Source organism: Gossypium raimondii, chromosome 5, assembly GCF_025698545.1.
Source record: "Gossypium raimondii isolate GPD5lz chromosome 5, ASM2569854v1, whole genome shotgun sequence".
In the NCBI taxonomy this organism is placed as follows: Eukaryota; Viridiplantae; Streptophyta; class Magnoliopsida; order Malvales; family Malvaceae; genus Gossypium; species Gossypium raimondii.
The window spans coordinates 19,405,455-19,524,991 of record NC_068569.1 but is presented as its reverse complement, the minus strand read 5'-3'; the positions used below and the strand labels follow the sequence as shown (position 1 = coordinate 19,524,991).

Sequence of the window (119,537 nt, the reverse complement as noted above, 5' to 3'; positions counted from 1 at the left end):
TGGGTCACCTTGTCGAAGTCCTCTGGTAGGTTGAAAAACACTGCCTCTTCTCCCATTAGTAGTTACTACATAAGAGACTGTAGAAATACACCTCATAATTAATGACACCCATTCCTCTGCAAAGCCCATTCGGATCATAATTTCCTTTAAGAATGCCCATTCGACTCTGTCGTAAGCTTTACTCATGTTCAACTTTATTGCCATGAATCCTTTTTTCCCTGTTCTTTTTTGGCGAAGTGTATGTAGAAGTTCATAGGCTATCAATACATTATCTGATATTAGTCTCCCTGGGACGAATGCACTTTGAGCATTATCAATACATCTGCCAATAAACTCTTGAAGACGATTTGCAATTGTCTTGGCTATAATTTTGTATATAACTGTGCATAAGCTGATAGGTCTGAAATTACCAAGATTTGTAGGTTTGGACGTCTTCGGGATAAGTATGATCTCCGTTAGGTTTAAACCTTCAAAATCCTTTCCATTATTTAAAACTCCCAAACAAAATTCACCAATATCTTTACCTACTATATGCCAATATTTTTGAAAGAATAATGCCGGAAAACCATCGAAACCTGGTGTTTTAGTAGATCCCATTCTTTTGACTGCTGTAAAAATTTCTTCTGACGTATATTTTGTCAAAAGAGCTATGTTGATTTCCGAAGATATACTGTTATTGATACCTGTTAAAAGATGGGATAGATCCCCTACACCGTGAGTCGAAAATAGGCTCTGAAAATAGCTCGTTGCAGTCTTATTTATTTCTGATTCATCGTGAATTCCAATTCCATCATCTATTTCCAGCCTGCTTATTGTATTAATTCTTTTTCGCATTGAGGCATATTTATGAAAGAATGTCGTATTCTTATCCCCTAACTTAAGCCAATTAGCCCGTGCTCTCTGTTCCCAATACCTTTCCTCTTTATCAATCTCCATATTCAAATGAATTCTCGTATCAATTATTTTTGCCAGTATATCATCATCTCGTTCTTTCTCCATTAAAGCTTCAAGCTCCTTTGAAAGTTTAGCCGTCAATCCCTTCCGTTCCTTCTTTATTGATTTTGCCCATTTTGATAGACTGATTTGTAATGTTTCCATCTTTTCAAGAATTGATCCATTTGAAGACTCCCATGACTTCTTAATTTCCTCCTCAATTGATTCTTCTGTGGTCCACCATGCTTCAAATTTAAAGCTTGAAATTCCTTTGAATCTACTTTCGTTAGTTTTGCTTATTAAAAGGGGACAATGATCAGAGAGTGTAGACGTCAAATGGTGTATATTGCCTTCTGGGAAGAGCTCCAACCATTTTTCATTCGTAACACCCCTGTCAATTCTTTCTCTAATATTCGTTTTCAGTAAATTCCCTCTTTCCCATGTATACCATGTTCCAGAGTATCCTACATCCATAAGTTGGCATTCATTTAAGACCTTGCGAAACTCTGCCATTCTTTTTTCCTCCCTCGATAGACCTCCCTTTTTTTCAAATGAGTAGGTTATTTCATTAAAGTCTCCACTAACTAGCCAGGGGTAGTTTTGTTCCTGTCCCAACAGTCTTAATAGATCCCATGAGGCAGTTTTATTCTGTGAATAGGGTGATCCATAAAACCCTGTGAATCTCCATTCTTCATTAACACCTTCTTCTTTAATCAGCACATCCATATGACTCGTTGAGAGAGTTTTCAGTTTTACCTAAACCTCCTTTCGCCATGTTAGGCAAATCCCTCCACGCGTACCTGTTGCTCCTATCTCCAACCCATTCATAAAGCCACACCTCCTCCTAATGTCCTCCATACGCTTATCACTAACTTTAGTCTCCATAAAGAAGACCAGCTGGGGATTATTTTGCTTCAGTAAAAACCGAAGCTTTCTCACTGCCCGCGGACTCTCCAATCCACGGACATTCCAGCATATGATTTTCATTGCGTCCGGTCGGCTTGCCTTTTGGCAGCCGCCGATATATTCTGTTTGGGAACTTCTATCAACAAACTGATTTCATCCTCATTAAGTAAAGTTTGGCTATCATATTTCATCCTTTTAGTTGTGTCTTCATAATCATCGTCTATGATCTCTACCAATTTCCTTTTCTGCAATTTACTTTTTTCCTCATAATGTCTCTTCACTTCTACTGGTTCTAATATTCTCCAAGTGGCTTTCCTGGCCGATCTCATTAAATCTCCATCTGCTTTACTGTTCTCGGTTTCTTTTTCATTAATTTCTCCTTCCTTTTGAATCTCTATCTCTTTTCCTAGTATTTTTTCCAAAGAGTCTGCTTGTGCTCCTTGCATCGTATTGCTTCTCTTTTCATTATATAAGTGCGCCCTCTGGTTTTCTTCAGTATTTCCTATATATGAACATTGTGATTGTAATTTTTTTGATAGAGCATTCAATTTTAGACTCTCCCTACCAACCAAATTTGATTCTGCTTTTAATACCAAAGAGAAAGGTGGGCTCTCTCTAATTCTATTTTTTTTTCAGGAATTATTTCTGTACATTCATGGAGACCATGTCCCACTCTGCCACACCCGAAGCAAAACGTTGGTAACTTCTCATACTTGAATGGGATCCAACATTTATGACCTTTACCAGTTGAAACAAATATACCCTTACGAAGGGGTTTCTGCACATTTAATTTTATTCTAAGGCGACAGAAGTCACCTAGAACTTCAGATCTGAGTACTCCTCCAAAAGTAACTCCTATAGCATGCAACAGATCTTTTTTATCAAACTCTGGTAAACATGGCCCAATTTTAATCCAGAACGGAGATGAAACAAGTCTAATTTGATCTCTTTCCATTGGTTTTATCAAACGATCAAAAAGAATTAAATGTTTCCTAAACAACCATGGTTGGCCTTCCAGAACAGCTTCTAAGTGGTCCTCTAATTCAAACATTATTAGAAAGAGGTTTTGCCCTGCTGATTGAATCTCAAATTTTTTCTTTGTTTTCCATATACTTTTCATCTGTGCTTTAAAACTATCCTGATTATAAGATTTCTTTGTCCAAACAGAACAAATCAGAGATGTTTTACCTTTTGGTTCTACCATCGAGCTTTTGACCAATAGTTGAATGAGTTCCTCTGCTAATAAGGAGATCTCGTCTCCCCCAAACCCATCGTTGCCACCACTCTCCTTCATCCCAAGCCGCAGCAGCCACTGTTTTCGCTAGGATGCCAGGGATAGCACTCTTGGCTTCTAGGGTTTAATTTGTAAAAGAGGTAAAAGTTTAATCACTATTAAATTTTAATAGCTAAATGGGTCAAATGGTATTATTGAATGGATTTAAATAGTATTTGGACCATAATAAGTGAGCTTAGACTGTTAGTGCATGAATTTGGTTTGGTTTTATTAATTTTCTTTTAATTAAAATTAATGAATTGTAAAATAAAACTTAAACATAAATGGATGGAAAGAGAATTTTCGTTCTCATCTTCCTCCACAGAATATAAACCATTGAAGAGGGGAGAAAAAGCTTCAAAATTCTTCCAAGAATCGGCCATTGCATGTAGGGTATTAAAAGTCTATTTTTTTCATAAATTGTATGGTTTTTAGATCATTGTAACTCGATTTAGCTAAACCGTATATTCGTTTTTAAAACTGTTAAAGTTTGTAAAAGTTTTCATTGATAATTTTTGAAGTTTTTGGTGTTAATATGTTAGTTTGTAAGTTCGAAATGAAATAGGTACTAGTTTGTAAAAGAAAATTTATAGTTTTGAGTATAAGGACTAAAATAGAATTACATCAAATTTGTTATATATATATTGTAAATATTGTTTCTTTAGGATTATTCAATGATGAAATTGAAAAAGGATTGAAAAATGGAGTTTAAATGTGAAAGATATTATAGTTTCAGTTTTAGGATCTAAATTGAATAAAATGCGAAACTTTAGGGTAATTGTGAAAAGTGAAAGTAAGAAGTGATATACATGAAATACGATGTTATAAGGTATTTAGAACTAATAAATTGAAAAGAAATACCGTATAGGTTGAGATTCAGATCAACCGATAGGAAATCGAGTAAAAGGGAAAATTACAGATTAGTCTTCGACTTTTCACTCATTGCAGATTTTGTCTGGTAAGTTCATATGAAATTTACTTTATTAATTTATGATATGTATATGTTTGTATTATATTTTATTGCTTTTTAGTTTGGATTGTTGAGTATAACGTTTTTGGCATCTAAAGGACTAAATTGAAAGATATGAAACACATGCTAAATACGTATAGATATGCAAAATAGAATGGATGTGAACTTATTATATGAATGAATGATATGTACAGGATTATGCTATAATTTTTAAAAGGTATATGGATTGCTATTTGAAATATGAAAAGTGTATACAGTTACAAAAATATAAATGATACAAATTAGACAACACGCCATGTGAATTTAGTAAACAATTGAAATGCAAACAACAAGCTATTAAATTCCAAAAAAAGAAAACGTGCATTGTGATTAGACTTGTTCACGGGTCAGGTTACCTATCCAGGCCCGAAGGCCCGCCCGAAATTTGGGCAAGTTTGTGCAAAAATATTAGACCCAAAAAATTGGCTTAGGCAAAAAAACTAGGCCCATTTAAAATATGGGTCAGGCTCGAGCTTGAACATTCAAGGCCCGATCCCGGCCCAACCTGATCCGTTTTTAAGTTTATAATACATTATATTATGTTATTTTTATATATTATGTAATTTAGAACACATTAAAAAATAAACTTATACTAAATATATAATACTACTTTAATATAAACATTAAAATAATGTTAAGATGACTATATAAAAACTTTTAATAGATAAAAAAATATAAAATTTTATTAAATATTAAAATAATATACTATAAAAATTTTTAAAAAATTAAAAAATAATATGGGCGGACCTAAAATGGGCTTGGATTAGTCTTTTGCAAATATGGGCGGATTTCGATAAAATTTTAGGCCCATATTTCAGGTTGGGTCGGGCTTGGGCAAGCATAAAGTATGTTAATATCATGCTTAGGCCCAACCTGACCCGACTCATGAGCACCTTTAATTATGATCAGGAGTCATTCGATGGCTTGAGATCCTGCATATGTTGCGGATTCTTTGAAGCTAGTGTTAGCAACATTGATCTGAAGCTAATGTTTGCGGCCCGAGTATATAAGTCTGTATGAATAAATGGGTGTTATGATCAAGAATTAATTCGATGGCTTGACATCCAACATATGTTGCGGATTCTTTAAAGCTAGTGTTAGCAACATCGAACCGAGCTAGTGTTGGCAACCTTGATTTGAAGCTAATGTTAGCTGCATGAGTATTTCAGTTTGTATGAATAAATGGGTGTTGTGATCAGGAATTAATTTGATGGCTTGAGATCCAACATATGTTGCGAATTCTCTGAAGCTAATGTTAGTAGCATCGAACCAAGTTAGTGTTAGCAATCCTGATCCGAAGTTAGTGTTAGCAACCCAAATATATCTGTATATGTAAGTAAATCAATTACGTGCAATTGAGTTTAATTTACTGTAGCTTTCAAGCGAAGGACATAAATGGAAATGACATTATGTGGTTGTAAATAATTGAAAGATTGAAAGATTGACATGAATGGAATTATATATGTTACAGTTGAAGTGTGATTGAATTGGTATATGCTATATGACAAACTATTATGTTCTATACTGGATATGTTATAAGTTCATGATAAGTAACATACTAATCTGAATATTTGTTAATGTACATATAAAAGTAACAGGATGTCAAAGGATTTTCATGCTTAGCTTCAATATGTTTTACATTTCTTAAATTATCTCGAATGTCAAGGTAAGTTAAACAATTTCATATGAGCTTACTAAGATTATGAAATGTTTGCTCGATTCATTTTTGTTTCACTTGTAGTCATTTTCTGAACGCGTCGATCGAATCGTTTGAGCTCTCATTATCCAGCTTTCAATTTGATAGTCATTTATATGTTCTGAGCTCGGTTATGTGACATGTATATATGAGTTGTATTGTATTTATATATGAGTTTATTTTGAATGCATTATGAAACCGAACTTTAAATAATGTTTTATTTTTTTTACCTGGAATGATTGTCAAATGACAGGGTGCTTTTTAAGTTGGTGCCACTTAACACATTAACTACACCTAATTTTATTATATAAGATAAATCATCCTCGTAAATAATCGGCCTAATTTCGTAATTAAAAGTTTTTATTATCTACCTAAGAAAAACCCAAAAGAATCCTTAATAAAATAAGTTTATTCGAGAATAATCAATACTAGAAAATTCAAGATGCTGAGTTTGCCCTAGCGTTTCACATTTCCCTTCGTTGGCGTGTATAAAGTTGAGAGCTTCTCAATTCTTCTCCCCAAGAAAAATCCCTAATATCTATTTACCTTCCAAATTCTCCTGCCTCAGATTCCCAATTATCTCCTACCATCACTTTCCCCATCTCATCAAAGGTTTGATTCTTTTTGTTTCCAATTTTATTATTATTTTCATTTTCTATTGTTCTGTTTGCTTTTTTTCTTTTTGTTTGTGTATCGTTCATTGTATCTCTCATTTTTTGACCGATAGCTAGATTTTTTTTTCTTTTGTTCGATCGTTGTTGACCTGTTTATGTTGTAAGAGCTTATTGTTTAATTTAGCTTTGTATTTGTATTATTTTATATGATCAGATCGAAACCAGAGGGTTTGTTTTCTATTTCCTTTTTTTTTTTCTGATTTAGATTATCGCAATGCAGATATTCTTTCATATATATATTTGCTTAATATTTCATTATTTAACGTTGGACGGAAGGCTTAGGTTTTTATACCAAGATCGTAGTACTTAAATTTTCGTTTTAATTACCTTATTTTTGTGTTTTCTAATAGATATTTTTTGTATTATAGGAGATTTAGAGCTGCGGGTTTAGGTTTTTCTTTTAAGTTTTGATCTGTCTAGTTTCGTTGCTTTAATCAGTCCTAAATAAATAATTTTTATTTTCTTTACAATCTAAACTTTTTATTGGTATAGAGAAACTTACGAAGAAATAATTTAATCTTGGTTTTGATAGATATCCCAAGTTTTGATGTTATAATACTGGAATATGCTATGCTTTATCGGATTACAAAAGTTGACGATGTTTAGTATGTGTATTTCTTCATGCATAATTATACATGCAATTTTGAAAATTGAAAAACTAGGCCCATTTAAAATATGGGTCGGCTCGAGCTTGAACATTCAAGGCCGATCCCCCTAACCTGATCCGTTTTAAGTTTATAATACATTATATTATGTTATTTTATATATTATGTAATTTAGAACACATTAAAAATAAACTTATACTAAATATATAATACTACTTTAATATAAACATTAAAATAATGTTAAGATGACTATATAAAACTTTTAATAGATAAAAAATATAAAATTTTATTAAATATTAAAATAATATACTATAAAAATTTTAAAAATTAAAAAATAATATGGGCGGACCTAAAATGGGCTTGATTAGTCTTTTTGCAAATATGGGGATTCGATAAAATTTTAGGCCCATATTTCGAGTTAGTCGGGCTTGGGCAAGCATAAAGTATGTTAATATCATGCTTAGGCCAACTGACCCGACTCATGAGCACCTTTAATTATGATCGAGAGTCATTCGATGGCTTGAGATCCTGCATATGTTGCGGATTCTTTGAAGCTAGTGTTAGCAACATTGATCGAAGCTAATGTTTGCGGCGAGTATATAAGTCTGTATGAATAAATGGGTGTTATGATCAAGAATTAATTCGATGGCTTGACATCCAACATATGTTCGATTCTTTAAAGCTAGTGTTAGCAACATCGAACCGAGCTAGTGTTGGCAACCTTGATTTGAAGCTAATGTTAGTGCATGAGTATTTCGTTTGTATGAATAAATGGGTGTTGTGATCAGAATTAATTTGATGGCTTGAGATCCAACATATGTTGCGAATTCTCGAAGCTAATGTTAGTAGCATCGAACCAAGTTAGTGTTAGCAATCCGATCCGAAGTTAGTGTTAGCAACCCAAATATATCTAGTATGTAAGTAAATCAATTACGTGCAATTGAGTTTAATTCTATGTAGCTTTCAAGCGAAGGACATAAATGGAAATGACATTATGTGGTTGTAAATAATTGAAAGATTGAAAGATTGACATGAATGGAATTATATATGTTACAGTTGAAGTGTGATTGAATTGGTATATGCTATATGACAAACTATTATGTTCTATACGGATATGTTATAAGTTCATGATAAGTAACATACTAATCTCTGAATATTTGTTAATGTACATATAAAAGTAACAGGATGTCAAAGGATTTTCATGCTTAGCTTCAATATGTTTTACATTTCTTAAATTATCTGAATGTCAAGGTAAGTTAAACAATTTCATATGAGCTTACTAAGATTATGAAATGTTTGCTCTGATTCATTTTTTGTTTCACTTGTAGTCATTTTACGGAACGCGTCGATCGAATCGTTTCGGAGCTCTCATTATCCAGCTTTCAATTTGATAGTCATTTATATGTTCTGAGCTCGGTTATGTGACATGTATATATGAGTTGTATTGTATTTATATATGAGTTTATTTTGAATGCATTATGAAACCGAACTTTAAATAATGTTTTATTTTTTTTACCTGGAATGATTGTCAAATGACAGGGTGCTTTTTAAGTTGGTGCCACTTAACACATTAACTACACCTAATTTTATTATATAAGATAAATCATCCTCGTAAATAATCGGCCTAATTTCGTAATTAAAAGTTTTATTATCTACCTAAGAAAACCCAAAAGAATCCTTAATAAAATAAGTTTATTCGAGAATAATCAATACTAGAAAATTCAAGATGCTGAGTTTGCCCTAGCGTTTCACATTTCCTTCGTTGGCGTGTATAAAGTTGAGAGCTTCTCAATTCTTCTCCCAAGAAAAATCCTAATATCTATTTACCTTCCAAATTCTCCTGCCTCAGATTCCCAATTATCTCCTACCATCACTTTCCCCATCTCATCAAAGGTTTGATTCTTTTTGTTTCCAATTTTATTATTATTTTCATTTTCTATTGTTCTGTTTGCTTTTTTCTTTTTGTTTGTGTATCGTTCATTGTATCTCTCATTTTTGACCGATAGCTAGATTTTTTTTCTTTTGTTCGATCGTTGTTGACCTGTTTATGTTGTAAGAGCTTATTGTTTAATTTAGCTTTGTATTTGTATTATTTTATATGATCAGATCGAAACCAGAGGGTTTGTTTTCTATTTCCTTTTTTTTTTTCTGATTTAGATTATCGCAATGCAGATATTCTTTCATATATATATTTGCTTAATATTTCATTATTTAACGTTGGACGGAAGGCTTAGGTTTTTATACCAAGATCGTAGTACTTAAATTTTCGTTTTAATTACCTTATTTTTGTGTTTTCTAATAGATATTTTTGTATTATAGGAGATTTAGAGCTGCGGGTTTAGGTTTTTCTTTTAAGTTTTGATCTGTCTAGTTTCGTTGCTTTAATCAGTCCTAAATAAATAATTTTTATTTTCTTTACAATCTAAACTTTTATTGGTATAGAGAAACTTACGAAGAAATAATTTAATCTTGGTTTTGATAGATATCCCAAGTTTTGATGTTATAATACTGGAATATGCTATGCTTTATCGGATTACAAAAGTTGACGATGTTTAGTATGTGTATTTCTTCATGCATAATTATACATGCAATTTTGAAAATTGTAGTGTTATGGTTTTGCTAGTAATGTTCAAGTTTCGCTGATGTAGCAATTTTCATGTTATGGTTTTATGCCAGTTATTGATATTCTATGCTCTGACCTTTGCCTAAATCAACTCCGTCATTGTCTTTCAGGAAGTTGGCAGATTAATCTGCTCTGCTGCAGATTGCCAAAGTGGAGTCTGTTACTTGTGAGTCTTCTTTTATGTCTGAACGGGCCTCTCTCTTTTTGTCATCAATTGGATTGCTTGGAGAGTACTGTCCCACGTCCAGAAAAAAGAATAGAAGTTCCTATTCTGAAATTAGCTGCATGCATATTGAGGCCAATCAGAGACACAGTTTGGGTTTCCGTTTTATGCAACATCTTCCAAGTGCAAGGAGGCAGCCTGGTAACAGATTTCTCACCACGATTTTGATAACCAGTATCTGATATCTCCTTTCTGATTAACAGTCTCCCTCAGTTTGATCAAGATGGCTTTGCAAAATATTGGTGCTTCGAACAGTGATGATGCCTTTTATAGGTATAAGATGCCTAAAATGATAACCAAGATTGAAGGGAGAGGAAATGGCATCAAGACTAACGTGGTTAACATGGTTGAAATTGCAAAGGCCTTGGCTAGACCTGCTTCTTACACCACAAAATATTTTGGTTGTGAACTCGGAGCCCAATCCAAGTTTGATGAGAAGACTGGAACTTCTCTTGTCAATGGGGCCCATGACACTGCTAAGCTTGCAGGGCTTCTTGAGAACTTCATTAAGAAGTATGTTCAGTGCTATGGCTGTGGGAACCCTGAAACTGAGATAGTTATTACTAAGACACAGATGCTTACCCTGAAATGTGCTGCGTGTGGGTTTGTTTCTGATGTTGACATGAGAGATAAGCTTACAACTTTCATTCTTAAAAACCCACCTGAGGCTAAGAAGTCTTCAAAAGACAAGAAGGCAATGAGGAGGGCTGAGAAGGAAAGACTCAAGGAGGGTGAGGCCGCTGATGAAGAGCTGAAGAAGGTTAAAAAAGAGGCAAAAAAGAAAGGTTCCTCTACCACTACTACTTCAAAGGCTACTGCTCCCAAAGGTGCAGTAACCAAGAAGAAAAGCAAAGATTCTGATGAGGATCACTCCCCAACTCACAGCCAGGCTGATGAGAACAAAGAGGTGGCTGATGATGATGATGATAATGTGCAGTGGCAAACAGATACTTCACTGGAGGCTGCTCAACAGCGTATACAAGAACAGTTGAGTGCTGTTACAGCTGATATGGTAATGCTTTCTACTGATGAAGAAAAGAAGTCAGTGAAGAAGTCTCCAGAGCGTGAGGCTAAGGCACTAGAGAATGGTGTCACTGCCCATGAGAAACTTCTTGATGAGATAAAGAAATACCTCAATACGGGGTCATCTGCAGCTCAGCTTAAATCCTTCCTGGGTTCACTCTCTGGAACGTCCCAAGAAATCATGGACGCCCTTTTTACTGTACTCTTTCATGATGTTGGGAAGGGGTTCGCGGAGGAAGTAACTAAAAAGAAGAACTACCTTGCAGCAGCAGCCAGAGAAGAGGGATGGCAGATGATGCTCCTCAATTCTATCGAGTCTTTCTGTGGCAAGGCAAACCTCGAGGCAGCTAAGGAGGCGGCTTTGGTTCTTAAAGTGCTATATGACAATGACATCTTGGAAGAAGAGTTCATCATGGAATGGTACCAGAAGGGTGTAGCCGGTGGTAATAAGAGTTCTCAGATATGGAAGAACTCCAAGCCCTTCATCGAGTGGCTCCAGAATGCCGAGTCTGAGACAGAAGAGGAGTGATTCTGAAGCTCTTGGTATAGTCGTTTATTGTGCCTTTTATGGCAGACGTGCTATTTATAGTACAATAATTTTCTCTACCGTGGCCTAATAGTTCAGTGTGGGACTTGGTCGTGTTCTTTAAATAAAATACAGTGAGCTACGCCCGCCCTACGTGCCCGCTGCTGTGTTGTGCTTTCTATGGTTTTTGTTGTCTGTATTGAGTCTGGTTTCCGGGGTTGAAATTTTTTCTGGTTGTGCTTAACGATGATTTGAATTCACTTTGTTTTGTGCGCTTCCTTTGTTTTCCTCGAATTAAAGCAAAACTCCTATTTGGGTTGGCCTGGCTTTATCTGACTATTAAACAAGTATAATGGGAAGTATTAAATTTGAACAAAACAACATTTAGGTATGTTTAATTCGATGAAAATTGACTGTCCAAAATAATTTTTTGAAATCATTCTGCTTTTTAAGTGTAATTTAAGTTTAGAGCTTTTTGCTCAATCTTTGTTTTAATAAATTAAAATATCAAATTCTTCAGAAATATGATTAACAACTCCATAAAAACCTTGAGCTTTGATAATATATAAAAGAAAATATCAACATCACATGCAGTGCTCATCTAAAACATTCTCAAGACCGCAGTTTGCAAGAGAAATCGTTTTCGCTGTAGTTTTAGGACAAATCAACATGATATAATCAGTGCTTTGTTAGAAAGGTACCTAGTTGTAGGGGTGAGTATAGTTAAATCGAGTAAAAATTTTGAGCTAATCAAGTTGATGAATTCTATTTTAGCAATGGAACTCAATTTGAATTTTAAGTTGTGAAATATTAATTGTGTGTTCACTTTCTTAAAAATAATTTATTTTCAAATTATTGATGTACCAAATAACTTATATTGAAATGCATCTTATTTAAAACTCCATAAATTCTATTAAAATATATCAAATAATTATCTATAATTTCTATTAAAAATAATTATTCGATTAAATTCTATCTCATTTGAAACTCCATGTCTTGATCTCTCACAAGACTCTCTTAATCTCATATATATCCATTTCGGTTCAAACTTTATTTAATGCTTTCTTTAAGAAATTATTTAATATTTAATATATATACATATAATAAAATTTAATCATGTTTAGAAAGTCAGATTTATGCATAAATACTTATAATTATACATTTGTGGCGTATTTGAATAACTACGGCAATAATTAGTATGTCTTACTAAATTAAATATAATTTGACCCTCCTAAATTCTTATAAGTAATTAGAAATAATTAAATTCAAATATAATTATCTTTCCAAAAATGTTCGATTTATGTTTTTTAAACACTTTTATACAAAATGGTATTTTAATTTTAGGACATATTTTTAAATATAATTATATATAATTTCTTAATAATTTTGAACTACTAAATAGTAAACTAAATTACTATAAATTATTGATACTAAATATAACTAAATTACATAATATTTATTATTAATTATTTATACTTTGTTAATGATCAATTGATGATATTTAATGTTAGAGAAGGAATAATCAACATGGAATGTTAATGTAATCAGATAAAACTAGCATTTGTCCCATGCGATACATGAATTGATTATATTTAATAATTAAAACATATTAAATTACTTCAATTTAAGATATTTTAATTTAAAATTTTAAAATAATATGTCAAATTAAATTATTATAAGAAATATATTTTATTTAATTAAAAAGTGGAATTAATTTAAATTATAAATTTTCCGTTAAAATAACTCACAATAATTTTTAATAGAAAAAGCTATATGACAATGACATCTTGGAAGAAGAGTTCATCATGGAATGGTACCAGAAGGGTGTAGCCGGTGGTAATAAGAGTTCTCAGATATGGAAGAACTCCAAGCCCTTCATCGAGTGGCTCCAGAATGCCGAGTCTGAGACAGAAGAGGAGTGATTCTGAAGCTCTTGGTATAGTCGTTTATTGTGCCTTTTATGGCAGACGTGCTATTTATAGTACAATAATTTTCTCTACCGTGGCCTAATAGTTCAGTGTGGGACTTGGTCGTGTTCTTTAAATAAAATACAGTGAGCTACGCCCGCCCTACGTGCCCGCTGCTGTGTTGTGCTTTCTATGGTTTTTGTTGTCTGTATTGAGTCTGGTTTCCGGGGTTGAAATTTTTTCTGGTTGTGCTTAACGATGATTTGAATTCACTTTGTTTTGTGCGCTTCCTTTGTTTTCCTCGAATTAAAGCAAAACTCCTATTTGGGTTGGCCTGGCTTTATCTGACTATTAAACAAGTATAATGGGAAGTATTAAATTTGAACAAAACAACATTTAGGTATGTTTAATTCGATGAAAATTGACTGTCCAAAATAATTTTTGAAATCATTCTGCTTTTAAGTGTAATTTAAGTTTAGAGCTTTTGCTCAATCTTTGTTTTAATAAATTAAAATATCAAATTCTTCAGAAATATGATTAACAACTCCATAAAAACCTTGAGCTTTGATAATATATAAAAGAAAATATCAACATCACATGCAGTGCTCATCTAAAAACATTCTCAAGACCGCAGTTTGCAAGAGAAATCGTTTTTCGCTGTAGTTTTTAGGACAAATCAACATGATATAATCAGTGCTTTGTTAGAAAGGTACCTAGTTGTAGGGGTGAGTATAGTTAAATCGAGTAAAAAATTTTTGAGCTAATCAAGTTGATGAATTCTATTTTAGCAATGGAACTCAATTTGAATTTTAAGTTGTGAAATATTAATTGTGTGTTCACTTTCTTAAAAATAATTTATTTTCAAATTATTGATGTACCAAATAACTTATATTGAAATGCATCTTATTTAAAACTCCATAAATTCTATTAAAAATATATCAAATAATTATCTATAATTTCTATTAAAAATAATTATTCGATTGAAATTCTATCTCATTTGAAACTCCATGTCTTGATCTCTCACAAGACTCTCTTAATCTCATATATATCCATTTCGGTTCAAACTTTATTTAATGCTTTCTTTAAGAAATTATTTAATATTTAATATATATACATATAATAAAATTTAATCATGTTTAGAAAGTCAGATTTATGCATAAATACTTATAATTATACATTTGTGGCGTATTTGAATAACTACGGCAATAATTAGTATGTCTTACTAAATTAAATATAATTTGACCCTCCTAAATTCTTATAAGTAATTAGAAATAATTAAATTCAAATATAATTATCTTTCCAAAAATGTTCGATTTATGTTTTTTAAACACTTTTATACAAAATGGTATTTTAATTTTAGGACATATTTTTAAATATAATTATATATAATTTCTTAATAATTTTGAACTACTAAATAGTAAACTAAATTACTATAAATTATTGATACTAAATATAACTAAATTACATAATATTTATTATTAATTATTTATACTTTGTTAATGATCAATTGATGATATTTAATGTTAGAGAAGGAATAATCAACATGGAATGTTAATGTAATCAGATAAAACTAGCATTTGTCCCATGCGATACATGAATTGATTATATTTAATAATTAAAACATATTAAATTACTTCAATTTAAGATATTTTAATTTAAAATTTTAAAAATAATATGTCAAATTAAATTATTATAAGAAATATATTTTATTTAATTAAAAAGTGGAATTAATTTAAATTATAAATTTTCCGTTAAAAATAACTCACAATAATTTTTAATAGAAAAAATTCAATTTAAAAGTGATTCTAAATATTAAAAATATTTAAATTCAATCTTAAATTCATATTAACATTATAGCGAGTGTTATATATTAATTAATATTATAGTGGATGGCGTAGTAAGCAATAAAAGCTTCTACTTATATGATTTTTAACAAAATATTTATTTAGCTTATTTTATATAATAAACATATAATTACGTAAAACATATTACATGTCTAATTTAATAATTAAAATACTTATTTAATAAATTAATTTGACAAAGTAATATCATTTTAATAAATTAGAATTATAGTAATAAAATTTGCATTAGTTTCATGCTAATATGATATGACCTATTGCTGTATTTTTACATTTGCTTTTATCTCAGAAGTTTTATTTTATTTTGATCTCAACAGGTAACTTTTTATTAATTTCTATTAAGTACAAGTAATCAAGGCATTGGAAAATAATTTTAATGATACAACATATTAAATATAAGGGTAAACTATATAAATAGTCACCTAATTATGCTTACGTTCATGTTTTGATCACTTAACTTTAAAAAAAATTAATTTAGGCACCGTTAAATTGATAACGAAAAGCCTTTTCCTAATTGGTATAATAACATATTTAGTCCTCAATACTTACTTATTCTGTCAATTTGATTCTAATTCTAAATAATTCAATAAATTTAATCCTTCACATTTATAAATTCTATCAAATTGATCCTCAAACTTCCTAACTAAAGCTTCCAACTTTTAAAATAGAGGCATTTCACACCTATTAATTGTTTTATTTATGGTTGAAATTATTCAATTTAGTATATATAACCCTTTTGTTTATTTTTAATAAGTTAGTGGTAGAAATTAACTAAACACTATTAAAAATAATAGAAAAATTAAAAAATTATATATAATAAAATTATATAAATAATTTTATATTTTTATAAATATATTTTTTCACTCTAACTAACATAAATTTAGTTTTAATTAACTTGGTGAATGATTTGACACTAAATTAGACATATTACTTATTGTGGATTTAATAATTAAAATAAATATAACACATAATAATCTCTTAATCAGTTTATATATTTTTTTCTTATATAATTATTGATTGAACGATTGGATTTTTCAAAGCCATGTTTTTAACTCTAGATTTAATTTCTAATTTCAATGACCAACTTTGAAGACTTTTTCTATGTACCTTGAAAGAATTATCATACTGATAACAATAAGAGTAAATCTAAAGTGTTTTGTTTTCATTTTCTTTAGCCAACATTTTATCAATGAAAGGGTTCTAAAATATTATATTTGGAAGAAAACTAATGAAAAAATAAAAAGAAAAGGAAATAAAGATTCAAGATAAACTCATTAGTATCGGGAATTGGCTTGGAAAACGGCTTGTTAGTTGAAGAAGTTTTTTTTTTTTGAGATTTTACAAATTTATAGATGTGGAATGTCTCTGTTTTAAAAGCTGAAAGCTTTGATTAGGAAGTTTGAGGATCAATTTGAAAGAACCTGTAAATGGGGAAGGGTTAAATTTATTAAATTATTTAGAATTAGGATCAAATTGATAGAATATATAAGTATTGGAGACTAGATGTGTTATTATACCAATTAGAAAAAGACTTTCCGAATTCAAATGTTAATGCCTATATTGAAAATTTTAAAGTTAGGTGACCAAAGCAAAAACATAGGCATAATTGAGAGACCATTAGTATAGTTTACCCTAAATGCAAATAATAAAGTCATTGAAAAAAATTCAAATTTACACAAAATTGGCATCATTTATATGTCAATAAAGAATAAGGAAAACCATATTAAATTAGATGGAAAATTGATTACATAAATAAATCAAATAGAAACATGAAATAAATCTTCATAATCATTTTTCTTGTATGAATTTGAACCTTCGATCCTGGAATTTATTATTATTTTAAAAAATCAATATTGAAAATTGTAAGTGTAATTTGTAATAACACTTAATAAAAATTTGAATGTAAAGTAAAATAATTCAAAAGGATAAATTGAAAAGCTATTACCTGACTTTTATGGGATGAAATTTTCTGATAACCAGTCGATATTTGTTTTTATCTACTGCGATCAAAACTCTTCCACGCTCAGCTGAATAAAAACACATCACATTTGATTACAATAGGGGAGTTATTGTCGATAAAAACAGAAGATTCAAAATAGGCTTAAGGGTTACTAAAAAACACATAGTTTTAATGGTGCAAAAAGTCCTCAATTTTTTTCAAAAAAAGTAATTAAGTTTTTTTTTACATTTATTTGAGTACTTGAGCGTTTAAAATGCATCAAAAGACCTTAAACTTTTTCAAAAAAGCCCATGTTTTTATTAAAATTATAATAAATAAAAGCTATAAATATTATTAAATTTTAAATAAAAATTCAACTATTAAAAATATAAAAATCGTAAAAATATAAACAATTGCAAAATTTTATAGAGTCGTAAGAAAATTATACAAAATGTAGAAAAATATAAATTTTGTAAAAAAATATAAAATTATCGTACCAAAAGAAACATTTTATAATTTTTCTATAATTTTTATTTTTATCATTTTCACCATATGCCATGTTGTGTTGCTACATGTGATGACTTTAATTGAAATAAACTAGGGTCGTTAATTTTTTATGATTTTTATAAAATTTTACAATTTTTATTTTTACGATTTTATAAAAAATTCTATTTTTAGTAAAATTTAATAATTTTCTAAAATTTATTATTTATTATTATTTATAATTTTTTTCTAATTTTTAATAAGAGTAGGGTTTAATTGCTTTTTTTTAAAAGAGTCTTTTTGATGCATTTTGAAAGTTCAAGTACCCAAATGAGTGAAAAAAGGGAGCAAAGGCTTAATTGATTTTTTTTGAGAAGTTTGAGGGTCTTTTTGATACATTTTGAAAGTTTAAGTGCTCAATTGAGTGTAAAAAAAAAAGAGTAACTTAATTTTTTTTTTAAGTTTGAGAATTTTTTACATTCTTAAGCTTTAAAAATATAAAAACATATAATATACATAATTTACAAAAACTAAATAATAGAATATAAATCAAAGTTTAAATTTAAAATGATACCTTCAAAATTTTCTTGAACGATGACTCAAAATATTATTTATTCTGTGTTGTTTATTGCAGACAATTTATTTATAGGCTCTTTATTAGAGGTGCTCATGGGCCGGGCCGGGTCCATAAAAACTTTTCGGCCCGTGTCCTAGGCCCAGGCCTAGCCTGGCCCAAAATTTTGTCTCGGCCCGGGATAAAAATCATAAGCCCGAGCCCGGCCGGGCCTATTTTTTAAATAAACACCAATTTTTTTTTAAAAAAATAAAAAATAAAAATATTTATTATATTAATTTGGTGGTAGGGCTCAGCCAAAAGTCTTTTGAGGCTGGCTCGTTTTCTAAATGGGCCTCTTTTTTTGCCCAAACCCATATTTAGGACCTATATTTTTACCCAAACCCTCTCATATTTTAGGCGGGCCGTCGGGCTAGACTGGGCCGCCCGGCCCATGAGCACCTCTACTCTCTATGAATTCTAATTATGGTAATTGTTATTTTACTAAAATCATTTCATATATGGTGTTAAAATATAGGAAAGAAATTATAATTGAATGCTTTGTAGAATTATTATTATTTAGTATATATTTCCAAAAAAGTTTAATAATTAATATAGGAGATAAATTGATGAATTTTTTAACATTAATTTTATTATAGGTTATTATTATATCATTCTTTTTTTATACATAAGGTTTAGAACTATCTATATCCCTTTTCCAACTTTTAAATAGGAGAATAATTCATTTTAACACACTTGAACCTACATATTTCGAATTAGCAACAATATTACTACTAATTAAGTTAAGACTTAATTAACAAATAAAATGACTTTTAATGTCTATTGTCCACATGCTAATTCATAAGGTGTGCCACTTGTCAAGCATAAAACTATACCACAACTGAATGTTTCCTTTTAGTTAAAAACTTTACCATAGAATATATAGTAGGTTTCTTGTTAACTATATTAGTAATGAGATTGCAGAATACATTTTCTTGAATCAATGTTCGTTAAGAGATTTTAAGTGTATTTTATAATAATTAATATTTTATAGAATTTGAAATTATTTAATTGTTTAATTATAATTTGTATTGTTAATACATAAAGAATCACTATATAATTATAATCAAAATTTTAATTAAAAAATATAAATAAGTAAATGTCTAGAAATTCGCCTTGGACTAGACTCCTAAAGGTTTAATCTAAGTTTGACCCCACATTTTTCGAATATGATATTTTGGGAACCAAAGTTCTTCCAATAGGGTGGTCCACCATGTGCTCTAAACCCCATCCTCTATTATAAGGCATAGGGGGAGCAATTGGAATGAAAAGACGGAGAATGTTGGATTTAATATATAAAAGAAAAACATGAAATGATAGATAAGGACTATAATAAATAGCATCTACTTCCTCATGTTTAATAATAGTATTTATTTTGGTTAGATTAGAAGGAAATTAAGTTGGAATTATCCTCAATTTTTCATTAAACAAAATTTCAGTGTCAGATTAAACCATTGATCTCTTTTGTAACAAAATTGAGAGTCCAGATTATTACCATGTCATGGCTATTGCCAGTAATTATTATGTTTAAATACGACCCAAAAAACAAGAGAAAATTAAATTCAAAAAATTCCAATGTCGGTAGTGAATGTGAATGGCGACAGCTAGGCAGAGAGAGGGAATCCAAATCCGGTCGTTGCAAAATTCCCTCGGTTTTTTTCTCTCACAAATCACAATCCCCACCCCAACCAAACAGGGATTCACTCAATCTGTCTCCGTCGACCTTTTTCCAAATGTAAAGTACTCACGACCATTTGATTGGTTGACTTCCTCATACCATCAAAAGGTTATTTTCGTACTTTACTCCAAAACAAACTTCACCTTCATTTCCAGAGCGATTGTACTCTACGTTTTGGAAGGTAGAGCGTCCACAACGACGACGTTGAGACGGTTATGTAAATTTCTAACCGACCAAATATTCTGCCCTTTTTTCTCCCCGAAAAGGTAAAGAAAAAAACAAACGCTAACATAACAGCATTTGGGTTTCGTGATTGCCCATCTGCCCGTCCCTGCCCGCTTCTCCGACCTTGAGACGGAACTCTCTCTCTTTCCTACCTCACCTCTTAGAGTCTGCGTCAGAGTCAGACACACCATAAAATACTATAAAAACATCAAAAAAAATTAAAAAATATAAATCTCTCAAGTAAAAATCTAACAAACATCACTCACTCTTAGACTCGCTGCCCCTTTTCTTTTTAACCCTTTTGAATTAAACCCTAAGCGGCCCAATGCCGCCTTCACGGTCTAGTCCTCCGGAGCTACGTCATGTTGATCCAAGGATCTGGCGAGCTTGTGCCGGCTCTTCCGTTCAGATCCCCACCGTTAATTCTAGGGTTTATTACTTCCCTCAAGGCCACCTTGAACAAGTTTGCGGTTCCACTCCCAAACTGTCCTCTCTCGTACTGTCTAGGCCTCTCATCAATTGCGTTATCTCAGACGTTCATTATCTTGCCGATCCGAGAACCGATGAGGTCTTCGCTAAGCTTTTACTCACCCCTGTTGAAACTTCTAGGCTTCCTAATCAATTTCTAAATGTGAATGGTGAAGTTGAGGATTCTGATAGGAATAAGATCGTGTCGTTTGCTAAGGTTTTAACACCCTCTGATGCCAACAACGGCGGTGGATTCTCCGTCCCGCGGTTTTGTGCCGATTCTGTTTTCCCGCCGCTCGACTACAATGCTGATCCGCCAGTTCAGACTCTCTCCGTCACCGACGTTCGCGGCGGTGTTTGGGAGTTTCGTCACATTTATCGAGGGACGCCACGTAGGCATCTGCTCACTACGGGATGGAGCAAGTTCGTTAATCAAAAGAAGCTTATCGCCGGCGATTCTGTTGTTTTCATGAGGGACTGTAATTGGAAAATGTTTATTGGAGTCCGACGAGCGATGAAGGCGGGAGAAGGCGGAGGGGATTCTGGGAGGTGGAGAGAGCCGAGTGATGGAGGAGCAATGAAAGGGGAAGGAAGGGGGAGGATGACGGCGGAGGCAGTGGCTGAAGCGGCGGAGAAGGCAGCGAGGGGGTTCCCGTTCGAGGTTGTGTATTATCCTCGGGCCGGTTGGACTGATTTCGTGGCAAGGGCGGTGTTGGTGGAGGCTGGAATCAGTACTTACTGGGCTGCGGGGACCAGAGTGAAGATGGCAGTTGAGACGGAGGACTCCTCGCGATTGGCTTGGTTTCAAGGGACAGTTATGTCTGCTGCTGTACCGGATTCTGGCCCCTGGATTGGCTCGCCTTGGCGAATGCTTCAGGTAAAGGTGCTTCGGGCTCAATTGTTTGAATTGTGGTTATTCATTGTGATTAGAGCTTCATTTATATGGCGGGTGGTAGACCGGTCATCCAAATGAAGTTTAAATTGAACGTGGTTTACTGTTGATCTATTTTCAATGAACAATTTAATCAGTAATAATCCAGAAGTATGCACTATATTTTCAACAGTATTTAAATTAAGTGCACTTAAAAGTGAAAGAGTACAAAATGCTTATATAACGTAAGTTATGGTGTTTTACTTAGGAATTGAGGTTGGAATGAGATTCTAAAGCTTTACGAGTAGGCTGCATTTTACTTCTTGTATATCTGTTTTTGCATCACACCCACCCCCCCTTCCTCCAAAAAAAAAAAAAAGAATAAAAATCAGTGCCCTATATTAGGCTTCGAATCATTATTAACATTTTAATGAGACTTAAGAAACAGAAAGTGGAAAAACGTCAACAAATTTGAGAGTTACTCTCCTTAGGAATTTGGCCAAGGATGGGTGGTGCCAATCAGATTAGACTTGTAGAATTTCCTTAGAATCTCATTCAGATCAGAAATGATTTTGTACCAGTTTCTTTTCTTTTCTTCTAGGTTGTGTTTGGATTTTGTGTGCCTTGTTAGGTAGTGTTTTCTCACTCAAAGTAAGATGGGTGTTCTTATTTTTTCTGTTTATTGCATTTCGGCAAGGTATTTGTAAAATCATTAAATATTTGACTTGATATTGATTGTAGGTAAATCTGAATTTCTATAACTTTATATTTATGAAAAGAATAAAGGATTCATTCAATTTTGAGCCACTTGACTAACAAAGAAAATGAGTTTAGTCATGTTGAGTTAACTTCAGCCCCATCAAATCATGCTTTCCTAAGTTTTAAATTTGATGCTTAGGTGAGATGTATCTTGTGATATTCATATGCCATACTATCTTCATAACATATAATAGGTAAGCTTTTGGTTCTATGATCAAGGCTTGGTTTAATCTCTCTCTCTCTCTCTCTCTCTCTCTCTCTCTCTCTCTTTTTCTTTTCCTTATTCATGTTCTATGACTGGTACTAATGATAGAAAAGTTTATTCATATTTCCAAGGCAGCATTTTGGGGGTGGGTTTGTGGTAGGATGGTGTTTGCTTAATCTTTATTTAAGTTTTTGATGGTAATTGAGTCTAACTTTTTAATTTCATCAATGTTGCTACTTGTAGAATTTTTTTTCTCCTCTATCTTTTGTGACTCACTATTGCATTATATTTATATCATTAGGTTGCTTGGGATGAACCTGAAGTTCTCCAGAATGCAAGGAAAGTGAACCCATGGCAAGTTCAAATTTCTTCCTCCTCACCGCTTCATTCCTCGTTCCCCTCGGAAAAGAGGCTGAAGTTTTCTCAGGATTCAGGGCTGGCTGATGCAGAGGGTGAAATCTTTCCTATATCAGGGTTAACTAATTCAACAATGGGGTATTTGAATCCATCACTGTTGAATTACAATTCTTTTCCTGCTGGCATGCAGGGAGCCAGGCAATATCATTTTCACTTGCAAAGTTTAACCAACGATATGAGTGAGAATACCCCAATGATGTCCACTGATAACTTCTCTGGCAACTATGTGGTACCCAAGCCAACTAGGATATCCACTGAGCTCAATATTGGCAGTTCACAGTCTGACAACTTGTCACCTGATAGTCAGAGCAGCATGGTTTCCTTTGGCACGGAACTTATCGAACATGGGGGTTGCAACTCAAGCAAAGTAGGTGTTGGTTCGTTTCGATTGTTTGGCAAGATAATTGCTTTGAAAGAGCCTGTCAGAAGCAGATTTGATGATGTTGGTTGTATGGATGATGTTGGAGGTAAAAGGCATGATGAAGCTGTGAGTGAAAAGAACTCCTTAGATCTGTCATTGACTTATGGCTGTTCGAAGCTGCTTGACAGGCTTGATGTCCAATGCCAACGAGCCTCAACTTTTGAAGGCTTCTCCTTGTGAATGAATTGTTGTCCAGATCATGCAGATGAGTAACTGTTTAGGTATGGTTTCTGTTATTGGATTTTACAATTTTATCACGCTGCTACTGCTATTTGATGCTTACATGAGGCCTGGATGTTATAAAGCTTTATCTATTTTTCATCCTGTTCTTCTAGAAACGATCTGTTTTCCTTTTCCATTTTCATCTGCTTGCTTGTGTATTTTAGTATTAGGAAGGTTGGGGAAAAAGTTGTGACCAATGTCGTCTAGAGAGTTGTACCTACATTTCTCAAAAAGAACACTGGAATACATAAATATTTTAGTTGTTGCTGGCCGGAGCTGACTGCTTGTCAAGAATGAGCGTGCATCCAAACTAATAATTTCCCTATTACCAAAGGATGTATTTGCCTGCCATTAATTTTCTTTGAGCAACAGTATTAAAAGGAAATAGAAGAGTTGATCCGGGAAATGGTTGAAGACTTGAAGCAGGCTTTGCTTAGAGTCATAAAAACAGTTTGTCAAAATGCTCATGGTTTTGTGGTACACCCAAAAGCCTTGGTCTCCAAGGGGTCTGGTCCAAAAAGACTTGCGTTCAGGATTTTGAGAAAACCAGTTTGCTTTGTGAGTGTTTTTCTGGGGTTGGAATAGGGTTGGCTTAATAATAAGAAAACAAAATCAAAGGGTATGTGAGAAAATGCATAATGGTGATCTATTTTGGTCTAAGCCTAGTTATACCTGTTAAACACACACACACACACACACACACACACACACACACACACACACACACACACACACACACACATATGTATATATTAATTCCTAAACATCATTTATTGAATATGAGCTCCATAATTTTGGTGTGAAATAGTATCGTACTGTTATATTCTGATGCATAGCTTCATATGCTTACCCGCACAGAAGCATTTCAATACTGGCTTGAGATGCTATTGTTTTCTGTCTGACCCATATATTGGTATGTTGTTCGCTAAAATATTTTGTTTTGCAGGTAATTTTAGGCAGGCAGGCAGGCAGTCAGGAGGTTGACACCTAATATGATTTTATCTCTAGTTGTTTACTTGCTCATATAAATACGTGCTTAGGTTTTGATTCTAGTCTGTTCAAAGATGTTGATATTTGACACAATCTCGGTTTTTTTCCCCTTTTTCTTCTTGGTACTAAACGACAGTGGAAATTTTTTTGTGTGTGTGGACGGATGCTTAGATTGGAATTGGAGTTAGAGCAAATTAGTTGACTCTGCCATTTCCGTGTTACATTATCTTTTCTGGGCTTTTGTTCTTGCTAATATGATTATGGTCAAATTTTGATTTTGGTCTTTTGACTATCACCAAATTTGAAATTTAATTTTGATATTGACAATTTTTTTGTTCTCTTAATGTGACGAATTAATTATAGTTTAAATCGAAAATAGTGTTAAAAATTTAGCCAACTATGAGGCTGATTTTATTGAAATTATGAATTTAGAAAATTTTATTCTTTTATCAAATTTGAGATTTATTCTCTTTATTTTTAATTTTAACTCCAAACCTGAAGTTGGTACTATTTTGAAAAATTATCACTCGCCTAATGAAATTTTTTTCAAAACTAAAATATCTACTTGCCAACCACAATTCCGCAAAACAAGAACAAGAAAAGGGCTTATTATCTCTTTCCACACGGATGAATTGGAGATTAGTGGTTTGTTTTGACGTAATTGCGTTGTCGGGTTTCTTCGTAACATATGTAAATTCTCGACTCGAGTCCGACACATGCAAAGTAAAGAGCACGAAGAAGAGGAGGACAAGTGGCCATCATTGGTAGCGCAGGTAACTTCTATATTCTTTCATTTTGATGATGAGTGGGACATGCCTATCATGGTCCCTTGATGGGGCCGTTGTTGATTGCTAGAGGCCGAATATGTCTGTTTAACAATGCTAAAACTCTTTATACTAATTTGTTAAAACCTATTGTCTAACAATGCAAATACTTATTTATAAGCTTTCAGGATTACCAATGCCAGAATTGCAAGTATATATAAAGCTAGATAATAAGCTAAAAAGATGACTAGCTTAAGTGACACAATGCAAAAGTAAATGAACCTATAATGAATGGCATGGTAATGAGATCTAGCTTTTGCTTCTTACAAAAACAAAGAGAATCCAGAGATGCATGAGAGAACTGGAATTTTCTTTTCTTTAGAAGTTTTCAAGTCCTGAAAAATCCAAAAAAGTGGTTAAATTTGTTAGAAGTAATAAAACATTGTGTTTGCATAATCGACAAGAAGTGTTGAATGGTAAGATATACTGTTAGTAGGAGTTTTGAAATTTTTATTGATTGTAAGATTATTATTATTTTTTTACTTTTCATGTCTATTGTACGGTTCATACTCAGGGTTCATGATTGTCTTTCCTCACAATGTTATCTCCAAGATTTAAACCCTGTTCGTTCTTCTCTTGAGAGTGCAATGTATTTTGATACTACATTTAACACTTGTTGGTTGGATTGTAATGTTGATCATACTAAAAAAAATGTTTGAAAGAAATTTGTTAATTATTTAAAGTGGTAATTAAAAAATAATTTATTAATTTAGTATCTTAAAATTATACTCTCAGTCTTAAAAAAATTAAAATGTTTTATTATTAATATTAATTATTATTTATAAAAAAAATCCAATTTCTCATTCTTTTATTCAACTGTATTATATATTTGTTATTATTATTTTTGGAAGATATTATTATTGATTATTCACTTCTGAGAAAACAAGAAAAGTTGAGAATATTGGAGAAGAGAGCATTCCAATTGGGTTTTTTGGGGGGTTTTGTCCAAAACAAAGCCAGGCCCATAAGCACAGCCCAAAGAGTAAGTTAGTAAGCGAAATCGCTTCAATTCAATCTCCTTTCTCCAGAGAAATCCTTCACTCAGTCACGGTGTCCGGCAAAGGCAAGAAGGCCAAAGGGCGGGCTTGCTCGTGGCTGCCGCCAAGGACTCTTTTATCAGGCTTTAATTTGGTTAAATTTTTACACTCCAATCTGTTGCACAACCTACTAATCCCAGGTTCATCATTCACCATTCTAGATGGCTGCTTCATTCTCTAACCACTCTCTCTTGCCTCCTCACTTCTCTGCTTCTTTAAAACCCTCAAAACACACCCATATAGCTTCATCGCCGGTCCAATTTCTTTACCAAAGACCTCGCTTTTCAAAACCCTTTTCTGGGTTTTCTCCATCTAACCTCTCCTTCCCTCTGAACATCAAAAACTGTCCACAAAGGTGGACTTTCAAGGCTTCTCTTTCAGCCCAGGAATCTGCTCGCACTGTAAGTTATTTTTTTCTCCCTCCCTCCTGGGTTCTTTATTTTCTTTTCTTGTATCTATTATAAGTTGTAGCATTAGATTGAGAAAAGGATTTGTAGAATTTCCCTCCTTTATTATATCACAGTAGGAAAAAAACTGGCTGAAGATGAAAATTGAATCAAATCAATCGATAAGAGATGCTTATTATTGTTTAATTGTTTGTAACTAGTATTAATTTCATTAAGGAATTTTATCAGGAAAATGTAAAAGCATCAGCTGGAGAAGATTTTCCCAGTTTAAAGGCCATGATTAGAGTTTACAGGGAGGCGCTTCTCAATGGAGATGATAGGATTGTATCTGAAATTGAGAGTAGAATTAGCATTTTAGAAAACGAGAAGGATGGATTGGAAAAACAAGTTTTGGAATTGTCGGCAGAGATAACCTCTGGGAAAGAGAAGTATATCCGTTTACAAGCTGATTTTGATAATTATCGGAAAAGATCGGAGAAGGAGAGACTTACGGCAAGGTCTGATGCTAAAGGAGAAGTGATGGAGAGTCTGTTGCCCATGGTTGACAGTTTTGAGAGAGCCAAGCAACAAATTAAACCCGAAACAGAGAAAGAAAAGAAGATAGATACGAGTTATCAGGGTATATACAAGCAATTTGTGGAGATCATGAGGAGCTTGCAAGTGGCTGTTGTCCCTACAGTTGGAAAGCCCTTTGATCCCTCTGTAAGTTTTAAATGCTACGAGTAATGTCTGTTTGTTACTTTATTTGTTGCTAGCCTTCAATAGGGTTTTGTTTGGTTCAGTCACATTAAAGAACATATTGCAAGTGTAGGATACTTTGGATACATTTATACCCACAGGCACACACATGGTTCAGTTAGTATCCTATCTGCTTAAATTTTTGCAAAAGGTTAGAATATGTATCGTAGGAACCAAACCTTCAGTCTGGTAAACACTTTGGTTTAATTGTTAGTTTAGTCTGTTTAGGGATTCTCTTGGTTCAGTTTGTGTTTCAGTTTCAAACTCTATGTGCTATATTGGTTATCTTCGAGGTGTGCACTTTATGGGGGTGTTAAGTGAGTAACATCCATTCAGAAACTATATTGCAAGTTTGTGCTACTGCTAGGTACGTATGATGAAAATCTGCTTTTGATCTCCAAAGTTGAATGCCATGCTTCTTTAGATTGAGAGCTTGTGTCCATATTAGGGATCATTCTAAATCTTGAACAGAAAATTACAAAGCTCGGTGCATATACCTGTTCGGTTTAGTTTTCATGTTTAGATCATCTCATCTGGTTGACATAAGTTTATTCTTCGGGGTATATCTGATTGAATATTCCTGTTTTGAGCCCAAAAGAGAAATATACCTATCCATAAATTTGGTTGAACAAATTGTATAGGCTTTGGAGTGACTTGTCACAAGAATCAGTACATTCCTAGTCATTTTTGTTATTGATTCACTTGGTTCCAACTTGTATGTTACAGCTACACGAAGCAATAGCACGCGAAGAGTCGCAAGAGTTCAAGGAAGGGATTATCATCCAAGAATTTCGTCGTGGATTCCTCCTTGGGGATCGGCTACTAAGACCAGCGATGGTTAAAGTTTCTTCAGGGCCAGGTAGTAGTAAGAAAGCAACTGTGGTTACTCATGAATCTTTGGGAGATGATCAGTAAATCTAAGTGGGCATTGCTGCTACATGCAATTGGTCCTCTGACAAATCTCATTAGTACGTGAAGGCTTTTTCTCTTTTTCATATTTCATTTGCTATTTTTGCCTATGTAACATTATCACATTTTGGTTTTCATGGGCCACATTTTATTAAATGTTTCTTTTTTCCGAAAGGGGGCAAACACTTGTACAACTAAAGATTATTCAGATTTATTTATTTCTCAAAGCAACATATTTTCCCATTCCTTTTCTTTTGTTGATAGCTGCCTGAGCTTGGATGGGCTTTGGTTTTGGTGAATATCAACTCATTATTAGCTGAAAAGCAACCATCGTTTTTCACCATGCAACTCAACCGGCAGATTTGTGTAAATTTCCATTCTGAATATTTCTTCCGTCCATAATCCTTCGGACGTCCCTAATAGTAACGTTCTCATCGCTACATTTGAGCACATTGTTAAAACCCATGTCTAGCATATGCGATCAGGAATGTGATCTTTCAAATAATGGAGTTGGTAAGAGTATATGTTAGTATTTTGCCTCTTTTATTTAGAAAATAGATAAATTAGTCTATATATATTATTAAAAAATATACAAATTAATCTTTTCGTTAAAATTTTATGTGTTGTTATTAAGTAATAATTTGACTTTTCAATTTTTTTTATAAAATGTGAAATTAAAAAGCGAGTAAGATTAGGTAAGAGTACATGCAGACATTCGATTAAATTAATCTCGTGTGTAAGATCAAAAGGTCAACTTGTCATTTTATTTAAAATCACATCTATTTTATTCAAAAATGGACAAATTAATTCTCTATGTAAAATTAAAAAACTGATAATTTTGTTTAAAATTATATCCATTTTAATTAAAAATGGGTAAATTAATTCCTATATGTTAGATAAAAACAAATTGATTATTTTGTTTAAATTACATCTATTTCTTCTGTTGAATGTTGATGTAGCCGATGGAGGAATTAGATGTATACCTCATGCTAAGGTGATAATATTTTAAAAATTCTTAAAATAAATAATTATTTATAATTATTTAAAAATCACATCATGATGAACATGGACAAATGATTGTACTGATTCATTTCATCTCGGACATATATTTTTAGAACATTATAAAAATATTGAGTATTATTTAAAATTATTAAGTACAGAGAAAAGATAGTTTTTAAAATTACTAAAGGCATCTAGAATGATTTAGGGCAAATAGTTTACCAAGTTCATTATTTCTTAAATAACTAAAAAAGAATTAATTAAGAATTATAAAAATATATAAACAATGATTAAAAATTTTAAAATATTTATATACATAAACTCCTCGTACAGTAATTTGGAGAGAGATGTATATATATCCACACCTGTGTAGGATAAATGTACAACAGTATATACTCACATTTACATTTCTGTCATCTCTTCATAGTAAGGCCACTTACATTTGACATTCACTTACAAATTCGGATTAAAATTTTCATCTGTAATGTACTTTCATAATAAGGCCACTTCTGGTTGCCAAATCACTTATTATTCACTTGCACGGTTAAGATAATTTTAATGACACCTATACTATAATTGGAAGTACTCATGACTCCAATTCTAATGGAACAAGAAATGGTAAACTTTTAATGATCATCATATATTTTCAGTAATGGAGTTTTTTACAACTGCTGAAAATATATTTACAGAAGTGATAAACAAAACACCACATTCTCTAGTCATCTCGAATGTCATTTCCTTCATTTAGATCAAATAATGAACAAGTTTACCTTTTGCTGTTTGACAACTTTCTGTCCAGAAAAGTATGAAACAAATTGAATCATCTCAATCTTCTCCAATGTATTTCAAGCTGCCAGCACTGCTTTAGGTTTCCACCATCTGGAAACAGAGCTTTATGGCTGCTATCATCCACACAAAGTTGCACTCAGATTGGGGATGAAAAGTGTATAAAACATTGTATTTTACAAGCTATCAATAAAGCCTCTTTTTTTCTTTCATTTTTTTTTCTGTTTTCAACACCAACCATACAGTTTAGATATGCCACTGGCACTGCTAAATTATAGGCGAATAAAATAAGAAAGAAGAACAGACTGAACTGCAGGTTAATTTGACAAATATAACCATAAATTTGGTGTCAAATACGGGTAAATGTCCAACACGCCTGAATATGTTCCACACAGGTATCTAACACATACTTGAAGTTAAATAAAAAGTTCAGATAACATGGATAGAGAGTATCCAAGGGAAATACTGAAACTAAGAATCGTAAAACAACCCAATGAACAGCAAGAAAACCATTAAAAAACAACCTAACGGCTAATGCAAGGGAACACAATTCCAATCGTTATACAAGATTTTTTTAACTAACCAACGTCGAAGGATCCACATATGAACACTGATTCTTCCCTTCATAAATTAAACATTGGTTAATTGCCCTTTCTTTTGAGAATATTTCTTTTCCAATGCAAATCCCAAAGCCAGGTGAATAGTGTATAGCAATAAATCCCATTCACCAAATTGCATCTTCCAAGGTCTAAGGCCAAATCATGAGCTAACCTGACCTTGGTTTGGTGGGGAATAAGAAGTCATTTGGATTCTGGACTCTTCATTCAATATATCTTCGGACATGAGTACGAAATAATATCCTCAAAATATACCGAAAAACTTAGAATAAGTAAACTCATGTCTAGACACATACTCGTATTAAACACTCACTAGGTCCAGTTCAAGTGATGTAGCATATCACCATCACTGAATCAATATCTTAGCAGCTACTACATTAAGGGTTCTCAGTGCTAATTGATGCAATTTATCACTTCAATTTCACCTTAATTAACATTCTCTAATCAAATTATGTGCTTTCATTAATAAACTAGCACACACCCAAGCTATAACTAAAAATTCAATCTCTTTTTCATGCCAACACAACATAATGCAACAAATTAAAAATAAATAAATAAATTACCTATTGAGAAGTAGAACTATGAGAGTTGATGCTGTTATAATATCTTGATAATCGACGAGTCGGCGGCTTTGGCTTAACCGGTTTTTTCCTCAGACCGAAAATTTCTTGAACCAGTGGAACATGAACCAGAACCAACTTCCACGCCAACAGCCACCCTATAAATTTAAAATTTTTATTAATAAATTCAAGCAAAAAAAAAAGAGAAGAGAAGAGAATTATCAGCCAGCAAAACCCTTAAATTACGAAAAAGTAAAGGATAAGTTTTGAAAGGAAAAAAATAAGAATTACAGAGAATAATGAAGGAGAGAACGAAAAGCACAGCGAGAACCGGACGGAATAGTAGAAAATTGAGATAATTCCAGTACGAAAGAAAATTCAAGGAAGTCGACGATGAAGACGACTCCATGGACGACGCGACGACGACAAAAAAGGTTGAAAAGAAACATTGTATTAGAATCCACGAACCCTCTTTTATTCTGGATCTGGGCCGGGCTTCAAATTATTTTGGGCCTCTGACAAGCTTGAACCTAGCGGTGATTCAGTCTGCATGAGTTAACTTTTCCCATACTGCATTATAATATATGAATTGAAAAGGAAAAAAGATCACACCTTTTCCATTTTTCCCCCTTTTATTCTGGTTCTGGGCCGGGCTTCAAATTTTTTTGCCCTCTGACAAGCTTGAACCTAGCCGTGATTCCGTCTACATTAGAACCTTTCCCTTTCAACATTATATCTATATGTATTAATAATTCCATTTTCAAGGCTCAGATACATGAATTGAAAAAAAAAGTTACTCCTTTTTCAAATTTTTGCTCTGTTTTTGCTTCAAAGAATCAGGCAATGCTTCGTTATTTCCGTTGTAATTGCTTTAGGAAGTGCTGCCATTGTTTTTGTTGCTTTTACGCTTACCCTTAAGGGCCGTAAGCTGTTATTCCCCTACTCCCTCAAAGAGTTTCTCCCAAACACTTCATTTTTCTATTTTAATTTCAATAGTTGCCTTTTTTAGGGTTTGAATGGATTTATCTCAGGCTCAATCGGGTTTGCCTTTGGGTTTTGCTAAAAATTCCATTGCAGACGATTCGATTTCGCTTCAAATCGATACCAGCTTTCGCTGCTCGTCGAACCCGGTGCGGTCTGTTCCTTTACAGTTCTTCGAGGAAAAAGACGACGGTGCCCCTCGTTTGGAGAACGGCAAGCACGAAGACCACAACTACGAAGATGAAGAAATTAGGATTCTAGGGCGATCTATGTGCGTGAAAAGACAAAGGGATCCTAAACCTGTTTCGAACCCTTGTAAACTGTTATGTTCCGAGCCAAGTTTTGACCAAAGACGAGCCGCTGTCCGGTCATGGGGAAACCAACCGCTAGAAGAGGCGGATCCAGAATTGAATGAAATCATGAATAAGGAAAAACAAAGGCAGTTCTTGGGAATTGAGCTTATTGCTTCCGAAAACTTTGTGTGCCGAGCTGCGATGGAAGCATTGGGCAGCCATTTAACGAACAAGTACTCCGAAGGGATGCCTGGCGCCAGGTACTATACGGGCAACCACTTTATAGATCAAATTGAAACCCTATGCCACGAGCGTGCATTGACAGCTTTTAATCTTGATTCCGAGAAATGGGGTGTTAACGTGCAGCCTTATTCGTGTACTTCCGCTAATTTCGCTGTTTATACCGGACTTTTGTTGCCAGGCGATAGGATAATGGGGTTGGATCCGCCGTCTGGAGGGCATATGAGTCATGGATGGTATATGCCGGGTGGGAAGAAAGTATCTGCTGCTTCTATATTTTTTGAGAGTTTTCCTTATAAGTTGAATCCTCAAACAGGGTATATCGATTATGATAAGCTTGAGGAAAAGGCGCTTGATTACCGGCCCAAGATTCTTATTTGTGGCGGGAGTTCCTATCCTAGAGAGTGGGACTATGCCAGGTTTAGGCAGATTGCAGATAGGTGTGGAGCGGTGTTGATGTGTGATATGGCTCAAATTAGTGGTCTTGTGGCAGCTAAGGTTCGAAATTTTCTTGTTTTGAGTAATTATTGGTTTGATGTTCTGATTTTATTATAAAGTTTTTTGTGCCCTGAGTTGAGGTGTCTTGCAATTCATTTGGATATTAATAGGCCCGAGTTAAGTTAGTTATCTAAACCATAAAAGTGTCCATTTCCTTGGTATCACTTAGGTTAACTTACAAGTAGCATTGCTCTTGGTAAATTGTCAATTAGAATTACTGTTTGACTGCTGAATATGCATGCAGTTCTTGCTACTGAACTCAACTTAAACATTCATGCTAACATTTGCATTTATGGAATACCAAAAATGCCCCATACTATACTTACCATTTAGAGAGAAAGGTTAAACTTTATTTGGCAGAAACCAAATATCACCCTTTTAATCTGAATTTCCTAGCAATATTTGGAACTTATAGCTTATTGAAGTTGAATGGAATCGGTATTTGTAATGTTACTTCATTTTGATGAAATCAGTATTTCCTTTCATGCAAGGCAAATTTGTGTTCCTTCTTTCCCCTTACCAGCATGTTCACTTTTTTCCATTGCAGGAATGTTCCAGTCCATTTGACTACTGTGATGTTGTTACTTCAACAACTCACAAAAGTCTACGTGGCCCAAGGGGAGGTATAATTTTTTATAGGAGGGGTGCAAAATCAAGAAAGCAAGGCATGTGTCTCGGTAACAGTGGTGATTGTAGTGGCCAGTATGATTTTGAGGAAAAGATAAACTTTGCTGTTTTTCCATCATTACAAGGGGGGCCTCATAATAATCATATTGCTGCTCTTGCCATAACCTTGAAGCAAGTGGCAACACCAGAGTACAAAGCATATATGCAACAGGTGAAGAAAAATGCTCAGGCATTAGCATCTGCTCTGCTGAGAAGAAAATGCAAGTTGGTTACTGGGGGCACTGACAACCATTTGTTGCTTTGGGATCTCACTACTCTAGGCTTGACAGGTTCTTTGCTCTCGCCTGCTCAATATGATAGATTTTTGGTGCATTTACATGCTGAGCATATATATGCTAATATATTGAATTTGTTTCTGGTTGGAATTAAGTTATTTCTCCATGTAGTTTCCTTCGATTATGTAAGCATTGTAGATTTTTGCGACCAGTTTTCACTTAAAAACTTTTTAATGGCTTTATCAATAAATTTTTTCTGTTCTTTTCTTCATCCTTGTTGGAGAACATGACATAGATTCTTGGATTTATCATAAGCCCCTTGTGAAGATCAACTCGCAATTCATTGTAATAAATCTTACTAGTCTTGTTCAAGGCTTTTTTTTTCTTTTGATAGCCATTTCTTGGCTATGTTTTAAAAGGGGAAAGCTTATGACTGTGTTTTACTCCAAGGAGTATGGATAGGTTAGTTTTTATAAATTCAGTCTGGAAAAGCTAATACAACTGAAATAAAATATTCTGAGAAGTGAAAATAAACGTTTATAGTTCAGTTTAGACACTGCCTATTTTCCTGAGAATCTTAAGAGAAGGAAGAATTGCTTCTAGACTATATTCTCTACAAGTTTTTCTTCTGTCTACATCCCAGCCCATCTATTTGTCGATGGGAATTTGGAGTTTAACCTGTTTGATAATTCTAGAAATTTATTACTATGAAAAATGACCTACATGCGCAATTAGTCATACACAGTGCATTTCCTTCATATCATAACATATGCTTCCTTGAACGCTTCTTTCTATAAATAACTCTCTTATTCTGTTCCCCAGGTAAATGTTATGAGAAAGTGTGTGAGATGTGCCACATCACCCTGAATAAAACCGCTATATTTGGTGAAAATGGTGCTATTTCTCCTGGAGGAGTTAGAATTGGTAAGCAGTATTCTTGTTTTCCATTTTTTTTTTTTGGGGGGGGGGGTGTTGCGGGAATAAATAGAGCTTCATTAAAGGTCAAAGTAGATCGTGCCTTTATTATTGTTAGGCAAGCACATTTTCTAGGTTTGTTTGCAGATTGTTTTTGAGTCGTTGAAATTAACCAATTGGTAAAATGATGTTATGGACTACTATTAATCAGTTCTTTCAAGTGCATTAATATGTTTTATTACACTAATAACATATTTAGAAGTGACTAATTCGTGTTATAGCTAGAGAGTATTATAGCAACCAAAGATCATTTGAGGATACGAAGGTGTTAAAAAGAGCACATCTTGTGTTTTTGGTTTGTGCTTCTTTGTCACCTAAGTATTGGCTTACAACCCATCTTTTTCCATTAATGTTTTTAACTTCCCTAATTTTCTCTCAGGTACGCCTGCTATGACATCAAGAGGTTGTTTAGAGTCTGATTTTGAGACAATGGCTGACTTTCTTTACAGAGCAGCTCAGATTACAAGTGCTGTACAGAGAGATCACGGAAAATTGCAGAAAGAGTTTCTCAAGGGTCTTCAGAATAACAAAGATATCATTGATCTTCGGAATCGAGTTGAAGCATTTGCTGCTCAGTTTGCAATGCCGGGATTCGATGATTGAACAGTTATAAAAGATGGCCTGCATATTACTTGACATCATTTTGTTATATCTCTAGCAATACCCTCACTTTTTCCTGGTAATTTAAGTATATTTTTGGCCGTCCATGTTTTTCCCATTCTACTCTTGTAAATTATATAGCATAGGTATACACTTCTGGTTCTTTTTCCTCAAAATCACTTTGCTGAATCAGTTGTCTTCCACATGTGTTGTTTGTAAAAATTTATAGTCAGTTCTTTCAAAACGGTATTAAAATATTTTTGATACAATCATGGTTTATAGAACTATACATATATCCACATGTGAAGAAACCTTGGCAACAACTCCTACATTTATATGCAGCAGCCTATTGAATTAGTTGACAGAGCATAGTACTACTATGTTCCTTGGTGGATTGCGGAGCTCCATTTATTTAAGTTAATATTTATGCTACTTAGTCGAATTTGAATATGTGATATTCGAGAGATGTTTGATCTCTAGTGTATATATACTACCTCAGACATGCATTATACCTACCTGTTGCTTTTGATGTTTGTTCTTATAGCCTGCCATTAAATTGTCTCTGCATTTTACTTGCAATAGCTTCTGTTCTTGGAATCATATATAATAATTGTTGTCTAATTTCAGTAACTAGTGCGTAAAGAGGAAACAAAAGCTGGAACCCCATTTCTTTTTCTCTTTTAAATAACAAATAAAGCAAGTGAAGAAAATGATTTGGGTTGATAATTGAGCGGGCTTTGCTGGATCTGTTGGTGAAACAGGCAACGGTAGCCTATGCATAGAGCAGGGTCGGATTTCATAATGTTCTGCAAAAACTTTCTGCTACCCATAGATGGGGACATGTCAGGAAGAAAGGGGGTGATAGTGATTAGAACTTTGAAGCTTTCATCATTAAAAACTCCATTGCTTCCGAAGTTGAAAAACCCTAGATCAGACGCACCCCCAGCAGCAACGAACCCATTACTTGTGCTTTAAACATTTAAAGCTACCCAGGAAAACCTCTCTCTTGCACTCCCTCCCCCTCTAATATATCATCTTAAAGCACCCTCTACCCCTGATTTTTCCTCTCTCTTTTCATCTCTAAAATTGACAACTGTATATATAAATCAACAGGTCAAGAGGGAAGTCACTTTTAAAAACACATATATAAATTAATTAATAACCCACTAAATATTTATATATGTAGCTCTAACATAGACACTTTCTAGTTATTATATATATAGAAGATTCCATCCCCTTCCCTGCATGAAAAATAGTCCTAACCATTATTTTATTTTATTTTTTATTTTAACTGTTTACATTGTTAAGATAGTTGAGACCCCTGAATTACTCTGTTTCCCCTTCCCCTGCATATATTTTCCTTCTGGATTTTTGGGGAAAACAAACCACTATTTCCATGTTTCAACTGCGGTAGAAACAACAACAAATGCATGAAGTGAAAAATAAAAAGAGAATCTTTTTTTTTTTTGAAAAAAGAAAAAGAAAAGAAGAGAAGGGTCAAAAGGTACAACAACAACCTTCTTCTATCAAGTATTTTTGTAACTTTTTTTTTTCAACCATCCTACATTTTTTTTTATAATTTAATCTTCTTTTCTTCTCTACCTATGACTGCAAAAGTCCAAAAGCTTCTTCCTCCCTTCAACAATCTCATCAAAGAAATCATCAAGTTGCACAACAATGTTGTCAGCACCAGATCTCAACACCCCAAACCACCCTTTCAAGTTCTCAACCCTTTCCCTTATCCCCCCTACCTCCGTTTCCCACTCCTCCACCCCTCCGCCGCCCCTCCGCTCCAGCTCCCCTCTCAGCTCCTCCATTGCCAACTTCGATCTCCTGAACTCATAAAGCAATATCCCCGGCCTCCCATTCATTTGGTTGATCTCTGCGGCCACTCTTTGCTGCAATCTCCCCGTTGAGATCATGAAAGCTGATCCGAAAATTAGACACCCTTCATATCCTCCTCGTAGGAAACTGGATTCCGTTCGACAATAAACTAGTCCGTACAACAAGATCATTAGGAGCAACGAGCTTACATTCCTCATTGCGTATAAAACTCCTCGGAAACCATTGAACCCGTTCAGCTTTGATTCGATCGAAACTTTCTCGTCAAACCTTAACGAAAGCGGTTGGATTCTCGTTTCCATCAACGCCCTGTTTTCTTCTTCCAATCCCACAGCTTCCCTGCGGCACGCCGAAATTGCCCGGATTACCTGTTTCCATATAGTTTTTTTAGAAAAAAGAGAAAGCCATATCAGATCATGAATTCAATGCTAAAAACTCGAAAAAGAATATACATATAACGAAATTGTTGTAAGGTTTGGGAATTTAAGCAAGAACCTGTCTAGAAAGCTGGTGAGTAAGATGGCGATGATTATCAAAAGAAGAAATGATGTTAAAGCCAGCCGAGTAATAATTTTCGATGCCGGAGATGCCTGATTTAATAACATGACAAGCTTCCCAGAGCTTAGAACTTTCATCCATGTATTCATCGAGCCACTTATCACCGACTGGAAGGTGGAGTTTTTGGACGAGGAGGAGTAGCTGGGAATGGAAAGATCGGAGAAGGGAAAGAACCCTTTGAAGGAATTGGATGGACATGAAGTTATTAGAGAGATAAACACGTTCAAGATCATCTATGCCACGAGTCAAGAAGGTATAGAACCCATTGACTGAGCTTGTAGAAGATGCATCCATTGTTGAAAAAGCAACAAAGGAAAGTGGAGAAGAAGGTTGAAAGAGAGGGAGAGAAGAAGAAATAGAAAGGAAAGGAAGGGGAAGGAATATCTTAGAAGCTCAGGTTTCTAAGGTTGAAATGAAAAGGATTGTTGGCAGCAATGATGGGTGTTTCCTATAGAGGGGAAAGGATGATTGGTAATATGCCATTTTCATTGTTTAATTGGCAGAAAGGAAAAAAATATATTTAAAAAAGAAAAAGAAAATTACCAATCTGGAAAACAGTTCAAGAAAAAAGAAAGAAAGAAAAGATGGGGCTTAACGCCTTTCTTAAAGAAATGAAATTTTCGTGAACTTCTGATTTCTTCCCTTTGTTTTCACCCCCAGATTCTGTGTAGCTAAAGTTTATATATTTTTATTTAAAAATAAAGAGAATGAGAGAGAAGATGACAAGTTAGTTTTTTTTTTTGTAATTTAAAGAATAATTTTTTTTAAAGAAAATGCTTTGCTTAGAATTAATTAAGTTAGGCATTAACAACTGAGATTCAGCTAACTTGTAATTATTTCTTCCTTCATTTTAGAATTCCAGATGCTTGAATCAGTACTCTTCCTTTGCCCGCCAGCAATAATTTTCATACAAAATGGATGACATTATCAATTTTCAATTCGATTAGTCTTAAACTAATCAAAAACCGTTGCTTTCACGAGCTTAAGGACCCATCAAACGGCGGATCTTAAACAACAAAAGGGGAAAAAAGGATGTGGAATTGTTTTGGGACCCAAATTTGTGGTTACATTTGACCAAGCAAATCCCTAATGATCAAACCCTTCCTATTTGTTAATCAAAGGCAATAGAATGTTGAAGTGGATGATATTTATATATACATATTCCCTTATCATAATTTTCTTAATGATATGAATGTTGTCTTCTAATTTTTAATTTGTTGGTGGGACCAGCACTCTTACTTTTTATTCGGGCTATGTTTTAATTAATAAATAAAAAGAAATTGGGGATTGAGAGAAGGTTGGTCGTGGGTTTTTGGGGAATGGGACAAATGTTCACTTGTTCAAAGGATGTTGGTCTTTTTTATCTCTTTTAGTTTTCATATTTCATGGTTTCCCCCCCTGTTTTTATGGTCTATTTACGTTTTTCGTATTATATGTTGCCTTTTCTTTTTTCTTTTTTTGTGTTGTACTTGTTACATGTACCATGTTATTTACCTGGATGAATAAAATTATTAATTATTACATTCAACGTAAATTTATAAACAAAAACCAATATGATTGGAAGTATTATCATTGTTACACGCATTGGCTAATCCTATAATGGGAAATGAAAATAGAAAAAGTGTTTTAAGTTTAGAATTATAGATATGAAAATAAAAGGGGTATTAAAAGTAGCCAAGAAATGGCGTAATAAATAGGGAGGGAATGTTTCATTTTCTTCTTAATGATGTTAGATGGATACAACTGGATGGTCCAATGCCCTCTATACAATTTAATGAAAATGATCACTGATTGTTTCTAATATATATATATATGATGTAATATAGTAATTGATTGAGTTTTAATTTGATCGGAATTGGATTGTTGTTAGTGTAGGTGAGTTCAAGTGCGCTGAAGCGCATTATTCTTCTATTTAACGGTTATAGATGGATTATGAGTAGTTTATCAAAAAATAAATATGATAAAATTTTATAATAAAATTAATATTCAAAAAATATATAATGTAATAAAAGCTACGTAAAAAACTTTTCACATAGAAGGGAATGTGTAGTGACCTCACCGTAGACCTGTCCATGGGCCGGGCCCGGCCCTAAAAAAATTTCAGCCTGTTTACCAGGCCCGGGCCCGGCCCAAAATATGGGCCTGAGATTTTACCCAAGTCCGGCCCGGCCCGTTTTTAATTAAAATTAAAATTATTTTTTAATAAAATTAAAACTAATTGTTATTAAAATTAATTGTTAGTAAAATTATCAAATTATTAATTGTTAATTGTATTAATTGTTGTAATAAAATCTAACATTTGATTAGTAAATTTATCAAATTATTAATTGTATTAATTGTATTAATTGTTGTAACAAAATCTAACATTTTATTAGTAAAACAAACTTGATGTTTTATTATTATTATTTTGGTAACACTAGTCAAGGAAATGAAAGTAAATAAACTTAAAATAAAAAAACTATTATATTTTAAAAATAGAAAAAATATATATTTAATATTTTTCGGGCCGGGCCGGGCCAAAAAATTTTGCCCGAGGCCCGGCCCGTTTTTTAAACGGGCCTAAATTTTTGCCCAAATTCATATTTCGGGCCTATATTTTTACCCGAACCCTCCCATATTTCAGACGGGCCGTCGGGCCGGGCCGCCCGGCCCATGGACAGGCTTACCTCACCGCAACACTATTACTTTTTTTTATATTTTTTTCTTAAAAAGATATTCGATTGTACTTTTTATCTTAATTCTTTTTATGTTTAAAATGATTTTTTTATACAATGTTTTTCAGCAGATTTAAAAATATATTTTATTTAGGGAGAATTTTTTATCTTGATGTAAAATTAAAGTAGTTTTATATTCTTTTATAATTTTTTTGCGATTAATATTTTAATAATATGTTCATTACATTTCATACTTCATTCATGTAAATCATGTATGTTAAGTTTGAAGAAAAAATAAAATTTTAACTATTCACGTTATGTAAAAAGTTTCAACCGTTAATATATATATTAATATAGGCAATATTCTAAATTAATATGATAAAGATATTGGATCGATTCAAAAATTACATGCATGAAGAGTGATTATATATTGATAAATTCAACGGTCAAATTGTTAAAATATTAATCGTATAAAAATTACAAAATGATGTAACACCACTTTAATTTTACTTTGGTGTATGCGGGTCCGTTTCCTTTCATTTATAGTTATATCATTTGTATTTTTCTAATAAAATAATATTTAAAAAGTAAATTCATGTAATTATTTTAAATAACATAATGGTTCAATATTATTGTGAACTAATTTTTTAAATTTATAAGAAAATTGATATAGATGAAAAACATATTGATGGCTTAATTTTTCATTTAAATAAAAGATTTTAATAACTATTAGAGTAATAAATAAAAATAAAATATTATTTGATATATTATAATATTTTTTAGTGAACCGAATTATAAATTAAGAGGAATTATATCAACAAAGCTTGAACATGAATTATTTATTAATAAAACTACTATTTGACATAAATATAACCACAACAATTATAGTTATTTATTCATTTGATAAATGTTTCTTTTACGGTCTATGTTTAGATCAAGGTGATAGTTTTATTTTTTCATTATCCTCTGTACATTAGTACAATTGTATTTGAATTGAACACATATCTTACAATTAATTTTAATTTAACCATTGCAATATTCAATGTGGTTGATACCATAAATCTCTCTAACACAATTATTGTTGGTTTTACGTGAAAGCTAAAATGAGAAATCTCGACCAAAAATTAAAATTTTTGAAAAGAAATGGTGAACTCAAAAGACGAGTTTTAAAAAAACAGTTTCCGAAGTAAACATGTAGGGGTTTCGATTGAATTGTGTTTTACATGGTTAGTTTATTGAGTTATGAGGTAAATAAAAAGAAAAAAATAATTTAATGTTAAAAAATATTTGTTAATCTCTGCTTACCATATTCTAAATTGGAAGGTTGAAAGGTCGTATTAGTTTTCTTTTAGAAAGAATGATTTGTGGTTAAAAACTTTTTAATGTTAATAAACGTGGAAATTAGGGTCCATGTATAAACATTTTACTTAAAATGAAGTAAAAAATATGGTAAACGAAATGGAAATACAGATACGCAATCTCAAGACAATAAAATACCACTTTATTCTAAAGTGCTAAACCATTCCTCGGTCACCAAAAAACTTTATTCAAATTTCCAAGCTATTAAATAGATTTAAGAATGAAATAATCTTGAATAAAATCACACTAAAATCCTAATTTAATATTGGTAACTAAATTTAAATTAATATCTAACCATTCGATCAACTCAAAACTGAGAATATATAGATTTCACTCTTCCCTCCCCATTCTCCCGTATCAACGTGGACCCGAAGTATATATATTATTTTTAAGGACAGTTGAGGCTCAAATTCCTTTAGGGAGATAGATCCTATAGCCTACTTACCCTCTTTGACTAACATTGATGGTGAGAAAAACTAGGGAAGAGATTGCTATCCAAATTTAATTATTTTAATAAATAAAAAACTCCACTTTGGGATTCCTATTCCCACTATAGAGTGGCTTTTAGCCCCTTCTCATCCCCTAAAAGAGGGAGCATTTTAAAGTTCTATAAATAAATAAACTTACTATCTTCCTCAAAACCCCATCAACTTAGCATTTATAGTAATGTAATGCTAGTACTAGTGCTTTGTAGGCCTTAGGCTTTAGAATGATAAAAATAAAAATAAAGGAATCAATTGAAAGCTATTTAGGGGGCATCCTCTCTCTTTTCATGATTATGGTTTTGATTTAGTAGAATTTCTTTTCTTTTTCTTTCCTCCTTTGCATTGCCAAATTGATTAAGGACCTTACTCATCATGTGCTAAATGGGAGCATGCCACATGTTGTAAATCTAATAATACCATGAATCAAGTTGAACTAATTTCAAAGAATACCAATTTTGAAACTTTATTTTGTTAAATAAATTGATTCAAATTTAATCCAATTGGAGTGAATCATGTGCATTGATAGATAACTAATTGATAGACACAGCTATAGTATAGCTGCAATCTTCGTTTTGATGTTTAAAGTATGTTGAATGCATGCAATTCACCAACTCAACTGAGTCCATTTTGTGGAAAAGTAAACCCTTTGTCAGGCAAAGCCATTCTTCTACAGATCATGAAATGGGAACGGTTAGATCATTGAAACAGCCCATTGACTTTAATGGACACCCATTTTCATGTATATTATCTTTATTTGGATATTGTCCTTTTCTTGAGCTGTTATGTGATAATGGCCTCCATGAATATTCTTTCATGCTTGACAATCCCCTTCAAAGTTCGCCAGCTGTTTTAGGTACACACAATTAAAGGAAGGGAAAAAAATTAGTGGCATTAATTAAACTATAAGGATGTGTTTTGATTCTTTTCATTGTATTTAATGTTGATTACGGTTTAACACTTGTCTGAATATTGATTATGGTCTAAGTTGGAGAGGGACCATTGTCCAAGATTTTATGGTTTGGGGAGTTATGGTGCCATTGCCCACCTGCCATGGTCCAGCAAAGGCTGTAAAGCCATGAATTCTAAGCTGAAATTCCATCAATAACCAAGAAAAGTGGGGTAGGGTGATCTTTACAATTAAAAGCTTTTATCATTGAAGGGGGGGAAGCAAAGCAAAGAAAAGAAAGGCTAGAGAATAATTTTTATTGGCTTAGGGGGTAGGGTGATCTTTACAGTTAAAAACTTGTGCAGAATTACAAATGCAAAGCTATAGATTGGAGCCAATAAGGAAGAAAAGATAGTATGGGATTGTTGGAAAGCATTGCGACTTGGTGGTCTAACAGCAGGGTTAGGGGAAGCTTAGGGGGGCGGCCATTGTAGTTCAAAGCTGCATGTAATCATGTTCAGTGATTTTGAATATCTCATGCTGTATTGATGTGATCAAACTTTATGGAATTAAGGTCCATTTTTGGGTGATAATTAGTATGATTTCGTTTCTTATTTCTTGTTTGTTTTATTAAAATAAATTTTAATATGATAATACGGATCATTTATTTCATATGGTACTTCAGTTTTAAAGAGAGAGTATGGAGCAGACTTGTCGGCCAATGTTAGTAGTAAAAACTAAAACATGGTCGAAAGCACGCTCGATGGCATTCCGTAAATCATAATTCTGGTCCGCCAACTTAGCTATTGGGCCAGCCCAACGGCACCCGTACCACATTTCAATTCTGCACCGGCCTATGTTAACTGCGCAATGAAAGTACCGTAATTTTGCGCTGCCTGTGTGTCACATGGGGAAGCTCAGCATTTTGTGTTAGGGGAATTAAAACGGATACCGCAGCTCTTCACGAGGATTTCGACTTGTTCTTCAAATCAGCCACCACAACTTGAATCAATTCTCCATCATGAGAAACAAATAAATGAACTTATATAATAATTAATTTACCTTTTCTTCATAAATTACTTAAAATAAATGAATGAAAAACCTAACTATTACTTCAATATTCTCAAAAAAGGAAAAAAAGAAGCAGCCCCAGATAGGATGAAAAAGGCATCAATAATAGACTATTAATGGAATCCGATTCCAAAATCCGAACCACCCAAAGAAAATAGTAATAAATAAACAAAAACTTGTTCATTTCTCCTGTTTTGAATTTTGAAGGTATTTTTTTCTTCTTCTTTTTTCTCCCATGTGTTTCATCACCCTTAAACATTGACTCAAAAACCACTAATGTTTTTGTAGCAAAAAACAAGTGTTGGATCTAAACAAACATCGTCCCCTTTGTCTTTCTCTTTTTAGAAACTTTTCCTTTCCTATACTTTCAACCGCCCCTTCCCACTCTTAACTTTGTCTTGTTTTCTTTCTTACATTTTCCTCCCATTTCCCGGAAAATTTTTCCGAGCTCCCTAGAATTTCTCAGGTATGCAGCTTGTTTTTTTTTTTTTTTGTCGTTTTCTTTTAACTAACGTTAACTGTTTAATATGCTATCCTCTATCTCTTGTCTTATTGTATTTTTTCTTTCATAATTTCGAACCAAACTCTGTAGATCTGACGGCTGAGATGACAGGTATCAGATCTAACGGTGCTATGGTTGATTGATGTTATTGTTTTTTGTCCCTAGGTTTAATTTTTTCTTCCCTTGTGCCGTACAAATGGAGACCAAAGAAGGTTATGGCGAATTGATGGTTAAGTTTAACCATGGTTTGCTAATGCGTGCGTGGTGGGGAACCGTACTCACCCTACTCGCCTCCTCTACGTTTCAAGCTCTTGCTTTTTCGCCTCAAGTAAGGGTTGGTTCTTTTTAGGTTTCTATTTTTATTTTTTATTTTTGGTGATTGCTAACTTGCGCTGCTGGTGTGGGTGAAGCGTACAATGTGCGGAACTGAAATAGAAAACATAGATTCTGTTTTACGTAAAATTATGTTGAGTTCCGGGGATTTGATTCCTTGTCGGCCCACCAATATATATAAATATTAAATAAAGCGTGCAAACCTCCCCCAATAAAAAATGGGTAGGACCATGCTCACAGTTCCTCAATTCCTATTTGGACTCACGTACAGTGAGTTTATTATATTATTTCTTATTTTAAATTTGTATAATTAGTAATTATTAATATATTTAAAATACAAAATTTAAATCTTGATTAGTATAACCTTAAATTTTAAATACTAAATCTTAAATCTAAAAATTAAATTTATATTTTATAAAATTATAAACTATAAATCTTGAATCCTAAAAGTCTATACCAACTTTAAACTTTAAACTTTAAAAGCTAAACCCTAACCTTACATTCTAAACCAAAACTAATCCAATGGCTAGAAATGGCTTGTAAGTCATAAAGGCTTTCATTAAAATATATTAATCCTTATTTATTAAGGGTTTATTTATAGATTTGCCTTTGAAAAATTGTCTAATAATTCAGTTTGAGTTTAATTATTTGTAATTATGCATATGTGGCATGTTTAGATAACCATTACTAAATTAAATGTAACTAGAACACCTCAACCACGCACTCCAATTCTTAGGAAAAGGGAGTATTAGAGTACTTATGCTGGTAATTACAAACAATCATACTAAAATCAAGTTATCTTATAACTTTTCAATTATGTCCTATATTATTTAAGTTTAAAAATTATTTTATATAATAATAGTATTTTAATTTAAAAAATATCTATAATTATATGTTATTTTACTAATCTTGTTAATAATTTAAAAATTTATTGATGAAAGATAATTTATCATACATTTTGATATACTAAATAATTAACTAAATTACATAGTATTTATTATAAAATATTTATACTAATTTTAACTAATTGCATAATATTTATTATTAATTATTAATATTTGGGCAAAAACCATTTGATTATAAAAAGTATATGCTTAATGTCAAAGAATAGCCCATGTATAGAATGTTTTTTTTGTTAATTTTATTAATGATCGTATTATCAAAATTTTTTTGGAATAACATATTATATATGATAATTTGATTTTAAGTTTTGTTATTTGTATAGTGGTTTTTTCTTAAGTATTATTCATAATTTTGATAATAATTAATATTCCTTTTTCATTTAGAATTTAAAATATGTAAATTTATAATTATAATTTATATTACCAAACAAGATATAGAGAATTACGACATAACTATACTCTTTGAGCCAAACAGGTATAGGGAATTAGAATTCCTTATAATTACGCGAGGGTATAATTGCTATCATAGTAATTTTCTAATTTGTAAAAGTACCACAAAACCCCTTGTACTACATAATGATTACATTTTAGCGTCTTTATTAAAAAATGAGCAAATTAGCTATTGTATGTTAGATGAATGAGCAAAACAACCCATTCGTTAAAATTTTTCTACTGTTAAATGTTTGTTTTAGTGTTTAGGTATAATAATAAATTTAGCCTCAACCTTTACACATTTATTCAATTTGATCCATACTCTTTTATTTGAAGTATATTAGAAAGTTTGAAACTAATAATGCTAGAGGATAATAAAAAAGGTCTTAGTAATAAATTTTAAAAATCAATTAAACCCTTTTAAAATTAAAAAATTATTTAAAAATATAAAATTATAAACAAAATTAATAAAAATTTTAAATTATAACTTTTATTAATAAATAACAATATCAACCTATTAAAATCTAACATTTATAAGATTTTTAAAAAAATTGACCCTACTCTTTTATTGAAACTAGAAACTTTTCGTAATCTAAGTTTAAGTTTAGAGATCAAATTGAAAAAGCTACCAAAATTTTAAACTAATATGAAAAAGATTTCAAGAAAAATTGCTAAGTTGAAGATCAAATGTAAGAAAAATTGCTAAGTTGAAGATTAAATGTAAGAAAAATTGGTTAGTCGAGTACCGATATAAGAAAAAACTCCCGATTCCTTTTTAAAGCAACTAAAATAATTTTGACACCAAAAACGATATATTTTTACTAATATTTTATTCGTGTATATAGAAAATGTTAACTTCACATTGAATTCAATTGCTTTATAGAATTAATTTAAAATTAGTATTCAGTGGTTTTAATTTTCTAATCTACTATTTGTTATTGTATATTGAAAAGTATTCATCTTTCTGTTCGTGGAGTTTAATATTTCAATGTAGTAGATTCAATAATTTGTCATAAATTAATATGCATGTAAGAAGAAACTTGGGTTGGGTTATGCATGACCATGGATGAAAAGCTAATTCCCGTTTTGGTCATTTTACAATGGGAGTATTTCGTTTTGTGGGGTTTGTAATTTGTTGGTTTCAATATATTTTCATGGTGTAATTGTCAAGCATACGTGATAATTAGATTAGATTGTTGTAATAGTGTCAGAATCTGGTTGAGCTGTTGATGGTAAACCCAGAAGGTGAAAAGCAAGAAAGTGATTTGGGTGGACATAGATGTGAAGCGGTAGTTGATGCTGAGGAAGATGGAGATGAAGACGAAGACGAAGACATTGATAATGATGGACCCGGAGAAGACGATGAAGAAGGAGACCCTTCTGATGGTGAAGATCATGGGAACAATTCCAATGACCAAAATGGCAACTCCAACAAGGAAATTGGTGGTGGAGAGGCTGATGGAGCAGGGGAAGAAGAGAACGGAGAGGAGGAAGAAGGTGAAAATGGGGATGATGAGCCGGAAGACGAGGATGAGGAGGACGGTGACGGTGACGACAATGAAGGCAATGATGATGAGGAAGAAAAAGAAACTGTAGAAGATGAAGAGCCTGAAAATGAAGACGAAGACGAAGATGAAGAAGAATCGATTCAGCCACCAAAGAAGAGGAAGAAGTAATCATTTACAGATTCTAGACTTTTTTTCGGTGTTCAACTTCAATAATTCAAGCCTAAGTTTCCTAAGAATTAAGAACTGACCACAGTTTTTACCTAAACTTATAACATGTGGGACAAGTCACGAGAGTTAATGGCTTCTAATTTAGTTCATAAATGCTCTTTACAGAGAACTTTGAACCTTTATAATTTTGTGTTACTTTATTAGAAAAAATGAAATCGCATTATGGCAATTAATTTTATTGAAATATTGTTAAATTAATATTTAATATGAAATCAAGGAATATTTGCCAGTAATTCATATAACATCTAATTAACAAGCTCTAATATTAAGAAAAAGAAAAGAAAATTATGGGACCACAACAAGATCAATCTCTGCAGGAGATCATTGGCACCTTGTATGTTTGAACATTCACACCTAAAAACTATTCTTCTTCTATTGCCAATTTTTGTTGTGAAGTAACTCTACTTTGATGCTCTCGGGTACGGGCAGTATTACTGCTCGAGCTATGAACCAACCCGAAATTTAGAGTTATCACACCTATATATATTCAGATTCTCAAGCAAGGCAGAGATTAAAGATTATGATTTCTGGACCAAAAAATATACGTAAAGCTATTCAAAGTACGACTTAGCTCCATGTCACATGAAGTTTTTCTCCACAATCTTTATTAACTCCCCCAGCTTTTCGATTATCTTCGGATTCATCAAATCTCTAGCTTCCCTTAAGAGAGTGCCTTCATGGCTGAAATTATAAGCATCCACCACAGCTCTCATCATGGTATGAAGCTTCTCCGGAGTCCTAAAATTTCATTACAATGAGTTAAATGAAGGAAAAAACTTACGCGCAAAAGAGGATGACACAAAATTTAAACGATGTTTGGTTTAGGCAAATAGCAGGACACCAGAGTAACTATCAAATCCTTTCCTGGGATAACTACCAACCCAACTCATCATTTGCACCTGAAACTATAAAAAGCAGGACCTGGAAGGCTGGATGATTGACTTGGAAGATTAAGCCAATGCATTGCAAGCCTAATTCCTAGATGGTACTAAATTCTGACAAAAATCAAGTCAGAGCAAAAGACATACGTGTAAAGGTTGTCCATATCGCTCCCTTCAAGTTCTTCTCCAGGTGTAAAGGCATCATTTAGGGCACACAGTCGCTCCTCAGGATCCTCAATTGTAAGAAGGTACTTCACAATCCTAATCTCTTTTGGAAGGAGCCTCTGTAGATTACCTCTAGCAGTCATATACAAGTGGTATAATATGTCTTTTACCTGCAATTGAGATGATAACTTGGTAAGACATCTTACAGCAGCACTCCAAAACATAGGAATTTATCATAAAGTTAATTTTTTTTTCTAAAACCATCGGCTGATGGTGCTTAAATTAGCAATCCTACTGAAAATTTTAATGCTTATCCAAAGGAACACATCAGTTGGCTTCCCCACAAATGACTCTATGGTTGTACTTCCTAAAATTAGTTCCGCTCTTTACTAGAATGCCAAAATGAATAATCCCTTTTCCCTTCATCCCCAACCTAGTAATCATTCCATTAATTTATAAGAATATCATCATAGGGTTCTTCTAGGTGCAGTCACCCTGAGTCACAAAACAAGAACTACATCTGGTTGACCACCGCATCATGCGATTTATAGAGCAGGTGGATGGCTTTTTCCTCCCTGAAGTCAGCAACAGTACCTCATCTTTCGTCATGTTAGATTCCTTGGCAGCTGACCAAGCTTTAGTGATCATTAGCACCAATGCTGAGTCAAGTTGGTTTTTCTCAGCCAAACTATCAATCTTCCGGCAAGCAACATCTAGAGAAGGTGAATTGATGATATCTTGGAATTTCAACTCTGCTGCATTAAGTGCCTCAACGTTTTCAGCAGCAGTATCGTAAGCTTGTACAGCAGCCAAGCAAGTATTCCCAAGCTTTGCTAGAGCTGTCAAGTATAAACAAATAAATGAAGGAATAAGCTCAGGAAGGCACATGGTTAACAAGTATATGAACTAAATGTTCTGATCTCAAGCCATGCAACTCACCACACAGCTTATTTTGTTAGGCATATAGTTTAAACTGGCACACGATACTAAACATTCATACTAATAATTATCAATATGGTTTTGATAATTAAATTATTTGATCATACTGCCTTACCATTTTGTTCAGTTGGATTGTCATAATATGATTCTGCTACAGTATGGATATGCACAAAGAATTCTTTTGTAAAATCTTTACGACGTCTAGCAACCATTTCACTAATCTCAGATGGTGAACCCTTGATCACTTCAAGAAGTTCGTTGTGTCTTTGAATATCTTCATCAATCTGTATAACGAGAATCACCATGACATCAGCATGAACTTGAAAATAAGAACAGTATGCATCAGACATGCCTCAACTATTAAAGCCATATTACTAACATGCCATCCAAAGAGTATAAGAAATTCGATTCCTAGGAATCTTCACTGCACATGGATCTGTTCAGCATGTCAGCATCATAAAAGCAGGTAGATTTCTCTCCCTTGTTCGTACTCTCTCTATAATCAATCTCGAATTAATCATGAGCAGCTAGACAATTCTCCAGATTCAATATCTCATACAACAAACTGATATTGCTTGCAAAAGATTATAATTATAATCAAATAACCCACCTCTTTCAATTTCCTTCCAAGTCGAAGAAGCTTATGCTTCATTCCAGGATCACCTTCAACATCAGCTCGTTCCTGACAACGCTGAAAGAAATGAGGTCGGATGTTGTTCCATTCCTTACTGAAAGCAAGTAATCTTCTCCAATCAGTCGGCGTAGGCTTGTCAACCAAGAAAACCTCAATTAACTTGTCACATACTCTGATCATTTTAACGCTATCCATCCCCTCAACACTACCTTTATCACCATCATTTTCCCCATCTCTGGTCACCTCATCATTAATTAGCGAGGAACCAGCAGAATCTGAATCTGAAATCTTCTCTTCATCACAATTATTTGGCACCGCAGTTTTATCACCAACAACAGCCGCAAGAGAAAACCGCTGCTGCCCGCTTACCCGATTAATACACAATGCAGGATAACCTGCCCATGAGAACTATCTGTTAAAGACAAATGGCCTAAAAATAATATATGCATCTCTGCAAGCACCAAAGAAGCTCCTAACAAACAATGCTTTCCCAAATAATCATGCTAGAAGAAGTTCCCAATTTTCTTACTTTAAACGAAAAGGACTTTAAAAACAAACAAAAAGATAAAGCTAATCATCATAGAATACTTCAGCTATAGCACTTAATTATTATTAATGTATTCAATTCCAGGTTGAACCATTATTTACGCAGGAAGGCAGCGCGGGAAAGAGAGATAAATACAGTGAATAAAACGCTAAATTAATAACCTTTAGCTGCAAATTATTAGGTAAAAAAGAGTAACTTACTTAAGAACTTTGAAGACAAACAACGAATCCGAGATGAGTTTGAACTTTTACAGGAAGGAAGTAAAGCTAAAGAAGATTCAAATTTTGTGGCTTTAGAAGATTTTAATCTCACTGGAAATATAGAACAAGCTTGAAAACTTGCACAAGCCAATTCCATGGAAAGAAAAAGACTAAATTTTTTTTTGTAAGTTTATAGCAGGAAGAAATTTACGAAGGTTTTTGGCAGCGGGTTCTAGAATAAGGTTTTAGAGACCGGCAAAGAAGTGATATTGTGAAGAGGTTGCAACCTACAAGACGATGTCGTTTTGCTGGCTTAGTGGCAAAATGGTCTTTTACCTGATCGAGTTTTTGAAAGCCTCAGGATTTAACAAAAACAAGAGCTTAAACTTCGGGAAACTGGGTTCTGTTTTCCGCGGGGAGTTTTGAAGAAATCCAAAGATATAGCCGATGCTTTCGTTAACGGTGATTTCACCCCAAGTGACGCACTTTCAATGGCCTTCCTTTTTCACTATTCAAAGTCCATCATTTCATTATTCGAATTCCAGAAACGAGTCCAGACCAAGAATCACCAAAAACCCACCCCAATTTTCTTGTTTTTCTTCCAAAGATTCATGTTTTCTACCCGAATTCGATGATTTAACCAGTATTTCAACTTACCATGAAGACCCAGATGCTGGTTTTAGGGATAGAACCCCACCGTCGGTTAGTCGAAATGTCGGTTCTGATGAGCTGGCAGCTTTGCTTCAATCTTGTAGCAATGGTAGACAAGTTAGGAGAGTCCATGCGGTTGTTTTGAAGCGTTTAGGGAACCCAGTGACCTATGTTGAGAATAATTTGTTAAGTTCGTATTTAAAATTTGGGACGCTGGTGGAAGCTCGAAAGGTGTTTGATAATATGGCTGAAAGAAATGTCGTCAGTTGGACAGCAATGATTAATGGGTACTCCAAATTGGGTTTTGATGATGAAGCTTTGAGGTTGTTTTGGGATTCGATATCATGTGGGGTTCAAGGGAACAGGAAGATGCTTGTTTGTTTGATGAATTTGTGTAGTAGGCGGGCGGATTTTGAATTAGGCAGACAAATTCATGGGTGTATCCTGAAAGCGAACTGTAGGAACTTGATTGTGGATAGTGCTGTTACTTATTTTTATGCACAATGTGGGGAGTTGTCAAGGGCTTTTCAAGTGTTTCATGGGATGGCAGAGAAGGATGTGGTTTGTTGGACAGCTATGATAACTGCTTGCTCCCAACAAGGATATGCGGAGGAGGCTTTCTCGTTGTTTTCGAGAATGCTAAGTGATGGTTTTTGGCCTAATGAGTTCACCGTTTGCAGTGTTTTGAAGGCTTGTGGAGAGCAAAAGGCATTGAGACCAGGTAGACAATTACATGGTGCCATAATAAAAAAGATGTTCAAAAATGATGTTTTCTTAGGGTCTTCTCTTGTGGACATGTATGCAAAATGCGGGGAGATATTAGATGCTAGGATTGTGTTTAATGGGATGAGTAGTAGAAATACGGTTACCTGGACTTCTATTATAGCAGGGTATGCTAGGAAGGGTCTCGGTGAGGATGCCATTAGTCTTTTTCGAGTAATGAAGAGACGAAATATAATTGCTAATAACTTGACCATCGTTAGCATACTCAGGGCTTGTGGTTCAGTTGTGGATTTACTTATGGGCAAGGAAGTCCACGCACAAATAGTAAAAAAATCTATCCAAACGAATATGTACATAGGAAGCACTCTAGTATGGTTCTATTGTAAATGTGGGGAGTACGATATTGCCTCCAAAGTCCTTCAACAGATGCCGCTGAGGGATGTTGTCTCGTGGACTGCCATGATTTCTGGCTGTGCAAGCGTAGGGCATGAGGCTGAGGCTCTTGATATTTTGAAAGAAATGATGGAGGAGGGTGTAGAACCTAACTCTTTTACCTATTCTTCAGCTTTGAAAGCATGTGCTAAGCTTGGAGCTATTACAAAAGGGAAGTTAATTCACTCCTTCGCAAATAAAACTCCTGCCTTTTCTAATGTCTTTGTGGGCAGTGCATTGATCCATATGTATGCGAAATGCGGTTTTGTAGCGGAGGCTTCTCGTGTTTTTGACAGCATGCCAGAAAGGAATTTGGTTTCGTGGAAGGCCATGATCATGGGTTATGCAAGAAACGGGCTATGTCGAGAAGCTTTGCAACTCATGTATCGGATGGAAGCAGAAGGTTTTGAGGTGGATGATTACATCCTCGCTACGGTTCTTAGTGCATGCGGAGATATTGAATTGGATGAAGGTCCTTCATCGGAAATATTACTGGTGACCTAATTGTCTTAGGCATGGAGTTGCAATTGTCAAAATTATTTCTTTTCACTGCAGCGTATATGTGTCATATATGCGATGGACAAGGAAAAATAACAGTTAAAAAAAAGATCGCTATGCTGTTATCCAGTTACGCCATTGCCTTTCCCTATTGTATTAAGAAAGGCATGCCGGTTCTGTTCCTTCCAAGCTTCAAAAAATGTCACAAGCTTTTCTATCATGCTGTGCTGAGCACTGAATATCACTCCGGCAACAGGTACATATAGGTAGTTATGTTCTTTGTAAACACCATGTAAATCTAGTTCATACTCACAAACTTTAAAAAAAAAGGAAAGAAAGAAAGATGATGTCTTGCTTATCCTTATTGTCTGTGCTGCTCTTATTTGTCATGTTAAATAACTTTTCCCCTGGGCGAACCCGTGCATCTTCCTTCGTTTTCGTACGAATTTTGAATTATTAAATACGAGTAGAAATCAAGTATCTGTTCTCCTTCGTTTATAAGTTATAACATTACTGCATTGGAATACCTCTTCATGGGCCAATGTTAAGCAGTCTGCTTTTTCATGTAATCGTCACATGCAATGCCTGGAAAACGGATAGGAACATGTCATGCAGCCATTGCAGTCAACGTGTTTGACAAGATATTTACAATCTACAGCTTCATATTGCTTGGTAAATCCAATCCGTTCGTATAATCCAAAGAAGACGTGTTAATAAACTTAAAACGTTTGCATGATATGTGTCGTTGTCCTTGAAAGCTTCCACAACATGAAAGCAGTAAAATACGCAACAACTCAAAATCAAAAGTTGTGCTATAGTTTTCAACGAGTTGAATAACGATTAGTATTAGTATTTTATAGTTTATTAAATCCATTGATAGTGTTTTACATTTGAATTTTTATTAAAACATTTAATATATGTACAATTCCATATTACATTAAATAAATTTTATTATGTTTACGCAATTGAATGAAGGGTATATTACACCCACTGTCACTAAGCTGTTAGAAAATTTACATTTTGGTTACTTAACTTTTAAAATTTTTAAAATGGTTATTAAACTATTTAGAACTTTTCATTTACTTCACTAAACTATTCGAAAATTCTTATTTAAGTTACTGAGCTATTAAGGTTTTTTTTTTTTTTTTAAAGTTCGGCTAGTGAACTTCAAGTGACAATTCGATGATTAGTATAGTGGATCAGTACCCTTCGACAAGTAGAAGAACATGCTTTAGATTCAAGTTAATTTGACAATTAATTTCAGATATCGAAGAAGAAAGCTACTTGGAATTTGGTCTGTAAAAAATTGAACTGTAAAAGAGAATATTAATGAGAGTTTTCGATTATGCAAGCAATGTGAATAAAGAAGGCTATATAGTGACCATTTTAACAGTCTAATGCTTTGAATGAAAAATTTTGAATAGTTTAATTTTATAAAATTTTAAAGTTAAGTAATGGAAAAGTAAAATTAGTTTTCTAATCTTATATATAACTTAGACTTGAGAGAGTCAAGCAAGGACCTTGGCTTCCCTTGATTCCATCGAATTACATTATATTATTAACAATTGTTTTACTAAAATAATATTATATTTGATTTAGCAATTTAGTCATCTTAATTCTTCCTCAATTTTAAAAAGTGGAACCAATAAGGGATGGTTTGGAAAGAAATCAAAAGTATTGGGTGTCCAAAATAAAGAAATAGGATAAGGGGGTCCTTAAGTCTAAAAAGACAAAAGAAAGATAGGCCCACGGATTTCCCGCTTGTCCCGACCGCCCGCCTCTGCTTCTGAAAATCATCCACCCCTCCATTAGTTGACGATTCTTTCCTTTTCAATTTTCAATTATAAGTTTCCTTTCAAAACATTAATACACAAAATTTGTAACTCCAAAGTTGATATATATATTTAACTTAAATCTTTCTTTTTTGGTTCTGTAACTCTCTCCAGATCTTTTTTTCTTTTCTTTTATATTCACTGTTTTTTCTTCACTCTCTCTGGATCTGTAAGCTCTCTCTCTCTCTCTCTCTCTCTTATTTTCAGTTTTCATACTTCCCGTTATGATTAACTTGCAAAAATCCTATCGATAATTTTTTCAGGGTTTATTATTATTATTATTATTTTGGAGATTAAGTTGTGTGGTAATTAAATGAAAACTTGATCAAGTGTTCAGGACTTAAAGATTTAATCTTTTTTGTTATTTAATTTTGGTCACAGATTCATTTCTCTGCTATTTTTTTTCTTTGACTTTCATTGTTCATAATATTACTACTTCTTACATCATGGAGGATTTAGGTTGACCGTTTCGTTTGACTAGGAATGGTCGAAAACTAAAGCTTCACGGCTTGACTTGCCGGGTCACATCTAGTGCTTTGAAACAGTTTCTTATTATGGATTTCATCTAGTGTTTTGGTTTAATATACTGGATTATGTTCATATTTCTGAAAATCAATGAATAAGAGCCTATAGACCCAAATTTAGATACAGATTATTTTGTTCCCTTTTTTGTTACATATTTCCTGTTTAAATAGCTAAAGAGTGAAAAATCGAGATCCTATTGTTTGTTAGGCAGTTTTGAAATGGATGTCTACTTTCAAATATGACTCTGTTTATGAAAGTATAAGAGTCTTATATTCATTTTTCATCCGTAGTGGAATTGGTCTTCTGTTGAATTTGTCTATATGTAATGTCCTTGCAGGAACCTGGGAAGAGATCCTTGATGAAAAAGTTTAAGGGCCATGTTTTCACAAGTTGAATGACAATATTTATGTTTTTCTGACATTAGGGAAGAGGGTAACTCCAGTTACAAAAATATAACAGATCCTCCCATGGATGAAAAACCAGAGGGACATACTGATGGTATTCACAAAGAAGATCAAGGAAAACCTGTGGAGGTGGAGGAGATGCATAGTCTGAACATCAGCAAGGACGATGTTAATAAGTTAGAGGACGGTAATAAAGAAGACAAAGATGACAAACATGTTGAACAAGGTGACAGGATGAATAAGGATGGGGATTTGGATTCCAAAGCTCAAGAAGAAGTGAACGAAACTACAAGAGAAGATCTTGCTGAGGAGGAGCAAGAACCAGTCTTCGATGGAACAGAGGTTCCTGGGATGCAGGCTAATCGGAGTTCATCAACTCGTTCCTTGGATCCTGATCCAGAGGAAGAGGGGTCTGTGTGGCCTGAGAAAGCAGTGGCACTTAAGAATTTTGTTAAGGAAAAGGGTGCTGCAGTGACCAGTGTCCTGCGTCGGCTTTCTTTAAAAAGAGATGGAGTTGAACAGGCTAATGTTGATGTAGATAAGGACACTTCAGATTCTGCTAAACTTGGGGAGCAAGCTGCAATGTCTCCAAGGACTGCAGAAAGATCTGCTTGGAATCCCTTAAACTACATTAAGGTGTCACGTGATACTGATTCAGAAAGCAAAGCCGAGCAGGGGAAGAATATCATTGAAGAATCACTTCTACCTATTGCCACAAAAGGAAGAATTATATTGTATACAAGGTTAGGATGCCGAGATTGTAGAGAAGCTAGGTTATTTCTGCAAAGAAAAAGGCTTAGATATGTTGAGATCAACATTGATGTATACCCCAGTAGAAAGTTGGAGATAGAGAAGGTCTCTGGATCTTGTGCCGTTCCTAAGGTCATCTTGAATGAAGTATTGATTGGGGGCTTGAGTGAACTAAAAGGCTTAGATGAGTCTGGCAAGCTTGATGAGAAGATTGATTTTTTTATTTCTGAAGCACCGTCACCTGAAGCACCTTTACCACCTCTTCCTGGTGAAGATGATGTGTCCGATAATGGACCTGTTGATGAACTAGCTGTAATTGTTCAAAAAATGAAAGCAACTATTGTTGTGAAGGATCGGTTATACAAGATGCGCAGGTTCACTAATTGTTTTCTAGGTTCGGAAGCAGTAGATTTTCTATCTGAAGATCAGTACCTGGAAAGGGAAGAGGTTAGTTTGGATTTTTATTATGTTTTCCAAGACTGGTATAGTGAATTTTATGTGATACTTATATAATTCATGGTCTTTGTCAACTTTTAGTATTATTGTTTTCCTCCATATGGGGTTATGACCAAACGTTCCTGAATGAGATCACTCTTTCACTTGCTTCCTACGGCAAATGCAAAGTTAAAAATGATATATTCTCATGATAGTAGATGGCTTTCAGTTTAATCCTTGCATATTAAAAAATACTCTAGAGCCTACCTTTCACTGATATTATTCCAGTCTGATTAAAAGAAGCAACAGTGGACTTGATATTTTCCATGATAAGTAGGCATATTGCGGATGCCAATTTTATCTTTAGCATTAATTCTTATGATACCGCATCATAACAGTTTTCTGAAAGTAATAATACATATTGCTATTTTTAACTTGTCTCTTTTTTCTTTATTCTCTTGTTGTTCTGTTTTAAATGGGTGGATTTGATAGATTTTATCTGTTGTGTGATTTTTGGCTTTTCACTGGTAAAATCATAGTACCACTGCTTTTGAGTTAGAATTTGTGGTTTTGTGTGCTCTGTTTATACATGTTTAGATGCGGTTATGTATTTTTCTTTGTTCTTGCATTGTGGTACAGGCTGTTGAATTTGGGCAAAAGCTTGCCAGTGAGCACTTTTTCCGACATGTTCTTGAGTGAGTCCAACCTTCCCAGTTTATTTTGTTTTTGTGACCCTGTAATCTGTCGTAGAAAATCCTTATTTTTTTTCTGTGATGCTTTATAATAGTGAGAATCTTTTTGAGGATGGTGACCACTTGTATCGGTTCTTGGACCATGATCCTACTGTGTCGTCTCAATGTCACAACATTCCAAGGGGTATAATTGAACTGAAGCCAAAGCCCATTGCTGAAATTGCATCAAGGCTGAGGTTTTTGTCCTATGCTATTTTTGAAGCGTATGCATCAGAAGATGGAAGACATGTTGATTACAGAAGTATTCATGGAAGTGAGGAATTTGCAAGGTTTGATGCCTCTTAGTGTATGACATTGCTCACTCTAGTAACTTCAAAATTTTATGCATTTCTTTCAAATGCTCAAGTCTCCATTGTGAATGGAAAAAAATTTAGGTACTTAAGAATAGTTCAAGAGCTCCAAAGAGTAAAAGTTCAGGACATGCCAAGGGAGGAGAAGCTCGCTTTTTTCATAAATTTGTACAATATGATGGCTATCCATGCAATACTAGCGTGGGGTCATCCTGCTGGTCCATTGGAACGAAGGAAGCTGTTTGGAGACTTTAAGTATGTTGTTGGTGGGTGCACATATTCGCTTTCATCCATTCAGAATGGCATTTTAAGGGGCAATCAAAGGCCACCATACAATCTTATGAAACCATTTGGCGTAAAAGATAAACGATCACAGGTAAGACCATGGATAAAATTGATGCTTAATGTTTCATGATGATTCTAGCCACTGTTTTGGAGGTTAGCATTTCTGTGCTCACCTTATTACGTGGTTTACTGTTTTGTACCTTTTATTTGTTGGTGAAACTATGGAAATTAATTTAACCTTCAGAATTCTTTGCTCATTCCTAGAATTGGGTGTCCTTTTACTTTTTGCCATTGTTTCAGAAGGATGACCCAAAGGTTGTGCATATGAAGTGACCTTCCAATGCCCTACTGGGTTGTCGATTAGATTGACTTCACCATGCAGTTTTCTGCTGGGTAGTTAACTATGTTGACTTCAGGCTTGTAAGGGTGTAGCCTGAATAAGTTCTGTTAAAACATTTCATTATGGTACCGGAAAAAGAATTTCATCCTCAATAGTTGAATGCCTCGTGTGGAAATCCAACCTAGCTCATTCTGTGTTTTGTGTTTTTTCAGGTGGCTCTACCCTATCCCGAGCCTCTAATTCACTTTGCCCTGGTTTGCGGTACCCGGTCTGGGCCTGCTCTTCGATGCTACTCTCCTGGGAACATTGATAAAGAGCTGATGGATGCAGCACGGGATTTCTTAAGAGCTGGTGGCCTTATTGTTGATTTGAGTGGCAAGGTCGCATATGCTAGTAAGATCCTCAAATGGTAAGTTAATTTCAAGCACGTTCTTGGTGCACAAATTCGTATTTCTTCCTAGAGACCTTTATTTTATGTTCAGGAGACAAAATAAGTTTTTAAAATTTTCACTAGACACATGCGTTGCACGCTAACAGGCATATGCACAGCCACACTAACACGCACATGCATGCACTCCAAAACTCATTGGCTCATTGGCATAGGCACAAGGGAATTTAAAAAAATTGCTGTTTTCATTTTAGCTTATATAATCTAATCATACAGAAATTCTTAGTGGTAGAATTATGAAAGCTTGGGTTGCCTAAGTTGGATTCAGAAGCTATAGAAATGCAGGAAAACCATATATGGCACTTCAAGCCATGATTAGTGTAAATTACAGCACTAACAATGCTTAATTTTCTAGTCGCCTGTTGCACACTTCTGTAATAATAATAATGCTTTGTTTAAAAAGAAAATGAAAAAGGGAGTTACAAGAGAAATATAGGGATGGCAATTAGAAATATAGGGATGACAATATAGAGAAATACTGGTTGATAAAGATTTAATTGAAATATGACCTAAATGACATCAATGTTATTGTCTTATTTAACTTTTTGGTAAATTCAAAATTGAGTTGGTAATAGTGGGTAGCAGTTAGAACCTCCCATTATATGTAAATATAGTTCACTTCAAAGATCAGCAAAAGATATGCAAGATTACCGTAACCTTTGCACCAAACACCAAGCTGTAGTAAATTGATATACCTTCGAAGTAGAAAAAGATGGATGATGGAATGCAAATGCATATGCATATGCCTTCCTTGGTTAACCAGAGATTTACTAATTTAGTAAGCTTGATTCTCATATACTTTTTTTCTGGAAAAAATAACTTAATGTTGTTTGCTAATAATCCACAAACAGGTATAGTGTTGATTTTGGGAAGAATGAAGTAGAGGTATTGAAACATGCCTCAAATTACTTGGAGCCAACTGACTCAGAAGCTTTGCTGGAGATTATTGCTGATGCTCAGTTGAAGGTGATATACCAGCCATATGATTGGAGATTGAACTGCTAGCGTTTGATTACTTTTTCCTACTCTCACTTGACAGATTCCCCTGATTTACTGGAGTTATCTATTACTATGTCCTTTGAACTTGAATATACGTGCAGCTTTATGTCAGCCAGGTTACAGTTTTAATAAAATAAAATACCAAAGTGCCTTAAAAGGGTTTTTTTTTTTTTTTCTTGTCTCGTTGAATATTAAGAATTTCACTGTGATTACTTTTACCCATTCTTTTTGGGTCCTTTATTCACCTCATACATATGGTTCAGAATGGTGCCGTATAAACAATGAGATAATAAAAATGATGAAAAACAAATATAAATATTTTATGTGAAAAAGAAACCTAAATGTACTAAATGTACAAATTTAAACCTCCAAAACAAAGTCATAACTCGAGAATAAAATTATCTCCATAATTATTATAAAACTCTTTTCAAAACTCATATGTCTATATCTTGTCATCTACAAGAAAAGTTCTTGTTGATTGGTATATCAAAACAGGGAAACAATAGCTCTTTTAAGTAGACTTAGATTAGAGTTCTAATTATACCAAAATATTCCTGAAATAACTAGAGTCCAATTGGGAGAAAAAGTTTTGCTTGAAGTCAAAAACGCAATTGCTTACATGGAGAATACGTCGTGTCGTCTTGACGTTTCATGCATGCTCGTCACAACGTCGGCGCTGCCTTAAGTTGGGAGTTCGTCGCATTGTCTCGATGTCGAGCCTATTTTGGCCCTTCTTCAGTTGCTTGTTGATTCTCGTCTAAGGTGCCTCTAACGTGTTCGATAAATACGAGGCGTACCCCACATATATATTTTGGCATGGATATAGTGGTTGTGAGATTTATAATAAAGTACTCCAAAAGGTAATTGTTTAATCTTTTGTTTTATCAATACCCTTAAATCTCTAGTTAATTGTTTGAAGAAGGGCTCGACTAACTAAGGTTATAAATAAACAGTGTGTCCGACAAATAGTTAATTAATATTTTGGTTTCTATTTATTTATCAAGCTAAATAAATGGATATGAACAATATTTTAAAATTCATTTATTAAATTAATTGAACATGAACAAAATTTGTTCAGTTCATTTATGTTCATTTATCTAAAGTTTTTTAAAAACTTGTTTATTATTTATTTATTATATATTAATAAAATTATTATTTGTATGCTAATTTGATTTATTTGTAATATAATTATTAATATTATATTTGATTATTGTATAGATAAAAATAAGATATACATTTATTTATTGTTTATTATTCATTAATATTGTTCGTGAATATGTTCAATTATATGTTCATGAATATGTCCGTTTAACTTCAACCAACAAACGTGAGCATGCATAATTTTAAATAAACGAAGGCAAACTTGAAATTCTTAACAAATAAGAATCGAATACGAATAATTTTAAAATAAACAAACAAACATGAATAAAAATTTATTTATTCAAGCTCGATTCTTTTAAAGCTCTGTCAATTAAATCCGTTAATATCCCACTGATGAATATTTTTTCTTGTCTTGTCTTAAAACCAATTACAAATTGATGTCCTTTACCAATCAATGCTTAATATATATAAAATATAAATTCTAAACTTACAAATAATGAACAACATCTCAGTCATAGTACTGCTTAATTAGTGAGTTGCAGTTCAAGAGTTGGTTTAAGAGGCGCTGCAATATCTTTAAAATTAATGACAACAATTTGGCTTTTATACTATTAATAAATTAAACTATCCTTTATTAGTTTAAGTTAAACTTAATTAATCACTTCTTAGTGGATTCTCACATCATAATCCACTTTCCAACATGCTTTATAGATCAATTGCTTAACTGATTCCTTAACCAATTAAAATTCATAGTTAAAAACTTTTACGATTTAATTCTTTTTTTTAATTAACTATTTAAACACCAAAATTTTTGAACTAAACCTCAATTCATCTATTTAACAGCTTTGTAAATATTTATTAATAGTATTTACAGGCTCGATTTACAAAAATGAGGTTGTCACACCCTAAAATTGGCGGATCCGAGAAAAAGACGAATAGATGTGAAGGTTACCTGTTTTGGTGCACTATTGTAGTATAGTCTGCCACTTTTCAAAATTTTGACAAGTTAAATCCTGGCGCATAATGTATCCGCTCGTGGAGAATCTGAGGATTTCATCTTGGGATGTTTCTCAATTGAAAAGGAGTACGCCTCAGAATTTTGACTAAGCATGACATGCATATCAAGTGTATAAGAAAATTATGGAAGATTAGATTATTTTCAAAAGCACGCCTTATAAGAGTTACCGCCAAAAGTATGTTTGGTAACGTGATTGATTGGGAGTCAACTGAATGGATTGACTAGTCAAACTACATCTGTACCAGATTCTCTTTTATATTTTTCTCAATTTTTGTAGGGCATTTAAGGGACAATTTTTGTATGCATTCGACACTTGTCAAAATTTAATAAGAGGAACTAAGTTTATATATATGGTAAGAAGGGAACATGGAGATGGTTTTTTCTACCTTTCGTTCTATGCTCTGTTTCTTCTTTGTTAAACTTAAATATTCTCTTCTTCTTTGTTAAACTAGAAGCTAAGGTTTTTGGGTTAATCGGATGTTTCAACCTCCTGATAAGTTTGATAGCTCTGCATGTTATGATTTTGGAAGAGTAAGGATGTTAAGAGATATAAACAATTGGGTGTGAATAGGAGGCCCTGCATAGGGGTCGTCTGTAATTGTGATGTTAGTAAACTGTCTATAAATGCGATTTTAATGGAAGTTCCATAATCTTTTAAGCAATTGTTACTGCTGGTTTAGGTAGGATCATCGGAACATAAACTCTGAGTTGAAGTTTCAGGTGAGTCCCTAGCCTCAACTCTTGCATGTCATTTTAAATAGAATCTTCACATGATTGATGTTCATGTAATCGTGCATGTCTCCTAAAGTAACTGAACGAATGTGTGTGAGCCTCGTGAAGCATTTGCGTGATTGTAATGTTTTCTGGGAAACAATTATATGTTTGTACATGAAGCATATATAGTGTTGAATGAACATGTTGATGCGTGGTAAGCATGCATAGAAATATATTTCTTTTATGGGTATGACTGATGTAAAAGCCCATTTTCGGTAAAATCGGAACAGTGGTTTCAGGACCACAAATCTGATTTTAGAAAAAAATATTTTTATATTATTTTATGGTCTATAGTATGATAGTAATGTCGTATAAATAATTTCGTAAAGAAATTTTACCGATTACATGTTTAATTTGATAAATGACCAAATTGCACAAAGTGCAAAAGTTGAGTTCTAAATGCTAAAAGGATTAAATAGCTATGGAATTCAAAATTTGAGATCCTTATATGGAAATAGACCATTAAAAATGCTTAGTGTTTAAGGATGATGATTCATCCATGGAAAATAAAATAAAGAAAAGGATGAAATTGGAAAGTGAAATAATAAAAGATGATAAATGATAAAAAAATAAAAATATCATCATTTATATCATCTTTCCCAAATTAAAGCATGGAAACCCTAGCCATGGAAACCTAAGCTCAAGCCAACTTATTTTGCTTGATTAGGTAAGTATTCTTGCCCGTTTTTAATGATTTTTATATTTTCGAGATCGTAATAACTTAATCTAGCTATCTCGGGGATTAATTTGCAAAGTTATCAAGGTATAGGGTTTTCCATGGATGAACATAGATGAATTATGAAGTTTTATGGTAGAAAATGAAAGGTTGTTAATAGATAAACAACTTTTGTAAAGGGAATTTTGACGAAATTATGATTTAGGGACTAAATTGAAAAGATGTAAAATTCATGAAAAATTCTGAATTTTATGAAATATATGGGCTGTAAATTTTACATGTAAAAATCAGCTAGGCTTGGAATAAGGATTAAATTGCATGAATTTTATTTTTCGAGCCTAGGGACGAAATTATCATTAATTAAAAGTTTAGGGGTAAAATAGTAATTTTACCTAATATGTGAATTGAATTGAATTGAAATGAACATGAATTAATTTTAAATTCATTCATATAGATTCAGATAGATCAAATTCGGAGTCAGAACGAGGAAAAGAGAAAATGTCGGATTAGTAGATTATACGTACATGAACATTTGTCGAGGTAAGTTTGCGTAACTAAATTGTGTATATTTATATGCTTGAATTAAATGTTGTGTATGTGAATTGTATAAATGTCAAATATATGAAATTGGTTACATATCTGACAAAACCCGATAAATGTTAAATCCCGTTTGAATAATGGAATTCGATGGATACAAGATTTCATGATTGGTTGTGGTCCTGCATGTGTTACGGACACACCACAGCTCTTACCAGCATCCCGTTATAAGCCCTCTTGAGCTTCCTATTATATGGTTCCTGCGAGCATCCTGATTGGTAGTGATCTTGCATGTGTTGCAGACAACCACAGCTCTTTGTGAGCGTCTTGTTATATGATCGGTTGTGATCCTGCATATATTGCGGACACAAACACAGCTCTTTGTGAGTGTCCTAATATGACTCGCTTGAACTTCTCGATATATGGCTATCCAGAGCTCTTGATTAAAGGCTCTTCGTGAGCTTCCTGATTAAAAGTTCTTTGTGAACTTCCTAATTATGGCTCTTATGAGCTTCCTATTATATAGCCAGATAAGCTTCCTGATAAGCTCTTTGTGAGCTTCTCGATTAATGGCTCTTTGTGAGCTTCCTATTATATGGCTTGAGAGAGGATTTCACGATTATGTGCTTTAAAGAGCACTCCTAAATATGAATTGATGGATTTTTGATTTGTACACTTCGAGTGTACTACCTGTGTATCCATTGATGTTTTCAATGATTCAATGGGCAAAATCCTGATATGAGAAAATTTGAATGTGAAATTAATTAATACAAGTATCTGCCTGGAATACATGAAAATGATGATACATGATATATGAATATACGAGATGATAATATATGAACATGGAATTTGTTTGATAAATATGTTCATCCATGATTATAAATTTGACACCTTGAGTGTAATACCCGTGCGACATTGATATTTTAAATGGTTTAATGGGCAAAGTTCTGACATGAAATAATTTGAACTTGAGACGAATTATTATGAAAATGTACTTGAAATACAAGGATATGATTTATATATGTTATATGAATACATGATGTGGAAAATATATGTACATGGAAATCTAATTATTGTTGAGCTCATACATGCTTCTTGATATTTATATATGACTAACAAGAGCGATGAGGATATGTGTTAGGGCTGATCAAGTTGATTGAATATGCCTTGAATGTTTATATTGAATTTAAATTAGTGGTATGTTAATTACCATGTTATACGAACTTACTAAGCATTTCATGCTTACCCTATTTTATTTTCCCCTGTTCTATGTAATTCGGAGGCTCGTTGAATCGGAAGCTTGGTGGAGATCACTCACACTATCCATCAGGCCATTTTGGTATATATATATATATGGCAAATCAATTATGGTTATAATGGCATGTATAGGTTAATTGGCCAATATCAGCATATAAATGCTTTAATTGTAACTAGCCATTGAAATAGCTTGTGATGGATATGTTTGGTATGTGTTTGAAATGATTGATTGATGGTATGTGTTTGAAATGGTTGATTGATAGAAATTATATTGGCATATTGATGAATGAATTAAGTTAGCATATTTGATAAGATATGCATATATGTTAACTTGGTAATTTAAGTAAGTGTGTATATTTGATTATATGAGGTATTATATCATGTATAGGACTTGATTTTGAGTTGGGTGAAATGACCTATAATAGCTTGTGAATGTGTTAAAGTGTTGGTGTAGGAGGATGACAAAATGGGGTGAGAAATATGGCTTGGAAAATAGCCTATTTTTGTCCACACGGGTAGAGACACAGGCGTGTGTCTCAGCCGTGTGTGACACACGGCCTAGCACATGGGCGTGTGACTTGGTCGTGTGTCCGCTACATCTTTAAAATTTCAAAACAGAATGCTCAGGTATTTACACACGACCTAGCACACGAGCGTGTGTCTTGGCCGTATGACCCAAGTCAAAGAGTTACACGGCCTGAGACATGGGTATGTCCCTTGGCCATGTGAACCACACAGCCTGACCACACGGGCATGTGACCCCTACACCTAGAAAAAATTGAGATTTTGTGAAAAATTTTATGAGTACTCGGTTTAGTCCCGACTCGTTTCTAATGCATGTTTTGGACCTCGAGGGTTCATATAAGAGACTTTATAGTTGATTTCTGACATGAATACTGTATAAAATGGAATATCCTTTTACTTGACCTGTATATTCTGATAATGCTTCGTAACCCTATTTTGGTGACAGATATGGGTTAGGGGTGTTATATTTATTGGTATCAGAGCTACGGGTTAGTCGATTCTCAGGTAGAACGTAGCATATGTGAAGTCTAAAAATACATGACATTATATAACTTGTGATAGTGTGATATCTCTCGACTCTGATGAGAATTATTTTACTAATAGACAGAGATGTTTTCCAATCGAGCTAATTCCGATAATGTTGAAAGCGATACTCAAGTATCTGATTAAAAAGATTGCTTATGATGAGTAGAGGCTCATAAAGATATGAATAAATGTTTGTAATGAACATGTTGACGATAAATGTCATGTTATACGTGTGTGTATATGAAAGTCAAATTTTGAGGCTTTACAACCTCTACCCCCTCACCAGTACAGTTTTATACAATGAAATTCACAAGATTTATATTGATTAAGTTCACAAGTGTGAAACCGAAGAGTTCAATGGTTAAATGATTAATAATGTGGTTAGAACTGAGAATTGGTTAGGAAGTAAAGACGTTTTTAAAAGAGATATCAAATTATTCTAAAGATTACTCGGGATATACAATGTTGTTATTAAGGAATAAGTTATTCACGAGTAATCGATTTATTCAGGTATGGTATGGTATTTAAAGAACGGGTTAATCGAAATTTTTTCTGAATTGATTTCTTTAGTGATTGGAATAATGTGGGATCATTGATGACTGTAGTAGTCAATGGGATAGTGTTGAAATTGCAAAGATATCTGAAAGCATTTGTTATAGTTGAGTATTTTACAGCGATCTCCTCTGGGTATTCTATATGTTCTGTTATTCTCAGAGACATATGTAATTGTTCATGTTCAGATGCGATACTTATCATATAAAAAGGCTGGCTAATTATAACAATAGACGAAATTATTGTAAGTCTGGTTGATTCATGAGCGGTATTGCTCTATTTTTCTTTGGTTTTCTAATCAATTATGTTTGAGAGAAGACTTGATGATAAGATTCATATGATGCTATTTTCTACTTCTACTGGTTGAATCTCTAAATTGCAAATATGCAATTTATATTGTCTCTATCACAGCTGTTTCTAGTGTGTATGTGCAATATTACTCTTCTGGATTTTCTCTGGGATATCATCGATCTTTTTATTATTCAATATGGTTTTTATTCTCGGAAATTTAGTATAGCTTCACATTTTGGATTTCATTATCTTGATTTTCTTGTCATTCTTATTGTCTAATCTTATCTAGCAAACATGGTTTATCTGTGAAAGATATTCATTGGCCGAAGGTCATGTAATGGCCTAAATTCAAGGTTATCGGAACAGTGGTTTCGTAATCATAAATCTGATTTAAAGATAAATTTATTTTAATATTTTTGCATGAATATTGATAAGATAGGAAAATCGTATGAAAATATCGATAGAAAAATTTTACCGATTTAGTAGTTAGTTAGAAAAAGAAATTATTGAAGAAATTGGGTAAAAATAAGGTATCGAGATCTCGATCTCCTAAAACCGAGTCGGAAATATTTTTATAAACATTTATGAAGTGTTAGTAATATGGTATTAAAATTTCGTTAGAAAATTTCTACGTTTGGGTAGTTAATTAAGTGAAAAGGACTAAATTGAAAAAGGTGTAAAAGTTACTAGAAGGATTAAATAGCTCAATTGTTAAATGAGGAGAGACATAAATTGCAAATAAGCCCAAAAGGAGATATTTTGGTCGGCATAAGCTGAGAAAAATCAGTAGAATTGGTGAAATAAGGGCAAAATGAGAAAATAACAAAATTTACTAAAATAAAAATGGGACCAACTTGTAATATCTAGAATTCTCTTCATATTTTCTTCATTATCATTATCCAAAAAAGTCCTAAGGGTTTATTCAAGCTGGTATTTCATAATTTTTGCACCAAGTGAGTTAATCCTTGCCTTTTTCTTGTAATTTTTGTGTTTCTAAGACTTTTACAACTAGGTCCTATTACTAAATTTATTATTTTTTGATTTTATGAATGAAATTGAAAGTTGCTATGAATATGTGCTGGAAGTATATAATGATTTAGCATGGAATTAGAGCTTTAAATTGTTTATATGCCGATTTTATTGAAATAATTGAATAGAAAGTGAATGTTTGAGACCTAATTGTAAAAGAGTTTGAAGTTAGGGTTTTATGTGGAAATTCTAAATTTCAATAATTGTGAAATAACTTATAATGTCTAGGTAAAGTATTAATTGAGAAAAATTAGCTTAATTGAGGGGTTAATTGAGCAAGGACTGAATTGTATGAACTGTGAAATTTGGGGTAAAATGGAAATCAACACTTGACACTAAAACAGTTTTGGACAGCAGCAGTAGTCTAAATTTGAAAAATCACCAAAAATTGTAGAGATCGAGTTAGAGGATGAATAAAATATAAAATTAAATCTTATTGAGTCTAGTTTCTTATAGAAGAAACAGTGTAAGCAATGTAATTGTAAATCATGAGATATAATAGGTTTTGTGAGGCAAGGTCAAAATGATTTCGGGTTCCCCTGTTTTGACTTTGGAAAATCATAAAAAATTGTAGAAAAATAATTAGTCGCTTAAATTTATATGTTTAAAATCTTTAATGAGTCTATTTTTCAAAAAAAAAAAAACAAACAAGAACATCATCTGAATCTTGTACAAGGAGATAATTAATTTTTAGTGAAGAAGGGTCAAAGTTGTCAGACAGCAAAATAGGGATGACTGTAAAGAATAAATTGTACTTATTGGCTAAACCAAAAATTCTGAAAATTTTATGGTAAGAAGATATGTGAGTCTAGTTTCGAGGAAATTAGCGGATCCTAATTTTGAGTTCCGTAGCTCAAGATATAAATAATTTAGTGACTATAACTCAAGGAGACAACTCTGAATGAACTATAAATAATAATGGGATTATAGAGAATGTTACATATGAACATGAAATGTATTAAATTAATGATTAAATTTATTTATTTAAATCTAGAAAATTCAAATACGAAGCTAGATCGAGGAAAAGAAAAAGTTTGGGATTAGTAGATTTTTACATACGAACAAGTATCGAGGTAAGTTCGTGTAACTTGAATTATATTCTTAAATGCTAGAAATGTTTGTTATTGATGTGAATATGATTTGAATGTTCATTGTATGAAAATTAATGAAACATTGATATATTTGATAAAAAGGGGAAGAAATCCCGGTTGAATGGAAGGAAAATTCGATGGATCTCTGAAAAGGAATTGACGGTAAAAAGGATCTAGCTCAGACGGGTGATCCTATCTTGATATAGCCCTCCCGAAGAATATGTGGAAAATGGATTTAGCCCGGACGGGTAATCCAAATTAGGGTCTGGATTTAGCCTGGACTGGTAATTCAGATCCAAGCTCATTAGAGTAATTGTCATTGCAGGGGATTTAGCCTGGACTGGTAATCCCGACAATACTCTATGAGTATATATTCTGTGATTTAGCTCTGATTTGGTAATCCATTGTAAGGATGAGGTTCGCGGGAGTGTGCTCTCTGAAATAGAAATGTGCACACATGAATATGAATTGACGGACCCAGATTTGTACACTAAAATGTACCCCTGAAAATCCATCGAAATTCCGAAAAATTCAATGGGATAAATATGGAAAAATAACAAGGAAATGGAAATCATGGTATTGATGAGCTCATCAATCATGGTATATATATTATTGATACATGGAAATTATTGAACTAACTTGAATGTTGAGTTTGTGCATGTTAAGGGAATAATGCATTGAATGGATGTATGAATTTTTATTGCATTGTATTGAAAATATTAGGTAAGTATAATTCTTGTTACATGAGCTTACTAAGCATAAAGTGCTTACCCTGTTTCATTTTCCCCTGTGTTGTAGTGTTAAGAGCTCGGAGGTTGGATTTGGTCGGAGATGCATCACACTATCAACCTCAAGATCTCGGTATATAAAGAAACTTTATTTTGGAAATCAATGGTATGTATAAACTAGTAAAGTAAATGTTAATGTGAAATGAATGTATGGTTAGCCATTGGTATGGATAACAAATTTTGGTTTTGGTATGTGATGAGGTTATCTTATGAATATGTTAAATCTATCTTGAAAATATGTTGAAATGAATTGGTTGTGTTGGATTGGTCTCGGTTTAAAATTGTAGGGAAGATTAGATATTTATAAAGGGGTTATATTGAGTTAAAAAAAACTTTGGGATTTTACGAAAAAATTCTTATGGTTTCGATTTAATCCCGGTTTGGTCCCGATGTATGTTTTGGGCTTCGAAGGCCCACCCAAGGGACGTCATGACATGTTTCGATAAATGAATAGTATTTAACTCGTAATAACAAAAAATTATTCAGTAAAATTTGGTAATGCCTCATACCCTATTTCGGCGACGAATATGGGTAGGGGGTATTACAGGTAATTACATTTATTACTGTTATAAATCCTGACTCGATCATGGGAGTTCAGTAATATGGATCTCAGATTATAGAAGTTGTATTACTGCACTGGTTGTTATTGGGACTACTTTCGATTTTCCTCTTCTATTTGGAGAGTACTATTGATGTTGAGGTATTGTTCCATCTATACTGTTGAAACGTTGGTCCTATTATGACACTATGGTTTTTAATCTATCTGATGATTGTAGCTTCAGAATAATTCAAAGCTTCGGTGTTAATAATTGAAATAGCTTTATTATATAATTTCTTTTCAATTTTCGTGAAACAGTTTTCTATGGTAACCACGCCAATGATACAATTATTACAGAAAGATATAAGATTTGAATGGTAAAGTTTTGACCAAATGAAAGCTCTGTTGACTGAAACACCAGTTCTGGTTCGGCCTGAATCGGGTAAGGAATTTGTTATTTACAATGATGCATTATTGAATGGGTTAGACTGTGTTTTGATGCAGTAAGGCAAAGTAATAGCCTATACTTCCAGACAGTTAAAAATCGTATGAAAAGAATTGTTCGATACATGATTTAGATTTGACAACTATTGCATTTATACTAAAAATTTGCCGACATTATCTGTTTGGTGAAAAATACCATATATTTATTGATCATAAAAGTTTAAATTATTTGATGTCGCAAAAAGATTTGAATTTGAGACAGTGTAGATGACTTGAACTGATGGAAGATTATGATTTGACAATTGAATATCACTTGGGAAAAACGAATGTGGTTGTAAATACTTTAAGCAGAAAGTCTCTGTTTGCCTTGCGAGCCATGGATACCTTATTGCAATTGTCTGATAATGGCTCAGTTTTAGCTGAGCTTAAAGCTAAATTGATGTTTTTACAACAGATCTGTGAAGCTCATAAAAGTGACAATGAGTTGCAAGTTAAACGAGTATAGTATGAATTAACTTCTGACTTAGAATTTCAAATAGGACCCGATGATTGTCTATTATTTCAAGGTATAGCCTGTGTACCGAAGGATTCAGAGCTTGTACAGAAAATTTTACACAAATACTCACAGTGGTACTATGTATGTTCATGCGGGGAATAATAAAATGCATAACGATTTAAAACAGATGTACTGGTAGTCCGGAATGAAATGTGGTATTTCTGAAATTGTATTTAAATGTTTGATATGTCAGTAAGTTAAAGTTGAACATCAGGTACTAATACTTTTGGGACTGTTACAGTCAGTGACGATACCGAAATGGAAACGGGATAAAGTTATTATGGATTTTGTATCGGGATTACACCTGTCTCTGAAAAAGAAAGATGCTATTGGGTAATCGTCGATTGTTTGACGAAGTCTACGTATTTGTTCCTAGTATGAATGGATTTCTCACTTAATAAATTGTCTGAATTATATGTTTCTGATATTGTTAGATTACATGGCGTGCCAGTTTCTGTTATTTCTGGTAGAGATCCACGGTTCATATCCTGATTTTGGAACAAATTACAAAAAGCTTTGGGTACGTGGTTACATTTTAGTACCTTATTTCATCCTCAAACGGATGGTCAATCTAAACGAGTGATTCAGATTTTTGAAAATTTATTTCAGTGCTATGTTTTAGAATTCGAAGGCAATTGGAAAAGAAATAATTGTCGTTAGTCGAATTCACATACAATAACAGTTATCAGTTAAGTATAAAATGGCACCGTACGAGGCTCTATATGGTCGTAAATGTAGAACTCTATTGTATTAGACTGAACTCAGTGAGAAAAGATACATGGAGTTGATCTGATTCATAAAACTGAAGAAAGGTGAAAATGATCTGAGACAGTTTAAAAGCAGTATCTGATCGTCAGAAATTTTATGTGGATTTAAAACGAAAAGAAATAGAGTTTCAAATTAACGACAAGGTATTCTTGAAAGTTTTACCTTGGAAGAAAATTTTCTGATTTGATCGTAAAGGCAAATTGAGTCCTCAATATATTGGACAGTATTAAATTATTAAAAGGATCAGACCTGTTGCGTATCGATTAGCATTACTGCCAGAATTTGACAGAATTCATGATGTTTTTCATATGTTATGTTACGACGGTACCGAACATAAAGATATATGAAGACCAAGTGGTAGAGACTCATGTCATTATATGACAATGAGGATATTCTTGGTGTAGCCTCTGCTGAGATGTAAACCGGATTGACAAAACACAACATGAAGATATGTGTAAGATCATGTGAGAGAAGCCCCATGACACACATAGAGATGGTTCGCCGGGACAGTAAACACGAAATCCTTTTGAAAACCTTTGTGATGTATTTTGTGATGCCTTTGTGGCGTATTCTGTGATGTATTTGTTGCGTATCTTGTGATGTCTTTATGGCATATTCTGTGCTGCCTTTATGGTGTATTCTATGATGCCTTCAAAGAATTGGTTTGAGAGGTGCTACAATATCTTTAAGAGGTGCAGGTAACTTTTTAATCTCAGCCCACACTGCATATTGGTAAAATCTGGATACAATAAAAGTAAGAGAGAAAATAGAGCTACTGCCAGACTTATAAATTTTCATCACTTACTCAAACCTTAAAAATATTATTATAATTATGTTACATCATCACTTACCAATTCATATGACTTAATATACACATTCACTTACCAATTCATATAACTTTCTATCTCATTCTTAAAATATTTTTTATTCTCTCTCTACTAAATAATACTTAAAATACAATTTAATTTATTAATGTGGGTGATTTTTTTAACATATTGATGGCCATGTGATTTGAATATCAAAGCCACGCACTTACGTATGCATCATGGTTAAATTTTTAATGTTTTTTAAATTAGATTGAAGATCAAATTGGTTAGATCATCGATTTTTTGGTCCTACCAATTTAACGGATCTGATTAAAAAGTTAAAAACTGTTGAAAGATCTAGTTCAATCGATTTTTTAGTTGATTCAATCAGTTTGTATTGATTCATGATCTAACTGATTCAAATCACTTTTCGAATCAATCTATCGACCGATTCTTAATTCAATTAATCTGATCCGGTTCAAACAACACCGGTTAAACTTTAACTTTAGACTAAAAGTAAAGTGTTTTGATTTTTAAAAGGTTGGTTTTAAAGTTATGAATAAAAAAATGGAATAAAAGATGTGGGACGTTTGTATTTGATTTATTGTTTTAAATTTAAATTCAATGAATGTGAGTGTGGAAAGGTAGGGAAGGAAGAGGAGAAAATTAAGAGCAGGCTGTGTGTGGGAGTTATGTGGGCGTATAAAATTGCGGTTTAAACATGTGGAAATTCAGGCCTGCAGACGAAGCTCCTGCACGTGGCGGAGAGAAAGTCAACTGCCGCTTCTTTACTTGGACCTTTTCTCGCCACCCCATCTTAAACTCTGCTATTCTAATTCCAATCTACAATACGGGTAAATAATTTTATTTTGTTTTGTTTTTTATATATTTTAAATACGTAAATTAATAAATGAATGTTGGGATTAGTCTCTCTCATTACATTATATTTGAAAGAAATACGTAAATTAATAAAAGATTGATGGGATTAGTGCTTCTCATTACATTTTTTTGGGTAAAGGTGTTATTAGGTTAATATTAATATATTTTATATTTATTAGTGGATTTAGAAATACGATTTAAGAGGTAGGGACGAAGTTAGAAATTTTTTGAGGGTCGGAATTAAATTATATATTTTATGATAGGAAAAATATAATTTCGTCATTTTAATAGTCTATATATTTATAATTTTTAGATGATTAAATCAAAGTTTAATCATTCTGGGAGGGGATAAAGTACAATTTTACCATTACTAATTTAAAATTTTATAAATTATAAAAGGCCTGAATGAGAAATTTTCTATTTTATGACTAGCCCCTGCTAGCCCTCTTTAGATCCGCCCCTGTTTATATTTGTTCAAATTCACTAAAGCTCATTTTAGGCTCACTTATATTATTTTTATTTTTTTTGAAATTGTTTATATTATTTAATAATTTTATTTTTATTTATTAAAAAAATTTATATATAGTCATCTTAATATATTTTAAAATGTTTACATTATATAGTACTATGTATTATTATAAATTTAAATTTTATGTGTTATTTACATAATATATAAAGTTAATATATTATATTATATTATAAACTTTAGAAAATTAATTGGATTGAAGTTTTGAATGATTAAATCCGAGTGCGACTCATATTTTAAATAGACCTAAATTTATTTTTTTAGATATAATATATTTACGGAAATTCTCCCAAAATTTAGATGGAATTTCAGTTCCCATAAAAGAAGTCTATTTCATAGAGGCTGAGGCATTTAATTGTATAGTATCTAAGTTGGAGAATCGAGCAAGGCAAAGCAAAGTTTTTCCAGTCTCGTGAGTGAGAGAGATATATACAAAATTCCACACTGACACTGATGGAAGGTATAGTCTGAGTTAAAGGACAATCCTGGATGATAAGCTTATAAACTCGACATTCGTGTCTTGTTTCTCACCCCAAGCTGTTAATCTCCATTAATGGTTGAAATGAGGTTATTATATATATACATATATTATCACCAAAAATTTATGAAAGGTGAGATGCTTTTTTTCCATGTATGGTGTTTTTCAATTTCCATGCAAAACCTTCAATCCATTCACTAAAACCAATTCCCAATGTGTCTTTGAACGCATCAATGCAAAGTCAGCATCGTAATGGAAAACGTCCCACAGTCACAATTCAGCTGTCCCACGACTCCTTTTTAAGCAGCCACTGGCTGGCTCACCACTCAGCAGCTGACGGAGTCATGGTGCCTAAAAAAAAAGTGAATTAGCTTGTGCCATGTGGCTGAATCAACTTTCTTCTTAAATTAGTAGACTCAATTAACCATGCATGTAGTCTTATTAATGTTGCAATAGACTTTTTCTGGAAAAAAATTTTGATGCCTCGTTAAATAATGGGACATTACAAATCGTGGTAAGTTCAAGGAATCATCCAGGGTAGAAGTTTTTGCATTGGAAAAGCATGCTGTAGTGTGGAAATTTAATGTTGGGTTATGAATATTGAATATAATCCTTTAAATAAGATATAAAAATAATAATTTAAGTTATGATCATTTTAAAATATTTAATATTTAGATACCCATAAAATAACTTTATATCGCCAAATTTTAAAATATACAAATGATACTATACATTCATTTATATATAGTATTTTCTCTAAATTTAAAAACTTGAAATAAATAATTAAAAATTAGAAGAAGAGATAAAAGAAAAATTGAAAATAAATAAAAATAAAACCAACAATTAAAAATTAAATAAGAACCTTAAAAAACATTAATAGAACATTGAAAAATTATAGCCTGTATTATCAAACTTTGTTATTTGTTTAAAAGTTAATTTAAAAAAATAGGTTACACAAAAATTAAAAAAATATTAACTTTTGGAAAAAACTAAAAATAATTTAAAAATTGTAAAAAAGAAAAGATGTTTGTTTATTATTTAAAAAATTAATTATTTTAAATAATGCCATTAAAATTAATTTAAGTTAAAAAAATTAAATATAGATTTTTAAGATGATACTAATATAAGTTATACCCTAGAAAATTATTGGTATACAATATTATCTCTCGTGTTTTAGACAACATAAGTGGAAAATAGTATCTTCATGCAGTCAAATGGGTGGTGGCGTGAGCAGATTGATCACATTATGTTTTGTTTGTTTCCAGGAACCTCCACAGCAAATTCTGTTTCACATCCACAAATAGTGATGGTCCCCCATTGTTCATTGTTCTCAGTCGGTCACGATGTTAAGTATATATATCCATTGTAAATCCCATTAAACAATATCCCATAATCAAAAGCCCTTCACCCCAAATCTGGAACACACACAATGTATTATTCTCAGTTCTTATCCCGGGTTTGCATGCCTCATGCAGTGTTATTACAACCTAAAGAAAGTTGGAACAGGTTATTGACTATATTAATCAAATGTTTCTTATATACTATCATCTTTTTCAGTACTTTTGCTTCTGAATGACACTTTTATTTTCCGTGTAATTTACAGTTCAAAATCAAATGATGAAATCATAGTTGGTAAGTATTTATTTATTTTTTTCCCTCAAAATTTTGATGAATATGATTATCGGATATGAATATTTGCCAGATGTGAAAATGTTATGAAATTGTATTGTTTGAGAGTCTTATTCTCGTACTCGAAGTTATGTACTAATTAGCAAGTATGAATTCCATGTCATTATTGTAGGTCATTGCACGAAGGTCCCACGAAATTCGAACTTGGAGAAACTACGTAGTGGATATCTTTTTCCTGAGGTGGGATCATGGCCATGGGTGCATCTCAATTTATGTTAGCATGTTTATTTTCTCATATGCTCACGTCTGCATGAAATGCAGAAGTTGCAGTAGTATCAAATATGACTTAATGAAATCTCTAAAATTCTTCTTTAGACTTTTCCATGGCCTTACCTTTGGTATTTCCCTTATTTAGATATCCAGGCATGAATCTGAACACTTGCGGAAGAACCCAGATGCAAGCTTAATAAGACTTGGAATTGGCGATACAACACAGCCTATACCAGACACCATAACACTAGCAATGGCTGAGGTACTAACCAATTAGCCTTGTTGAACTTAAAAGTACTTCTCCATTTCTTCATGTTTTCAAACTTTTTTTTTCCTGGTTTATGAAATTGCAGCAAGTTCGTGGCCTATCAACGATTCAAGGTTATAGAGGATATGGAGCCGAACAAGGCAACATGGTAATTATGTCTTTTTTTTTTCTTTTTCTTTTCCCATGTAGCTAAGCTTAATGTGGAAAGATCTTCCTTTCTTTTTTGCAGCCATTAAGGAAGACAATTGCAGGAAAATTTTACCAGGATATGGGTATTAAAGCTAATGAGATTTTCGTATCGGACGGTGCACAATGCGACATTTCTCGCCTTCAGGTACCAGCCATTTCATACTCATTGTATCAGTCTATCATCTGAATACAAACGATTAACCACTCCATTTGCAGACGCTTCTAGGATCCAATGTTACAGTGGCTGTGCAGGACCCATCTTTCCCTGTAAGCTTATCAAGTCTTTCATTTAACCTTATTTTACTTGCACGCTATTTGCCACCACTTTGATGGGCCAAAATTTTTGGGGACAGGCCTATATTGATTCAAGTGTCCTGGTTGGTCAAGCTGGTGAGTTAGAAGAGGAAACAGGCAAGTATGGGAACATTATCTATATGAACTGCGGGCCTGAGAATAATTTCTTCCCTGATCTATCAACAATCCCAAGGACAGATATCATTTTCCTTTGTTCACCAAACAATCCCACGGGCCATGCTGCATCATGGCAGCAACTAAAGCAACTCGTAGAGTTCGCAAAGGCCAATGGATCAATCATAGTGCATGACTCTGCCTATGCTGCTTATATCAGAGATGGAAGCCCGAGGTCCATCTTTGCAGTTCCTGGAGCCAAAGAGGTAGGTTGGTCAGTTTTATTCGATCATCTTCGTTATCACCTAGATTTACTGCAATTTTTAACGTGAAGAAGGGTTGTCATTGCAGGTTGCCATTGAAATTTCATCCTTCTCCAAATTTGCTGGTTTTACAGGCGTCCGACTTGGCTGGACGGTGGTCCCTGAGGAGCTCTTGTACTCCAACGGCTTCCCTGTTATAAAGGATTTCAACCGCATTGTTTGCACTTGCTTTAATGGCGCATCAAATATTGCCCAGGCTGGAGGCCTTGCATGCCTTTCAACAGATGGTTATCAGGTACATAATTGGACCCTATGTTACTTAGATATCAAATAAAGTTATATTTAAATTTTTATATAGTAGTCTATATATATTGCTGTTACCATGGTTGCAGGACCTATGCAAGGTGATTGACTACTACATGGAGAATGCTAAAATACTGGTAGATGGATTTACATCACTTGGATGGAAGGTTTATGGTGGGAAGAATGCACCCTATATATGGGTACACTTTCCAGGAATGAGTTCCTGGAATGTATTCGCTGAAATTCTGAAGAAAACAAACATAGTGACAATTCCAGGGAGGGGATTTGGACCTGCGGGCGAAGAGTATATTAGAGTCAGTGCATTTGGTCAAAGACAAATTACTTTAGAAGCTTTAAGGCGGCTCAATTCCTTTCTATAAATGTTACCTCAAATATAAATTATAAGCAAGGGGAACATATATTAAATTTCCTTTTACTTGTCCTAATATATGTGTGTGGTAGCTACCAAAAGATATAATCAACTCCACTAGCAGCCACCACTTGCCTTTCCTCTTTTCTTTATTCTTGAAAATGAATCGGCTTCACCTTCTTTGCTCTTATTTCTATTGTATGATATCATGTAGTTGCATTATAAATTTATAAATAGAAAAAGAAGATGAATTCTTTTTTTAATTTTTGAAATGATAGTTAGTATTTGATTTTTAGGCATCCTGTTAGCACCCAAAGATCATCCAGTTTATTAAAGCTTAATTGATAGACTACAGTACAACAACACCAGCTTTCAGATTTATGCTCAAAACTTGAGGATTATTCCCGAATTCAAGGAAAAAGCGGTAAATAATGTTAGACCCCATATGGAGAGAGATGCTTGCTTAACCTTAATTATTTCTCTCCCTAAAACAAATTAAACTTCAATGGTGCTCTTCGGTCTTCTCCTCCTACCAATCCTTCTCCTCCTCCTCTACTTCATCGTTCGGCCGCGGCCCATTAACATACCTATTAAAAACCGACACGTTTTCATAACAGGCGGTTCAATGGGCATCGGGCTAGCCATAGCCAAACAAGCTGCATCGGAGGGAGCGCGTATTTCCCTCTTGGCTCGCTCCGTTGACCGGCTCCAAAAAGCAAAGGAATCAATCTGTCAAGCCTATGAAGTCGAGGTCTCGATCTTTAGTGCTGATGTTCGTGACTACGATGCCGTTGAGCGTGCGATAAAAGAGGCTGGCCCTATCGATGTTCTAGTAGTTAACCATGGGGTGTATTACCTTGAGGAGTTTGAGACCCAAGGACTAGATGTGATGAAGACGATGATAGACGTGAATCTGATGGGAAGCTTCAATGTCATCAAAGCAGCTTTGCCGTTAATGAAGGATAGAAAGGACAAGGGACCTGCCTCCATTGCTCTTATGTCTTCAATGGCCGGCCAGGTTTAATATAAACCAAATGAGATATTAGTCTTGTATGATTCTTATACTCATGACGTACAATATTTAATAAATATAGGCGGGTATATATGGTTTTGCGGCTTACTCAGCAACCAAATTTGGGCTCAGAGGACTAGCAGAGGCATTGCAACAGGAACTTTTGGTGAACAACATTCATCTCTCTATCATTTTCCCTCCCGTTACTGAAACTTCGGGTATTGAACAAGGTTTGGAATATATTTTTATTTTCTTTCAAATCATAGATTAACTTTTAATTTGTTTGCATTTGCCCCACCATAACTGTGTATATCGACAAGATTTTACTGTTATGAAGTTATAAAGTGGAGTTCATTTCTGTACTAACATTTGAAGCAAGGGAGAGAATGCCGGAAATCACCAAGATCATATTGGAGTCATCTCCTGGAATGAAAGCTGAAGAAGTTGGGAAGATAACAATACAAGGCATTAAATCAGGAAGTTTTAGCATACCGTGCAGGCTTGATGGACGAGCAGTGGCAATAGCTACAGCTGGTTTATCCCCTCAGACATCTTTCCTCATGGCATCTATTGAAGTGGTTTTTGCAGGTCTATTTCGCTTTGTAGCTCTGCTTTTGCAATGGAGAGGCTATGAGATTATAGAAAAATACAACTACTCGCATAAAAAACAGCAAGTGGAATAAATTTTAGATGAACGTCTCGCTATTGTTAATCAGTAGAAGCAACCTTACTCTGGTTAAAACAAAGACATAAAAATTAAATTAAAAAGTGTGCATTTTTGGTTTATATATGTCTATGTGTATGTATATGTTATAATTACTTTCAGATGGTTTCACTTGCAAAACTAGATTAGAGATCCATGTTAAAAAAGTAATTAGAGTTGGATTTTCATGGTAAAAAGATTATTCTAATAAGTAATTTTGAGAGTAATTATTTGTTCGGCCATAAATTCTATTATACGCCAGAAAATTCAATTTTTTCTTTTCTTTTTAATAAAATGGCGACACATTGACACATATTTTTACATTTTAGACGTTCAGAAAAGTAAAAGTAACACTCAAAAAGAAAAATAGAGAAAAAATAAAAGTACTGCATTTTTTTTAAAGGGGAAAAGAGAGAACAAGGGCGGTAGTGATAAATAAGGGAGAAAGGATAATGAGAAATTCAAACGCGTTGATCTGCTAGTTCTTTCTGATGAGAATTTTATCAAGCTAGTTTCATGAGGTTAGAACTTTAGTTTTTGTAAGCCGCGCTTCCTTAAGTGAAAACTTAATTTCAAATTCGCTTATAGAAAAGTCACAAGAAATACACACAAGGTGTTTGAGTAAATACTCTAGAAAAAGTATTTGATTCAATAACACAGTTTCAATTACATTAATGGCTGATATGAACTATTTTTAGAGAGGAAAAAAAATAAAATAAAGATAAAAGTAAATAAAAGAAAAAGAAATATAAACTGAAATTCACCTTGGACTGGATCTATTTGTTTTTTTTTTTAATCTATTTTTGCCCTTGATTTATATAGGTGTTCATACAAAGAAAAAACTCTCTAGCCGAAATATTATAGTTTTGGGTATTGGGAGTTTGGGCTAGGGCAAAATGGGTCTGTACATTCAGATTTATGCTTAAAACTTGCGTATTATTCCCGAATAGAAGGGGTAAATAATGTTAGACCCCATATGGAGAGAGATGCTTGCTTAACCTTAATTATTTCTCTCCCTAAAACAAATTAAACTTCAATGGTGCTCTTCGGTCTTCTCCTCCTACCAATCCTTCTCCTCCTCCTCTACTTCATCGTTCGGCCCCGGCCCATTAACATACCTATTAAAAACCGACACGTTTTCATAACAGGCGGTTCAATGGGCATCGGGCTAGCCATAGCCAAACAAGCTGCATCGGAGGGAGCGCGTATTTCCCTCTTGGCTCGTTCCGTTGACCAGCTCCAAAAAGCAAAGGAATCAATCTGTCAAGCCTATGAAGTCGAGGTCTCGATCTTTAGTGCCGATGTTCGTGACTACGATGCCGTTGAGCGTGCGATAAACGAGGCTGGCAGTATCGATGTTCTAGTAGTTAACCATGGGGTGTATTACCTTGAGGAGTTTGAGACCCAAGGACTAGATGTGATGAAGACGATGATAGACGTGAATCTGATGGGAAGCTTCAATGTCATCAAAGCAGCTTTGCCGTTGATGAAGGATAGAAAAGACAAGGAACCTGCCTCCATTGCTCTTATGTCTTCAATGGCCGGCCAGGTTTAGTTGTAGCTTAGTTGTTACGTTTTAGGTTTTAATACTAATAATCTTCTCTGTTATTATAATTTTTGCATAAATTCTATCCCCGTTCCATTTTCTTTTTCGAAATTTAAAAAAAAAACATTAAAACATTAAAAAAAAAGAGATATTAGCCTTGATTGGTTCTTATAATCATTTGGAAAAATAAAAAATATATATTTGAAGCTATTTTTAGCCATTTTAAGTGTGTTTATATAATAAATATAGGTGGGTACATATGGTTTTGCGGCTTATTCAGCCACTAAATTTGGGCTTAGAGGATTAGCAGAAGCATTGCAACAAGAAGTTTTGGAGAATAACATCCATCTTTCTTTAATTTCCCCTCCCGTGACTGAAACTCTGGGATTTGAACAAGGTTAGAGTTTTTTCTAATATAATTATTTTCTACAAAATAAATCAATTAATTAAAATTTTCATTGCATTAATTAACCATCCACGTGTGATTTTGAAGCAAGGAAAACAATGCCGGAAATCACCAAAATTATATCGAGCACATCTACGGAAATGAAAGCCGAAGAAGTTGGGAAGATAACAATACAAGGCATTAAATCAGGAAGTTTTATCATCCCCTGCAAGCTTGATGGGCGAGCACTGGCCATAGCTACAGCTGGTTTATCCCCTCAGAGATGTTTCATCATGGCGTCCCTTGAAGTGGTTTTTGTCGGTCTGTTTCGGTTTGTAGCTCTGTTTTTGCAATGGAATTGGTATGGGATTATAAAAAAAAAAAAAAGGAAATTCAAGAAAAAACCAGTAACGGCAAGTTTGATTCACTGAAATAAAATAGAGTTGTTATGTAATATTAATATAATAGAATATAGTTATAATAGAATAAAGTTGTAATCAATAATCAATTGCTTGGTTGAATGGAATGGAATAGTAATATAAAAAAATATTTTAAGTATATAATTATTGTTATTTTATTAAATTTTAATAGAATTATTACTAAATATAATTTAATAATATTTTTAATATAATTATTTTTATATTAAAATAATTAAAATATTTTTAATTTTTATATTAAAATATTTAAAATATTATATTTAAAGATTTAATATATTAAGATATTAATAATTCAATACTAAAAATTATAATAGATAATTTCTTTTACTTATGATCTCCCATTTATTCCTCTATTATCTTTTTCCAATGCTCTCCCCTGCCCCCTCATTAAAACATTAAAACATGACACACGAGTGAAAAAGTTTATATAATAAATATATTTGTAAAAATAATTTTAAAATTAAATGAGATTTTAGTTGAAATTGTGTTAAAATATTAAATATAAAATTATTTGTTGAAATCTCAAAGATTCTACATAAAATATAAAATGATAGTTCTTTAAATATATAAAAAGATAAAATTACCATCATAAAAATATTTATTATTTTATAAAAATATGTTGTTTAGAATAATTTTCTTTATGAGCTGAAACTCAGTCTAATCAACCGTTAAATAATAGTATAAATTATAGGTAAATTAGACTTTAGGTTATTAAATTATTAATCAATTTATATTTTGGTTATTCAACTTAAAAAATTTACAAAAAGATCATTAAATTTTTCGAAAGTTTTCATTAAGTTATTGGGCTATTAAGTTTTTCTTTTTAAAAAATTTTAGCTACCGAGCTCAAAACAATGATTTAACAATCCTTACCCATCGACAAGTAAAAGAACGTACTTTAGATCTAAGTCAATCTAATGGTCAATGTCAGATATCAGAGAAGAAAGTTATTTGGATTTTTGTTCACAAATTCTTGACGTTCAAAGTTGTTTTAAGAAAAAAGAACTTAAACTATAGAAGAAAAGATGAATGAGAGTTTTTAATTAGTGTAGGTGGTGCAAATAGAGTAGGCCTTACAACAATAATTTAAATAGTTTAGTAATTTAAATAAAAAATTTTAAATAATTTAATAATTATTTATAATTTTAAATTTAAATAATCAAAACATAAATTTATTAATAATTTAATCATTAGCCCAACAAGAGTACATTCCTAGGTTAACTGATTTTAAACGGAATCTTGCTAGTAGGACTTGTCTACTTTGTCAATTTAAAATTTTGGGGCCAATACCACGGTTAGTGGACTGACACGCGGAAAAGGAAAACAGAACATGCAACATATTTGCTGACGCACGCCAACTTCAGTTTTTTTCCGATTAACTTCTCCATATCACTTCAAATTCCTTTTTGAGTTGGAGTGTTGTCTTAGGGTGGGTTTGGATGGGCGGTGCGTTTACTTGTGGTTAGTTTAAAAATAGCGGTGGCGGTGAGATTAGATATTATAGCGATATTGTAGTTTGAGACAAAAAGTAAGTTAAACGCACTGTACCGCACCCAATCGCCCATCCAAACCCACACTTAAAGTAAGTTTCCAATATTTTTTAAACCAGATTCGGTTAGTCTAGCGATTTATTGGTTTGATCATAAAATTATTAAAATATTAAAAAATCTAGTTTAATTAGTTTAATCATTGGTTCAATCAAATTTTATTTGGTTTGACTGTTAGTTCAATTAGTTTTTTATTCGGTTCAATCATGTTATTTCAATTCTACATTTAATTGGTTCAAAAGCACTCTATAAAAACACTAAAAGCAGTTAGAGATTAATTAAGGATTAAATTGAACATATCATAAAATTTTGGGTAAAATTGTGAAATTTGTAAAGCAAGAGACAAAACCGTAAAATCTAAAAAACAAGGTAAAACTGTAGAATCTAAAAAATAAGGGTAAAACCATAAAATCTAAAAAATAGGAGACACACGGCCGTGTGACTGGACATTGTGGAAAGTCCTTGACCGTGTGGAGGAGGTACACGACCGTGTGGCTAGGTCGTGCAATAGACTAAGGCCGTGTGAGAATCGAAAAACTTAGGGTTTCAGGACAACACGGTCGTATGAGGGGTCATATGGTCCACAAGTGTGGCCTACACTCCCGTGTGACCCTAATCCTAGGCACGATTTGCCCCAATTCACTTGTAAAAGAACACACACTTGTCTTTGGGATCTCGAACAACATCACTCTCATTCAGATCTAGTCTAGGGTACTTAAATTGAGTCATTCAAACGATATTTATGCAAGAATTGATAACGGATTCCAAGATTTAAACAAGATTATCAAGAGTTTCGACAAAATTCACAATGGATAGTAATCGAATTGAAAGATTAGTGAGATCCAATTCTATTTTATAATTTACGAGTTATTGCAGATTGAAATGAGAGTACTTACCTAACTTTTGATGACAATATAGGATGCGATTGTCGGAACTTACGAAACTGGTGAAGAAAATGAGTTAATGAAAATTGATTTTGAGTCGGGATAACAAAATAATTCTCAGCAAAAAAAGATGTAAAGTTTAATAAAAGAAAAGGGAAAATAAGAGAAAAGGAAAAATATAAAAAGGAGAGGAAAATTCCTATTTAGGGTTGGAAAGAAATTAAATCTATGTTTAATCAGAAAATATTTGAGTAAATATTTAGAGTTTGAAAATCCTAAGGGGTTGCATGGTAATTTTTCCTTTTCTGTCAAAATTAAAAGAATATGAAAGGGGAGGGCAGGGAAAAAGTGATTATTAAGCTATGCCCACACTTGGTTATTTCTATTCCATTTAATATATATTTAAGTATGGTTTTAATCATACTTTGTTGAAAAAATAAAAATAAAAAAGAAATGAGAGAGTTGTGATTTAAACTTAAAGACATCTAAGAAATATACAAACTACTTAACTATTAAGCCTACTACTTCTTTTTACTTATTTATTACAACTAACGCCCTATATTTTAGGATGTGACAATAATCCGTTGAAGCAGCTACTAACTGTGATGTAGGAGGATAGGAATTGTTACACTATAGCTCGAGAAATTGTGCTATAAACTTTCCTGCTCAATTTTTCACTTTTTCGCCAATTTTTTAAAATGCAAATTACTATTAATGCTAATTGCGTAATATTAATACTAAACCTGTGTCAATCAACTTTTGTTGTTTTTGATATAACAAATTAAAATGCAAATGTGAATATAAAGTTACCTAAACGAATAGATTTTTTTCTAAATAGATTCTTGAATATTAAACGTTCAATACACATTTAATGCCATTGAATTAAATATGGTTTTTTTATCTTAATTCACCTTTATTTTAAATAATAATTTTAATATATATTTATCATAATATAAAATCATAATTTTAAAAATTAAAAATTTGTATTAGTTTGTTATTATTTTTAAATATTAGTATTGTTGAAATGCTATAAAATTTTAACTAATATATACAATCAAACTCGTGGATCATTAAAATTTGCCTCAGTAGAATAAATATTATTTTGATAAATTATTAGTTTTCATTAAAAATAAAGTATTAGTTTAAATATGTATTGATAATGTATTATAATTCCATTTATTTAATTAATATTGATAAAATTAAAATTTTAATTATTTGACACTCTAAAAATAAATTTATTATTAAATAATTGATTAAAATACTTACCATTAATAATAATTGCAAATATTTGAAAACTATAATATTTAAATTTTTTGAATATCTTATTAAGTGAATGTCCATAACAATCAAGATAAAGTTTTGATGTACTTTAAATTATAATAGTTATTAGAATTAGATCTCTACTTCTTTTATACTTCTTATGCCTATAAATAGAGACTCGATGAAGCATTGTAAACCATCTATTTGATTAATAAAGTACATTCTCTATTGCTTTCATATTTTATTTTTCTTTATTCTCCTCATCTCTCTTTATTTTATAACACGTTATCAGCACGATGATTCTCTATCTTTTTCTTTTAAAATCTTTCGAAATCGTCCCCCAAATCCAATTCTTATTTCATCTTAAACTTTCACCCTTACAACTTCATTTTCAGGATGTTGAAAGATTTAATCTCATAATGGATCATGGTGATGACGATGATGTTAAAGATCTTCAGGTATATTTTACTATATTTTATTTATTATATCATGTTTATTATAATTGGAGACTAATCATGACAATATGAATAGATAGATTTTAATTTAAAATCCACGTATGTTTGCGATGGTGATTATGAAACAAAGAATCTATTGGGACGTTTTAAGTTCGTCCTAGTAAATCTATCGCATTCCTCGAAGTGAATGTAAACATAAAGAAAATAAAATATATACTCATGGACCACTTAAAATGGGAACATAGTAATAAATAAGAGAACAATGAGAGTTCTCAAGATAAATTTTCAAAGGGTAAAGAAAACTTTTGTTATCAACGTGATATGAAAAGATTATTTGCCACATATGTGGCTATTTTGTTCCTGTTAATATTTTTTGAGGAAGATATGAAAATGTAGTAATGAATTCTATTATTACAGATAGAAAATATTTAACTTATTTGGTACTGAAACAAATAAATATTATTCTAATATTTGATAGTACAAAATTAGTTGAAAGCTCCAAAAGAGCTAATATATCACTATCTAAAAAGCACAAAATTTGTGATGGTTAATGCATTACTTTTAAAAGTTATTTGTAATGGATCTTATATTGAGATTGTGAATGAGAAAAATATTATATTTCATATGAATAAAAAAGGGATTGGGTTATTAATTTATATTTATTTTATAATCTTTGTAATATTCTTTTGTTATCATCCCTATTAAAGGGTTGAAAGTAAAATATTTGACTGTGAAAGATCTACTTATGAGAGATAGAATATGATAATTCTATCTAAAGCTTATTATGGTTGGATGCATCTAAAGTTGCAAGTTTTTTAAAAAACTGTGAGTATAACTCTACAGTATTCAGAATAAGTTCTCAATTAAAATTACACGGTAAAATATTACTAATGAGAACTTGCAAGAGAGAAAACTTATGTATGAAAAGTCATTGGTTATGTACTTATTGTACACCTGAAAAATAAGATCCACTCTCAAAGTTTGCTATTAATAGATTCTTGGGCATTTGAAGATTTTGGAATATTTCGACACGAATATTGAATATAATTATTTGAAAATTATATTTATTGACTTGGTGGCATTATAGACTCCACATTGATTTAGACATTTCCATTAGTAAATGTCACAATAGTAATTATATGTGGATACAAATTAAAAGGAATGATAATAAAATTATCAATTTGTTACAATTTAGTACAATTGAAACACGTGTTAAAGTAAACCAGAAGTGTACTAATACAAATGCATTTACTACTTGGCGTGACTAGTTAGACCATCCTGGATCGTATATGATGCAAAAATTAATTGATAATTCATATGGACATCCATTAAAGAACCAGAAGATTCTTTAATTTAAAAGAATTCTCATATGTTGTTTGTTCTCAATGAAAATTAATTATTAGAAACTCACTAGCTAAAGTTGAGATTTAATGTCTTGCATGTCTGAAACAAATATGGGCCCATTCATCCACCATGTGGATAGTTTTGATATTATATGATTTTGATAGATGCATCTACAAAATAATCACATATGTGTTATCAATTTTTAACCTGTCGTTTGCAAGATTGCTTGTTTAAATGATTAATTTCATATTATGCAATTAAAACAATTCATCTTGCTAATGTTAGTGAGTTTACATCTCAAGTTTTCAATGATTATTGCATGTCAATTGGGATAAAAGTTGAACATCCTATAGCTCATGTTCACACACAAAATGATTATCTAAATTGTTTATCAAATGCCTCCAACTAATAGCTAAATTATTACTTATGAGAACTAAACTTTCTATTTCATCATGAGATTATGTTGATTTATATGTTGTACGCATCAAGTCAATAAGTTATAAATACTCTCATTACAATTGGTTTTTTTATCAAGAGATAAATATTTCTCATCTTTGAATATTGTAAGTGCGTATATGTTCCAATTGCTCCACCACGACACACAAAGATGAGTGAATCCTCAAACAAAGTTGGAAATATATATTAATTACAAGTTTCTTTATATTTTTAGATGTTTTGAATGTATTCGAGATTCAATCATGACATAATTTGTGATTACAAATTTGATTCGATAGTTTTCCCGACATTAGAGGGAGAGAAATAATAACTTGTAATGAGTTAGGGGGAGAGTAATTTGAACCAGAAGTTCAATAAGGATAACTCATTACAAGTTAACTGTAGATGTATTTACAAACTTAATGAGAATAACCAATTGTTATATATCATCTAATATTTTAATTTGAATCAAAGTCTCAGTAGGACAATCAGTTAGAATAAATAATAGATTGATCAGTTCCAAAGATGAAAATTCTTTTAGATAGTCATATAGTGAAGGCGGGTGCTCCAAAAGAGACCCAAGACATAACTAATAAGTAAAACTTTAGAAGAGGTTCAGGTATCTGAAACAGAATTTTAAAATAATGAAAATAAAAAATCTTGATAAGTTATGTCTGTTCAAGAAAATGTGAAATTGAATAATAAAAGTGGTCGACAATGATTTTGCATGCAATATTATTATTGAAATAATGAAATAAAAGGAGGATCTTGAATAAATCTATTGAGAAATACAAATATGGAATAAATTGATCAAAATAGAAAGACGCAACTCAAGTACAATTAAATTCGTGGAGTTTTTGGACCAGTAGTCCAAATATCTAAAGGTATAAAACCAATGAAGGTGCAATTGAAGTAGTTTTGCAAAAGCGGAATATGAAGTTTTTCGATAAGTCCTGGCATTGATTATGAAAAGATATAATATTCTTTTGTGGTGGATGCAATAACCTTTAGATATATTATTAAACTGACAATTCATAAAAGATTTAACTTGCGTCTAATGGTTATTGTTACAAACTTTTATGGATCACTATATAGTAAAGTTTATATTAAAATCCTTGAAGGATTTAGGATGCTAGAAACATATTAAATTCTAGAAATTGTTTATTTATATGAATTGAAATAATTTAAAAATATGAGGTAAATTTAACTTAGTGAATAGTAGTTGGAGGAGGATTATAAAGTGATCCAAAATACCCATTTGTGTTTTTATAAAAGAATCGTGATTAAAATTTGTTATGATTATTGTTGAATCTCTGAAGAGATTAAAATATATTTCCCAAATTTCCCTCACTCATGACTTTTAAAAGAATGGTAATATAAATGTTTAGCAAATACATTCAAATAGTCATTTGAAAAACTAGTATTCAAGATTGAATACGTAGAATATGAGAAAATATGTGATGTTTTCATAAGGGAGAGTAAATATGCGTTACACTCTTTTTCCCTTAATTGAGGTTTTGTGCCATTGGGTTTTCCTGATAAGATTTTTAATGAGTTAACATATTATGCGTATTATAGATTGTGTACTCTTTTTCCTTCATTAAGTTTTTATCTCACAGAGTTTTTCCTTATAAGATTTTAACGAGGCACATTATCTACCAATGGACATCCAATGGGGAGTTTTATGAATATCTTATTAAGTGGATGTCCATCATGATCAAGATAAAATTTTGGGGTACTTTAAATTCTAATAGTTATTAGAATTAAATCTCTACTTCTTTTATACTTCTTATGCCTATAAATAGAGACTCGATGAAACATTGTAAATCATCCATTTGATTAATAAAGTACATTCTCTATTGCTTTCATATTTTCTTTATTCTTTATTCTCTTCATCTCTCTTTATTTTATAACAAAATTATTTATTATCTTTACCAAATTATTTATGATTTTTTGTCAAAAACAAACTTTATAAGTTTAATTTATAATTAATACAGAACAATTTTGTAAAATAAAAATAGAAATATATGAACATAAATGGAAACTTGTCATAAACACTCCAAAGTATTTTTTTCCTTTTATGTTTAAAAATTGTCCAAAAAGTTACATGTTTTTACTTTTTAACAGATAGAAAATATTATTTAAAAAAATGTATATTACTTTTTATATTCCTATAAACACTTTAATAAATTTGAAAGTTAAAACCGTTTAAAAATTATTTTAATGTTGTTAATATTTTGAAAATATTTTAAATTAACATGTTTAAAATTTTAAAGAGTATAACAAAAAAGAATTTATTAGAAATATATCGAATATCTGAATTTCTATTTTATACATGAGCAATATTCAAATAGAATTTAAAGAAAATGGATGCGATAAGACAGAAAAAACAGAAAAAGGTTTCATTTTGATTGCTTGATATTCCTAGTTAGAAAGATTTATTACTGACGAGCCACAGCAATTGCACCTATCAAAGCAACTAAAAGAATTATTGAAATGAATTCAAATGGAAGAAAAAAATCGGTTGCTAAATGAATTCCAATTTGTTGACTATATTATATTTAAAAATGTTTTCATTAAAATTTTTAATAGAATTTAAGAAAGAATAAAATTTTAACAAACATATTTAAAACAACTTTAAAACTTTTTGAAATTATTAGAAATTTTACTTAAATGTTTAAAATGATTAAAATATGTTTAAAACATACTACAAATTTTCAATTAAAATTATAGAAATTTAAAACTATTAAAATTTTATTTTCAAAATATTTAAAACTATTTATATTAATCTTCTTTCAATAAAATAGTTTTTTTCGAAAAGAATTAATTTAAATTTAAAATGTATATAAAATATTATACAAATAATTATATTTAGAATAAAATTGAACCAGTTTATATATTATTTATATAAACATTTTTATTATTTTAAAAATAAACTAATATCTATTTAAAATATCATCATAAATATTATTTTGACTGATGTATATAATCTGGGTATCCAAACTAGTTAATATTTAAAAGAATATGTTCAATTCAATTCTCACATTAAATATTCACATTTCCAAAATATTAAAAAAAGGGAAGAGAAAAATCGACACTTTCCCAGAAATTACAGCAATAAAAGAAAAAAATTTCAACAATGTCAGGCAATGGATTTCCTTGGCCAGCAAGTCAAATTAAAGACTTATCGACCCCACAATGGAAGTTTCGCCAATCTCCCCCACAGCTGCCTATAAAATCGCCTGCTTTCAAACACGAAGCGTAGCAAAATATCTCATCAGCCTAAACTACTGTTTTTTTTTTTTTTTAAATTTTAAATCAGTCACCATGGCAACGACTGGTCTTGGAGCTAGTCTCGCAGAAGTTTATGTGATGCGATCTCTCCATAAGCAGAAATTGAAGAAAATGGAGATCAAGGAACAGCAGGAGGCAAAGATTGACGATAAGGTTTTTGACGAAAAGAAAATTCTTGCAGCTACTGGCTGTTTCTCCTTCTGGGTGTCTACCAAAACCCATTCTGCAAAGGTTTCTTCCGATGATTCTACGGAAAAACCTGTTTAAAAACCAATTATTGGATGAAAAAAAGTTGCCTCGGGGAATACGTTGGGTAGCGTTTTACAGCATGTTTGGTTGATTTGATTTTTTGGTTCTTTGATCTTTTAGGCTGAAACTATTATGGCCACGGAAAGACCGTTTAGCTCGATTTAAGTAGTTGGATTAGCCAAGTATGGGATTGTGTACCCTTCTTATTCTTTTTTGTGTAAAAAAAAAAATGGACACTATGAAAAGCAATATTACTCGATTTTTTTTGTTTACATGTACATATTTAGCAATTTATTTATTTCATGAGTTTATATTAAGTATTATATTATTAAGAGTTATTTAATTCATTATCGATGTTAAAAGGTGACACATAATTAAAGATGTTGAATTATCGAAGCTAGTTAAATTTATGCATAATATTAATATCAAATATAATTGCTTAAGCCTCAAATATCAACATTAAATTTTGTTCAAATTTGTTTATCCAAGCTCATTTATGTCATGCATATTTTAAAAAAATTATATATATTTTACCACCATTATATACATTTTTTATTAAATTTCTAAATATAAATATTACATGTACAATATAATTAAAATATAAATACATGTTGAAGCAACCATAAAATATAATCAATTTATTACAACATGAATGAATTAAAAACTAAAACAATTTACTATTCTTAATGTTGTTATTCATAAAATAAAAATAAAAACTAAAACATTTTAGGACTAAAACTCACACATGGCACCCATGTACAAACGAATTAAGAATCGAAACAATCTAGACTAAAACCCCTCATATGGGATGAGTTTTAAATTTAAGTATTCAAGACCCAAGACCTTCGTCTTTGCCAATCGTACCAAGACAAACATAAACAATTTTTCCCACACAATATAAACAACATATCACACTTTTTAATATTTACATTATAGTATAATATTTAAAATTTCATATGATTTAAATTAATGATATATAAAATAAACAATAAGTTATAAATTTGGTCATTTATGTATTATTTAAATTACATTTTGATCACTAAACTTTAAAAAGTTATGATAAGATCACTAATATTATTGATTTGTTATATTTTGATCATTGAACCGTTAACGATATAACGATTGATATGACATGTTATATAATCATTTTAAACAAAATTTAATTCCAAATACGAAAGTAATCTTTATATATATATATTTTCGTTTTAAGTAATTTAGATTTTTTTTTAACTTTTCTTTTTAATTTTACTTCCTTCTTTCTTTCTTTTTCTCCCTTGTCTATTTCATAACTGTCGAAACTATTTTTTTATGTAAAAGGGTCAACTTTTTGTTTAAAAAACGAAAATGGAGTCGTCACCAATCCTTTTTATTTAGGTGTAATCGGATCACCTCATAATTTAATCATTTTAATAAAAGTTTAAATTTACTAGAATGACAATTTTTGGTCTAGAAAACACAGAAAATGGGTTCGGGAGTCGGTTACGCATGAGGAAGGATTAGCACCCTCGATACGCCCAAAATTGGTACCTAGTTGATTACTTAGTGTTTTTAGTGTTGAAATTTGAAAATTTGAAAAGAAATTTAAAAATACGATCCCTTTTTTATTAATGTTTTAAAAACGCTTGAGTAAATTGAAACAAATATTAAAGACCCTTTCGTCTCGAGATAACAAAATGTCACATCCCGTAAGTTAGGACACGACACATTGAACCTTTGAGAATGAGCTTGCCTTTATTTTTATTTAAAACTTATGTATTTTAATCTCAAAAAGGATATTCGGTTGTTTAGGTTCAACTAGAAAATTGAAGCATCGTAAGTTAGGATACGATTTCTCGAATTTCTAAAAACGAAACGTTGCCTTATTTTGAAAATTTTCCTTCTTTAAATTTGAGTAAGAATTAATGTAATATTTGATAAAATATATGTTTAATTTATTCGAACGTCATGTAAAGCGAACAAATATTTTTAAACATAATGTATAATGCAATAATAACTAAATAATGTATAATAACTATATGGGTAAAATATTTAAAAGATAAATAATAAATAATGGAATACAATAATAATGATGTGATTATAATAATAACACCAAATATTAATACCAATAATTATATTAACTACTATTTTAATACTAAAAAATATAAAAGCGAATTAAACACTAATAATAATGATAATAATAAAATAATGAAATGTATAAATAAAGGAATAAATAATAATATAAATTCTAAATACAAGAAAAGTAAAGAAATAGATAAATTAATGAATGTATAAATAAATAAAACAGAACAAAAAAAAAAAGAATAAATAAATAAATGAAAGCTTGAAATTAAGCGAATAAAAGATTAAATTGAGATTAAAATAAAGTTTGGAGTCTAAATTATAATAAAATAGATGAATAAACATAAAAGGGACTAGATCGAAATTTAAATGGGATTTAAAAGCATAAATTACAAAAAAAAGGAAAAAAAGGTAAAGGACCAACTAAAATGCACTGAAAAAGGGCGAGGACCAGGTGGGAAATTATTCCCAGTCCTATGAACGCACCATTTCAGTATGGACCAAAGTGAAACAAAAGTGAAATTATACCTCAAAATTAAAGAAGGAAAAAAACTAGCGAGGGCTAAATTGCAAAGTGCCTCAAAGCGGAAGGACGGCATGCCCAAATAGCCCATTCACCTCAAGAACACACGGATCCCATCTGCGTGGGTCGGGTCTCGGGTCGGCCCCCCTCAAAACGGCGTCGTTTTGAGCATTTGAGGGGGGATGAAACGACACCGTTTCATTTGGGTTATTTAAGCCAAAGTTTTTTTAATAATTTTCATTTTAACCCTCTTTAAAAAAAAACAGAAATCTGCTCTCCCCTTTCTCTGAAATTTCCCACGGTTCGGCCATGGTCACCGCCGTAGCGCCGTCGTGGCTCCGCCGTGAGCGGTGGTCGGAGCCGTAAAAAATCGGGTTTTTAGCCCCTTTTAAAGCGGATCTGAAGGTCAAGCCTTCCTGGTCCAGAAAATTAAAAAGAAAAGGACCCTCCGCCCACTATTAAACCCACTCGGCGATGGAGAAAGAATCTCCGGCGATGTGGTCGGGGCGTTTAGGTGAGTCTTTTCTTCCCTTTTTTTATTTTTATTATTTGTATGTAAAAAATAAAAAAAAATAAAACAACAAGAGAATCAAACAAGAAATTAAAAACGAAAGTAAAAAAAATCACCTTTGCAATCTTTTTTCTATTATTTATTTATTTTTTTGTGTTCGTAAAAAAATTACAAAGATGAGATTTAGGTTTTTATAGTCGGATACAACTGTTCCATTTATTGCTCGCATGCTTCTTTTTTTGTTGTTGCATTTAATTTTTTTGCAGGTGTCAGACGAGCATGGTGATGGCGTGTAGCGGTGGTGGTGCGCGTGAGGAGCCTGGTGTGCATGCGGCAGCGGTTGGGGGTGCTGCACCTAGGGTTAGGGAGTTGGGTTTTTTTGCTAAAATGTTTAAGTTGTGGGCCAATCGAGCCTCTAGGGTTTTTTTATTATTGGGCACTTGGGCTTGTAATTTTTTTGGACTATGGACTGTTTATTTTTTTATTTTGGGTTTTATTTATTTAGTTTTGGGCCCGGGCAAAAATGGGTCGTTACAATAACCTTAGCTATTATTCAATCAGGAAGATAATCTATAATTCAATTAAGGGTTTTGTGAATAAATAAAAAAAATATATAAATGCACATAATTTATATAACATAAATTTATTTAAATATTAAAATTTACATAAAGATATATATAATTTGTAGTTATGATTATCTGATATAAATATATGTGTCTAATTATGAATTTCATTCCTCTCCTTTAATAAGTTAATTCCTCTACTTTAATTTATTAAAATTTGATCCTCATATAAATTAACAGTTCCACAATTTTATGTAAGGAATTAGAAAAAAAAAGTCAACAATGTATATACGAAAAGTTAGCAAAAATCAACATTTCACGTTTGTGTTTATCAAAGTTAGATTAACTTTTCAATTTTAATAAAATATGAGGACCAAATTCCGATAAGGACTAACTTATGAGTTTTAGTAAGATAAAGGGATAAAACTAAAAATTGGACCTAAAAAAAATGTAAACTATAAATATACAAAAATCACGTCAAATATTGACATATTCAAAACATAAAAAACAAAATCCACACTTTCTCAGAACTTATTGCACAAAAAGAAGGAGTTCAACAATGTCAGCGAATGGATTTCCTTGGCCAGCAAGCCAAATTGAAGACTTATCGACTATCGACCCAACAATGAAAGCTTCGCCCATCTGCCCCCCCAGCTGCCTATAAATTTCCCAGTTTCAATAGTTCTGGAAACATCATTCCTTTCCTAATAGCGTGCTTTCAAACACAAAGCCTAGTGAAATATCGCATCGACCTAAAAAAGCTTTTTTTTTTATCAGTCTATCAATGGCAACTGTTAGTCTTGGAGCTAATTTCGCTGAAGCTTACGTGATGCGATCTCTTCATAAGGAGAAAATGAAGAAAATGAAGGAAATGGAGAAGAGACAGCAGGAGGCAAAGGGTGATGATAAGGTGTTTGATGAAAGGAAAATCCCAGCAGCTACTGGTTGTTTCCCCTTCTGGGTGTCTAAGAAAACCCCTTCTGCCAAGGTTGCTTCTGATAATGCTACAGGAAAACCTGTTTAGGAACCAAATATGGGAGGGCAAAAAATGGTCTCGGACAACACCTTGTTTTATTGATGTTTAGTTGATTTATTTAATTTATTTATTTATTATCAAAGGGAAAGACCATTTGGCTAAATTGTGTGGCCTTGTGATTCTTATTTGTTTGGTTGATATTTTTTGGTTAAGTTCGGATTTATGTGATGAAGAACTCAAGTTTATGTGCCCTTCTCATTCTTATTTCAACCAATAATGGACACAACATGAAAAGCAAGATTACTCCAAAATTTTTGTTTATGCATCTAATATTTTTTTTATTAGTTTATACTAAATATAATATTATTTAGGCGTTATTAAAAGAAAAGAGAATTCTTCTTTCGGAAATCCAAATGAGTTTTCATTGAATAAAAAAATTAAAATGAAATTTTAATCCAAAAAGGAAAATAAAAGATAATAAAAAATTTCCAAAAAAAAAAAAAGTTAAGGAAAATAAAAACATCAAAACAGTCAATTTGAGTTACTTCAAGCCTTACATAATAATTTATTAGGGGAATTGGGTATCACTATTCTTAGGAGAGTTTAAAGAATCATGAGTATTCAACATGTTTTCTGAGAGGATAATCATGTCGCAGACTGAGTAGGACGCCTTGGAAGTTTTGAATCAAGATAAAGTGAGTGGTGCAATTAACCAACTTAATTCGATGTGATTTTTGTTTAATTGTTTATTTCACAAAAAAAACCTTCTTTACTATATTTTTTATTGCATTTTAGCTTTTTTACTAGAAAATTGAGTAAATTAACCTTTATACATTAGATAAGTAAGCAAAATAGCCCTCCATTAAAATGTGGTGTTTATATGTGAGTTATAATAACAAATTTAGCTCTCAACCTTTACACAATTTATTCAATTTGAACCTTACTCTTTTATTGGAAGTAAATTAAAATTTTTGAAACTAATAAAGCTAAAGGATAAAAAAGCCTAACAAATTAAAAAAAACTCAATTAAGCCCTTTTAAATATTTAAACAATTTTAAAAATTATAAAAGAATTTATAAAAATTTCATAAAAATTAAATTTATACAATTTTATTAAAAATAACAATATCAATCCAATAAAAAAATATGGGTCAAATTTAAAAAAAATTATAACTGTTAGATATTAATGGGCCAGCATTGTTATTTTTAATAAAAAACTATAATTTTAAAAATTTTATAAATTTTGTTTATAATTTTATGATTTTTAATATTTTTTAAAATTTTAAAGACCTTAATTGATTTTTTAATTTGTTATTAATGACTTTTTGACTTTTTAGCCTTATTAATTTAAATAATTTCTAATTTATTTCCAATAAAAGAATAGGGTGAAATTGAATAAATGTATAAAGGTTGAGGTTAAATGTGAAACGTTTTCGATGTTGATATTTATAAACATTTTTTAACGAAGGATGTGTTAAAAGATTCAAATATTATGAATTTGAATAATATTTGAATGATATGAGTTGTTGTTTTCTATACTTTTTCACTCAGAATCTTGTCATTTGGCTGTGAATAATATTAAATTACTTTCCTTCTAAGCTTAAAAGTTTTAAAATTCACTGTTTTTGCGGGTAAATGTATTAGGAACCTGTATTCTATTTTATACTCTCGATTGAAAAACTAAATAAGTTATTTTTATATATTTTGAAATGTCTCGTACTTTATAAATGTTAAGGGGGTATGTTAAAATTATTTTTTATGGGTAAATTATAAAATGGCCACTCAATTATGCCTTTTGTTCTATTTTAGTTACTCAACTATTAATTTTTGATTTAATCACTACTTTTGAAATTAAATATTTTAGTCATTTTGAGCTTATGTGGGCTTTTATTTTTATTATTTTAGTAGCAAAATTTGCCCTATAATATTTACACATTCTATCAATTTGATCCTAAATTTAAAAATTCAACAAATTTAGCCTTCAATGCTTATAAAATTTGTCATTTTAGTTCTAATTCTAAAACGATTAATAAATTTGGCCCTCAATACTTACAAACCTGTCAATTTAGTCCTAACTCTAAAAATTTAAAAATCATTTTTAACCCTTTATAACTCATTGTCTAACCCATGAGCGATATTAGATTTTATCCCGACTTTTTGAAGTTTTTTTTGTAAGTGACTTGGAAGAGGGTACCTTTTATTTATTTATTTTAATATCTCACATGAGTTAGCCAATGGGTTCTAAAGGGCTAACAATGAATTTTTATTATTTTTAATTTTAGAGTTAGGACTAAATTGATAGATTTCAGTAAATGTTGAGGGTCAAATTTATTAAATTTTTAGAATTAGAACTAAAATGACAAAATTTGTACACATTGAAGGCTAAATTTATTATATTTAGGATCAAATTGATAGGATGTGAAAACATTAGAAGGTTAATTTTGTTACTAGACTAATAAAATAAAGCCCATATAAGTTGATCGTAACTAAAATATTTAATTTAAAAATTTTAGTGATTAAATAAATAATAATAACTGGGTGACCAAAATAAAACAAAAGACTTAGTTGGGTGACCATTTTTACAGTTTACCCATAAAAAAGTAATTTTCAACTTGTACACGTCATCATTTAATACAAAAAAGATTAATTTGTACATTTGAAATATATAAAAACTAATTTATCTATTTTTCAATAAAATTAGATATATAAAAATTAATTTATCTATTTTTTAAATGCAAATTACCCTAAATACAATTGCTTCCATACTACTTTCACTTGTTTTTTTTTTCACATTTGTTTGAACCTTGTGCTGGTTTTTGAAGTAATGGTGATGTCATGCTGACTTTGACGAGATCATTGAAAAAGCAGAGTTTAAGGTGTTAGTGTCTTTGCCAAGCTAGCGAGGATGTGAGCTAGGAATATGAGGGAGGTTGGAACCGCATAATAAAAGAGGCGTTGGAGTTGGCACTTTGATTACTGTTAGTAGAGGGCAGAATTTTCAAGGAAAATAAAGAGGCTGAAGATGGTGGAAATGAACTCAACAAGAAAATACCTCCCAGGAGCCCTTTTTGTGCTTACTTTGTCTTTTCACGTAATAATTCTCCATAAGGTGCCTTGGGATTGGCTCTTTCTTTCTTTTTGTTTTGTCCGTTTACTCTACATAGTGGTCTGACCGTGTCACTTGTCAGTCCTCTATCTGGCATCAGTCGGTTGTCAAGATTTAAAGAAACTCTTTTGTTTGTTCATACGATTTCTTTCTCCTAATTATCTTATTATCTTGGTGAAGAATAATACTTCATACATGGTATCGCAATTCCTTGCAATTGGCTTTGAATTTCAAGCATGTTATTTACTTGCACGTGAACTACTTTAAACTGGTCTCACTCAACTGTGTATAAGGAAATGATATGGTCCTTTAAAGACTGAAACTCTTAAGAGAGACAGAGACTCATGACATGATGACTATCAAGAATATTCCGGGCATCTGTGAAAGCCCGGAACTAGATTCCATCCTCATCGGCCTCTCCTTAGTACTCTTTAAGAGAAAGAAACAACCCTTTACAGGTTTAAGTTATTGCCTTCTTCTTCACTGTCATTAAATGATCAAACTTGCAGTGAACTCACAGGCTATTGCAGGGTCATGTTGTTGAAGCTTGCTACACAATATTAAAAAGCAAACCGACTGTATATTATGTAAATAAATACAACAAATTCAACCATTTGTGTCCCACACCTGTTTTCTTCATCTCTGCTTCACCATTATTTGTGGCTCTCTCTCTCTCTCGTCCCCCACTTCACTTGAAAAATCCTGAAACATTGTAATGTTGAGGAATTTGGCACTCACAACAACAGATATAACAGGAATTTTCATTCAAGGAAGCGGCATCAGAAATCTCATTAGGCAGCTACAAGATGGTGCAGGAACAGCCGCTTTTCTTTGGAGAATCATCCTGTTGTTTCTCTGTGGATAGTTAATCACCATATAAGTTGACATGCTCTGATCGTTGACTAAAGTCAGTCCATGAGATTATGACTTTACAAAACAATACGAATACACCACTTGCTAGTTGTAGTTATTGTTTAAAAGAGAGAAATAGAATAGGAAAACAAACATGGATGTCATGAAATTGATTAGCTTCTGCAAAGCTTTACCAACCAAAAATCCAACAACAGATTTAACAAATCAAATGCATATATGAAGTGGATTACCACTGTTTTTGTCTGACAAAGGAAGGCGAAGAACCACATGCATTGTGATTACACCGCCCGGAAGTTCGCCAACCAGTAGTGTGCAGTCAGCAAGTGTGCTGTTGTTTTCAAGTATCTTTCCACCATTAATTAGCTTCACATCTTGTGTTGTCTTTGGGCAATTTTCTTTGTCTGTAAAACAGACCAGAGTTTTCCATATAAAAACAGAAGCCAATTATGTACCCAAGCACAATTTTGAATGCTATAAACAACACAATAATTCAGATATAAATCACAGAATAGGAGAATTATAAAGAGGAAAAATCTTTCTGATAAAGCTTTTATGACTGCCTTCCTCTTTAGATTAACAAGTAGAAATCTAAAAGGTTAAATCAGTGAAGCTTTATTATTCAAGAAATTAGTATGTTATTTTGATCTAAGATCATCATGTGCCTTTGAGTTACAGTGCCATGGATCCAAGAGTAAAAAAGCACTCTTCACTAACTGAACTAATTTGCAAGCAAGCATGAAGGAAAATACAGGACATTCTTGAGACAGATACTTTTGATTTTGAAACAATGGATAACAAAGGCATTTTTCATGATAAAAGCACAGAATCCGGTGATGCATAGTTACATACAATTGTTAAACAGGTAAAAATGGGGAAAAAAAAGTTGAGCAAATTAACCTTTAGGCCACTGAGCAAGTATTTTCTCTTTGAGAGATGCCACAGTTGTAGCCGGACTGTACTTGCTTGGACCAATGTCAGTTCCATCTGCAAGCCTGAATTTGAGTTCCACCAAATCTTCACCAGCCATAGATCAAATCTTTCACCAATAATCTGAACTCAAGCTCTCATGCTAATCTCTACAAAAACCAGTTTTTCTTTTTTCTTTTTTTTTCTCAAACAGATTGAATGAATTATTTCACTATAAAAAAGAAAAACCCTTCTTTTTGGCAAATGATGTTGAAATCTTGCTTCTTGTAAAGGGAAACCCACATTTCAGAAGCAAAAATTTAAAAACCCAGATTCTTTTTGCAAAAGAAGGGCATCTTTTTAGTGGTTTTACATCAACCTAAGACCTGGGGACTGATCAGAATTCTGAATTGTAGGATAAATAGATCAGAGAATGAAGAAAGCTTTTTGCAACTTGATGTTGAAAGAAGAATGATCAGGGCACCAATATATGAACTTTTCAACTGAGATCTTTTTTACCTAAATCTAACAGACAATCTAATGGTATTGGAAGTTAAAACTTTTATTTTATCACCCCTTAAAATAACTCTACTCTTACTCCATTAAAATGAAAATATATGCTTATATTCATTGATCTGGCGAACACAAAAATCATCTGTTTGAGTGGGATGACATGATTTATTCAGATTCGGTTGTTTTCTTTTTGCTTTTTCTCTTTTGACTTAGTTGTTGGATACTATTACATGCAAACTTTTGGAAGGTAAGCTTAAGTCAATTTCATGTAACATGTTTAATACAAGCAACAATAAACTCATACTCTGAGAATTGAACAGTAAAATTTTATGAAAATTGAAAAAAATATCAGACAATGGAGACATTATTATTGTATTATGATACTGACAGTGACATTAGAACATTAGCAATAATTTATGAGCAAGCATTATCTGACTGGCTTTTACCAGGAACACTAACCAAACAGTGGACTAAAGAAACCTTAGGTTGGTACAAAGATTCATGTTGATTTACTGTCAGAATTTAATGCCTAGAATATAAAAAATTTCACCTAAATTTTGCTGCAATTAATGGTAAAAGATAACCTAAATGAAATCAGAATTATACACCAAAAAACTGATAACATGAGAAGGAAGAATCATTTTTATCATAAGATATAATTTTGCATAATGGAGAATCTAACACCATTTCATGTTCATTCAAACATCTTTTACTTTATTTTAATGTCTGGAGACAAATACTTGTGCAGATGCTTTGCTGTTGATAGATGCTTTTGGAGCAGATTGGAATGGTGGTCACGCTTATAACCCCACATCACCTAGTCGATAAGTTAATCGGGTTCGAGTTACTCATATCTAAATACGTGTTGGACATGAATAGAAAACGAAAAGTTAGTAGGCCAGCTAGCCAGACCAAATCATCCAATTTGTGACCCAATTCAGCTTAATCCGGGTTAACATCAGAACTAACTAACTAACTATATATATGTATGGCATGAGATGCCAGTTGCTGGTGAGTAATTGAAGGTTCGTGGCGTGGGGAGATAACGATCCTCCCCACCCCAACAATAAGGGACAGATGGTTAGGTTGCACTCAAATTTGAAGAAGCTGTTGATGGAAGACATTAAATGTCAAATCCTTTTCCATGTTTTTGCAAGTTCCACTCACGCTTCACGCCAAACTAATTAATCTTGCACTCACAATATTCCTTATCATAAAAGGGTTCTTTTGATTGCTTGAGAAAAACATTGCAAAACCAGCATTAAGAAGATTAATTAGTGTAATGTGATAACTTTTCTTTGCTTTTTCCATTAGCAAACAATATGCTTTTTTGATAAGTGTTAGCAAACAATATGCTTTTCTTTGCTTTTTTGGAATTAGGTTCTATGACTTTACAAGCATTCCAAGTTTCTACTGTCTAAACCCATTTCTTTAATTGCTTTTCTTTTTAATTATAAAGCATGCATCACTTTGTATAAGATAAGGGATAAGAGCAAAAAAGTGTGGAATAGCATGTATGTACCACCCACTTATTCCTTTTTTATTGAGACATCAAACTTGGTTCAAGGCACCGACATTTTTTTTTTTTTTAAACTTTTAGACCAACAATTAGCAGGTAAAACTATTGTACCCCAATCCAACGTCGGAAGATATAGTATGATACATTTCAAGTTTTAAAACGTATTTATGAAGGAAGATCTATTATGTTTACTGTTGTAAATAGAAACTGAAACGGGTCACTACTTGAGGCCCAAAATTTAACCCCCACCACCCCATTGCTAACATTCGCAAAATTGATCAAATGGTTAAACTCCCTCTACCATTATAGTTTCAGCTAAATTTTAATTTTTATATTTTAAAATTTCAATTCAAATCCGCATTAATTTAACAGTCTTATTTCTTAAAATTTTGAAATTTTAGTCATTAATTAAAATGGCATGATATTTTATAAGTATTTATGTGATAATAGTAATCTAACATGATATTATAAATATAATAAATTTTCAAAGACAGTAAAATTTAACTTAATAAATTTAACAGTTAGCATTTGAATTAGGACTAAAGTTTAAAGTTTCAAAAACTTTGAGATGATATTTTAATATATTTTTAACTAAAGTAAATCTCAATGTAATTGGTAAAGAAATTGTTATGCTAGATTTATTAAGAGCGGAGTTAGGTGAATTTGAATATAAACTGAATTTTATAATTAGGTTGGATTTATATTTAAAAGAAAAGTTTTGAATTTAATTAAAAACCAAATTCCATAATTTTTGTGATCACGTTGAATCAATTTATTGGAACAGAGCCATTTTTTTGTTTTAGAAGAATTCTGTAGCAAGTTTGGCACTTCTTTAAGTAGCCTCTTTTTTTTTTCCTTACTGAACTTAATTATTAAAGTTTTAGAAGATATTACTCATTAAATCAGTGACTTCAACAATGCTGCAGTTCAATCAATCTATTTGTCTTCAACAATATCTTTCACTTCTCTTCATATGAGAGAAATATTTTATGTCTTAAAAGGGCATTATGGCCATTGTTTATGTCTAATTCACAACATGAAATACATGTATGCTATGTCATTTTTCTTTGACTCTTTATTCCAATGTAATAAGTCCACAAAGTATTAAAGATTTTGGATTTTGAATTCATAAATTTGGGTTTTATAGTGCTTAGGAAACTCAAATGGTAAGTTTGAAAGGTGGAGTGAAAGTTAGAATGAAAATATTTACGTTTCTTTTCATGATTTCTGATATAATATCTGACACGTGATATGTAGAATAATATTTGGTAAAATACAATTGATGGAGTTGAAGATAATTGTTGGTTGAGGTTAAGGGGAGAGAATCACGAGGGGAAACAATCCCTCAATTGGTTTTGTTTGGTTTTGTGTCTTTCATGCCCATTTTTTATGTCAGTATCTGTCTCTTTCTTTCTTTCTTTCTTTGCACTCTCTGTTGATAACTTTTTTTTAACATATATACTTGTTTCACCTCTTATTTATTGATATTTTTCTTTATTTTTAAAGATATTGAATTCATATTTACGTTCAAAACGTGTGAAACGCTTAAATCACTAAAACATCAGTTATAAAAAATTTGACCCTAAAAATATATTTGTAGACTATATCAGTTATAAGAAACATTGTATGTCTTTGATTATATATGAAGTAGTGGAAAAAAAAACAAATGAAGAGCAAAAATTAAAGAACTAGAAACTAGCTAGAAAGAGAATGCTGAGGCCATCACTTCCTTCACAGCTTACACAAATTTGTCTTCAACAATATCTCCCAAAACTTAGTGACTTCTTTTTGTTTTAAAAGGGGATTATAATCATTGTTTATGTCTTAGAGAAACAAATTGCCCTCTTCACAACTTGAAGCATACGTATGCTATGTCATTTTTCTTTAGCTCTTTATTTCAATGCAATAAGTCCTCAAAGAATTATAGATTTTAGAATTTAAATTCATAAAATTGGATTTGGTATTGCTTAGGAAACTCAAATGACAAGTTTGGAAGGTGGAGTGAAGGCTAGAATGGAAATATTTTACGTTTCTTTTCATGATTTCTAATATAATATCTGATACGTGATATGTAAAATAACACTAGGTAAAATGTAATTGATGGAGTTGAAATATTTGTTGGTTGAGATTGAGGGGAAGGAATCACGAGGTGAAACGATCCCTCAACCTATTTTGTTTGGTTTTGTTTCTTTCACACCCATTTTTTTATGTTTGTATCTGTCCTTTCTTCTTCTCTTTTACACTCTCTGATGATAACTGTTTTTGACATGTATACTCGTTTCACCTCTTATTTATTGATATTTTTCTTTGTTTTTAAAGATAATGAATTTATATTTACAGTTAGAACGCGTGAAACGCTTACATCACGTTTGGTTAGAAGGAATGGCTATTCCATCCCGTCACTATTCAATGCCCTATAGTAAAACAATAATTTGATTCACTGAATGAGGGATTCTATAGAATAGTCATTCCTCTTGTATTTCTTTAAGTCTCGTAATATGAATTCAATGATTAAAGATATGAATAGCTATTCAACCTACTATCGAATCAAAACAAATTTTTTAGGTCTAAAATATCCTTTAATAAAATTTAACTACTCCTATCCTAAGCCACAATCATAGTCCCTTAATTTTTATTTTTATTTTTATTTTGAAATGAAAATAGAAGAGATATGGATTCTCCCCCCTCCACTCTCCTCTCTCCTTCATCAGCGCTCTCACCAGCACCTTCACTAACGCTCTCACCAGCTCCTTCTTGCGCAGTCTCACCTCCACTGAAGTAAGTTCCCACATCAAATTTCATATTCCCAATTTTTTTTTCTATTTCTTCTCACGATCTGTTATGGGTCTATGCCATAAAAAAATTTACTTTGTCTTTGAATACAAAAAGAAAAGATTGTTTATACCTTTTAAAAATCTAAAATATACAGTTTTTACTTCACTGGATTCATTTTTCCCAATTATTTATACGTTGATTAGTGTTATTTATTTTCTCTCAAATTCAAGCTAATATTATCAATGTCTAGACGATTATTCAACTCAGTAGCTTTCTCATCGAGTCATTGCAATGGAATGCAATGGAATGAACACTAGTTTATATAGTAAATTAATTATAAAGTGATTAAACGAGAGGGGTGAGGATAAAATAAATAAAAATATAATTTATATAATAATGCTTTAATTTTATATAAATATTTTATATTATATTTCATTAATTAAATTAAAGAACAAAATATTTTTAATTTAAGGATAAAATTATCATTTTAGCATTTAACGCTTTTAGTTTTTAATATTTTTACAAAAATAAAAGCATAATTTAATTTATTAAAAGACATAATCGTCATTTGAGAATACTATTACAATACTCATTTCATTTCATTTAAGCAAATCACTGTTATGCCTATTCAATTCTATTACAACCTTATTCTATTTCACACAGAATAATTATACCATTATAATCTTATTCCATTCTAGTTAAATCATTGAAACATAATTTGACCATAAAAAGATATTTGTAGACTATATCATTGTATGTCTTTACAAAGTAGCGGAAAAAAAAAATGAAGAGCAAAAATTAAACAACATGTAGAAACTAGGTAGAAAGAGAATGCTGAGGCCATCACTTTGTTCGCACCTCACACAAATCTGTCTTCATCTCTCAAAACTTAGAGACTTCTCTTGATATAAGTGAAAGGTTTTATGTCTTAAAAGGGCATTACAGTCATTGTTTATGTCTTAGAGAAACGAGTTACCCTCTTCACAACGTGAAACATATGTATGCTAAGTCATTTTTCTTTGACTCTCTATTTCATTGCAATAATTCCTCAAAGTATTACAGATTTTTGGAATTTAAATTCATAAATTTGGATCAAGTATTGTTTAGGAAACTCAAATTAATGACAAGTTTGAAAGGTGGAGTAAAGGTTAGAATGGAAATACTTTATGTTTCTTTTCATGATTCTTGATATAATATCTGACACGTGATATGTAAAATAGCATTTGATAAAATACAATTGATGGAGTTGAAGATATTTGTTGGTTGAGGTTGAGGGGAGTGAATCACGAGGGGAAACGATCTCTCAACCGATTTTGTTTGGTTTTGTGTCTTTCACACCCATTTTTTAAGCCAGAGTATCTGACTCTTTATTTTTTTACACTCTATGCTGTTAATTGTTTGACATGTATATTTGTTTCATATTTTATTTATTGATATTCTTATTTATTTTTAAAGATAACAAATTCATATTTACATTCAGGACGCATGAAACGCTTAAATCACTAAAACATCAATTATAAGAAATTTGAACATAAAAAGATTTTGTAGACTATATCAGTTATAAGAAACACCGTATGTCTTTGATTATATATGTAGTAGTGGAAAAAAACAAATTAAGAGAAAAGATTAAAAAATAACCTGTAGAAACTAGCTAGAAAGAGAATGTTGAAGCCATCACTTCTTCGCAGCTCACATAAATTTGTCTTCTACGATGTCTCCCAAAACTTAGTAACTTCTCTTTGTCTAGGAGAAAGGACTTATGTCTTAAAAGGACATTATAATCATTGTTTATGTCTTAGAGAAACTAATTGCCCTCTTCACAACATGAAGTATATGTATGCTATGTCATTTTTCGTTGACTCTCTATTTCAATGAAATAAGTCCTCAAAGTATTATAGATTTTGGAATTTAAATTCACAAATTTGGATTTAGTATTGCTTAGGAAACTCAAATTGTAAGTTTGGAAGGTGGAGTGAAGGTTAGAACGGAAATACTTTACGTTTCTTTCCATGATTTCTTATATAGTATCTGACACGTAATATGTAAAATAGCATTTGGTAAAATACAATCGGAGTTTAAGATATTTGTTGGTTGCGGTTGAGGGGAATGAATCACAGGAGAAACAATCCCTCAACCGATTTTATTTGGTTTTGTGTCTTCCACACCCATTTTTTATGTCAGTATCTGTCTCTTTCTTTTTTTACACACTCAGCTGATAACTGTTTTTAACATGTATACTCATTTCACCTCTTATTTATTGATATTTTTCTTTGTTTTTAAGGATAGTGAATTTATATTTTTAGTTAGAATGCGTGAAACACTTATATCACGTTTGGTTATAAGGAATGGCTATTCCATTCTGTCACTATTTAATGCCCTACACTGAAACAGTAATTTGGTTCATTGAATGAGAGATTCTGCAGAATAGTCATTCTTCTTCTATTTCTTAAAGTTTCGTAATACGAATTCAATTGTGAAGAATACGATTAACTATTCAGCCTACTATGGAATCAAAACAAATTTTTTAGATCTAAAATATCCTTTAATAAATTTTAACTACTCCTACCCTAAGCCACAATCATAGTCCCTTAATTTTTATTTTTATTTTGAAATGAAAATAGAAGAGATATGGACTCTCTCCCCTCCACTCTCCTCTCTCCCTCATCAGCGCTCACCAGCACCTTCACCAGTGCTCTCACCAACTCCTTCTCCGGCAGTCTCACCTCCACTGAAGTAAGTTCCCACATCAAATTTCATATTCCCAAATTTTTTTCTATTTCTTCTCACGATCTGTTATGGGTCTATTCCATAAAAAAGATTACTTTGTCTTTGGATACAAAAAGAAAAGATTGTTTATACCTTTTAAAAATCTAAAATATACAGTTTTTACTTCACTGGATTCATTTTTCCCAATTATTTATATGTTGATTAGTGTTATTTATTTTCTCTCAAATTCAAGCTATTATTATCAATGTCTAGATGATTGTTCAACTCAGTAGCTTCCTCATCGAGTCATTTGCAATGGAATGCAATGGAATGAACACTAGTTTATATAGTAAATTAATTATAAAGCGATTAAATGAGAGGGGTGAGGATAAAATAAATAAAATAATAATTTATATAATAATGTTTTAATTTTATATAAATATTTTATATTATATCTTATTAATTAAATTAAAGAATAAAATATTTTTATTCTAAGAATAAAATTATCATTTTAGCATTTAATGTTATTGGATTTTAATATTTTTACAAAAATAAAAACATAATTTAATTTATTAAAAGGTATATTCGTTATTTGAGTTTTTTTCAGTATTACATATCTATTTATCTCATCCAAACGCATTAATGTTATTACAATACTCATTCCATTTCATTCAAGCAAATCACTATTATGCCTATTCAATTTTATTACAGTCCTATTTCATTCCCACAGAATAACTATTTCATTGTAGTCTTATTCCATTCCAGTTAAATCATTGAATCAGTTATAAGAAATTTGACCATAAAAAGATATTTGTATACTATATCAGTTATAAAAAACACTGTATGTATTTGATTATATATGAAGTAGTGGAAAAAACAAATGAAGAGCGAAAAAGTACAGAACATGTAGAAACTAGCTAGAAAGAGAACGCTGAGGCCATCACTTCCTTCAACTCACACAAGTCTGTCACTACACCAGAATAGGCCTTTAACGGCACTTTTAGCGGCGTTTGGAACAAAAGCGCCACAACAAATCGAGCATTAGCGACAATTTAGTCAAAGCGCCGCTAAAGGTAGACCATCAGCGGCGATTTCCAAGAAGCGCCGCTAAAAATAAGAATTAGCGGCGTTTTATATAAAGCGCCACAAAAAACCTAAGACCAACGACGTCATTTTTTGCGATTTTTAAACCTTTAGCGGCGTTTTTATTTTAGCGCCGCTAATGGTCCGATCTTTAGCGGCGTTTTTATCTGAGCGCCACTAATGTTCTGGCCTTTAGCGGCGTTTTTCTCTAAGCGCCGCTAATGCTCGTATCTTTAGTGGCGTTTTATCTGAATGCCACTAATTCTCTGGCCTTTAGCGGCTTTTTTTCTAAGCGCCGCTAATGTTAGTATCTTTAGTGGCGTTTTTATCTGAGCGCCACTAATGCTCTGGCTTTTAGCGGCGTTTTATAGGTAAGCGTCGCGAATGCATTTACCTTTAGCAGCGTTTTTACCGAAGCGCCGCTAATAGTAACAAAAATCTTATAAGTTGAAATAATTAATATTTTGTTCTATTTATTATATAGTGGTACGATTTACATTTAAATTATAATTAACAAATAATATTGATTAATACAAAACTTTTTATTAAAGAGAAGTCGATATATATATATAAACTAACTATTTATTACTAATTTTCAATCACAGTTGATTTAAACTACTTTACGAGAGAAAATATATTAAATTATGAATGAAATAAAATATAATAAAACTTAAATTTTGTATTGCAAAGAATAAATTAAAAATAGAATTAACTTTTATAAGAGTAATAAATTTTGGTAGTACTGTTCGACTAAATAAATCAAAGGAATTATAAAACACCAATTTATACAAAATATATTTTAACAATTAATTATTGTTTAATCGATTTTGACTATATTTTATGATTATATATATTAAATATTTAGGGAATTTTTTTTATGGACGGTATTTTAAGGAGTACGGGGTATAAATTTAAGGTTTGGGATTTAAGGTTAATTTAAGGGTTAGAGGTTTAGGGGTTTGAGATTTAGGGTTTCAACGGTCATGTTAGGGTTTAATTTAGATTAATATTAGTTTTTGATTATTTTTTATGGTAAATATATATGTTCTTATATATTTGTAAAATATAGATCCAGAATAAATTTAATATATTGAATATTAATATAATAGGTAGATCATCATGATGGATTTATGCATGTCTATTGATTGGTTAATTTATAATTTGAGACTTGTTAAATGATACAATTAATTGTCTTGTATATTTAAAACATTTAGCCCTAACCATTTGATTTTTTGATATATATGGCTATAGCAATAGCAGATGCAAAAATATCGATACTTAAGTTCAAACATGATAAAAACTTATATTTAGATCGATCCATACGAAAATTATTGTCATAAAGATAATTTGCTACCATATTTCAACTTTGCACAACATTTTTAACTATATATATATATATATATAACTTGTTGTTTAATAGATTTTCACTATATTTTGTGACTATTAAAGAATATTAATTTAGGGAATTTTTTGGGTTTGGTCGGGGGGTTTAGACGGTCATGATATGGTTTCTTAATAAGAGATTAATATTAGATTGATTAATTTTTACGGTAAATATATATATGTTCTTATATATTTGTAAAATAAATCCAGTTAGAGGAAATTTAATATATTGAAGTTTAGTATAGTTTATATTATAATTAATAGATATATATATATATATAATAGCCTTTACCGGCGTTTTAGTCAAAAACGCCACAAATATTGCAATATACGACGTCGTTCCGTGTTAGGGAATCAATTTCTATTGTGGCGTTTTATAGGGAAACGCAACTAATATTCTTGAAACTCTGTCAGAACGGCGTCATTTCAGTTGAAGGATGTACTCTATTAGTGGCGTTTTTAGGGAAAACGCCGCAAAGATGTCTACAATTTTGTGAAAACGTCACCGTTTGTTTCTGTAATTGAAAATTTAGTGGCATTTTTTTCCCATAGCGCCGCAAAAGCACATGCAATAGCGGCGTTTTTACGCAAAACGCCGCAAATGTGACTTAAAATTAATTTAAACGGCGCCATTTCTTTAAAGGCCATTTAACCCGTGTCCTCATCCTTTACGAACTTATTATCGAAAAAAATGCATTTTCTATACCAAATTTTATAATAAAAATTGTTTTTATATAAAGAGACAAAATTTGTTGTACCAAGTTTATTATAACAAATTTCATCTATTTGTTAAGAGGACATTCAAGCTTCATACTAAAATTTGTCATAAAGATAATATTGCTTCATTATTTCAACTTTATACAACATTTTTAACTATATATATATAAGTTGTTGTTTAATAGATTTTCACCATATTTTTTTATTATTAAAGAATATTTAAGGAATATTTTGGTCGATGCATGGTATTTTAAGGAGTACTGGCCAGTATATATGAATTTAAGGTTTGGTATTTATGGTTTAGGAGTTAGGGGCTAGGTTATGCTTTAGGGGTTACAGACGTGAATTTAGGGGTTAGGGACAGGGTTAATTAGGGTTTAAGGGGATTTAAGGGTTACAGAGGTTTTAGGGGTTTGGCCGGGGTTTAAGGTTTCTTAAGAGGTTAATATTAGATTGATTAATTTTGGAGGTATGGCTCTTATATGTTCTTATATATTTGTAAAATATAGATCCAGAATAAATTTAATATTAAGATAAGTTTTGAGTATAATAGGTAGATGATCACTTTATGCATGTACGTACGTAGCTACATAAATTGAATGGTTAATATGAAGATTACAAGGTTAATTTATAATTTGAGACTTGTTAAATGATACAATATAACTAATAATAATAGTTATAAGCGGCAAAACATTTAACCCAAATTAACGGCCATTTGATATATTTTACTTATATATGGATATATATGAATATATATGGATATATATATAGTTATTAATTATTTAATTTGTAAATATAGGACCAAAATAAAATTGGTATAAATAAATAAACAAATAAATAAGTTAGTAATTATTTATTTGTTAAATAAATTGGTAATTAATTATTTAAAAGTAAGACAAAAAAATAAGAATTTTAGCGGCGTTTCTATATAAAAACGCCACAATTATTGCAATATACGACGTCGTTCCGTGTTAGGGAATCAGTTTCTATTGTGGCATTTTATAGGGAAGCGCCGCTAATATTCTTGAAACTCTGTCAGAACGGCGTCGTTTCAGTTGAATGACGTACTCTATTAGTGGCGTTTTTCGGGAAAACGCCGCAAAGATGTCTACAATTTTGTGAAAACGTCACCGTTTGTTTCTGCAATTGAAAATTTAGTGGCGTTTTTTTCGCATAGCGCCGCAAAAGGACATGCAATAGCGGCGTTTTTACGCAAAACGCCGCAAATGTGACTTAAAATTAATTTAAACGGTGCCGTTTCTTTAAAGGCCATTTAACTCGTGTCCTCATCCTTTACGAACTTATTATCGAAAAAAATGCATTTTCTATACCAAATTTTATAATAAAAAAGTGTTTTATAACTAATAATAGTTATAACTGGCAAAAAATTTAACCCAAATTAATGGCCATTTGATATATTTTTACTTATATATGGATATATATGAATATATATGGATATATATATAGTTATTAATTATTTAATTTGTATAGGACCAAAATAAAATTGGTATAAATAAATAAACAAATAAATAAGTTAGTAATTATTTATTTGTTAAATAAATTGGTAATTAATTATTTAAAAGTAAGACAAAAAAAAAAGAGTTTTAGCGGCGTTTCTATATAAAAACGCCGCAAAAGGTATCCTTTACCGGCGTTTTAGTAAAAAACGCCACAATTATTGCAATATACGACGTCGTTCCGTGTTAGGGAATCAATTTCTATTGTGGCGTTTTATAGGGAAGCGCCGCAAAACTTACATAACTTTACTTAAACGGCACCGTTTCTTCAGAGGACAAATTAACTTACATCTGCCTCCGTCCTCCAATTACAGCAAGAGATAAATTGCAGAGAAATTAGGTTTCGAAATTTTCTAAGTGTCGAAAGGGGAGAAAACTTATCACGGAAAATACAAAGGAAAGAAAGGTGGTCGGAGTCGATCTTGAAACAAGGTGGGCACAGCTGCGAGATTTGTCGATTGAATAGGTAAGCCATTTCTGTTCTTTTTCGATTAAATTTTGCCATTTTTTGGTCAGTGTAAGTTATTTGGGGTTTTAGGGTTTCGATTAAACAACATAATTTGTGGGGAATCATTAGATGATGGGGAATAGGTAAGCCGTCTCTCGTCTTGGAACTGTGTTTGAATTTTCCTCAATTTTACTCATGTCTTCGCCATCCCTTCTTTTTCTTTTAGGGAAGAAAAAAGGGGAATTTGTTTGATGGCTGAGTGGGTGGGTGGGTGGGTGGATGATGGGATAAAGTTAAGCTGCTACTCTGATTAATTTATTTAATATCTAAAAAATTTAAAATTTTAATTAACAAATAAATACTAATTGAAACCAGATGAATCTGAAATCATGCTGTTGGACATGTTTATAAAAAAATCAACTGGTTGGTTCAAATTCGCATGATTTTATCACTTAAAAACAAAGAAAACACATGACCTTATCTCCACTTTGCCCGTGTATGAAATTTAAAATTGTTGTATGCATTGTTAATTTAAACATCATTAAACTGGTTCCCTTACAACGTTAATATAAAAATGACATAAATTTATTCTTCAGAAAATGGTAATTCTTTTTATGAAAGGTCTTGCTACTATGCCAATTTTTATGGATTCCATCCCTTCATTATAATTTGATCTTTTCCACTTTTCAAGTGTGTATTTTTAGATTTCTATGCCAATTTTTTCACCAATTCTGCCAAATAATTTCTGTGACTTATTTCTTTTTAAAGATGGGGTGATGTGATATAAATACATTGACTTTTCTAATTTGATTATAATTTCATTATAATGTAGTATCAATGTAGGAATCATTAGATGATGGGGAATCATTACACAAGTAGGTAGACTATTGCTTGAGGTTGAATGAATATGAATAGAGATAGGTCGATCGATTTCATAAAACCATGATTGTAGATATATCAAGACATTATAAAACTAAAAGAACTATAGTAAGAATAAGAGAGAAGAGGAGACACAAAAGTGAAAGGATAATTCTACTTTTCTTAGCTTCAATAAGCTTGTACATATCATTTAATTAATTAATATACATAGATTACATAACTTACATTAATATTATACATAACTTACATTAATATTATACATAAATTACATAACTTAATGAATTAATATTATACATAAATTACATAACTTAATTAATTAATTAGTATTATACATAAATTACATAACTTAATTAATTAATATTATACATAACTTACATTAATATTATACATAAATTACATAACTTAATTAATTAATTAATATTATACATAAATTACATAACTTAATTAATTAATTAATATTATACATAAATTACATAACTTAATTAATTAATATTATACATAACTTACATTAATATTATACATAAATTACATAACTTAGTTAATTAATATTATACATAACTTACATAACTTACAACTTACATAACTTACATTAATATTATACATATTATACATAACTTACATTAATATTATACATAAATTACATAACTTAATTAATATACATAAATTACATAACTTAATTAATTAATATTATACATAAATTACATAAATTAGTTAATTAATATTATACATAACTTACATAACTTATAACTTACATAACTTGCATTTTTTAATTATTCGTAAATTACATAACTTACTTAATTTGCATAATAAATAACTTACATAACTTACATAATACATAACTTATATGACTTACAAAACTTACATAGCATAATTTTCATAATACACAACTTACATAATTTTCATAATAAATAACTTACATAATACATAACTTACATAGCTTAATTATACTTATTCCTAAATCCTAAACCCGTGCAATTTATTGTCAAGATTAGGCTTCAAGAAATAAGAAATGGACCGATCTTGGATGAATTTGTCAAGGGTAAGCGACGGTTATCGAAATGGAGTACAAACTTTTCTAAATTTTGTATTTCAATATGCAAGCCAAGAGAACATGATTCTTTGCCCGTGTAAGAAGTGTGTCAACATAAACTGGCATTATCGTGAAGTTGTCTAAGAGCATCTAATTGTTGATGGGTTTGTTCGTGGTTATAAACAATGGTTTTTTCATTTATTGTAATGCAAATATTTTTAAGTTATGTTGCATTGGGTTTTTTAATATATATTGCGTTCCTAACTATGTGATTTATTTTTTAGGAAAAATTAAAGGATAAAAAGGCGGAGTACGAAGCGATTGCTTCCAATGATAGTTCTGTTCATATTGACGACATTGATAACCGGATTATCGCTGAAGTTTTGGGTCCTGAAAGGTATGGTCGGGTTCGATTTCAAGGATATTTTTGTTAACCCATCCCAATATTTTGGATCTAGCTCGCAACAATATATGCCTTTGGGGAGTCGAGCCGAAGTTAAAGTTCAGAGGTTAAGAGACCAGATGGCTCAGATGCAAGCGACAACAATTGAGCAAATTGCACAACTTAAAGTGGAGGCAACATCGAGAGAAGCTGAGGTTCAAAAAAGATATGAAGAACTCCAGCTACAACTGAAAGCAGATGCAGCAGCGAGAGAAGCTGAGGTTCAACGAAAGTATGAAGAACTCAGAAGACTTAAAGTAGATGCAAGACAAGAGAAGAAGAGAGGCGGCAATGAGAGAAATGCAATTGCAATGAGGGAAGCAGAAGCGTCAAAGTTCGATGAACTCCAGTAGCTTCAGAGTATGATGAAGATGTTTCAAATCAATGCAAGCAATTACCGTCTTAGACTATCGTGTAAATATACTTGATTTTGACTTTTAATTATCATTTTAACTTTTAACATTTTGTAAGAATAATACAAATTTTATTTTATTTATTGATATTTATTATATTATTTGTTTAATATATAGATTTATTACTTTTAATTTGGTTTAGATATGATTTCTTGATTTGTTTTTACAGGAGGGTGAAAATATAAAAAAATTTATTTTACAAATCTGTCAAATTTAGTGGCGTTTTTCAAAAAAAAAACGCCACTAAAGGTGTTGGCCTTTAGTGGCGTTTTTGGTAAAAGCGCCGCTAAAGATAAGGTTCTTTAGCGGCGTTTGTGGAAAAAGCGCCCCTAAAGATCATGGTCTTTAGCGGTGTTTGTGGGGAAAGCGCTGCTAAAGATTAGGTTCTTTAGTGGCTTTTGTGGTCGAAGCGCCGCTATAGATCATGGTCTTTTGCGGCGTTTTAGGGAGAAGCGCCGCTAAAGACCCTAATCTTTAGCGGCGCTTGTCGCAAAAACGCCGCTAACGACCCTGGTCTATAGCGGCGCTTCGACCACAAACGCCACTAAAGAACCTAATCTTTAGCGGCGCTTTCCCAACAAACGCCGCAAAAGACCCTGATCTATACGACGCTTCGACCACAAACGCCACTAAAGGTCTTAGTCTTCAGCGGCGTTTGTGCTAGAAGCGCCGCTATAGACCAACACCTTTAGCGGTGTTTTTTTCGAAAAATGCCGCTAAAGTTAGCGGCGCAGTCATTAGTGGCTTCTGTTGCGGCGCTTTTCAAAGCGTCGCTAAAATTAT

General features: G+C 32.0%; 13 protein-coding genes across 17 annotated transcripts; 9 read left to right on the top strand and 4 right to left on the bottom strand.

The window, feature by feature from the left end:
- The first annotated feature begins 6,247 nt into the window (after nucleotides 1-6,247).
- Nucleotides 6,248-11,767, top strand: LOC105769603 (eukaryotic translation initiation factor 5). 2 transcript variants are annotated; one of them, XM_012590344.2, is made up of 2 exons: nucleotides 6,248-6,429; nucleotides 9,830-11,767. In XM_012590344.2, exon 2 carries the CDS (start codon nucleotides 10,166-10,168, stop codon nucleotides 11,492-11,494), a length of 1,329 nt encoding a protein of 442 aa, XP_012445798.1. In that variant the 5' UTR covers nucleotides 6,248-6,429; nucleotides 9,830-10,165; the 3' UTR covers nucleotides 11,495-11,767. The 2 variants fall into 2 exon arrangements, with proteins under 2 accessions (XP_012445798.1, XP_052487356.1); XM_052631396.1 differs by lacking the exon at nucleotides 6,248-6,429 and adding an exon at nucleotides 8,907-8,989.
- Nucleotides 11,768-20,257: 8,490 nt separating this feature from the next.
- Nucleotides 20,258-24,875, top strand: LOC105770543 (auxin response factor 17). Its single transcript, XM_012591788.2, has 3 exons — nucleotides 20,258-21,540; nucleotides 22,800-23,557; nucleotides 24,505-24,875. The coding sequence occupies exons 1-2, from the start codon at nucleotides 20,521-20,523 to the stop codon at nucleotides 23,514-23,516; spliced, it is 1,737 nt and encodes a 578-aa protein (XP_012447242.1). The 5' UTR covers nucleotides 20,258-20,520; the 3' UTR covers nucleotides 23,517-23,557; nucleotides 24,505-24,875.
- A 1,503-nt stretch (nucleotides 24,876-26,378) lies between these two features.
- LOC105770180 (uncharacterized) lies at nucleotides 26,379-28,706 on the top strand. The gene is made up of 3 exons (XM_012591260.2): nucleotides 26,379-26,810; nucleotides 27,045-27,518; nucleotides 28,281-28,706. The coding sequence occupies exons 1-3, from the start codon at nucleotides 26,571-26,573 to the stop codon at nucleotides 28,467-28,469; spliced, it is 903 nt and encodes a 300-aa protein (XP_012446714.1). The 5' UTR covers nucleotides 26,379-26,570; the 3' UTR covers nucleotides 28,470-28,706.
- A 1,372-nt stretch (nucleotides 28,707-30,078) lies between these two features.
- Nucleotides 30,079-31,884, bottom strand: LOC105769600 (uncharacterized). 2 transcript variants are annotated; one of them, XM_012590341.2, is made up of 3 exons: nucleotides 31,717-31,884; nucleotides 31,429-31,583; nucleotides 30,079-30,364 (listed from the first exon to the last, which is right to left on the bottom strand). In XM_012590341.2, exons 1-2 carry the CDS (start codon nucleotides 31,832-31,834, stop codon nucleotides 31,429-31,431), a joined length of 273 nt encoding a protein of 90 aa, XP_012445795.1. In that variant the 5' UTR covers nucleotides 31,835-31,884; the 3' UTR covers nucleotides 30,079-30,364. The 2 variants fall into 2 exon arrangements, with proteins under 2 accessions (XP_012445795.1, XP_012445793.1); XM_012590339.2 differs by having other exon boundaries at nucleotides 30,079-30,361.
- Nucleotides 31,885-32,186: 302 nt separating this feature from the next.
- Nucleotides 32,187-36,183, top strand: LOC105769598 (serine hydroxymethyltransferase 7). Its single transcript, XM_012590337.2, has 4 exons — nucleotides 32,187-33,437; nucleotides 33,985-34,393; nucleotides 35,162-35,263; nucleotides 35,694-36,183. The coding sequence occupies exons 1-4, from the start codon at nucleotides 32,442-32,444 to the stop codon at nucleotides 35,915-35,917; spliced, it is 1,731 nt and encodes a 576-aa protein (XP_012445791.1). The 5' UTR covers nucleotides 32,187-32,441; the 3' UTR covers nucleotides 35,918-36,183.
- Nucleotides 36,184-37,350: 1,167 nt separating this feature from the next.
- Nucleotides 37,351-38,984, bottom strand: LOC105769599 (uncharacterized). Its single transcript, XM_012590338.2, has 2 exons — nucleotides 38,252-38,984; nucleotides 37,351-38,124 (listed from the first exon to the last, which is right to left on the bottom strand). The coding sequence occupies exons 1-2, from the start codon at nucleotides 38,606-38,608 to the stop codon at nucleotides 37,513-37,515; spliced, it is 969 nt and encodes a 322-aa protein (XP_012445792.1). The 5' UTR covers nucleotides 38,609-38,984; the 3' UTR covers nucleotides 37,351-37,512.
- Nucleotides 38,985-48,896: 9,912 nt separating this feature from the next.
- LOC105769597 (uncharacterized protein At4g37920) lies at nucleotides 48,897-52,287 on the bottom strand. The gene is made up of 6 exons (XM_012590336.2): nucleotides 52,041-52,287; nucleotides 51,270-51,688; nucleotides 50,775-50,943; nucleotides 50,315-50,559; nucleotides 49,703-49,890; nucleotides 48,897-49,412 (listed from the first exon to the last, which is right to left on the bottom strand). The coding sequence occupies exons 1-6, from the start codon at nucleotides 52,195-52,197 to the stop codon at nucleotides 49,253-49,255; spliced, it is 1,338 nt and encodes a 445-aa protein (XP_012445790.1). The 5' UTR covers nucleotides 52,198-52,287; the 3' UTR covers nucleotides 48,897-49,252.
- A 66-nt stretch (nucleotides 52,288-52,353) lies between these two features.
- Nucleotides 52,354-54,836, top strand: LOC105769596 (pentatricopeptide repeat-containing protein At4g18520, chloroplastic). Its single transcript, XM_012590335.2, has one exon. It carries the CDS (start codon nucleotides 52,488-52,490, stop codon nucleotides 54,348-54,350), a length of 1,863 nt encoding a protein of 620 aa, XP_012445789.2. The 5' UTR covers nucleotides 52,354-52,487; the 3' UTR covers nucleotides 54,351-54,836.
- A 1,305-nt stretch (nucleotides 54,837-56,141) lies between these two features.
- Nucleotides 56,142-61,573, top strand: LOC105769593 (uncharacterized). 2 transcript variants are annotated; one of them, XM_012590331.2, is made up of 7 exons: nucleotides 56,142-56,345; nucleotides 57,126-58,302; nucleotides 58,930-58,985; nucleotides 59,078-59,311; nucleotides 59,417-59,708; nucleotides 60,170-60,366; nucleotides 61,257-61,573. In XM_012590331.2, the coding sequence occupies exons 2-7, from the start codon at nucleotides 57,169-57,171 to the stop codon at nucleotides 61,408-61,410; spliced, it is 2,067 nt and encodes a 688-aa protein (XP_012445785.1). In that variant the 5' UTR covers nucleotides 56,142-56,345; nucleotides 57,126-57,168; the 3' UTR covers nucleotides 61,411-61,573. The 2 variants fall into 2 exon arrangements, with proteins under 2 accessions (XP_012445785.1, XP_012445784.1); XM_012590330.2 differs by having other exon boundaries at nucleotides 56,143-56,345; nucleotides 57,039-58,302.
- A 16,391-nt stretch (nucleotides 61,574-77,964) lies between these two features.
- LOC105769594 (probable LL-diaminopimelate aminotransferase, chloroplastic) lies at nucleotides 77,965-80,453 on the top strand. Its single transcript, XM_012590332.2, has 10 exons — nucleotides 77,965-78,069; nucleotides 78,167-78,195; nucleotides 78,365-78,432; nucleotides 78,608-78,724; nucleotides 78,816-78,878; nucleotides 78,960-79,064; nucleotides 79,136-79,186; nucleotides 79,273-79,593; nucleotides 79,679-79,885; nucleotides 79,983-80,453. The coding sequence occupies exons 1-10, from the start codon at nucleotides 77,993-77,995 to the stop codon at nucleotides 80,271-80,273; spliced, it is 1,329 nt and encodes a 442-aa protein (XP_012445786.2). The 5' UTR covers nucleotides 77,965-77,992; the 3' UTR covers nucleotides 80,274-80,453.
- A 223-nt stretch (nucleotides 80,454-80,676) lies between these two features.
- LOC105785114 (3-dehydrosphinganine reductase TSC10B) lies at nucleotides 80,677-82,061 on the top strand. Of its 2 annotated transcripts, none has more exons than XM_012611052.2 (3): nucleotides 80,677-81,281; nucleotides 81,358-81,493; nucleotides 81,651-82,061. In XM_012611052.2, the coding sequence occupies exons 1-3, from the start codon at nucleotides 80,769-80,771 to the stop codon at nucleotides 81,956-81,958; spliced, it is 957 nt and encodes a 318-aa protein (XP_012466506.1). In that variant the 5' UTR covers nucleotides 80,677-80,768; the 3' UTR covers nucleotides 81,959-82,061. The 2 variants fall into 2 exon arrangements, with proteins under 2 accessions (XP_012466506.1, XP_012466505.1); XM_012611051.2 differs by having other exon boundaries at nucleotides 81,358-81,505.
- An 808-nt stretch (nucleotides 82,062-82,869) lies between these two features.
- Nucleotides 82,870-84,437, top strand: LOC105769595 (3-dehydrosphinganine reductase TSC10A). Its single transcript, XM_012590334.2, has 3 exons — nucleotides 82,870-83,527; nucleotides 83,774-83,921; nucleotides 84,018-84,437. Exons 1-3 carry the CDS (start codon nucleotides 83,015-83,017, stop codon nucleotides 84,338-84,340), a joined length of 984 nt encoding a protein of 327 aa, XP_012445788.2. The 5' UTR covers nucleotides 82,870-83,014; the 3' UTR covers nucleotides 84,341-84,437.
- Nucleotides 84,438-101,809: 17,372 nt separating this feature from the next.
- Nucleotides 101,810-104,016, bottom strand: LOC105771031 (membrane-anchored ubiquitin-fold protein 6). Its single transcript, XM_012592429.2, has 3 exons — nucleotides 103,321-104,016; nucleotides 102,654-102,824; nucleotides 101,810-102,405 (listed from the first exon to the last, which is right to left on the bottom strand). The coding sequence occupies exons 1-3, from the start codon at nucleotides 103,448-103,450 to the stop codon at nucleotides 102,350-102,352; spliced, it is 357 nt and encodes a 118-aa protein (XP_012447883.1). The 5' UTR covers nucleotides 103,451-104,016; the 3' UTR covers nucleotides 101,810-102,349.
- Nucleotides 104,017-119,537: the final 15,521 nt, after the last annotated feature.

Excerpts from the sequence above, each read along its gene's own strand:
- LOC105769603 (XM_012590344.2), top strand. The coding sequence starts at position 10,166 with ATGGCTTTGCAAAATATTGGTGCTTCGAACAGTGATGATGCCTTTTAT.
- LOC105770543 (XM_012591788.2), top strand. The coding sequence starts at position 20,521 with ATGCCGCCTTCACGGTCTAGTCCTCCGGAGCTACGTCATGTTGATCCA. Across the intron at positions 21,541-22,799 it reads CGCCTTGGCGAATGCTTCAG|GTTGCTTGGGATGAACCTGA; the intron begins GTAAAGGTGCTT and ends TTATATCATTAG.
- LOC105770180 (XM_012591260.2), top strand. The coding sequence starts at position 26,571 with ATGGCTGCTTCATTCTCTAACCACTCTCTCTTGCCTCCTCACTTCTCT. Across the intron at positions 26,811-27,044 it reads CCCAGGAATCTGCTCGCACT|GAAAATGTAAAAGCATCAGC; the intron begins GTAAGTTATTTT and ends GAATTTTATCAG. Across the intron at positions 27,519-28,280 it reads GAAAGCCCTTTGATCCCTCT|CTACACGAAGCAATAGCACG; the intron begins GTAAGTTTTAAA and ends TGTATGTTACAG.
- LOC105769600 (XM_012590341.2), bottom strand. The coding sequence starts at position 31,834 with ATGGAGTCGTCTTCATCGTCGACTTCCTTGAATTTTCTTTCGTACTGG. Across the intron at positions 31,584-31,716 it reads TCTCTCCTTCATTATTCTCT|GGTGGCTGTTGGCGTGGAAG; the intron begins GTAATTCTTATT and ends TTAAATTTATAG.
- LOC105769598 (XM_012590337.2), top strand. The coding sequence starts at position 32,442 with ATGGATTTATCTCAGGCTCAATCGGGTTTGCCTTTGGGTTTTGCTAAA. Across the intron at positions 34,394-35,161 it reads CACTACTCTAGGCTTGACAG|GTAAATGTTATGAGAAAGTG; the intron begins GTTCTTTGCTCT and ends TCTGTTCCCCAG. Across the intron at positions 35,264-35,693 it reads TCCTGGAGGAGTTAGAATTG|GTACGCCTGCTATGACATCA; the intron begins GTAAGCAGTATT and ends ATTTTCTCTCAG.
- LOC105769599 (XM_012590338.2), bottom strand. The coding sequence starts at position 38,608 with ATGGATGCATCTTCTACAAGCTCAGTCAATGGGTTCTATACCTTCTTG. Across the intron at positions 38,125-38,251 it reads CTCACCAGCTTTCTAGACAG|GTAATCCGGGCAATTTCGGC; the intron begins GTTCTTGCTTAA and ends ATATGGAAACAG.
- LOC105769597 (XM_012590336.2), bottom strand. The coding sequence starts at position 52,197 with ATGGAATTGGCTTGTGCAAGTTTTCAAGCTTGTTCTATATTTCCAGTG. Across the intron at positions 50,560-50,774 it reads CAATCCAACTGAACAAAATG|CTCTAGCAAAGCTTGGGAAT; the intron begins GTAAGGCAGTAT and ends TATACTTGACAG. Across the intron at positions 49,891-50,314 it reads CTAACATGACGAAAGATGAG|GTAAAAGACATATTATACCA; the intron begins GTACTGTTGCTG and ends TCTCAATTGCAG.
- LOC105769596 (XM_012590335.2), top strand. The coding sequence starts at position 52,488 with ATGCTTTCGTTAACGGTGATTTCACCCCAAGTGACGCACTTTCAATGG.
- LOC105769593 (XM_012590331.2), top strand. The coding sequence starts at position 57,169 with ATGGATGAAAAACCAGAGGGACATACTGATGGTATTCACAAAGAAGAT. Across the intron at positions 58,303-58,929 it reads AGTACCTGGAAAGGGAAGAG|GCTGTTGAATTTGGGCAAAA; the intron begins GTTAGTTTGGAT and ends ATTGTGGTACAG. Across the intron at positions 59,709-60,169 it reads TAAAAGATAAACGATCACAG|GTGGCTCTACCCTATCCCGA; the intron begins GTAAGACCATGG and ends GTGTTTTTTCAG.
- LOC105769594 (XM_012590332.2), top strand. The coding sequence starts at position 77,993 with ATGTATTATTCTCAGTTCTTATCCCGGGTTTGCATGCCTCATGCAGTG. Across the intron at positions 78,070-78,166 it reads CCTAAAGAAAGTTGGAACAG|TTCAAAATCAAATGATGAAA; the intron begins GTTATTGACTAT and ends TGTAATTTACAG. Across the intron at positions 79,187-79,272 it reads TGCAGGACCCATCTTTCCCT|GCCTATATTGATTCAAGTGT; the intron begins GTAAGCTTATCA and ends TTTTGGGGACAG.
- LOC105785114 (XM_012611051.2), top strand. The coding sequence starts at position 80,769 with ATGGTGCTCTTCGGTCTTCTCCTCCTACCAATCCTTCTCCTCCTCCTC. Across the intron at positions 81,282-81,357 it reads TGTCTTCAATGGCCGGCCAG|GCGGGTATATATGGTTTTGC; the intron begins GTTTAATATAAA and ends TAATAAATATAG. Across the intron at positions 81,506-81,650 it reads AACTTCGGGTATTGAACAAG|CAAGGGAGAGAATGCCGGAA; the intron begins GTTTGGAATATA and ends TAACATTTGAAG.
- LOC105769595 (XM_012590334.2), top strand. The coding sequence starts at position 83,015 with ATGGTGCTCTTCGGTCTTCTCCTCCTACCAATCCTTCTCCTCCTCCTC. Across the intron at positions 83,528-83,773 it reads TGTCTTCAATGGCCGGCCAG|GTGGGTACATATGGTTTTGC; the intron begins GTTTAGTTGTAG and ends TAATAAATATAG. Across the intron at positions 83,922-84,017 it reads AACTCTGGGATTTGAACAAG|CAAGGAAAACAATGCCGGAA; the intron begins GTTAGAGTTTTT and ends GTGATTTTGAAG.
- LOC105771031 (XM_012592429.2), bottom strand. The coding sequence starts at position 103,450 with ATGGCTGGTGAAGATTTGGTGGAACTCAAATTCAGGCTTGCAGATGGA. Across the intron at positions 102,825-103,320 it reads ACTTGCTCAGTGGCCTAAAG|ACAAAGAAAATTGCCCAAAG; the intron begins GTTAATTTGCTC and ends TCTGTTTTACAG. Across the intron at positions 102,406-102,653 it reads TTTGTCAGACAAAAACAGTG|AGAAACAACAGGATGATTCT; the intron begins GTAATCCACTTC and ends AACTATCCACAG.